Raw genomic sequence first — 144,179 nt, 5'->3', positions numbered from 1 at the left:
GAAGATTGTTGATCTTATTAAAGGTTTGTTCATTTGGTTGAATCTAATAGTTTTTTATCTTATTTTGGTTAAGCTTGGAGAGCTTGTGAAGACTTGAAATTCTTGGTTGTGAGGAGGTAGATTAGAGAAACTTCTCTTAATTGTAAAGGACTTATTCAAAACTAGTTACAAACCTGTTGATTCTTGCTAGTGGATAGAACATCAAAGTTTGAGGTAGTTACACCTTGTTGTAATTCAATATGCCGCCTTGAAGAATGAATCCTAGGAGGTTGGAGAATATTTTTGAGTAATTTAAGGATGATATGAGGAATGAGATCCTATATTTCTTGAATGGCTTGAGAAGGAATCCTGAAGCTAAAGAAGAATATGTTGAAGTTGTTGAAGATCTTGAAGTGCCTGGAGTAATGATCCCTGAAGAAGAAGATTGATTGTTGAAAGATATAACACAAGTTGGTAAGAGTCATAGGATGGAAGTTTCAAATTATTATGGTTCTTTAGATCCTAAGGAATTGATAGATTGGATTAATGAATTTGAGAATTACGTTGACCCTAAAATATTGTAGATCTATGGAGGGTTAGCTTAGCACAAACTAAGTTAATAGGTCATGTTGCCATGTGGTGGAAATAATTACAGAAGGATAGAGATGATAATGATGAACCTAAGATTAGTATATGGAAACCCATGGTTTCTAGATTGGAGGATAAATTCATCCCTAAAGACTATAAACTTGAATTTTTTAAGAAATTGCAAAAGTTGAAGTAGAAAGATATGTTTGTAAAGAATAATACTAAAGAATTTTACAAAATATAAATTAGATCGGGATATCATGAATCTTCTAAGGAAAAGGTTTCAAGGTATGTTAATGGTTTGAAATTCAATGTTCAAGATGAATTCAGTATGTTAAAACTTAGTTCAGTTGAAGATGTTTATCAGTATGCATTGAAGGATGAAGAAAAGTTGAGAAGAAAGAAAGGTAAACAAGTGACTACGATTGATAAGGGTAAGAAAGTTACTTCTAATAGGAATTTAATTTTTAGAGGTACTTGTTTTAAATTTGGTAAGATTAGACACTGAGCCTTTGAATATCCTAGTGAGAACATTGTCGACAAACACAGGAAGAACAAAAAGTAGTCTTATGTTGTTGATTTGGCTTCACCATAAGTTGGAGAATCTCTTTTGATGAGAATAATCATGTTGAATAAGCATGATGTGGAACCAGTGCAAAGAAGGAACTTATTCCAAGCTATCTATAAGTCCGGAGGTAAATATTCTGAATTTATTATGGATGGAGGTAGTACTAATAATCTTCTTTCTGAAGAGATGGTTAAGAAACTTGATTTGCAAAGATTGAGACATCCTACTCCTTATGCTATCAGTTAGTTTCAAGATGATCATTAGGTGCAGATTAGATAATAATGCTCAGTTAATTACAGTATTGGACCTTTTACGAATGAATTTGAATGTGATATAGTAGACATGAGTGCTTGTCATGTTTTACTCAGAAGACCTTGGCAATTTAATAGAGGAGCTATACATGATTGTAGATAAAATATTGTTATAGTTGAGAAGGATGGTATGAAATTTTTTTTTATTCCTTTAAAGGATGAGAAAGTTGTCAAAAAAAAGAACCTAAGTGTTTTCAAGACTTTCAATTTGAAGACATCAGAACCTGTGGATAAGGTTCCTAGACAATTTGACTTAAAGTTAACTACTAATCCTATGATTAAGAGAAAATGTAAAGGGGATAAATATTCTATTCATATGAAGGCATGTAATAGGTATGATTTATTTGATCCTATAGTTGCAACAGTTGTAGATCTCATATTTATGATGACATGGTTGGTTGTAAAAGTGAGTTGGGAAAGACTTCTATGATGATTGTTGAAGAGGATTTGTGGCTTAAGAATGAGCATGGGATTTATGTTATGAATTCTTTCAAATTATCATAAGTCCTTATGGAACATATTTTGTCACCTTGGATGTCTGATATAGGATCATCCTTGGGTTGTTGGTAATCTTGCATCACCCAAAAAGATATGTATTGTTTTATATTCTATAGTTACCTGTGTGAATGTTTGATTTGGTGAACTTTTGTTTATCTTTTTCAGATTCTAAGATATTAGCTTCATATTGTAAACATATCATGGATCATTATCATAAGTGCACAAAATTCAATGTTACAACTAGTGAAAGTTATGCTTCATCTTCTCGATGTTGATTTCCTATGTTGTTCTTCATATGATGCCTAGTATTTAATTCGAAAAGGTACTATATTTAAGATTCAACTTATGCATTCTTGGATCTAGATAGTTGGTTAATATGTGGACCTATACTAGAGACCATATAATGTTATCTCATGTACTATGATCTAGTTATTAATTATTTGAAGTGCATATATATTGTAATGCATGTTTCCTATAATAGGATAGAGTGAACTCAAAGCTGAAATGTGTGTAAAAATGGATATATATGTAGCATTCTTAAGTCTTTGTATCATCATCATCATCATCAAGGAGAAGCGATCAAGGAGATACTTGAAGGATGCTAGAGAGTAGTTAGTTTGGGTCTCTAACGTGGAATGTATTGGATGTAATCGGGAAGGCCTTATAGCCTGGCATGTCACTTATCATTTTTTATGCGAGTTGTCTTGTCAATCAATATTCAATGATTTATATGAATATCTCTTGTTAAATAAGTGTTTTATTTGAAATTGCATCTTGTTATATTCCATTGTGTTGTATTTTTGGGGGGTTTGGTCATCTCCTTTTGAAGTACACTTTCCTTGTGTTGCATCAATTAGACACCCTAGGTGAGTGGAAGATATTTCATAAGAGGAACTAATGAACATCTTACATGATTCAACACATAAATCCCATGCCCGTTGTAATTTGAACATCCTCTTTATCTGTAAATCTTATTCTTTGCAAATATGCTTTATTCTCTATCATATCCATCAACCTATTCTTATTTACACCATACTTCCCCAAATTATCAAATAATAAAGAGTTGTTGTTACCATATATCCTCTTTTTCTTATATGATTTACCTCTACTACAATTCCTCTACTACTAAAATTTACCTCTATGATTACTCAGCAAGCTCTTGTTCTCAATTCTAATCACAAGATCATTCTTTTCCATGTCAACCATTGGCTTATTATCCACCTTTTTCTTCTCCAAATAATAAGTCTTCAAATTGCTCAAATTTAGTGCAATCCTTCCCCCTTCCTCATTCAAGGGTACCAAAGTAAAAAAAAAATCCATTATTGTGACCAAGTTACTTCTGTAGTTGTGAATATATCCCCTGTCATATTTCCAAGGTCAATCGAGTAGAACATGATAAGCACTATTGGATACCACATCACACAATACCTCATTATTGTAAGGTCTGATGTTAAAACTCATCTAACATTATTGCCTTGCCTCCACCATATAATCATCCTAAAACCAACCTATCTCATAGGTACAAAGATGTTTAAGCCTCTTTAAGCCAGAATTCTATACCATCTCTTCTAATGCCAAATTATCAGTACTTCCACTATCCATAATAAATTTGCAATATCTACCACATGATTTTCATATAGTCCTAAATAAATTCATGTTTTGTATAGCTTCATCATCTTTCCTTCTCAACGTAGCTCTCCTAACCATAAGAAACTCTCTTATCTTAGGTATTTCTATACCTTCCTTAATTTCATCAGTAGTTTGTTCTTCAACATGTGCCACAAAATTTTGTTTACCCAATCTTTTGGAAAATCTACCAAAACATTGACAAATTATATATCATATGCCACCATATTTGAAATAAGTACCTGTAAATTCTCTAATCAAGTTCTTTATCAATATCACTTACTTATTTGTCATTTCCCCTAGGATTACCATGTTTTATCTTTATCTTATCTTCTACCCTCAATGCATATTGACAAGCATCCTCAATAGTACTAATCCTCAACATACTTTGGTCATGTTGAATATTAAATCTCAATCCATTAATATATAAACATATTTTCCCTAGACAACTTCATTGTCCAAATCTAATTGTCATCTTGTAGAACTCCTCAACATATTCCTTCACACTCAAGTCCTTATGCTTCAAGTACTATAACTTTTTGAACAATTATAATTCATAATCCTCATGTATGAATTTATTTTTGAGTTTAGAAACCATTGCCCTTCATCTAGTGATTATGATTGTCTTCTATTTCTTTTTGCAATTCTTTCCACCATAAGGTGGCATCACCCATCATTCTAGATTTTTCTAACCAAATCCACTGTGGATCTTTGATGTCCTCAAGATCAAAGTAATATTCCAGTTGGTCTATCGAATCTATCAAATCCTATGGATGTTAAGAACCAAAGAAATTATAAATATTCATCATATGATTCTTACCAATTTGTATCATAGCTCTTCACAATCTATACATTCTTCAGTAGGGATCTTAACATCTATGGTCTCAACATCTCTAACAACTTCCTCATATTCATCCTCAGTCTCAAGATTCCTTCATAATCTAATCAGAGCATTAAAAATCTTAGTGTGCATCTCATTCTTGAAATACTTCATAATTTGTTCTAATTGCCTAGGGTTTATTCTTATAGGAAACATCTTTTATAATCCTTCAGTGAAATTGCTTCATCTTTTTTGATCTAGCTACCATGTGTCAATCACCTCCCACTCAACGGTCTATTGAGCACACTTGTAATCTATCTCCAACTCAACAATGTATTTACCTCAAAATGCCTAAACAACTCAACTAGAACACCAACCATATGGGGATCCTTCTACAATCCTCTTGTGCAAGTCATCTATAATTATGATTTATATCCACACTCTCACCTTCACAACCAACACATTTAGGGCTTCACAAGCTCAGGAGCTCAAATCATCTAGCTAATGTGTGATCATCAAACTTTCTCACTTGATGCAATAATGGTAGGAGTTTCCCCAAAGGAGATGGTTCAAACAATGCATCAAGAGTCAACATGAAGAAATAACAATTTCAAATACAAGAAAAGATTTTTTTTTAAACATGCTACAAAAATCTTTGCATTATAAAAAAACCAAATATTTACATCAAATTAGCCCACGATATGTAGTTTACATTCAAGGCATGCATGTTTGATTACAAACAAAAAATTGCACTTCTAAGCTTATGTCCAAGACCTTACTTCATGTCATCCCAACATACTTCCCAAACTCTCTAGAGAGATCAATTACATGCCATATAAAGACTTCACGATACTTAGGTAGGCCAAGAATATATTACATTCTTCAAGAATAATGAAAATGCAATACAAATATAGAATAGGACCTAAATTATATTGATCTTATTGCTTACTCTATGAAATTTTTTGTGATCCAAGAACATCAAAATATGTGTCAATGTGTTTAACCAAAAAGAAAATAGCCTCATAAGACCATAAAACATGAATTAGTTGAGAAATTGTGAAGAACATTAATAGCTTGAGAAGAATCTAGGTTAAATTAAATATGATGCAACCAAATAAGGCATGATCCTAGACAAAAAAGGACCTTAATGTCCAAATTATAACCTTAAGATTACAATAGCCAAGGATCCAGATCAAAGGTTCTCCACCTAAAACATTGAAACTAGAAAAATGGGAATAGAACTAAAAGGATTTTTTTTGGGTGATATAATATGGGCAATGACCCAAGGATGCCCCTATATCATTCATTAATAAGTTTAATGGACTCTCTACTAGCATCATCTTCAAGCAATTTGACATTAAGAAAAAGTGAATCCTTCTTAGAATCTTCTCTAGCTATGCATGATTCAATGAATACATCTATAATAATTGGATGATAATTAGAGAGGGTTCAAATGCCACGTTACAAGAAGAAGTGAAAACCAGGGAAGAATTGTCCATTGCAATGGTATAAATGCAATGTAGTAAAGATGTCAAAGCAAGGGGAACGTCCTATGAGGGAAAGCTTCCACAAAATAGCTACTTGCTCAACTTAGTTGCAGAGCTAATTTAAGCACTCATTCCTCAACCACATTTCATTTTTTCCTTTGATAAGATAAGATAAGATAAATTTATTAATGTCCAACAGGAGACCAATGAGGGTCTAAGGGACAGGAAACAGTACAAAGGGAAAATGCCAGCAAGGGGGAGCACCAAATGGTGTCCACAAAAAGAGTGTGAAAGCAAAAAAAACAAGAGAACCAAGAAAAGGAAGAGCAATAGCTAAGAACTACTCATAGACAAGAAGTATTCTAGAATGGAAATGTGTGCATTAGAGAAATCAAGTGCTCTGGAAGGTCAGCTTTGAGGTTGACAGGGAGTAATAGTAGTAGATAGACGTTGTCAAGTGTAATCCCTATGGGGTCTCACAGATCTGGTGTGAATTGAGGTAGTGCAGAGAGGTCGCTTCAATCCTTAGGTAGGAACTATAGGACTCAAAAAGGAGGTGATGAGCTCCATAGGGGTCAATGTTAAGCAAAGCTGGAGTTTTATAGTGTGCTCACAAAGCCGCATGGTCTCCAGAAGGTAGAGTGCAAGACGATTCTGGTCAATATAATTGAAAAATGAGGGAAGAGACTGGCACTCTCTGAATAGAAAGTAGAATCGCCCCCAGATCTCATAGTAAATAGGACAACAAAAGATAAAGTGAGACTCAGCCTCAACCTCCCCAAGGTGACAAAACCAATAGATCCTGTCCTCCCTACCAATTTGGTGATCAGTCTGAATACGTAATCAGTGAGATCCCAAGGAGATGCGAAGAGCGTGAGTCCAATGATGAGTGAGGTACCAAGCGCATAAGATGATCCTATCTTGGATATCAAGGAAGTGCTTAGAATAGAAGACCATACACAGATGGAACCCACCTGGGATATTCCTCCAAGTCATGAGAATATACTATATGTAGATGTCAAGTCTAACATGCTTGTTCAACTCTTGTTGAGGTGGAAGAAGGTGGGTTGGAGCATCTAAAGAAAAATGAAAGGGGGGAAGATGATCCATACTAATACCAATCGATCCCAAGAGGGTAGAGACCTAGGTGTACTAGCAACAAGATCTGTCAATAGAGTCCAAACCTGCAACCTCCTTAGAGGAACAATAAGCCAAGTAGGAATATCTATGACGACCGTCGAGGGAATCAGTGAATCTTTGGAGCCAGTGAAGAAGCCAAACTAAATCAAAGATGGTCCCCAATCTGAAAGGGTGAGTAGTTTGGACCAGTGACATCTAATAATGTTCCAAAGGAAAAGAGTTTGGACTCTCTCAACAGAGGCCCAGTCAAACTCCAGGAGGGAGGAGCCCCAAATAGTAGAGCCATAGAGGAAAGTCGGCTTGACCAAGGAGTCAAGAAGGGAAATCTTAGTTGTGGTGCCCTGGAAGTGGTGTTGAAAGCATTATCGCTCAAGAATAGAAAAGGACCCGAGCTCGGGGCTACATGGCTAGTCTTAGGCTGAATCGGGGTCTAGAAAACTTAACCCCCAAGTAAGTATATGAAGATGCAATCTCAATCTCAGTACCCTGGAAGTAAAAATTAAGGTGGGATGTCTTCAAACAATTGAAGACCATGACCCGAGTCTTGCCCAAACTTACAACAAGCTCACATGAGTCACAGAAAGAGGCCAAGCCATCAAGGAGTCACTGAAGACCATCGAGAGAAGAATCTAGGAAAATCACATCATCAATGAATAGGAGAATAGAGATCAACACCTAATGTATGTAATAACCATCTTTAGGGAGCGAGCAATCATGGAGGAATGCCTCAAGCTTGTTGATGTAGATGCCAAAGAGAGTGGGGGACAGACGCAAGCCCTATTTCACCCCGATAGTGCTCTAAATAGGGTCAGAGAAGCCCTATGGAGTCTTGAATCTACCCACCATGCACTCGTATAACCTCATAATAGTTGTAAGGAGAATCTCTAAGATCCTGATGTGCCTAAGATGTTGAAAGAGAGCCACCCAAGGAACAAAGTCGAAGGCTTTGCAAAAGTCAACAAAATAGCAATAGACTTTTGGCGAGTGGTGGTGAGCCTCCTCAATGATGACCCATAAGGTCAAAATGTGATCAGTGGTCTAAAAATTTGTACAAAACCCAATCTGACCCCTAGCTCGACAATGTCATTGATCGATCTCTCCAAATAGGATATCATTTAGCATAGTTGGATAGAGATTGGTGAAGGTATGCCCAACCATGATGGTCATGTAGTTCCCAGGGTCAAAAGCTAGCCCAGAGTTACGGATCAGATAGATAAGATGTCATGACCAAGACTTGGGGAAACTGGTGCAAACCACTTGATTAAAGAGCACTGTAAGAAAGGGGCCCAGGACAGGGATACCCAACTTGAAGAATTCAGCTTGGAATCCTTCCTCATCCGGTGTTCTGCTACTGTTCATAACTCTAACTGCCTCACTGATGTGGGAGAAGGAGAAGAAATGACAATGAGTGGGAGGGAGGATTGGATGGAGAGATGTTGGCCAGAAATATCATGGAGGGTGGAGGTGTGGGAGGCAAGGGAGTGAAGGTCTAGAGTGGAGGGAGGGGGGGTGGCGAGGAAACATGGTGTGTCAAAAGATCTTTGGAGACTAGAAGAACATGGCACAAAGGGATCTACACTGCAATAAAATGAACTTTTTTTTTTTGTGGTGAAGCAAACGGCTGTAATTGAGCCTCAACTGAGAGGAAGAGGAGGGAAGAAGTGGGTGGAGCAGAGTGAAGCATGTAGTGAAAGGATTTGTTGTCCTCATCAAACCACTCATTCATGGGGCAAGATCTGGGAGTGGGGTGAGTGGTGAGCGAGGAGGTGCAATGGGGAATGGATACAAGGGCAGTATCCCACAAGGTGGATGCAAGTGAGTGAAACGTGGAGATGATGTCCTAAGAGTCAGAAAAGGGAGCCTAAGGGAGAAATCATCTGAGATGATGGATGAAGAGCTCTGCATCACTATTGTTAAAGTGGAAAGAAGTGTGAGCATGGCGGGGGGGAGAGGGGGAGGCCTCTAGAAGAGGGGGGGCAAGAAGAAGTGGAGGAGCAAGGGAGGGAAGGTGTTAGGGGTCCCCAAAGGTTGATACTAAGTAGGGAATGATCAAACAGAAGAAGGTGAGAGATAGTAAAGCAGAAAATGAGAGGGATGAAGGAGGCAGTAGAGAGAACATAGTCCACAATGCTAGCACCACCACCATGTGGCCAACAAGTGAAGAGCTTGGAGCCAGGAAAGTAAGAGAGCCCATTTAATATCACTAAGTCTGAGAACTCACAAAGCTATAGCAAATTACAACCATATCGAGTGAAGGGCCCCTAACAATCCTTGGAGAGCTGGTGCAAACCCACAGAACCTAGACCAGAGGCAGTCATACACATGGTATCAAAGCTACGATCATGGAGGGGAGGCTATAGGTCTGTAGTCTGTGCATTAAACTCTCCCAAAATGATGATGTCCCCCATGGCAAAGAATCTGGTAATGTGTTCAAGAAGGTCCTCATAGGGAGGCTATAGGTCTGTAGTCTGTGCATTAAACTCTCCCAAAATGATGATGTCCCCCATGGAAAAGAATCTGGTAATGTGTTCAAGAAGGTCCTCATAGGGGTCCCCAGCCTCAGTGTTGTGAACTGCAAAGTACAAAGATGCTGGTGGGAAGTAGCAAATAGCAATATAGGTATCTCTATAGAGCAAAGTCCCTCGATCAATGTGAATCCACATGAACCTGGCATAGTTGTCGAAGTCAACCAAATAAATAGTACTAAAAAGGTGGTCCCTAATAAGACAGGTGACCCCACCAGAACAACTAACTTCATCTCTAAAAGAAGAGAGCCATTGATAGCCAGTAATACTAGGAAGAGGATGCATGGGGCTCTCATTTGTCTCTGTAATAAAAAGGTCAACATAACCAATAGTGTCATTAAGTAAACCAAGCAAAGACCAAAGAATACCATTACCGTTCCAGTAGTTGAGGCACAAAGAGCCTGTGCTCAACTTCTGTTGAGCACGTCATTTGGCTTTAGAGGCCACCCTCGAAATCTAGCCTATAGGAAAGGTGTTACAGATTATGTAATGTCCTTTATCTGGACATTAGTTTATAAACCTAACTTTGCATATATTTTCTTCCCTTTTTCCGATATAGTCCTTTATCAAGTTTTTGTTCTCTCTATATATTCAATAGTACAAGTCATGTCTTTTCATAATATAAAAAATTATATTAATTATATAATTAAATTAACAATAATATATATTATATTAATATGTAGATTATATTATATAAGTTTAATTATACATTACATATATTATATCTATATAAATGATATTATCATACTTAATAGTGATATAAATATTATTTATTTTATTAATATAATACATTATAGTATTAAAATAGTTGATATATATATATATATATATATAGTTATTTATTATTTATATTTATTATCATATGTATTATGGGACTTATATAGAATAGTATATACATATTAATTATCTATAATTGATTATAATTATAATTATATTATTAATATTTATTATACTATTTATTAAGGTCTTGTTAAAATGGGGACATGACAAGTCTGTCCCTCTCAATTTTGCTTGTCCTCAAGCAATAAATATAACACTAAATCATCTATAGCTCAGACTCTTTTCTTCCCTGCATATGTATTAAACACTTTCAAAGTTTGCATATTAACCAATGAAAGAACATATGAATGAAGACACAAAGTAGACACATTAATGCATGAAGACACAATGCAAACACGAGGTAGACATGTGAATTCAGGAAGGCACAAAGAAGACACAAAGCAAACATATTAATTCATAAAGACACATGGTATAGATGTTAAAAAGTCATTAGAATCCTTCTTACAATTTGAAATAAGAAAAGGTAAGGAAATGTTTTACCACTTTGATTGTGAATGTCACGCTCCTTTCCCTTGTCTCGAAATCAAAAGTTCTTGAAGATGCATATTTTTAACAAATTTTCTATAGTTAGTAATATAATAGGGTGTATAGTTCCATAATGTATGGTAGATCTAATGCTGCTCAAGTTTGGACACGCTCAACTTGGGGCTCTCTTAGATTTTTATCTATATTTGGATTATCTTGCCCCAACGCGGCTGATTTACTCCTCCCCCTATGCACACTCCCTACCCAGTAGGAACATGTTTAATTTGTATGTGGATGGTAGATTTACTTCTTCTCGAGGTTGGACACGCTCAGCTTGGGACTTCCTTAGATCTATCCATATTAGGATTCTCTTGTCCCGACGCAGCCGATTTACTCCTCCCCTGTGCACACTCCCTATCCATTATGTAATAGGTTGCAAATGAATTTCTATCTAATTGACCAATAGTATCATCCTTAGATTTACAAAATAACTTTTAATGACGTTATACTAGTAGGGTTTGCTGACTGCATGAACTAGTGTTTTAGGTGATTATACAATCCAATATCTATTTTTTTTAATGTAAAATGAAGTATCAACACTTCTGATAGATATCCTCCTACTTTGTCTTTGTTGGTGGATGCTCGAAAGCTCCAAATTAATGTTGCTTCCCTGTACAACACTTGCCTAGTTCAATGATCAAGTGGATGCTGAATTGCTTTAGGCCCCGTTTGGTTGGGGAAGATGAATTTTTCTCATAACCAGGTTATCTGATAACCAGGTTTTCGAAAACCTGGTTATGTATTTTAGGAAGATAGTTGGACCGTTTGGTTGACACGGAAGATGAATTTTCAAATCCATATTTTGCGTTTGGTTGCCAATTTAGAAATTGGAATTGGAACAGAATATGACTAGGAATATCTTTTTGTTGTGTTTGGTTGTTCATTTTCTAATTGGAATTGGAATTTGATGTAAATTTTTTTAATCTTATTTAATTAGTGAAACACAAGGATTAGAATGAGTAAAGTATTAATATTTATGATTTAATTTATTTATAATTAGACTACATTATTATTATTTTTTATTCTTGAATATTCACAGTTTTATTTTGTTAGTCAATAATAAATAAAATGATTATTATTTTTTATTTTAATTCTATTTATTAGCAAAGAAAAGTAAAAAATAATCATACATGCAATCATTTGTACGAAGTTATTTTTTGTCCCATTGTTGGAAATTGTGATCATATATATTATATATTTTTGAAAAATTGTGTAAGACAAATTTATCGTCGAATTGAATTTATTGTCAAGTTCATCCGAACTTCATAATTGTCGAACTCGAATTGAAACTTGAACCTTGTGACTTAGCCGCTAAATATGTGTGTTTGTGTCCTCTCTCTATCCCTCCCTGTGTTTGTGTTCATCCACGTGATTTGGCAGAAGGATTGGACACAATAAATGTTGTTTATGCAGATGAATTATTGCCTACACTATATGAGAATTCTTGCATCTCTTAAGACTAGTTGCCGACACAGAGAGGGATTGTGAGGCGTGTTGTGGCTCTTGGTCGGTATCTTCAGAATCCATTGGCCATGGTTGCAACATTATATAGTCTTGGCAAAGAAATATTATCATTGAAGCTTCATTCACTGGAACATTTCCTTACTCCAGATGAAAAGTATGAAGTTGTTGAGCAGGTAATAGTTACAGCAACCAACTGTAGAGGCTATGAAGTGACTTGTCTTTATAAATGCTATTGGTTTTTTTAAGGGTTAGAGGGAATGGACAAGCAGCATCCGAAAACCATGTTATGGATCCATTGGATGATACTAGAATTCATCCAAAGTCATATGAATTTGCCAAGAAAATGGCTAAGGACATATATTGTGAAGAAGCTGGACATGATATAGATGATATGGATGAGGAAACACAAGAAATGGTTGTTGAGCATGTCAAAAAATATCCTGATCTATTAAATGCCCTTGATATTGATGAATATGCTAGAAGTGTGGAGCAATGGACATCCAATAAAAAGCAGGAAACTTTTGCTGACATAAAGAGTGAATTGTTACATGGATTTCAGGATTTGAGATCTCCATATAAAGAGCCATCCCAGGATGAGGAATTTTATCTGTTGACTGGAGAAAATGAAGAGACCCTGTTAATGGGAAAAATTGTCCCCGCAGAGTCCAAAATCATCGTATAATTTGTGATCTGGAATCAAGCTTGACATGAATAATATTGAAAGAGGAGCTTTCTGATGATCTAGATATAGATCCTTTAGAAAAAATTGCAGAAGGCAGCATCCTTACCTGTTGGGTGAAAACTATGACAAAAGTGAAGTACCTAGTTGAGTTAACTTGCAAAGAGAGTTCACTAAAGAATGATAACTATCAGGTTGAATAGGATAAGGATAAGGAGGTTAAGGATCCATATTTTGTGGAAGAGGATTCCATTTCACGAAGTGAACAAGAGAATGAAACCATTAAGTTCCTAACAGATAAAGAGCCAGGGGAGAGTATTATCCGTCCAAGCTTGAAAGGGCCTACTCACTTGATTCTAACACTAAACATTTTCAATGGAGTTTATGCACACAAGGATATTGTGGAGGGAGGAAAAGACCAAAAGGATTTTGCTAGCTATCTTCGACTTGGAAAATACTTTCAATTGGGGAGGAGACATTTGAAGATCTTGATGAGGTCATAGACAGATATATATTCAAGAGAGGATAAGATATTTCAGTATTTTGTTCTACTGTTTGGTGAGTCATAAAACACACATCAATAGACACCTTTCTACAGATGCAGGAACACACAAGCTCCTCTCTCTCTCTCTCTCTCTCTCTCTCTCTCTCTCTCTCCCTCTGTCCCTCCGTCCCCCCTTCTTATCCCGCACTCTCTGCCCCTCTATGTATCTCTCCCTTTTAATAAATTTATTAAGTTAGTTAATTATTCAACAAAATATGCAACTAAAATTTTACGTGAAATATTATAAAGGAAAAAATATACCATTTTACATTCACATACATTAAACATTTGATGATAACTTTAACAAGAAAAATGATGCTTTGTTAATAATTGCTCTTTAAAAATGTGGAATTTTGGCAACATAGATTTTACATGCAATTTTTAAAAAAAAGATCATGAAAATCATTAATCATATAAATCATATTTTAACATCATGAAATTCTAATAATGAATTTCACATAATTACTACAATATGAAAACTTGCTAACTTGATAGAACAATATCCATGATTTGATGGTGGTGTGAAAACACATCGTTAAACATGAAAACACTGAGAAATCCACGATGTATGCCTTTATGCCCCACATTCGACGACACACCGTTACATACGAAAACACTGAGAAATCCACGATGTATGCCCTTATGCCCCACATTCGATGGCAACCCTCTCATGCTGCTCAATCTTCCCATTACTGTTTGTATTGTTAGATGGTCAATCCTGCATATATGAACTAAACATGCTTGAAAAATTAAAACCTGATTTTTTTTTAATGGAATACACCAAGGAGTGGCATCAGAAATATTGATCGTTTACAAACACAGTAAACAATCATCAGATAGCTCATTTTTTATCAGCATGTGTGGTCTTGCAATATTAGCAAATCAAGAGCAATAAAAAAATACAAGAGAAAGACACTTTATCAATACCGTTGACAATCTTGTCAAGAAGCACGTACATAGGAAACCAAATTGTGGAAAAAAAAATAAGAAATTTAAAAAATATCCAAGCAAATTAGGAATATACATATAACATGGGACAGAATCATGACTGTACAATCATCTACCAAAAATCCTCAATACTTTTGATAATCTTGTCAACGAGAACATACATAGGAAATCAAATAGGGACAAAAAGACAAAAAAATAAAAACATATGCAAGAAAATTAGGACTATAGATATAACATAGGACAAAATCATGAACTATACAATCATCTAGCAAATCACATTTCTATATGCTTTCAAGTTCTACAATTGAGCATTCATCATTTGCCACTCCTTGTGTATTCCACGTATGTATGGTTCAAATATAACTCTAATTAACAATGCAATGAACAACTATACCAAACGTTTACGAGATCATAAACTACGTGTTGTGAGAGATCAATGCAATACCATTAAACAAAGCCAACTAACCCTCTGGAATTATTTCACATGCCAATCGTGTGAATGCCAATGAAATGAACAACTAAACTATGTACTGACCAATGCCAATCATGTCAATGAAATGAATGACTAAACTATGCATATATCAAGTATGTATACATACGTACATACATGTGTGAACATACATATGCACAGACATACATACATACGCACATGCATACATACATACGCACGTACATACATACATACGCACATACATACACACATACATACATACATGCTTAGCAAAATAGAAAAAATGTGCTCAGTAATGATTTCCAATATAGTGTTGTGACAGATCAATGCAATACCATTACACAAAGCCAATTAACCATCTGGAATGACTTCACATGCCAATTGTGCGAATGCCAATGAAATGAACAACTATCCTGCGTATTGACCAATGCCAATCATGTCAATTAAATGGATGACTAAACTATGCATAGATCAAGTTTTTATACATACGTACATACATGTGTGTACATACATATGCACATACATACGTACGTACGTACATACATGTGTGTACATACATATGCACATACATACATGCATACGTATATACATGTGTGTACATACATACATACGCATATACATACATACATTCTTAGCAAAATAGTAAAAATGTGCTCAGTAATGAGTTCCAGTATAGTGTTGTGAGAGATCAATGCAATGCATAGATCAAGTATGTATACATGCGTACATACATGTGTGTACATACATATGCACATAATACATACATACGTACGTACATACATACATGTGTGTACATACATACTGTTTGTTTCAAATCTGTTTAGCAAAATAGTCAATATGTGCTCACTAATGAATTCCATTATAGTGTTGTGACAAATCAATACCACTGAAATGGACAACTAAACTTTGTAACAGTTTCTTGCCAGTAATGAGTTCTAGTATAGTGATGTGAGAGATGAATGCAATACCATATAAATAGAGCCAATTCATAAGCTATGTATAGATCAATGGAAATCATGGCTTTTATCTAGACATAATCAATATGTGCTCAATATGTGCTCAATAATGAAATTTACAAGTATATCACTAGCTTTTATCTATACATAGCTGACCTATACATAGTTTATCATGGTTCTATTTCTATCTGCTATTTGCTTAGCATAGTCAATAGATGTGGTAACTATTTGTTTCAAATCTATTTAGCAAAATAGTCAATATGTGCTCACTAATAAATTCTAGTATGGTGCTATGAGAGATCAATACCAGTGAAATGAACAACTAAACTTTGTAACAGTGTCTGGTTGTTTGTGTCAAATCTGTTTAGCAAAATAGTCAATATGTACTCAATAATGAATTCCAGTATGTGCTCATGTGATTACTTGTATATATCATAATGCCAATCATAATAGAAAAACATGGCAATCATGCTTTTATCTATACATAGTTGACCTATACATAGTTTATCATGGTTCAAATTTGTTTAGCAAAACAGTCCAATATATGTTGTAACAGTTTGTTTAGAATCTATTTAACAAAATAGTAAATATATGCTCACTAATGACTTCCAGTATAGTGCTGTGAGAGATCAATGCAATACCATTAATCAAAGTGAATCATGCCAATGAAATGAACAACTAAACTATGGATATATCAAGTATGTATAGATCCATGTAAAATCATTCAACATACTTATGACATCATAAACTATGTACAGATCAATGCAATACCATTAAATGCAGCCAACTCATAAACTATGTATGGATACATGGAAGATCAATGGCAATCATGGCTTTTATCTATACATAGTTGACATATACATAGTTTATCATGGTTCAAATATGTTTAGCAAAACAGTCCAATACATGTTGTAACAGTTTGTTTAGAATCTATTTAACAAAATAGTAAATATATGCTCACTAATGACTCCCAGTATAGTATTGTGAGAGATCAATGCAATACCGTTAATCAAAGTGAATCATGCCAATGAAATGAACAACTAAACTATGGATATATCAAGTATGTATAGATCCATGCAAAATCACTCAACATACTTATGACGTCATAAACTATGTACAAATCAATGCAATACCATTAAACGCAATCAACTCATAAACTATGTATGGATACATGGAAGATCAATGACAATCATGGCTTTTATCTATACATAGTTGACATATACATAATTTATCATGGTTCAAATCTGTTTAGCAAAACAGTCCAATACATGTTGTAACAGTTTGTTTAGAATTTGTTTAACAAAATAGTAAATATATGCTCACTAATGAGTTCCAGTATAGTGTTGTGAGAGATCAATGCAATACCATTAATCAAAGTGAATCATGCCAATGAAATGAACAACTAAACTATGGATATATCAAGTATGTATAGATCCATGCAAAATCATTCAACATACTTATGACGTCATAAACTATGTACAAATCAATGCAATACCATTAAACGCAGCCAACACATAAACTATGTATAGATACATGGAAGATCAATGACAATCATGGCTTTTATCTATACATAATTTATCATGGTTCAAATCTGTTTAGCAAAACAGTCCAATACATGCTGTAACAATTTGTTTAGAATCTGTTTAACAAAATAGTAAATATATGCTCACTAATGACTTCCAGTATAGTGTTGTGAGAGATCACTAATTAAATATTCAAAATGTGCTCAATAATGAGTTCCAATATAGTGATGTGAGATTAATATAGTTTTAGTTTAGTGCTATTAGAGATTAATGCAAAACCATTGAATAGAGTAATCATGCAGCATAAGTCATTGCAATCCAATCAGTAGCTGAAATAGCTAAATGGTACCAAATGTCATTGCAATCCACTCCACTCTCTCCACCTCATCCATCATCAAGAACCCTTTGGCTCTTTCACGTTGAAGCACGAAGGTATCATGTGCTTTCACGAAAATTGCTCGACTCAGTTCAGGGACAGCTTTGAGAGCAGTATATGCAGCAGTCAAAATATTATCATCTTCAGATTTATCCACTTTTACAATCTGAGGCTTAATGAGGCCATCTTTCAGTTCCTTCATAGTTTCGCATATCACATCAAATGATGCAACCAAAGATGTCTTCTTCCTCTTTCCCCTCCTTGATGATGATGGTGGAGGAGTCCCTCTAGCACTTGCACTCGACTGATTGGAATGATATAACTCTTCATCAATATCTGGTTGGCTGTCAAGAGGTGTACCACAATTGGTATCATCCTCATCAAGCACATTAAATGCATCTTTCATAGGGTGCCCTTCTTCAGCATCAAGGGGTGTTGTAGATGCGAACCCTTCAGCAATGTCATTACCGATAATTACAGCCAACTCATTGAAATATTGGAAAGGTGACCTCTTATACATTTTTGCATTTTTGAATTCTCTCCTCTACATATAAGCATTAATAGATGGATTAGGTTGTAAGTTTTTCATTATTAAAATAAGAAGGGAAAATGTCTTCAATGAAAAGAGTACAAAGATCATCCTACCTTCAAAAGGTCATCCCACACTGAATCCTCAGAATCCACAGTTTGAGTTTCTTCATTCCAAGCTAACCCACTTGTATTTTTCAAGTCCTTCATTACTTTATATCCTACTTTCCATGTTTTTAGCTTATTCTTAAAATGATCTCGTGACAGATTCGAGTTCATCGTTGCATTGAATGTCCTCTCTATCGCAGTCCACGCCTCTTTTTTAAACCTACCTTCACCTTTCCGTCCGAGATGGACTTGTTCAAGGAGCAAGTCTAAAAACTTGCGTTCCATCGATTTTGTCCACATTTTCTTCTTTGAAGAAGAAGATTTGTTGCTCACAGCGAGGGATCCATCTATATCACTCAAAGTAATGGGAGAACACATCTGGTTCACATGATCAGATCCGTCCATGCTCATCATGAGCTCGATATATGCCATTGTGTACTCATTCCTGTATTTCATTTAAATTTGAAGTAGAAAATCTTTAACTATCAATTTGTAATACGTCATAATGGAACAAGGCTAACATATTGAATAGGTAAAAGTATTACGATTTAAAGTAATCATACGACTGAAATTGAAAGTTATTGCTCTTTAAATTTAAATGGAATGCAGCAAGCAGTAACATCAGAAAAATAGGATTTTCAACGAATTCGTTGTTCTCTTCTTACTAGTGGGCTTATGATCTTCATCATTTGGTACTCCTTGCTGTATTTCATTTAAAATTGAAGATGATAAACTTTAAATATCATTTTTTAATACATCCTAATGCAATGAGGCTAACATTTAATAAACTTGAAAGAATTTAACTGAAGATGATACACATTTTAAGCAATAATTGATGATAACACATCAACATCAAAAAAACTACCAGTAAGACAAAATGGTGATATCAATGGCAAGTAAATAGTCATGAGCCCCATTATGAAGCATGTTATTGTACTTTCTCAATACAAAGATGTATAATAATTGTGCTTTCTTGCATTTAAATCAATGTAATCTATATTTCAAGTTGTATTGTGTATTGCAGATGTGATCAACAATTTTTGTACATAATGTAGGTGTGAAATTGAAAGTTAATGTTCTTTTTATTTAATTAGAATGTAGCAAAGACTGATATCAGAATAACGAAATCACACACCATCATTGTATATGCATACATCAATTTAATCATATAAAGCACATTGCCTTCTAATAAATCATTTATTCTCGAGATCTATAATCTTCCCACATCCTATTTGCTATATCTTCTCGAAATCGGGCCCACTCATTTCTATCCTCCTGAGACAACCCATATGTCTCAAGCAGTGGCACCTCTATCCCATCACGATCATCTTCCTCTTCAATAGCTTCTTCCGATGGAAGGCCATCCTCTATCGTAATGAAATTATGAAGTATGCAACATGCTAAAACAATATAGGATTGTGTCATGATATCATAAGACGTTGCATGTCTTAAGATTGGAAAACGCTGCTTCAGAATACCAAATGTACATTCTACTGCATTTCTAAGAGAGGAGTGTCGATGGTTGAACAACTCATGTGCAGAGTTTATTGGGTTTTCTCTTGACCACTCTTTCAAGTGGTAGCGTGTACACCGATAAGGAGCGAGAAATCTAGGTGCATTTGGATATCCAGCATCCACGAGATAATATTTTCCTATATAAAGAAAGTATATTGTCAATACTTGAACCATTTAGCATAACCTTGAGTATATTAAAATGTGATTTGGCTTACCAAGGGGAACTACAAGTGGATCTGATCTGGATAGAGCTGAGGCTAGAACACGGCTATCTACAGCAGAGCCTTCCCAACCAGCAAGGCAATACTGAAACTTACAATCAAAGGAGCAAACACCCATAACATTTTGCGATAGGTTCCCTTTTCTATCACGATATTTACCCTGTATGTCGACATCAACTCGCACTGGAATATGGGTACCGTCGATGGCTCCAATGCAATCCTGTGGGATATGATACACTGATCAAATGTATGCTCAAGTAATAATAAGATAAGGACAACATTCTAGACAATAAACTTGTAATAATGTGTGATTTACCTTGAAGAATGGTTCAAAACGATCCTTCCCACTAATTTCAGGAGGAGTGCCTGGACTAGGTGGTATGAAGTAATCTCTGTGAAGGGCTAAGATAGCCATCAAAACCTTGTGGAAGTACCGACTGACTGTCTCTCCTGAGTGCCCAAAGTTATGGGCAATCTTGCGGTTCCTTAGATTGTGCCCAAGGGTGTGGAGGAACATCACTAGTTGTTCCTCTAACTTCAAGTGGATCGTATCTCTCAAGCTTCCTTTCAGCCTCAGAATACGAGCTAGAGAAAAGAAGGCTGCCCTACTCATTCGAATCTGATCATGACAATCCACCTCATTCGAATGAATAATGTCTCTACAAAAGGAATTTCCTTTTCTTATTCGTTTACCCATTTGACTACCTTCTCGGGCTACCAGTACTTTGGCTATGCCAACAAAAGCAAAAAGAATTGTGAGAATGCGGGTGTATGTGGTCTTCCTAACTATGCTTCCTTGGACCTCTATACTCTCCATAAGATCCATTAGTGACCTGAAAGGTGGACAATTTAAACACTATCAGTTATGAAATATCAACTATCACCTATTGAGATACAACATGATTATTTGCTAGCCTCATTGCATTAAGAAGTCAATTATTTATTCAAATACAGCAAGGAGTACCAACTACCGAGGATCATAAGCCCATAAAGAACAAATTACAATGTGTCATTATACTCCATGTAATCTATCTATACCAATGAAAGCATAATATTGATTCCATTTGTCTATATGTATACACACATGTATGTATATATGTATGTGCACACACATGTATGTATGCATGTATGTACGTACACACACACACACACACATGTATGTATGCATGTACGTACGTACACACACATGTATGTATGTGTGTATGTACATACACACACATGAATGTATGTATGTATGTATGCATGTATGTACATACACACACACATGTATGCATGCATGTATGTAGACACACACATGTATGTATGCATGCATGTACGTACACACACAAGTATGTATGTGTGTACGTACATACACACACATGTATGTATGCATGTACACACATGTATAAATGTACAGACACATGTATGTATGTACACATACACATGTACAAACTATAACTTGAATTTGGGCTTTTATGAATGTGTTTTAATAAATCGTCGGGTCCGCTAAAACTGAGGCTCGTCTTTTAGAAGATGAAAAGTAGCATAGTTGGCAATGGGAATAGAGTTTCTTTCTGCATTGATCTATACATAGTTTGAAATCATGGCTTTTATCTATACATAGTTTATGACCTCATAAGTATGTTGAATGATTTTGCATGGATCAATACATACTTGATATATCCATAGTTTAGTTGTTCATTTCATTGGCATGATTCACTTTGATTAATGGTATTGCATTGATCTCTCACATCACTATACTGGAACTCATTGGACTATTTTGCTAAATAGATTTGAACCATGATAAACTATGTATAGGTCAACTATGTATAGATAAAAGCATGATTGCCATGTTTTGCTATTATGATTGGCACTATAATATATACAGGTAATCACATGATCACATACTGGAATTCATTATTGAGCACATATTGAGCACATATTGATTATGTATAGATAAAAGCCATGATTTCCATTGATCTATACATAGTTGATCCATACATAGTTTATGATTTGGCTCTATTTAATGGTATTGAATTCATCTCTCACAGCAGTACACTAGAACTCATTACTGGCAAGAAACTGTTACAAAGTTTAGTTGTTCATTTCACTGGTATTGATCTCTCACAACACTATACTGAAAGTCATTAGTGAGCATATATTGACTATTTTGTCAAACAGATTCTAAACAAACTGTTACAACATATATTGGATTGTTTTGCTAAATAGATTTGAACCATGATAAACTACGTATAGGTCAACTATGTATAGATAAAAGCCATGATTGCCATGTTTTGCTTGATTGGCACTATGATATATACAGGTAATCACATGAGCACACACTGGAATTCATTATTAAGCACATATTGAGCACATATTGATTATGTATAGATAAAAGCCATGATTGACATTGATCTATACATAGTTGATTCATACATAGTTTATGACTTGACTCTATTTAATGGTATTGCATTCATCTCTCACAGTAGTATACTAGAACTCATTACTGGCAAGAAATAGTTAGAAAGTTTAGTTATTCATTTCACTGGTATTGATCTCTCACAGCACTATACTGGAATTTATTAGTGAGCACAAGTTTATGACTTGGCTCTATTTAATGGTATTTCATTCATCTCTCACAACAACATACTAGAACTAATTACTGGCAAGAAATTGTTACAAAGTTTGGTTGTTCATTTCACTAGTATTGATCTCTCACAGCACTATAGTGGAATTTATTAGTGAGCACATATTGACTATTTTGCTAAACAGATTTAAAACAAACAGCCAAAAACTGTTACAAAGTTTAATTTTTCATTTCACTGGTATTGATCTCTCACAGCACTATACTCGAATTTATTAGTGAGCACATATTGACTATTTTAAAAACAGATTTGAAACAAACAGTTACCACATATATTGACTATTTTAAAAACAGATTTGAAACAAACAGTTACGTTTGAATGAACCAAAAAAACTTAAAAAAATCTAGTATGCAAAGGTGGGTGTGAGAGGAGAACCGTTTACCGCCGCCGCTGTTCAAAGTGGAGAAGAGAAATCGCAGAAAATGCCACGGCCACAGGAAACCACGGCCACAGAAAACCCACAAACCAGAAACCCTCGCAAACCACGGCCACAGAAAACCCACAAGCCCAACAAACGCAGCAAACCAGAAACCCTCGCCTTCGCACAACAGAGTACGAAAACATTACAACCGTCGTCTTCCACAAAACCCAATTTGTTCTTCCAAAAACCTAAGGCGGATTCGACGGACCCAACGATTTATTCAAACGCATTCATAAAAACCCAAAACCTGATTTTCATTTCAACTTCCACCTATTTCTTGGAAGAAATTTCTTCCAATTTTTGAGCGAAATTGGTAGACGAAACCCGAAACTGGGTTATGCGTTTGATGAACCAAACGTCACCGTTTTCTTCCATAACCCGGTTTTGGCGCTGAAAACCCTATTCCGCGCCCGGTATTCCCGTAACCAAACGGGGCCTTAGTGATTTTAGCCGATTACTTCTTCCTCAATGCATTATATTTATAAATTTAGCCTCTTCACATATGCACTGATGGAAACTTTTCTGTATATGTATTTTGACTTCTATAGCGAGTTGATTGGATTGATATTTTAATGGTGGTTGGAATCAATTCTAATTGTGTATCTTATTCCTTCTCTCACGATATGTAGAGTATTCCTATTAGATTATTGTTGACTCTATCATGCTACATGCTCTGGAATTGGCAAGGTTTTATGCCTTCATTATTTTATGTGTTGTTGATGTTTAATTTCTAATTTCTGATATCAACCATTAGTACTAATTAAAACCATTGTGATCTTCAAGGAGATGTTATCACTAACTCTATTTGTCTAAAAATATATTTTATATCCATCCATTGCTCATCGCTTATTGTCTTTTTCTATATTTACTTAATCCTTCCTTTCATATATATTCTATAAGTTTTTAGTGAGTGAATGACTATCCTTGTAACTATGATTTTCCACCATGTTTGGATGTAATGCTTTTCTATTTGTTCAATCTTTAAATAAATGAATCACAGGTTTTTTGGTTGCTTGATAATTCTATAACTCTCTGCTGGTGAATTAATATTTTTCTATCGACTGAAGTTCACAGGATGACAAGATCATTCTCTGATACCACGGTAATGTCCTTTATCCGGACATTAGTTTATAAACCTAACTTTACATATATTTTCTTCCCTTTTTCCCAGATAGTCCTTTATCAAGTTTTTATTCTCTCTATATATTCAATAGTAAGAGTCATGTCTTTTCATAATATAAAAAATTATATTTATTATATAATTAAATTAACAATAATATAGATTATATCAATATATAGATTATATTATATAAGTTTAATTATACATTACATATATTATATCTATATTAATGATATTATCATTCTTAATAGTGATATAAATATTATTTATTTTATTAATTTAATACATTATAGTATTAAAATTATATATATATATATATATATATATATATATATATATATATATATATATATATATATATATATATATATATATATATATATATATATATATATATATATATATATATATATATATATATATATATATAGTTATTTATTATTTATATTTACTATCATATGTATTATGGGACTTATATAGAATAGTATATATTAATTATCTATAATTGATTATAGTTATAATTATATTAGTAATATTTATTAAGGTCTTGTTAAAATGAGGACATGACAGATTACTGCTTTAAGATTTTTGATGATTGTATATTTACCTTGCTCAACTGTCACTGAGCACATCATTTGGCCTTTAGAGGCCACCCTCAAAACCCAACCTGTAGGAAAGGTATTGCTTTAAGATTTATGATGACTACATCTTTACCCTCTTGTTGGACAGCCACAACGAGGGCACGAGCTTGCTTGAGTTTTGCCACCTGTGATCGAGTGAGGTCCTCATCTAGATAGATCTTAGGGGAAAGAGAGAATAACTTTCTCTTCGCCCTAAGAGCCCGCAACCTATCAGAGAGGGAGAGGAACCGGATGAAGAGAGTGTTATCTAGACCTAGCCAACACTTGTCAAGTGTGATGTTTGAAATGTCCAACTGATCCTTGAGGAAAGAGTATCTAGCAGTCGAGGGATCATCAATGGAGGAGAGACCATGGACCCGTAGGTTTAGTTCACGAGTCTGCCTAACCCGCTTATCCTCCATCTTCCCTTGTCCTAACTTCTCAATACTTGAAAGGGGTGCCTCAGCCACAGAGTTGCATAAAGAAGCCAAAGAATTCACCTTCAATTCAGTCTCTATTAATAGTGAAGAATGCCTATCCACAATCTTTGATTGTTTCTCTTTGATAGTGTCCAACTCCCTGAGCTGCATGGTAGCAGAGTCCAGATTACCCTTGAGGCCTGTAGTTTGAGCGACTAGAGATTGCATAGTATCACGTAAAGTGTGGTTTTCAAATTCCAACAAATCCAACCATTCGGCAAGTTTAATATAAAGTGATGTTGATTGAGCAACAACACTTTGCAGGACAGCATTAGCGGACTCCATTGTAGTCAAACGATCAGCAAGCTATTAGAGTGTAATTGGATCAGATATGGATGTCATGGCTCAGAAAGAAACGCCTACAAGAAGAAGATGCCCCTAGAAACCCACAGTATTACCATAGACCAGGCATTCTGTCAAACAGTTTACAGGCAGCTAACTGTTCCAAGAGTTTAGCATGTCATGTGTTGTGATTCCACAATAAATGTGTAGAATTCCACCAAACACCTCCAAAAATCTCCACACAACAGTCAAAATGGCAACAAGCAAAGAATCTGAGACTAGATGTGATGCATAATTTGTCAAACAGTTGGCAACCGAGAATCAATTTGAAGACGTTGGCAATTGACACCTAATCAGAAGTTGTTGGCGATTTTCCTATGGTAGACATGGAAGGAGTGGTGCGGAACAACGGCGGCGGCTCCCGAGTGGACACGACTAGGGAAAACGAAGCAGAGTAGGCCTCCCGAGCAGCACACAAGCGAGTGACTTGCAAGTGGCGAAAGCTTGCAGTGGCAACAGAGGGCAGTAGCTCACAGATGGATGGCTCGTGAGCGGCAGTAGAAGGCCGCAACGGCAGTAGAGGGTAGCAGCTCGGAGGCAGGCTCACAGGCTCACAGGTTTGCTCACAGTCTCATAGCATATTATTCGCCAAATTGATCTACTTTGCATGTCCTCAATTGAAACTTTCTCCCCTTCGCATATTCTAATGTGAGTGAAAATAACAAATCTAGTTCATGTGTACCCTTTGCGATTATTGCCACACAATTACTACTCATATGAAGAGTCACAACCTGTCACCATTATCACCCTTAGAAAGAAATACAACCCTTCATTGTATCTGTCCTTTGAGAATCCCAAGCCTTCATCATTACCACCTTTTGAAAGAGTTAAAACCTTTCAATTTAATGCCCTTTGAGAGAGTCGCAACCTTTCTAATTACTACCATTTAAAAGGGTCTTGACTCTTTATCATTGGTACTCTTTAAAAGAGTCACTTCCCTCATTTTTCTCATTCTTCTTCCATTAATCCTTCCTTGATTTCCATGATCCCTTCTTCCTTTCTTCCTCCATAACCCCTCCTTCCTCCTTATCCTCTTTCAAGTGATTGTCACTTCTCCTTTTTATATCTCGGAAAAGTCACAACTTTTCATTGTATGCCTTTTGACCAATCATTAAAGTTAACTAAATTTTATTTATCTTATATTTTTCAAAATATTATTTAATCCTATTTTAGAAATAGAAATTTTATGAATTTCATAACATGTTTGTTTTGATAAGCCCTTACTAACCAGAATCAAATGTGAAGGCTAGTGGAAAAGTTACCAATTTTCCAACTTCAAATTTGTGATTTTTGGTATACATTGACTGTCTTTACTAAGAATTTTTTGAATTCGGTCTCCTTATTTTTAGTCCCTTCCTATATATAGGAAAGGAACTAATACTTTCATTAAATCTTGCCTATTAATTTGTGCAAATCAAAAAGATATGTAATTCTAAAGTTTAGAGAGATTTTATTTTTAAATAATTATTTTTTCATTAATTTATATTTTTGGATTGGTTTGTATCAGTTTTCTCAAGGTTTAATTTTTTTTTTCAATTCAAAAAACTAACAAAGCTAGATTATTAAATTGCATTATTATTCTTGCTAGCCATTTCAAAGAGTTTTCGTTCACCTGTGCATGAAGGTGCAAGATTTTTTAAGCACTAACATTGTACAACACGTGGGATTTTTCGTTTTCATCCAGTCATTGTAAACCCGCATACAAGAGTTAACTTTTTAGCAACATTTAGCCATTGCAAAATTCCCAAGATTTTTACCCATTAAAATTTGAACATGTTATTATAGAAATTCAAATCATATTCTCCTGAATAGAAACATTAATCTAGTTTTTTGTTTTGTTGGAACTTTGTTTATTCGTGCATAAGTTTCACTATTCAATTTTATTTTAAAGTTACGTTTAAAAATCTCTCAATAAAAAATTGGATATTTGTTAAAGATTTTCAAAGGAAATTTGAAGTGTTAAAATTAATTTTAAAAAATAAATTGCAAAAAAATATTATATATTGAATTTTGTATTAATGTGGAATAGGCTTATTAGCAATAGCTCAATGCTCCTTTCAAAGAGGTTAACAATTCAAAATCTATGTTAGTTCAATTATTTAAAAATTATTTAGTTTTATTTTATTAGTACCTTTCTATATAAAAGGAACTAATGTTTTCACTGGCCATTGCCTATTAATTTGTGCAACCAAAAAATATATAAACTTCTAAAGTTTGACAAGCATTTATTTTTAAATTAGTGTATGGTCATTAATTCTTTTTTCAATCAATAATAAAATAATATGTAAATTGTTGTTTATGATCAACAATTAATACATTATAATCTTGATAATTCAAATTGTACTTAAAATTTACAAAAGACTCCATTTTTGGTCTTATTATATTGTTCTTGTAATCTTGTTTATTAATAAAATGTTGTTTAATAAATTGTTGTTAATTTCTTCTATTATGATGTTTATTTAATTTCTCGACAAAAATTTCACTTCCACAAACAAGAAATGATTCATCCTTAATTCAATTGAAAATAATGTATAACCACCTAGTTTAATTGTTATATGAAATTAAAACTAATTAAAGTGAAAGATAATTCATGATCATATCCAAACAAATCCTCATGGTGCTCAAATGTAATTATCATGTTTGACTTGTTCAATATCACTACAAAAGAATAATCTTTTTAAACCAATATTATTCAATTTCTTGGCAACGTTGTTGCAAATTAAAATGTTTAACACCTTGCAATATGCTTTGTGCAATGACAACTACCGTCTGCCTACCATACCTTCCAATCCTTGCACAAGGCAGGACAAGCTCTCCTAGAGCTCTTGTTTGTCTTGATCTAAAAACAGATGATCTATTTGTCGTCTATTTGAATTGATTATAGTTGAAAAAGTGTAATTCTACTATATGTTTAAACACATCAATAAGGCAGTAATTAATTCAGTTATATGCTTGTTTTCAGACACTAATTTCTAAAAATCTGTTTTAATTGTTCCAATCCAATTTTTTGCTGAGTTAATTCCAAATTTTTGCTGTCAACTTTTCAAAAAAGGGAAACAATATGGCCAGCCAAGTTATTGGCAGAGTAGAAGTTTTTCTACCATGCAATCGATTCATTTAATATTTTCAAACGGCCATATAAATCCATCACGATCACGATCGACTTGCAAGTATTTTTCACTAACCATCCATCATAGTTCTGGATACAATAGAAAACTAAACTTCAACAACTTTTGAAAAACCCAATGTAATGTATCTGTCCGTCCATCATTTGTTGAGATTTATTTAATCAGCGTCTTTCATAACAATGTTAAGGTTAGTGCTCTGATGATTTAAGGTTAGACTGTAGATAGGTGAACAAGAATTATTCTGTATTTAAACCAGTCCCAGACTTCAGTAAGGAATCCTTGTGTGCGCTTCTAAGGTCAGATCACCTTAATAAACTACTTTCAGCAAGCTTTTTCACTTCGAAAAGTTCACAAAATGATTGTGTCAAATTCAAGATGCTTGTGGGATGGGAACCGGCAATTCCCCCTTTCAGTTGAAAAAACAAAACCAAACAAGAAGCCCACAAGTTAATTTTTTTATTCTGTTAACAACTATTTGAAAACAATACTCGAAAACAGCAAAACATCAGAGGTGGAACATTTAATAGGACAATGCAATGAAAATAAAAGCATGGGGATAAAAGAACAAACAACCGTCTTAAAGGTTTAAGCCAAAGAAGATTAAGAAGGCACAATTTATAAAGGACTCATTGATATTAAATTTCTTGAAAGTCATAATCGTTTAACACAATGAAGGTCCTTTTCATCACGCCGGTGTCAAATAAATGACCATCGCCCACACAAAGGCATGCTCCGGAGAATGTCGCTTGACAAATAGGCACAGCTAAGAGAAGCGTCATAAGTGCATGCATAAGCATAATGATACAAATTATACAACAAGCTCATCTTCAAGATACGCATACTCAAATGTGAATTCTGTCTTTATCCTCTGACACCTGCAACGTAAAGAAAATACAAAGACTCAATTTGAGCTTTAGAAATCAGAATATTAAAAGCAGCTGCTTTCTTTTTTATCTCTGAAATTAATGTAAATTTTGATATAATAAAGGTGGTGTGCAGTCACAAATTTGTCAGTAAAACTAGTCACAACTTTGTCAGTAAAACTGCTATATTATATAAACTAACGAGTAATGTTGCAAATTTATAAGTAAAAATTGCTACATTATATAGACGAGTAATTTCGCATAAGTAGAACTGCTATACTATATAAACTAAACGGTAATGTCACATACGTAAAAACTGCTATATCATATAAACTAAAGAGTATAACTCTCTCTGTCTTGTATAGGCTAAAAGAATACCATGCAGATTTGGAACTTACAAACAAATAAAAAGAGTGGAACTCCACAATTTGTATGAAATCAAAAACACAGCACTTCGTACAAATCATTGGGAGGTGGCAAAGATATATCGCTGCATAAATATTAATATAATCGACACATGAAGATAATAAGGATACGCCATTGTATGAAGTTTGGTGGCTACTTGTAATGAAAACAAGACGTAAAGATATAACAACAACGTAGCAGTGCTATTTGCTAGACTCTGATAGTGGTTTACGGTGCTGATAAAAAATATGACATTGGTCCCATGTTTGAAGTTCAGAATGCCAACAACCTACTTATAAGCATTGATATCCACTGAAATGATGGAACTTAAACCGTGTTAATCATTGCGCTAAAATGATGTGTTCTGTTAGGGATTAAGTCCCTTGTTTTTTAGCCCACCAGTTCACAGCTCCGGCTCATAACTTTAAAAAGAAAATTAAAAACTTCTGCATACAATTCACTCTACACATACAAAGACAACAAAAAAACATAAAAAGGCAATTCCCGAGAGGCGGCATCATCATGGAACACTGATTTATATTATTTAAATAATAAGGGTGAAAGAAAATTATTTTCATTTCATTGATTTAGATGTTTTTGTTCATTCTAGCAAGAGAATGTTTCGTGCCAATCATTCATTGCTCATGAACTATGGGTCAATGGGTCAACGACTTCCACTCAATAACTATGCAGTTGAAACCTAATAAAACCATCGTGATTTAGCTGTTTGTTTTTTATTAGTTCTGACAATAGTTTGCACTTTCCCATCCAAGGGATTGTGGTGTAACAGAAATTGGAAGACACTAGTGCTAGTATTGTCCAAATTAAAAACATCCTGGGACTATAAGGTGGCCTTCTAACACCGGCAGATGTGACAAGATTGTGATGCAGTGAACATGGAGTCCATTCAAATATGATCTATGTTTATGAATCATAAGAATGAGCCATTTAAAAAGAAGTTTTCACCTTGCCGACGCGACGCCAAAGTTTTAAAAAAACTAAAATAAATACTTTACCCACTCGAATTTGAAAAAGAAAATGCATGTCTCTTATATTAAGCCACTTTCCCATGTCAGTTTGGCCAGTTCAAAACTTTCAAGGTATAATTGGAACTGATAAAGTAGACGCATCATTCTCTGATTAATGTTTATGAAGCAACTAAAGCACTGGTTCGGATGTGGGTTCAACATTCAGGTTTAAAATTCAATCAATTTTTTTGGGGGCTGGGTTCGGATTCATTTTGGGTTCATCTGCACTAGAATTGTTTATTTTATTTTATTTTTATATTTAAAATTATACTGCAGCAAATAAGTTCATACACCACTATATGAAGTGCAGGCGTGTTTTCGGGTTGGGTCAGTTGGATAATAAATCAGATTACATTTAAACCAAAAAAAATGCCTTTTCAAAACAATAAAAACATTAAAAAGTCAAAACATTTTTTGTTGCACGCTCAAATTCACTTCAAATTCCTCCTCAGTTCTTCTATCAACTACAAAATTTGCTCAACACTCGCTCAAATTTATCCAAAGTCCGAAAAAAGAAAATCTGCAGGGAATTCATCAGACAAATGACGAATTTGACAAGAGCCGGAACTGACTTTGAATTAGCTACAAATCGAATGTCGAATTTGCATGCTGAGGGGCAAATATGGTAACTTAGTGAAGCAACACAAACTCAGAGATGATAAATATAAGGGTATCTTAATGCAGATGCTACAAAGATAACATAGAAGCAAGATAAGACATTTTCAGCAAGATTCTTACTCGACCAACTAGCTTAGTACATATGGAATCACACCTAATGGTCTTTTTTCCAGTAAATAAAATCTTACAAAGAAGCTCACTGAATTTTTTGTTCATGGTAGCAGCAAGAACCTACATATTTATCCAAAATAATTCATTGAGAAATTACAACAAAGCACAAAACTTGAAAAATATCATACCAGCCATGTTGGTAGTCATCATGCAGTATGTTGAAATCGAAGTACACATATGTGCCCTGTTCATATTCATCTGTTGTGACTTTCGGTTCCTCATGTCTCTGGAACCATGTATTATATTTCCTATGGTACCTCCATGACTGTTTCTTCAATTCTCTTGCTGCTAAGTACTGCTGATACGTATTCTGTCATTTTTCAAGCCAGGATGTGTCTTTACTAGATAAATAATATTCAATATAAAGAGCTTGTGCTGATTTAGAAGCATTGAGTATTATTCTTATAGAATTGTACCCTACCTGCTGGTAGTAAAAAGCAAAAAAGAGCGTATCTGTGTCCAAGTGCTCCCAAAAGGCAGGATTTTCAAATATAGGCAATTGAACTTGAGGAAAGCTTGCAGGTGTTACAGCAGCCTGTCTCTGCACATTTCATAGATGATGAAACAACATAATTAAATAAAAGACCTAAAATATAAGCATGTCAACCTTCAATATCATGCATATGAATAATACGTTTAAGCTTCTTTTTTGACTGCAGAGGAAATCTTACGTACAGGTACATAACTCCTCAAGCGCTCTGAATCTTTGGATTGAGGAAGCTTGTGGTATGCTGCATCAAGCATCTGGAGATTGTAAATATGATCATGTGCTGCTCCAGAATTGCCAATTGAGCCAACCAAATTATCACCAATAGCACCAAGGTCGGAATTGCTTCTCCGTCCTATAACACCATGACCAGAAGAAGGCTGCACAGGCTGCACTGGAGTCAGATCTGCATCTCTTGAAAGTTGACTGAATTCTGCCAAAGAACCTGGCCCCGCAACCTGCATAAAACACTTGATTACTTTAAAAACACCTTTGAAACATATATTAAAACTAATAACACACACATTACTCTAAAACTTTGGAAGCATTATATCTTGTTATGATTTACTTTCCAATATTTTTACTCTCAACTCGGACAACAAACAGGAATTGTGTGCAAGGAGTTTATATGCCATTAAAATTTGGATGCCACTTGAAAACAGAACATAGATAAGTGGCAGAATTCACAAGAGTATGACATATATTAAAACTAATAACACACACATTACTCTAAAACTTTGGAAGCATTATATCTTGTTATGATTTACTTCCCAATATTTTTACTCTCAACTCGGACAACAAACAGGAATTGCGTGCAAGGAGTTTATATGCCATTAAAATTTGGATGCCACTTGAAAACAGAACATAGATAAGTGGCAGAATTCACAAGAGTATGACACAATATTAAGGTATATTTAAGTAGGCTGTAAATATTAGACAGCATATTTGTTGTGAAACAAACTATTTATGGTCATCTCAAACAGAACACTTGATTACTTTAAAAACACCTTTGAAACATATATTAAAACTAATAACACACACATTACTCTAAAATTTTGGAAGCATTATATCTTGTTATGATTTACTTTCCAATATTTTTACTCTCAACTCGGACAACAAACAGGAATTGTGTGCAAGGAGTTTATATGCCATTAAAATTTGGATGCCACTTGAAAACAGAACATAGATAAGTGGCAGAATTCACAAGAGTATGACACAATATTAAGGTATATTTAAGTAGGCTGTAAATATTAGACAGCATATTTGTTGTGAAACAAACTATTTATGGTCATCTCAAACAGAACACTTGATTACTTTAAAAACACCTTTGAAACGTATATTAAAACTAATAACACACACATTACTCTAAAACTTTGGAAGCATTATATCTTGTTATGATTTACTTTCCAATATTTTTACTCTCAACTCGGACAACAAACAGGAATTGTGTGCAAGGAGTTTATATGCCATTAAAATTTGGATGCCACTTGAAAACAGATCATAGATAAGTGGCAGAATTCACAAGAGTATGACACAATATTAAGGTATATTTAAGTAGGCTGTAAATATTAGACAGCATATTTGTTGTGAAACAAACTATTTATGGTCATCTCAAACAGAACACTTGATTACTTTAAAAACACCTTTGAAACATATATTAAAACTAATAACACACACATTACTCTAAAACTTTGGAAGCATTATATCTTGTTATGATTTACTTCCCAATATTTTTACTCTCAACTCGGACAACAAACAGGAATTGTGTGCAAGGAGTTTATATGCCATTAAAATTTGGATGCCACTTGAAAACAGAACATAGATAAGTGGCAGAATTCACAAGAGTATGACACAATATTAAGGTATATTTAAGTAGGCTGTAAATATTAGACAGCATATTTGTTGTGAAACAAACTATTTATGGTCATCTCAAAGATCAAAAGCATTTCTATGGTATGTAGCAGCATTGGGCTTAACTCTAGCTAATATATATGTTTTATAGCAAACTTCCTACCCGTGAATTATTTGTCACAAGAATACAGTAGTAAGACAAATCATAATGCTGACAGATCAATAAATATCTAGTGTAGCCATTGAAAAAACAGTGCAGGTGGCCTTACCAATGTTTCTCCTTTTTCTCGTAACTTTCAGTCTCTTGATTGCGTCCTCAAGCATTCTCTATCTAATAGAATCAGTTAAGCACACTGAGCTCAAGCAATAAGCATCTACCAGACTACTTCTATAGTCGCAACTTCAATGCAGATAGTGACTTACCTTAGTCATTTTGGGTCTCGAAAATATTCTTCAAAATTCAAGTTACTAGTTCCTGGAAGTATAAAATTCATATATACATGGTTGCTATCTTAAGAAGTTGTTCTTTCCCTCAAGCTTCTTCAACTTATCCTAAACCTCGATAATAGAGCTAGTGCTGCTTATATTGCAAGACTTTCATATATATCTCCAGACTATTGTAACATCTCTTCCTGCCCACTTGGCTAAATGTTGAGGCTTTGCCATCAAATCTTCTTCGTTCCAGATATGTTTTTCATTTTACATTTGTTTATTTCACAACTTTGTGGCCCTTTTTTTCTATTTTTCATTTGTTTTACAAGAAACCCAAAGAAAAAGATCTAATACTAGAGCAGCCATAGGGTCTTCAAATAATGTGGATGTAGCAGGAGCAGCAACCTCCAACCCATCTGAGTGCCCTTCCCAAGCCCTCAAAGAGTTTGCAAAAGACCCATTCAACTCCAAGAAACCTCTCCTTCAATTTGAAACAAGAGTAGACAGATAAGGGAAAAAACAGGGATAGTAGGGAATGGGAGTAGCAGTTGCGCCACAAATATTATCTTGGGAGCTATACTAGAATCTATTGTCATCTTTTGTGGATAGGTGGTAACGGGGTCAAAGGTTGCCAAAAAAATAACACAAGAATAAAAACTTAAGGCAACTAGATTGCATGTGGAGGGGGGGGCATTAAAAGGGACTTTGATACAGAACATGCAAGCAAGTATGCCTTTGACTCATCCTTCTCATAGGAAAGAAAGTAACACACCCACTCCCACTTCTAGTAAAGGAAAGGGAAAAAAGACTGATACAGAAACAAATGTTGTTGATTTGTTTAATTTGCAAGCACAGAGGTGGCTGAATCATCTATTGAAAATTTTCTTTTTGCTCATGCTATACCATTCCATATGTCACATTCCTCATATTTTAAACAAATGTGCAAAGATATCTATGTTGTTGGTCCCTCATTTGTACTACTTGGAGAAACAAAACTGTGCAACACCATTCTTGATGGCAAGTACTCAAAAGCATAGTTGAAAAACTCAGCAAAAGAAAACTCACCAAGCCCAAATAAAAATTCTGAAAGAATTAAACTCGGCTAGTTTTTTTTTAAAGAAAAGTTTTTAAAAAAATAATTAAAATATAATTTTAAAAATTCTGAAAAACTTGCTGAGTACTAGGCACAAAAAAGAACTCTCTGATTACTTGCCTCATATTTTAAACAAATGTGCAAAGATATCAATGTCAGAGTTAACGGAAACTCCTTTGTCCTTGGGCGCAAGTATACCCATATCCAATTTGGAAATGTATCTGAAACTGCCCGGATACACGTTGAATATTGTACCCATGTTTGCCTAAAAAAAGTTGATTTTGCAAGTGTGCCAAATACTATGTAATTTCATTTTTTTAGATGTGGCGTAAATCTTCCCAAATTTAATTTAAAGAACTTTATTAATACAATTGTTTTTAAAAATGGTATAAACAAAACCCACACCAAATGAGAAAGACAAATAAAATGTTTTTCTATTTTTTTGCATATTGTAAAGTGTTAAATTAAGTTATAAATATTTATGTAGCATTTATGTGTCAATATTGTTTTTGAAGTATCGAAAAAATTCTTTCATAACTTAGAAAATTGTGTTAAATATGTGTATGCGATATTTATTAATGTCGTATCCAGCCGTATCCATATTGGGGATCCTAAAAAAATGGTTGTATCTGTACCCAATACCTTATCTGTATTTCTATCCGTATCCATATCAATACAACTTTGATCAATGTTGTTCGTCGCTCACTTGTACCACTTGGAGAAACAAAACTGTACACCATTCTTGATGGCAAGTACTCAAAAGCATAGTTGGAAAACTTGGCAAAAGAAAAAACTCACCAAGCCCAAAAAAGAACTCGGAAGAAATTTGGGCTTTTTTTAAAAAAACTCAGCTAGTTCTTTCTAAAAATTATTTAAATGAAATTATTAAAAAATTATTTTTAAAAAAAAATCTGAAAAACTTGCTGATTACTCGGTGACTTCCTTTTTTCCAAGCTGCGAGTTTTCCAACTATGCTCAAAAGTGAGCATTATAATGGGGGATATGAGACAAACATGGTTGAGGGATGGATGCTCAATCATCATGGATAGGTGGACCAACATCAAACATCCACTCATCAATCTTATTGTCACTAGCACAATGGGCTCTTATTTTTCTTAAGATTGTTCAGGGAAAAGGAAGGATGCAACCTTCCGATTTTAGATTTTGCGAGATGCCATAGAAGAGGTTGGAAGTGGTCACTTATTCAGGCCGAGTGCATAACTTTATTGGATTGATGGTGGAGGGTGCTTATAAGCACATTTTTTGGACCCCATGTTATGTACATGCATTAAACAACACCTTGAAGGACATTGGGAAAATTGACTAGATAAATGCAATGGTGTCTGAGGCTAGAGATGGCAAATGCTTATTTACAGCCATCACACATCTCTTGCATTGTTCAGAAAAATTTCCTCAAGCCCGTGTAAACTAGATATGCTAGCTACTTTATCTTGTTGGAGAGGATGCTTGACATTCGAGAAAGCCTCCAATCAATGATGGTCAATGCAGAGTGGAGTAGATGGCATGAGTCCAACACACCAGAGGGAAGAAGTGTGAAGTAAAGAGTCCTTGATAATGACTGGTGGTCCACAATGAGGTAAGAAATTGTTGTTGATTTAATAAGATTATTTCTGATTTTGGCATTATATTGATTTTATTATTTAAAAATTAAGAATTTTAAACTTCAAGATGTTTCTGACTTGTAATTTATTTGCACTTGTAAATAATTTCCCCCCTTCATTGAGTCTGTTGTATGGGACATTAGATATGTTGACACTCTCCTAACCTTGGAGAGAGTTATGAGACCTTTTATAGCATGCTTGCGTGGATCAAGAGAACTATTCTTAGCAGGGACCCTACTTTGGCATTTGATGCGGAGTATCTTAGGCCCATTGCGACACGACAGTGTTACATTATGAAACCTCACTTCGCATAGCAGCCTATGCTCTCAATCAAATGTGATATGCACTAAGACCTAGAAGAGTGGCTCCATGAACCTAGAATGGTGTCCTTCTAAAATCATCTTTACAATGAAAATGTTCATCATCACAATCAGCTTGAAATCTTTTGGTTGACACATGTTTGTATGCAATGCCTAATGTGTTCTCCATGAAGCACCTTGGATAAAATGCAATTGTTAATCTTGAACTTACATTAACATGCATTGCATTTCCAAGCGTTGCACAAGTGCAACTACCAGTCGAATGATGGGATTGGTTCAAATACAAAATTTTAAACTTCAAATATTTGTCTGAAAAATTCAATCAAGAACCATTTATTACTAACAAATTTCCGAAGCATGTATGGGACTTATGTTACAGTTCTTTAGATAAACTAATTACCCCATTGAACTAACATTGTTTTTTCAAATCATTCTTCAACATCCTTGAGGCTGAAAAATAAAGGTGTTAAGAACAAGAAGATTTCCACAATCCATATGAAACTATCTACTTTATGTTTCTAGATTTGATTGTGTAACTGATTTTTGCATCATGTTTCGGATCACACTTACTGATCCATCATTAGGGTGAAAGAAAGAGAAAATCAGGAAAATGTAAGAGAACATCTAGGAAGCATGTATGGGTTTAGTCTTCTACTTCTCTTACATTCTCCTGACGTTCTCTTTCTTTCATCCTGTTGATGGATCACAGAGTGTGATCCAAAACATTGATGCAAAAAACAGAAACATGATTGAATCTAGAAGGATGAAAATAAATAAAGGTGTTGTTGACATGTCTGAAATGCCTTTTGCTTGCCTTCAGCTCCAATTAGTAGTAGAATTCATACAACTTTTGTTATGTAAGGCATATATCTCCAACACTTCCCAAACACGTGAAAACTAATTTCTTTTTGAGTATAAAAGATATCATATCATATAGGAATGTTTTGATTGGCTCACTTCACAGAGTTTGTTGTGCAAATCATTGCTGATTAATGTACCCCATCTAATGTGCTACTTATTCTCATTAATATTGCATGAAATGGTATACCATAGTTGGAATTCTCTTGCAGTTGGAATCCCAAAAATTCTATTCAATAGGGTGCTCATAACACCAACTTTTTCAACAAAATAACGCCTTTTAAGTGTCTTTGGCATTCATTTTACAAATGTTTGAGGATGTTGCAGCCAATGTTAATAACCTATCTGCATCATTTTCACAATATTCCTTGGCTGTTTCAATGTTATTTCTAATACTCATTGCAATCAAAGATCGCAAGCATGTCGTAGTGTATTGCGGCATTCTTTGTAACACTGCTTCATTTGATGAGTTCGGGGTTTTCCTTCATAATCTTGTTCACAAGTCATTAAGAATCAGACACCAAAGCAGTTCTACTCTCTCCAACATCCACTCCTGTGAAAGAATCATTCCTATCAGTATGACCTAGATTTGTGTCAAACTTATGAAAGAGCTCAGATGCAATTAGACAAAGGGATGTGACTCTGTCACGTCCTTAATATGAAATATCTATACGAGCATTAGAAAACCAACCTACTAATAAGACATCACAATATTCTACAAATATATCAAACCTAAGAAGTGAATAATGACTATGAACAAAGGTATTCTAAAGGAATGTGTAGTTGAATGATAGCATCAGAATATCTAAAGATCCTACAAGTCATACATGTTACCCTATGGTACTATGCCAAACATGGTATATGGCTCGATGAATAAAATATTCCACTGGTTATCAGCTGACTTAGACTCGCATACAATCTGTGAAAGTCGCAGTGGTGAACAACGGAAATAAGAAAGGACAAATGAAATTGGAGTATTCAATATCAATAGCTGCAAATGAAGAAAGAAAATGATATACAACCCCTAAGACATAAATAACATATATCGGATTACTATGCATCATTATAGTCTAAAGATGTGGTGAAAACCCATCATCGATGTCTAAGGAATACCAATTGTGAATATTTGCATCTACTGTATGATGTGGTGAATCATTAAGGGTGATTTGTTAAGATAGCTACAGATAGAAATATCAACATTTTGAATAGTACTCATCTTAGATTCCAAATACACGGAATTTTACACTACCAGTCATTGTGGGGTACAGAGCCATGAAGGTGGAAATCAATAAATGCATGTTAACCTCTTTTAAACAGCAGTGATGCACTTACATGAATTATCGATTATCATGAACAATACCCCACCAGATTTGGTAACTATCAACGTTATAGCATTTGATGAAGTCTGCAACTAAGATCAAATCTTAAAAATACAGATGAGACCTTCAGATTAATTAAAACCACTAAGCAATCACCAATTAACTGAATTGCCAGTTCGGATGCAGGTTCAACATTCGGGTTCGGAATTTGTTCAAGATTTTTTTGGGATGGGTTCGGGTTTGTTTTGGGTTTGTCCGTACAAGATTTTTTTATTTTTTTTTTAAATATATATGTAAAAATATGCTGCAACAAATAAGTTCATACACCACTATGCTAATATAAAGCAATTTAACACCACATATATTAACAATTTTGTTTGAATGTCATGACAAAATGTCAAAATATACCACCATATGAATGTTTCCGTTCAAAAACTTTAGAACAAAAATGTCAACATTACTAATCAGTAATCAGTAATCAGTCATCAACTCATGCGATCAAATATCAATGTATCATCAAAAATCATCAAATAATTCATCATCAATAGGCACTTGCTGATTAGAAGCACAATTAGTGCCACTAGCATCAGCAGTCCCAACCGTAGTCTTAGTCATAGCCTCAAGATCGGCTCCATCATCACTATGTATCTCAGGATCACCATCTTCAATCAAAAGTGCATCAAAGTGGACTTCCAACTCCACAGCCTCTGGTTTGACATCCCATTGTTTTGTCTCCCCATTTTTCTAGGTATTCTCTTTGTGAGTTGTGAGCCTCAAGTCTAAATGCACAAACATCAAGTTATCTTCTTTCTTGGAGTTTAGTCTTTTGTGTTTTATTGAGTGGATGGTGTATGTGCTGCAATTCCTCTCAGATGATGATGAACTAGCAACTTATCAAGATTTGCAAATTTACCAACAAGAAACTACGAATTAGAGTTTTGAATATTTACCAACAAGAAACTAAAAATTAGAATATTAAGATTAAAGAACTTACTTGAGATAAAATTTTGATGACAATGGGCTGCAAGTGTTGGTATCTTTGTCCATGGAAGTACCACCATTTATGAGCATGAGCGTTATTCTTGTCTTCAAGAGCATTGAGACCACAATCATTGGTGCTCATGAAACTCATAAATTCAAACCTCACTGCAAGTCATAGGTGCTTAGGAAAGAGTCTTTGAAGGGTTGCCTTGTACCCTTGAGCAGCTTCAAGATCTTTGTATGGGTCAACTCTAATGGTACTCCCCTTGAGAATTGATTGGTTATAGAACCTAGGGCTCAATGCGAAGGCAAGTAGATGCAAAAGGGTTGCCATTTTTTTCCATCTCTCTACCATGATTTCCTGAAGCTCCTTGAAGAACATTTCATCATGATCTTGCTCTTTCTCATTTATGATATTTCTAATGTCCTCAATCATGGAGTCAATGCCATCATATACCTCACCCATGCAAGGCCTATCCATCTTAGTGTATCGGATCATGCTCAACATAGGCTCGGTGATCTTCAAAAGGTACTCAACACAATCCCACCAAGATTCGTCTAGTATCAATACCCTTTTGGCAACTGGCTTGGCACTATTAAATTTCCTCCATACGCTCCAATTAACATTGGTTACCATTCTAGTCAATGCGTATTTAAGCTTGACAAGGCGTCTCAAAATAATAGTGTTGGAGGCAGAGCAGGTCTTAGCAACCTATTTTAAAATCAAAACAATAATAGATTAAAATTTTTAAAACATAGAAAGTTTATTTAAGTGACTAGATTTTTAAAACATGTTTAAATTTTAAATAATTCAACTTACCTTCAAGAGCTCCAATTTTGAGAATTGTTTGAATATGACTTGTGTCATATGGTGGTTTGTGACAAACATTTGGATCTCTTGTGCCTCTTCATACATTTTTTTTATCAACTCAACCAATAAGCCAACAGCCCAACAATTCTTCGCATTGTTGGTTATTACTTGAACAAGATTCAGAGGGCCAGCTTGCTCAATAGCTTAGATGAGAATGTTTGCAATGAAAGGACCATCCTTTACCTCTTCTTCACAATCCACAACTTTCAGAAACATTGCACCTCTTGTAGACACTATAATAACATTCGCCAAAGGATGGTTCCTTGCATCTTTCCATCCATCTAATACTATTGTCACACCTAGTTCGACCCATAAATCCTTGATGGGCAACATGGCATTCTCTATACAAGCCACCTCATCAACCAATAAAGTGGTGCATATCTTCTCATAACCAAGCCTCTTGAACCCATTTGGAGCCTCATTAACTGCCCTCACCATGTATTGCCAATATGGTGAGCAAACAACATTACATGATAATCCATTTGCATAGACACATTTGGCTATTGCTTGATCAGTAATGTCTCTAGCTTCATTTTGGAATGATGATTCCAAAGGTCCCACTACTCTCTTACTTGCAATATGTTGTTGAGAACAAGAGGTTCACTAGGAGTAGTAATTGAAGACATAGATGACATTTTTCCTTTCTTTAAAGGCCTGCCACTTTCTAACGAATGTGAAGAATTTTCCCTCCTAGCAGCTTCCTCCGCTTGCTTCTATTCTTGAATGTATTTGTTTACAATGTGATTTGGAAGGAAGGTTTTACGTAGCACTCCGTTTACTCTTGGCTTCCCAATTCAAAATTTGATGTCTTTTCGAGGAATAAAGCACAAAAGCTTTTTTACTCTAGTGTAAGAGCTACTAAAACCTCTTTGCAATGGCTACAAATCCACACGTAACCTCCTCCCCCTGGCATTGGTTGAATCATTTGCACATGTTTCCAAAGTGGGGAACATCTGTCAATTTGGAAGTGAGGGCTATTGGCAACGGAAGCACTTGCAGCCATCATAGAATCTACAAACAAACAAAACAAGTTACAACAATGAGAAGATAACGGCAAGCACTTCAAATAGATAACAATGAACACAAATCGTCTAAAGACTAATACAAACAACAATATTAGTCTAATACCTACTAATTACGACAAGCACTTCAAATAGTCTAATAGATAATAGGGAACACTAATTACCAAAGAATTAAATAATCATAATTATAATATTATGATTATTCAATTCTCTGCTAATTAGTGTTCACTATTATCATAAATTTGTAGGCCTACTGCTATACAGTATGAGTATATTGTAACATGATTATTATAAAATTTCAAAACAACTAAGAAATTAACAAAACATTAAAATATTAAATACCTAAAGTAGCATAGAGTTTGACTGTAGAGGTTCACAACTTAGTGAATGCAGACGGTGGTTCCAATGATTTGAAATATGCCTCTACGTAGGAAGTTTGCCAAACAACCTTGCCTCCACTAAAGAAAATAAAACACATCTAGATTCCAAACGATTAATACAAACTACCGCTGCCAAATATCCCAAACTACCGCTGCCAAAAATGATAAAATCCCAAATGCAGGTTGCAATATGCATTGATGACAGCGTTTTAAGTTTTAATATGCCAAAATGAGATTTTAGGTTTCAACATGCTCGTAAAACGCTTTCTCTAATTTGAAAAGTCAACAAGATGACATGGTTCCCGAATTCGCCCAAATTCATTTCACATTCCTCCCTAGCTCCGTTGACAGCAACCAAATTTGCTACAAATTCCTCAACCAAGGTCCGAAACAATGAATCCACAAGAAATTCCGATGGCAAAAAGCAAATTTGTAACGCCTTCAAACTAACTTCGAATCTAAATGAATCGAATGTTGAATTTCATGATTTCTGAGCGAATATGATAACATAGCTAATTAATAATATTGGTATAATAAACTATTTCTACAGGGATGCGATTTCTAGAAATGAGAAGATGTGACTTGACAAACAGACATCTGTTGAGAGGTCGAAATATAATTTTAAATCAAAACACTTCACCAGGGTATCAACGACACAAATAGGAAGAATATAAAAAGCAAAAATATAGTCTATAGATATTTTTGTATAAGGAATATTTGATACCAATATTAGGTCGAAAGTATTTCATTATGGAGACTCGAAACTATGAGTGAGTATATATGCATTAATATATTAATGATTTAATGTGAATTTTATAATTACCCTACTAAATAATGTCAAATATGTTGATACTATAATGACTTGATGAGGGAAGCATTTATATGACTATCCAAACATTCTAATTAATCATGATAAGAAAAGTGAAGTGGTTATTGCTGTCAGGTTTTCACACCATAGCCAAAAATTTTGGGGACCCGCTTTTTCAGGTAAGCCTTGGCAATTTTCGTGAGTGCTAGGAATTTTTCGATTGCCTTGGCAAAATTTGGATTGGTCCAAAGGTTTTTGAATTGACAATTTTTACACCTTGGACGCCTTCGCGGCGCTAAACTTGATTTTTTGGAACATGTAATTTTGTCATTAAGCCTAGCAGGTTTCATACAATAACATTTTTTTGGATGGTTATAATGATATCTGGTAGAATAAAATTGCAAATTTTGCACTAAGACAAATTTTTGAAAATTTGATATAATTTATAAGCTTGAACATTTTCAAAATGAATTTTAGATATAGTCGTTTTGGAAAATCTTGAATATTTTCAGTGAAAAAAAAATTTGTTGGTGAATTTGAATTTAGAGTTTGAATTTCGGTTGTCAGGAAAAAGATTTATTTTGTTAAAATAATTGAAATTGGATTCAATTGCAAAATCTCATTAATTCGGTTGAAATTTTGCCTAGAGGATTTTAGAAATGTTAAAGGAAATTGGTAATTTGGAATTGAAAATTGATTTTGGCTTGCTAGATTCAATTTTAATGATATTTTAATTGCCAAAATGTTGTTAAATAAAAAATTTGACATATCTTAAGCTCGCTTTATTTCTATTTTGCAATTGTGGATCAAACTGGCAATTAAATGGGCCGATTTCACTATGGGGCTTAATCATTTTCATGATTCATTAGAACTGGGCCATCTTTGGAGTTCTAACTTAAATTTTGTTTCCCTCCAAGTAAGTCAGCCCACTCTGGAGATCAACTGGAGGATATAAGAAGGGGCTTCCCCCATCTTATTTCCTCATTCATTCTTTCCTCCTCTTGCAAGATTGGGCGATTTTCTTCTGAAGGGGCGAATTTTTGCCCTAAGGCGATTTTTGGGATCTGATTTTCCATTTCTTAGCAGCAATTTCTTCCTTCAAGTTGGGCGATTTCTGCCCTAGGGCAATTTGGAGGGGCAAATCCGATTTTTTCAAGATTGAGCATTTTTGGGCTCTGAGATTTCCTTCTTTGGCAGCAAATTCTTCCTCTAGGTATGGAGATTTTGTTTGGGGTGGAGGGCAAGTAATTTTGTTTGGGATGGAGGCAAGGCGATTTAAAGTCTGATTTTTTGCATTTGTGGGCGAGTTTGGGAAGTCGAAATTCTAAAAGGGCAGAATTTTTGCAAGCAATTCATTTTGGAGAAGGATTAAAATTTCTGAAATCTGATCTGAATTTGAAGGGGCTCGATTATTGGTAAAAGGCAGATTTAAGGTAAGATTCTCATTCATTTATAGAGGTGAAGATTGGTTTTGAAGGCGGATTTTATTCCTTGTTCTTGCTAAGTTCATTTCCCTTATCTTCTTCTTGCACTTTTCATCCACCACTTCATCATTTCCATTGATAGGCTGAAGTTGGGAGATATAAGTGTAGATTTCATGATAGGACACTTGGAGAGGTAGAAATATGCTAGGTCGCCCTATGATTGAAGTTGGGAGATATAAGTGCAGTCTATCCTAAGGTAACAAAGAGGCATAAATAAGTGGTAGTCTCACTCTTAAAATTGAAGTTGGGAGATATAAGTGTAGATTTCATGATAGGACACTTGAAGAGGCAAAAATACGCTAGACCACCCTAGGATTGAAGTTGGGAGATATAAGTGTAGCTCATCCTAAGGTAACGAAGAGGCAGAAATAAGTGGTAGTCCCACCCCTAAGATTGAAGTTTGGAGATTGATAAGTGTAGAGATAGGATTTGGAAAGGAAGAAATAAGTTAGATTCCATCAATAGTAAGAAGTTTGGAGATTGATAAGTGCAGTCCATATCATTTAGAGCGAAGGGCAAAAATAAGTGCTTAGGATGGTAGATGGTGGTGCAAGCAAGAACCCAACGGGAACAAATGACAAAAAAGACGAGGAAGACATGATGCCTAAGACCACCTTCTTCTCGAAAGTGAGGCAAATGAGTGATACCAATATCGACACAGTGAACATGGTACAGTTGAAGGATAGATTGAAGGAAGGACAATACCCCATGGCAAAGAAGATCTACAAGAGCGGACTTGTACAGCGGCAGCTTTCCCTCCTACCTTGCCTTGTCTGAAACTGGTAATGGAGTGTGCATCCCAATTCTACCAAGTCCATCATTTTTTATGAAGGGAAGAGAGTGTTGGCTGACATCAACGAACAAGTGGTCGAAGAAGTATTCAATATTCCCCAGCATAAAGACATGACAATGGTAATGATGGATCAGGGGGCCAAGTTCTTTCAGGATAATCAAGAGGCCTACTTCATTTATCTAAAGCAGAATTGGTTACATGAAGGCAAGAAGGGAGTTACCAAGTCGTCAAAGCTCACTAAGTCAGATTTCAAATCGGCATATGGCGACCTTATTGTGCTTCTCAACCAGATCATGGGCGTGGCTCAAGGTATGCAATTCGAGAACTGGATGTACTATTTTATTGATGAAATTGAAAATGGAAAGAGAAAATTTGATTGGGCTAGAATTATAAGTGAAAATTTAGAGTTACAACTAAGGACAGTGCAAAACCAAATGCAATTCTACATGAGATCCTATCTTCTCTATCTGATTGTGAGACTATATAAAAATCTTAGACTTAAGACCTTAGGAGTGATTGGCAATGGGTTGAGGTAATGTTCGGTGCATGAGTGCTATCCATAGCTTCATTTACACAACATCAAAGATTATAAGATGTTTTATGATACCTTTGCCATGAGGACGGTAAGGATATTACAAGGGACACTTGCTAGGAGGCTCTCATTGGAAGCAGAAGCAAAAGTTAAGAAGTATGGGAGTTGGTCAATCCAATTTCCGCAATTCACATCCTATTAAAGTGGCAGGGAGTACAATTTGTCCCAAGAGACTTCCAAGGTACCCACCCGACAAGATAGTTTTGATGGAGTTGGCTAGGCAACTTGAGCATTATGACAAGATGATGAAACTTACAAGTGAGACAGGGATTACCTTCTAATTTGGAATAGGCAATGACACTTGCCCCAATCCTATCGACTTTGCAGCTACAGAGGAGTTAAGAGTGGTATCATCTAGGATGGTATAGTGAAAGACAAGGATTCTATCCAAATAGTCTTATCAAGGCATCTCACGAAAACACATTCAAAAATATTCCTCCTATAGAAGATTTTTGGGCCAATGCACAAGATGACTTTCATGTGAGAAAGCTAGCGTTCTCAAGATTTTCAGTGGGCATGATGAGGGCAATCAAATGGAGAGGCATGATATTCCCAATCAACTGGAAGATGATGAAAATGTACTAAGAGAAGATTATGATACAATAGCCTACAACAAAGAGTAGTTAAGAGCAAGAAGAGAAATTTGGAGGTTGAGAAAAGTAAAGAACATCAAGAGCCTCCAGCAAAGAGACAGAATGCAGGGCCATCAAGGGAGAGCATAATTGAGGCTAGGAGCCAAGAGGTTAATACAAGTGGACAAGGGGTTGCAGTAGAGGTAAGCTCTGATTCGGAATCAAGTGGTTATAGTGACAGTACTGAATACTCTCCTCTCTCGGAGAACCAACATGGGGATGATATGACAATCACTAATGAAGAAGAGGATAGGCCAATTGATGTTGAGGAAGTAAGCAAGGCACCTGAGGCCGTTGGTGATGCTTTGCTAGTTGAACTGAATCCAAATTTGGAGAGATGCACTGCATCGCTATGGTTAGGGCAAATGCTTATGAGGAGAGGTGGTGACTATCCGAACAGTTGAAGATATTCAAGGGTTAGTGGAAAAGGAAGATAGTGAGAAACAAAAACAAATTGCAAAAACGGTGGGAAAGGTAATCAGGAGCGATGATGAGGGTCACTGAAAGGTTCAAATTGCTATACCAAAGTTTAGCAAGGCAGTGGATGAGATTGTAGCCTAGGAGTATGAGATAGTAGAGCATAACTTGGGAAGAGTCATGGAGGACATGGAGTGTGAGGAGATCTAGGAAGGCATGGTTTCAATTAGAGAAAGGTTGAGGAAGGTAAATAAGAGGATAGTAAAGTTGGAGGCTGAAAATAAGTATTGGAGAGATTGCCAACCCATCCAATACTTGCATTAAGCAGCCCTTTCGCAAGACAGCAGAAGCAACATAGAAGAGATATCGGCTCAGTTGCACGAAATCAATGATTGGATTAGTGATATAATTCAAAATGGGCAAAATTTATTGCCTTCCTTTATCCCGATATTCAAGTCATTGGTGTCTATTAGAGACAAATTCAGAACATTTGAAAGGGAGTGGAAGGATTTCCTTCCAATCAAGGACTTAGCCATTCCCAAGCTACGAGAATTTTTTGGGCTACCAAAGAGGTATTTGGAAAGAACCAAGTTGGTGGATGAAGGAGGAACGAGTATGATGGAGTCTTGGTATGTTGCCTTGACCATCAGATTGAGGATACTTGAAGAGATGCAGAATGAGATTGCACAGCACAACCCAAGCGTTGACACTTCCATTTCAACCATACTGGGCGATGTTGAGGTTGCATTTGATTTTGAAAATATCAAAGAGGATAGCATCAATGAGACAGAGTTTGAATCGAGATTGGATGAGTTGGGGAAGGTTGCCATCAAGAGGAAGCATTTGGGCACCCTTGCCTCCCTCAGTGTCTTTATTGGATATGCGAAAGAATATGAGAAGGATCATAAGAAGACACCACAAGCAGCGAGCAACATGATGAATTCAGCTGAGCTCAAGATGAAGCACATGCCTTGCCCTCCCGTGAAGGAAATTAACAGGCTAGCCAAGTTCATTGCCTTGGCTAGGAAGATGAAAGAAAAGGGTAGAATTATATTAGAAGATCATTTGATGTAAGCCCAAGTGGCAAATTCTCCTTCTTGGGTAGGGTAGGTGTCTAATTCTGATTGGCTACCATTTTGGTGCCTTCTCATTGGTTGCCACTTTTCCTTTTTTTCATTGGCCCATTGATGAGGTGGCATCTTCTCATTGGCTGATGGGGTGGCAACCCTAATTAGGGTTTCTAGGATTCGATCTGGATCATTGATTTTGCCTCTTAATCTCTACTGTTGGTTGTAATTTTAGCCCCTATATAAGGCCATTTGCTCTCATTTGTAAATGGTTGAAGAAAATTGTTTCTTAAGATAATACCAAAATTGCTTCTCTTATCATTGGTGTGACTTGCATGGTGATTAGGGACACTTGGTGTTATTGCATGGTTTCTACTTCCAATAGTTAAAGTTAAATTCCATTGAAGTTGTTAAAGTAGATTTTATTTCAAGAAAGTTGTTAAGAGTGAGTAAGAATAGATGGATAGTTGTATGGTGATATTAGTGGATGTTTGATAGGGATCCATAAACTAGGCCACTAGCATCCTAACGACTTGTTAGAAAGCCTTGCGTGGTAATCTAGTATTTTTTCCCTTGAATCATTGCATCTATGGAGGTAGAGCCATTGGTAAGCTTTCATCAGATTTGATCCTCATCCATTTGCTAATCTTTCCATTCCTAGGAGGAGAAGTAAAGCAACAAGTAGTTTAGTAGTTGGAGTCCATTCAAGAAGAAAGTTAGAAAATTTGAGCATTGGTGGACATACCCTCCATCGTCATGCCATCAACATTATTTGGTGTTAGCATACATTGCAAAACTAGATTTCATCATCATCATAGCAATAGTTCAACATCCTTGAAGGAACAACGTAAGCCCGCCTACGTGATTAACCAGCAAATCACATTAATATAACTAAGTTGGTATCCACAGGTGTAAGGAACCTTGGAGTTTTTCTCATGTTCTTCATGAGTATTTACTTTTCAAGAAAGGGTTGAGTGCTTGGTATTCTATATCAGGTATTCAATTCCTATATGTTACGTAGTGGTACAAAACTAACATCAACAGTTATGATTGAAAAAATGGCAATGAAGCCACCTTCTAAGAACGTCACCTCATGGTTTTGACCAAGGAATCCCCATGAGGCCAATGGGGGGGGGGGGGGGGCAAAGTGGATTGCCTTTGGGCTAATGAAGGAAAAAAATGGAAAAGAAACCTCGCCTTCTTGCAATCAGAAGTGTCTTTGCAAATGAGGGAATTGGAAACAAATGAATTCAAACTTGCAAAGGTACTTGGTGTTATGGTAAATCGATATTGTAGTTGTATTAACAAAGGACATGAAAGCTCCTTATATAGATTTACAAAGACGAAGTTTCTAAAAGAAAAAATCATGAACTAAAAACAGAAATAGAATTTAGAAATTACTTAATAAACTAAAGACTAAGATGACCATTAAAGAAATATTATAATATTCAAATACCCTCCATTAATGGTCACTGTCTAGCAGTTGTCTTTTGATCACATATTCTTAAAAACATTTTGTTGTTGCTGAGACCCTCTCTAGATCTGCCAAAATTTGTCCCAAAAAAACAAACAAGGGTGCCTCGTTCTTCAAAATGCTCAGCAAAAAAAGACGAGAACCTACGATTGACTCTGCCACTAAAATGAGTTTGTCACCAGTTCTCCCTAAATCAGCAAAACATCTGACCAGAAATCATCACAAAACATCCAACCTAATGTTGGATAACAAGGTTGCTTGTTCCTGGAGACAAACAAAACATTGAGAACAATGAGCACGATTTTGACGAAAAATCAGCAAACCCTCCAAACTTTGCTAATGAGAACAATGCCCCGAAACAGATTGCAAAAATCTATGATTTTTTTTGGGGAGATAATTTGGAAAAACCAGATACAATTTTTTAGGTGAAATATCAATCAAAACCAAACAATAGAATTTGAAACAGGGATCAAACAAGGAAAAAGCTTTGTTTTCTAGGGAAAAAACAATAAAACCCAACAAATAATTTTTGAGGAAATAATTATAAACCCAACAGAGGAATCCCATGCAACTTTGCGAATTACAGAATTAGCAAATTTTTTAGGGAAAATAATTATGAAAACTTATTAGAAATGTTTGAAGGGAAAAAATATGAAAACCCATCAAAAAAAATTTAAGGGAAAAAAATTATGAAAACCCAATAAAGAAACCTTTAGATGGCAAAACAAAAGACTTTGCATGGTAAAACAATACATGCAAGTAACAAAATGCACATGGAAAAACCTACAACTCACATGCAAGTACATGCAACCTTCGAAAATCAGAGACTTTTGCCCAAACCAAGAAATTGGGCAATCAAAGCCCTCAACTAAGCTTGCAATTTCCAGCAAAAATCTTCTAAGACAAACCAGACTTTTATATACCTTTAGCGATTTTTATTTCAAAAAATTGAAAAGAAAAAAATGGAAAATTTTCCAGATTAGAAAAGGCTTGAATTTTTCTTTAAAAATTCCCCAAAATTTATGATTTCCCATCAACCTGCTCTAATACCATGTTATGAAAAATCGATGTCGATGTAGTTGTATTAACAAAGGAGATGAAAGCTCCTTGTATAGATTTACAAAGACGATGTTTCTGAAAGAAACAATCATATAAGAAGAAACAATCATAAACTAAAGGCAGAAATAGAAACTACTTAATAAACTAAAGACTACCTAAGATGACCATTAAAGAAACATTATAATATTCTAATACTTGGCAGCTTCAGCTTTTTGAAAACCCTCTTGTTAAACTCTTGGATTCAAAACAAGGATTTTTCATATTGAAGCAAAGTGGGTGTGAATTGTTAGGTCCACATAAGATTTTGGTAGAGGAAAATGCAAAATTGGGGTTCACAATGAAAAATAATGCTTATAGGGGTATAGATTGGTTAGCAAACCGTGTAATTAATGCAAAGATTTTTAGCCTACATTAGTGAAGAGGCAAGGTTTCAATGGAGTTTTGCAGAACCCTACAAATATGTATGAAAGTTTCAAAACCCTGGTATTTACTAAATTGTGATCTTTTGGGGTCCATGTGTAGTTGTGTGGCAACTACAGACATGCTTGGAAACTGTGCATTCCCCTTTCTTTAGATTTTGGCAGACTTTTAAATTGTACAGCTAGCAGTGTAGAAACAACATGACTACATGAAAAGTATGCAATTGTAAGGATTGTTAGGTCCTATGTAGTTTTGCAGCTGCAAAACGTCTATGGAAGCTTGCCATAATAGAATGAAGCAGGGTTTCAGAGATGCCATGTAATGTTTCACTACTACAAACTTTGTAATCGAAGTCCAGATTCCCACTTGATATCATTTTTACTCTGGAGTTTTGCAGAACCCTACAAATATGTATGAAAGTTTCAAAACCCTGGCATTTACTAAATTGTGATCTTTTGGGGTCCATGTGTAGTTGTGTGGCAACTACAGACATGCTTGGAAACTATGCATTCCCCTTTGTTAAGATTTTGGCAGACTTTTAAATTGTACAGCTAGCAGTGTAGAGACAACATGACTACATGAAAAGTATGCAATTGTAAGGATTGTTAGGTCCTATGTAGTTTTGCAGCTGCAAAACGTCTCTGCAAGCTTGCCATAATAGAACGAAGCAGGGTTTCAGAGATGCCATGTAATGTTTTCACTACTACAAACTTTGTAATCGAAGTCCAGATTCCCACTTGATATCATTTTTACTCTGTTATTTTGTCAATTCTTGAAAAAATTTGTACCTACGTTGCCAACAAAATTTTACAAGACCAGTGCAAAACTTGAGAGTCAGCTATAGGACTGGACAAACCTAACCTAAATAACTTGGGCAATAGGCTATTTTGTGAACACATGAAAGACATGGAATTTTTAATGGCAGTGTCACTGTTTCAGGAAAACAGAAGGTGAAGGAGAGGATATAAAAACCATGGCATTAAAGACGATATCAGTACATCTTGATGATGAAATCCCATATCAAGATATCAGTTTTCAAATACAAAAACAACTCTCCATGTTCAACAATTTATTAAGTTCCTTAAGGCTTAAACCATCATTCATCCAACAAAATTCATTACACCAATGGTATTCAATTTGAAATATTAAATATATCCCAAGACACTACGAACTTTTTAATCGATGGAATCTTTTATGTTTTGACGTTATTTTGCATTACACATCTGCAGTGTTCATTACTGCACTGAATAGGCGTAATAAAATACACATAATTTAGTATGATGTATTAGGAAAAGTAGCTGAAAACTGTGTTCAATGAACACAAAAGGAATGCACAATATTCACCAAGGTTGCATGGGTACGTGGGTACCGGAACGGGAACGGGTACGGGAGCGGGTACGGGTACACATATTTTTCAAAATAGGGGACGGGGGTACGTGTGTAAGCCTAATTTTTTCTATATAATTAATATTTTATAGAAAATATAAAAGTCAAAATATCTGTCATGAGTCATGACATTGAGCATTCAAAACAAGAAATTTGAAAATATAAGCCATAAGTCAAATATATATATATATGCTATTGCTGAATCTTTAAAGTATTTTTCATAATTGGGGACGGAGGTACTTGGGTATGTCAAACTTACTTAAAAATTACACTTTTATATTTATAAAAAATTCTGATTTTATGAGTCATGACAATGGTTTTTCAAAACAAAAACAGTGATAAAGTTTGCAAATGTAATGTACTGTTTTCAGTTTCATATGTTTGAAATAATAATACATGATAAATGCTTAGATGCATAACAAAGAAGGCAGACTTTAAACATGAACAAGAAGATCCTAAACCATATGACAATGACATATTGCAAATGATAAACTTTTAACTTGAACAGTGATAAAGTTTATTGTTAATGAGTATCAAAGTTTCAAACTGATTTGGTATTGAATTAAGTTTGCAAAATAAACAACAAGCTAATACAAAAACAAAAAACCAAAAAAAAAAAAATCAGAATCTTAATCAAGGTCCTTAGCTATGATGCTCTCCACCAAGTACCCGGTACGTGGGATACGTGTACCCGGTACTTGGGTACGTGGGTACGAGTACCAGGGGTGTGGGTACGAGTACCCATGCAACCTTGATATTCACAATACAAATGCAGGGTGAAAGGCGTAATAAAATATGCATAACATAGTATGATGTATTCAGAAAAGTAGCTGAAAACTGTGTTCAATGAACACAAAAGGATTGCACAATATTCACAATACAAATGCAGGGATTTCACCCCAAAATATCTACTGTAGGAATCTACAAGCGAGATCTATTCATGTAGGATAAGAAAGGATGTATGATAAGATTCAGGGTGAGCAAACAAAATAAATGGACAGTATTATCTTGCTTTCATTAGGGTATTAAATTGTCACAAAAGAGCATACAAGGGCTTGCTGCCAGAATTATTCATGTCCCCCTTCCTTGTCAACAAATTAAATAAAAACTATCAACTTCAAAACCACTTTGATATAAAACAAACAATCAAACCCCTGTTAGGGTATCTGATTGATACTATAAATTTAAAAGCATTGAACGTTAATATGTTCTTACAGGCACATCAAAAGTATAAGAATTCTTTAGGTCGTCTTCACTAGTAAAACTTCTCCCATATCCACCGGCATTGACTGTCGTTGCTTCATGTGAATCTTCAACTGATTTCTGCTGCAGCTGCTGCATAGGCTGAAGCTGTTGACCCTCCACCTTGATAGATGAAACGTCTATTTTGAAAAGCATTCAGAAAAGCTCAGAAACCAAAAGGAAAATGACAAGAGGAACAACACAAAGTTTCATGCTCTTTTCCCACTTATTCAAAAGGTAAAATAATTAACTACAAACAAGAAATGGGATGATTACCATTTTCTTTTGATGTTAAACTTGCTGTAAGAACTTGTGCAGCAGATGATTGCACCTGCTGCTGTTGAGATGCAGCATTTGCAGCTGAAATGGATTGTGACTGCAATCCAAGACCTAACCCCACTTGTTGTTGCTGAAGAGAAGGGCTTTGCGAATTTTGAAGTAAAGGCCCTTGCTGTTGATGTTGTTGCTGTAATAACTGCAGCTGTGCCTGCATATTCTGCCCAAAAATAAACACACCATTTCAGACAGTTTGAGAAGAAGGTAACAATACCTAACTATTTTCATAAGTTGGCCTTCAGTGAATGGACAATTTAATTTAAGCCAATCCAGCCTTGTATTAAAGACAGACTTTCTAATAAGTACAAAAACTTCGAATAGAACAAAAAGAGATGCCCACCAACTTATACAAATATAGATAACAGTCAATTGCATGTACCCTTGATGAAGGAAATAATCTGCATAAATCATCAAAAAGAGAACATGTAATCAAAGCTAATGCTATTTTTTGCAAAATCATATGGCATGGTAGACAACCCATAGTTTTGGACCAGATAAGCTGCTGTCTTCATCATTAATATTATTAAGTTTTGTATATTATAACCAGGTAACCTGGTGATGCATCGCCTGCATATATTGACTCCTTTCCTATTGGATATGTTTTGGGGATGCATAGGATATGTCCACCATAGCAAACTTCTGGCAGAAACAAGAAACATTTACAGAAAGGAATATTTGCAAGAGGATATAGGACAGAATGGGAGATTTACAGAAGGAAATGGCAGGGGAGGCTTAACCATTCCAAAGATTACAGGAACATGTCCAAGGAATCTGCATAAGTGAGAAAAGGTTATTAAAAAAAATGTGAAACAATAACTCTGGCTGAGAAAGTTACTAGGTGGTACATGGAGGTGGAGGCAATATATAAGGAAATGCCACTAAAACTATGCAGCCTTGTATGGCATTCCCTACACAAAACATAGACATTGAGAATCAAAGGGGAGAGGACTCTACCAAACATTCTTCCCACTTCAAACAAATGTTCAAAGATGCAATTGTTGTTGGTCCTTCATTTGCACCACAAAGAACATAACTACGGACCACCTGCCTTGATAGAGATATTCTATATTGGATGCAATGCCATAGGAAATGAGGCAAGCTTGGGTAAGGGATGTGTGAAAAGATATTAAACATCAGCCACTCATCAATATCATCTTCTACTGTACACTTCCCAACACCATGGATACTAGATATGCCAAATACTTCCTTTTGTAACAGAAGGTGCTTCAGGTAAAAGAGTCCGTAGAATTAATGATGGTAAATCCAAAGTCGGATTCATCAATATCATTTTCTATTGTACACTTCTCAAGCCCATGAATACTGGATATGCCAACTACTTCCTTTTGTTATAGAGAATGCTTGAGGTAAAGAAGTCTCTACAATTAATAATGGTAAAAATCTAATGTGAGTATGACCAAAGGCAAGCACAGCTGTATGAAAATTTATGAAACAAAAGATCCTTAATGATAATTTGTGATCCACAGAAGTAAGGAATTGTTTAGATCTATTATTAAGTTATGAAATGGTTAATTTATTAATGTTCATCATACATAAATCATTTTCCTTCTTTGTAAATTATTTTCCATCTTTGTAAAAGCATTCACTCATTCAAAATTTCAAATTTGTGACGTAATTCTCTTATTTCTTTTTTTAGATTTTCATTTTTCTAATAAATTTCCAAATGAAATGTGTTTACTCCATTTCTGTAATGCCCCCTTCTGGGAATGCCCTTGGTCTTGCCCACTTCCTTTATTTCTTTTTTGATATCTTAATTTTTCTAATTTGTTTGCAAATATGTTTGCACCTCTACTCAGCAATCATGGATGACGTAATTCTTTTATTTCTTTTTTGAGATTTTAATTTTTCTAATTTGTTTGCAATTATGTTTACTCCATTTCTGTAATGTCCCCTTCTGGGATTGCCCTTGATCTTGCCCACTATACTTGTAATGGGATAAGATTCTTGTAGCTGATATGTTTTCAGTCTGCTGTTGTAAATTAGACAGATCTGACCTAACACTACTTTCCTCTTGGATGCTGATTTCTGCTCTTTGGATGAGTGCATATGCTGAATGTAATGGTAACCCTATTCATAAACTGCTTCCAAATCGACATGCACAAGCAACTAACTCGCATGCAACTAAAATCTCTATCACTCACTAATAAACCCAACAGGCTGGCAGGATTTGTGGCTCTGATACCAGTCAAATATCCCCAATGGATATTGGCTTAGTTTTCACTCTACCATTCTCAGAATTGTGTCCAACAGATTGTCTCAAAGTGCTTCTTGAATGACTTCAGTTTGCAAAGATAATGTTCAGGTTTGAAGGCACCCTTGCTAAAGAGTAGTGAGAATTTATAATAGGAACTGATGAGCACGAATTTACTTTTAGACTCAAGATTCTTCAACTGAACTAATTCAGATAGAATAGATGCAATACATATGTCAGAATTGTGAGTTTTACTAGTTCTGACCTGCACATATATCCCATCAAAGACTTCCATGGAGAATGCACAGAAAATATTTCACGCCTACTTGGCCATAATCTGCTATGCAGACAGATCTATTCTAAAATGTGGAAAATCAGAACATTACTTCACATTACCCAAGATATCATTGAGGCCTTCTTGATTAGAGTCGGGAGTAGCAGCAGCTGAGCAGTAATCTCAGGTTTCATCTCACCAAGACCAGGGCAATGCTCTGATTTTCCACTTTACCGAGTGACTTCAATAATGGTGTAATAAATTAATTAAATTTATTTATTAAAATTGTCCAAATAAATTAAATATTAAAAAGATGACGTTATTTGAATTAATTTATATAAAGTGACTTCAATAAAATAGTAAATACATATTATAAAATGTCTTTTTATTAATAAAGCTCTCCAGCTTGTTTGAGAATCTATTTCAATGAAGAAAATTCTACAAGCTTCACCAAATTGTTATAAAAGGAGGGTTTTGCAATGCATTTGGACATGCTTATCGATTTTGGTTATGTTGAATATGTTTGATGCTTTGCATTAGTAAAATTTCTGGAGGCGAAAACCTCCAGGAGTTGACAGAAAAGCTGGACGGAAGCCTGGTTCTTTGAACAGGTGAATTCGCAATGGAGTCTACATCAGGACCAAATTTGAGAAGAGAGACAAATTTGCAAAGTATGGTGAGTTGACTGGTCAAGAACAGTGTTGGAGGCAGGGGCATTTCTGCACAGGAATTCGTGGAGATTGTGAAGGTTCTTCAAGTCCAACAAAAGAAATGTAATAGGTTGACTCAAAAGCGCTTGAATGACTTGGTTTATGTGAAGTACAACCTTCACTTGCACGAAAAGGTGGAAGGGGAAGCTTCATATGAAAAGCACTTGACTTGGATGACATTGATCCATATTCCACAGAATGGATTGCCCCTCCTGGTGGTGACGATGCAGATGCAGATGTGGCTGATCCTTTATTGACAAATGAGCAACTAGCTGAATTTGATAAAGAGGCAGATGACTGGGATGCAGATGTGGCAATACGTGAGGATGAACATGAGCTTGTTCATCCATCAGAGGGTTCTGTCAAACCTGAGGCACCTATTCAGGATGTTGCCACAGCAACTACTTCAACACCACCCACCTAACAGCAGTGATCATTTTTTAGCTTTACTCATAGACGCAATTTATGATTGATACTTTTAGTTTTCATTGATATTGAAACTTGAACTTAATATGTATTCATAAGTCGTAGTTTCATGAAGTTTGTCTTCTATATGTATTGAACTTATTTATATTCAGATGTTGTACTTGTTTTTTTGGTATATGATTCTATCACCATGTTAATCTACTAAGTTTTAGTTGCTATGAATTATTACTTAACTCAAAACTTTGATTAATATATGGTGAATATCTCAAATCATTATATGTTCTACAAATTTGGTGTGTACATATGCATTTTTAAGAATATTTTACGAGATTGTGTATTTTCAAATGTTCGATAAAAAGTACTGATTTATTGCTGAATTTTTCTCAAGTTTTTGGTCATTCCAAGATTTTCAAAAAAATTGGGCCAACCGAGATATTGCCGAAACCGTATTTTAAAATATGCCCATTTGGAGCCAGAATGTGGACCTAACCCTATCTTTCTGCTCATAATACATATGGAGCCACAAAGTGGAACTAACACCACCTTTTCGTTCATAATCCATTTTGAGCCATAAAGTGAGCATAATCCCCATCTTTCTACTCATAGGCCATTAAATGGCCTAGCCCCCCCTTTCTGCTACCATATGCTCATAAATGTACCATAAATTTTCTATTATATGCTTCAGCATGTGCTCAACATGTACCATAGATCTGCTTCAATATGTTTCAAAACAAAATTAAAGTGCTCTTCATATTTCTCTGCTCTAGGACTGTTCTAGATCTGCTCTAATATGCTTCAAAGGCCCTTTATGAAGTCCCTTTTTTATTTCCTCATTACCCTCTTTTACATGATTTTCTTATTATTGTAATGGCAACATGCAGAAAGGATACATGAACCTCAAGTTATGGCAGATGCAACAACTTCATTACTACAACTACAACAGTACCATGGCACGCTGTGGCACACGATGAAGGAAACTAGTTTAGAATTCTGCCTTCAATATCTTGATACCTTGAATTTCTCAAAATTTGCAAAAAGGGAGGCACTTTTTATGTTTCTAGCCACATGGAATCCTATGGTGACCACTGTTTCACCCCAATTTACACAAAATAATCACACCAGGTTGGATCTTTCAAAAATGTGGAAAGGAACTTATCAGATTTGGAGCTCTACTACCATGTAGGAGTTAATGAAACAACAGGAGCTAAGGATCATCTGCAAAAACATTCATCACACATTATTGGCTCTATAACAACCCTAGATTGATTGTACAAATAATGAATTGGGATACATTAAAATGAATGAATGGTTTGCTTTTATCTAAAGCAGAAGTTCTAAAAATAAAAAAGCTAGCTCATCTTAAAAATATTAAACTAGAGCTTTTATATGCAAAATAAAAGTTCATGGCATGTACGATGTGCAAGCTAGAGCTTACCCAAACTAGAATAACCCAAATTTAGGCTCACTAAGTGAACTTACACTAGAGCATGAATGTTAAAACATCTGCTTAATTATACATAATAATATGCATCAGAATATTCTCTAGCATGTGCATCATCAATTAAAGCAGCATATGCTAGTGTGCCTAATGCAAGTAATTTGCATGCTCTAACACCCAATTGCAATGGGATGTCTATTTACAATGCGTTGAAAATTTTAAGGGAAGAATTTTTTAAATAATTCATTAAAAAGCTTTGTGTATGCTCTACCCACACATAAGGTTTCCTAACTTACAACTCTTGTTTTAAGTTTGCATGCAACTTCTAAGATTACACGTAGGGTTTCCTAACTTACAACTCTTGTTTTAAGTTTGCATGCAACTTCCTAAGATTACTTTCATGATTATGTTTGTGTTTGAGCCATGTTTCTCTACCTCTAGTCTTCTGCATTGTGTGCCATTTTGGAGGGTCATGCTTGATTTCTCTCGAAATGATGGGTTTTTCCATACAGTTTCTATGTGTATTTGCTTGCATTGAGACACATTTTAACTTCCTTTCTATGTGAAGAAAATTGCAATTTTTTTTGATTGTATGACTAAATAATCAAAAAGGTTTTGTGTGATTATTTTCCTTGTGATTTTTAAGCTCTGATCATTTGTGACCTATAGTATTTTGTGTTCAAAGTTTTTGTTTTTCCTTACACGACCTATCGATTCTAAGTCTCTACACCTACGTTCAACACTTGTTCTAAACCTCACCATGGGTTTCTAGGTCTTTGTTCCTATGGCTAATATTTTTAACTAATTAGGTTTTTGCATAGGGAATTGTTCCAGCATACATTTCTCTCACAAAACTTGTCTACAACTAAGTTGCACGAATACTTCCCCCACTCCGCACCCAAGAAAGTTTGAACTGGTTCAAAGTTCGGGTCAGGTTCGAACTTGGTTCAACCAGGGTGTGTTTTTTGCACTACGGGTTCGATCAAGTTTGAATTGGGATTGAACATGGCGAACCAAATCCAAATTTTTGAGCCCAGTTCGAACCCGCAACAAACTGGACCCTACGGACGGCTAGAAAAGTGTTTTTTGGGCAAGATTTAATTGTTTTTTGGCATCCATAAAACCTAAAAGTTATTGTGAATTGCTTTTGTGGCCTCTCATTGTCATATTATGTTTCTAAATAGGTTATTTTGCCTTAAGGGAGAGTTTAAGTTTTTGAGCAAGCATCTGGTTGAGCAAGGAGGAGTTTGAAGATTAATTTGTTGGTGTTCTTCATGTGTTTTTGCATCACATTTGCAAGCTTGCAATGGCTGGAAAAGGTGAGATCTTATTCCATTTGCTATTGTTTTTGTTCTAGTTTTTTCATTTTTCCATTTCTCTTTCAATCATCACATGTTTTTTTCCATTTTTCCAAAATTTGACATTTTCTTGCATATAAATTATGAACATGTATCTAATTTTTTGTCATAGGGAAAGGAATGGCATCTACCTCTTCATCAATAGGCAATATCAAACAAAGAATGGAACTCAACACTGATTCTCCTCTATGGAAGTATGTAGACATTAAAAAACCCCTTCCAAGAGGTGGTGCATTTCGTTGGAGATGTTGGGGTTGTAGTGTAGAAAGAAATAGTTACTATTATCGTGTGGTAGGTCATTTATGTGGCTACACTGTAAGAGGAGTCAAGAAATGCCGCAGTAAAAAAGGTGCCCCTATACCAAATGAAACTGTGTTAAAATATATTGAAGAGCATGAGGCAATAGAAGAGAGAGAAGGATGCAGGGCAACAGAACTCAGTAGCAATAAAAGTAAAAGTAAAAGAGCAAAGGGAATACAACCCCCCCCCCCCCCCCCCCCCAAAAAAAAATGTTATAGTACAAGATCACCCCTTCTTTAGTACCGCAATGGACACTGAGACTGAATATGTCCCCCTTGTACACAAAAGAAAGGGGCCACTAGAAATTGTTTTTCAAAATAAGAGTCGGGAAATTGGTAACATTAAGGTGGGAAGATGCTTGTATGCAAATGAGTTGTCCTTTAATGTTGTCCGCTCTCCATTTTGGAATGACATGTTGAGGGGTGCCAATGAAGCTCCAAGAGGGTATTGTGGCCCCAGATATGAGAAAGTGTGCACAACCTTGTTGGATCAAGAGGTCCAACGTATTGAAGATCAACTAAAGCCCATAAGGGACTCATGGGTTGAGACAAGGGTGATAATTGTTTCAGATGGTTGGAAGGATTCCAGGAACCGTCCCTTGATCAATGTCCTTGCAGTGTCCCCTAAAGGGGCAATGTTTTTGAAAGCGATGGATTGTGAGGGCAAAGTAAAAGATGGGCCATTTATTGTTGATATCCTAATTGAGGCCATTGAACAAGTGGTGCAAAAAACGTTGTCCAAGTCATAACGGACAACCCAAAGAATTGTAGAGCAGTTGGTTTGTTGGTTGAATCACAATATCAACATATCTTTTCGACACCTTGTGCAGTCCATTCACTCAATCTTATGCTACAAAAGATTGGGAACCAAGCTGAGTGGATCAAAACAATGTATGAAGAGGTTGAGGACATCCAAATGTTTGCCACAAACCACCACATGACTCGATCTCTTTTCAGAAACCACTCAAAATTGGAGCTATTGAAGGTAAATGAACTTGAACTTAAGTTAGTAATTTAATTTTTAATATTTGACAATTTCTGATTTTTCATATTTTACTTGTGCAATGGGTATACTTTTCTAAAATATGTATCTAATAGTTGTTTTTTGCTCTAATTTATGTCACAGGTTCCTAAGACCCATTTTGCATCACATATAATCGTCTTAAGACGACTTGTGCAAGTGAAAGATGCACTTCAAGATATGGTAATCAGCCACAAATGGAGTGTATGGAAGCAAAAGAACATTGAAAGGGCAAACAGAATAAAGGATAGGCTATTGGCTAAGACATAGTGGGAACATGTAGAATATATCCTTAAGATCATCGAGCCCATTATGAGCATGCTTAGGTAACATGGATAGGCCTTGCCTTGGAGAGATCTGTGATGTCATAAACTCAATGCTTGAGAAGATCAAGCAAGTTATAAATGAGAAGGAGCAAGATCCACAAGACACCTTTTTCAAACAAGTGCAAAAAATTATTTTTGACAAATGGAACAAAATGACCACTCCGTTACATTTGCTTGCCTATGCCTTGACCCTCAAGTACTATAGCTCACAATCTTATAGTCTACCAAGAAGGTTGCCACCATATAGAGATACGGAAGTGTCTAACAAGTATCAGGCAGCATTTAGAAGAATATTTCCTGATCATGATATGAGAGATGTAATCATGGATGAGTTCATTGAGTTTGTCAATGCTAGAGGTCTAAGTAACGATGCTCTTCATCATCGGTTCAAAAGGATGCTCATGGTTGGTGTACCTCCATGGCCAAAAATTCCAAACATTGCAGCCCCTTGCAATCGAAGTTATATCACAAGTTTTATTTTTTTTAAATTAGCTCACTTCATCTTCAAAAGAATCATGACTAGAAAGTGATTTTAAATTTTTTATAAGATTGAATTATTATTTTTTTAATTGCTTACCCTATGTTGTCTTCATAGGTTGCTAGTTCTTCTACATCATAAGAAATTGGAGCACCTTATCTTTCATCCACTCGATAAAGCGCAATAGGTTGCAATAAAAAAAAGCAGAGAACCTAGTATTTGTGCATAACAACTTGCACCTTGTTTCACACAAGAGTCAAGAATAAAAGAAGGGCAGACAAAGAAGTGGGATGTAGGTGCAGAGATTGCGGACTTGGATGCTTCCACCGCTCAGCTTACAATTGATGATTTTGATAACTTTGATTCAATACCATTGTTGCTTCTGCTGCTGATCCCATTGGCCTTAGCACAAGTAATACCGGAGAAGAAGAAGATGAAGAAGAAGAAGATGGTGAATATGAAGAAGAACATGAAGATTGAAGAACTTAGAACTAAGAATATTAATAGATTTTCATTCCATTAGTTAAACAATGAACGTGAAACAATGATACTTGAACGTGATATTTTAAATGTTTTTAATCTTTGATGTTGAAGTTGATTGAACTATGTTACTATATGATGGTATGATCACTATGATTACAAGTTTAACTGTTTATGGTGTTTTAAAGTTTTTGTTGTTTAAATGTGTTTATGCTACTACGCTACATTCTAATTTTAACTCATGCTTCATAAAAATGTGTGTGTGTATAATTTTAATTTTTACATGTTTTTGTACTAATGAACCCAAACCCCTTTTCAAAGTTTTGACGAATTTGCGAACTGTTTCTCAAACTTCGAACTTGGAACCGAACCCAAACCAGCAACTTAGATCTACAATCTTTCTCAATTTAATGTGCCTGAGGTTTTATGCAATCAAAAATTTCAGCCTCTTTGGTTTATCTTGTTTTTTACGCCTTAAAAGGAATAAAAGATTGCTTCTCGGACCAACATATTGTTGGAAGGTGGTCACAAATTCAATAGGCATAACTACAACACCTAGAAGCCGCAGATGATGACGACTTTTTAATATTGCTACCTTGACAAAATTGTTCTTGGCAATTCTACTCTTACAAGTCCACATCAAGATAAATTGATGAAAGGAATCACGGAAATGTGATGCTACAGAAATATAGCTACGATAGCTACTGAAATATAGGATTATACTATGTGCTTTTCCAAAGAACTTGCTTTTCTTGATTATGATGTATGAGAAAATGTCCCTACAAGAATAGCTTACAAAAAGCAATGATATATGTGATCAGTTGGAGACAACTATCGGACAATGGAGGAACAAGACATAGTAGTAATAAGTCTGAAAAGTCTACCAAATTCTTATGAGCACTTTATTAAGACACTCAAGATTACTTCAACTAAAGTTGACTTGAAGTTTCTAGATCTTTGCACCAAACTTCTTTAGCAGGTTTAATGGAGGAAGTGGTTTAGTAGTGGCACTAGTTCGTCCTCCACAAAACAGGCCTTCACCACAAATTCTTTTGCCCAGGACAAAGGGAACAAACAGTTCTCGCAGTAGAAAGGCACACGTCAATCCCAGGACAGCTCAAGAATAACATTTAATGTAATTATTGCCACACGAATGGTCACATGAAGAAAGAGTGTTGGCACCATTCGTGAGGGTTTCAGCAAAAGCCAATAAAGTAAGGCACACCAAGGACACTAAGCAAGAGTTAACCTTATATGCCATTTTGGCCAATCGCCCTATAGATCACATCAAATTGTCTACATGGCACAACCACTCAAGTGCATCTCGACACTTTAGTCATCATCAAGATTGGTTTACCAACTACATTCCCTGATTTGGCCACTTTTGGAGAAGAGTTTATTATTGTCAGAAAGAGTACTGTGCAAATTCAATATAAAGGGAGGAATTTGATTTTTCTCAATGTATAATCTGCTATAGGCTAAGTCACAAGGTTCGGCGAATATCAAGCTTGATATTCGGATATTGCCGAATGTGAAACTTACCAAAAAAAATCGTTGAAATCCGCCGTTGATTCGGCTGCTACAAACGGACTTTCTAATGGAAGTCAAATGCATTTAGAAATTTCCGTTTGCAGAGTTTTGGCGTGCAAAAAAATCTATAAAATGCGGTTCAAACCCTCAAAGAAAACACCCTGCGAATAAATTATCCTGAACGGCGACACCCTTTCTCTGCCCTTCGTCGTGCGCAACGCGTTCTCTGGTATTTTTCGTGCTCTACAGTCATCAACGCCCGTGCCCTTTGCCTTCCTTGATAGTCTCTGAAGCTGAGCGATTTGTTTTTTCAGCAGTCGGCAACGCCTGTGCAGTGGTTCACTTTTTCCATTCGAATTATAGTTTAAATTTTTAATACTCGCATTTCATATTATATATTAAAGTTTACTCCAATTCATTTTGTAATAAGGCGATTCAATTTTTCTGTAATATGTAAAAACTTTACTATAGTTTGTATTCTCTATAATTTTAACTTTTCAATATGTATTAATTTTATATTTAGTTTCGTTTTTTGTTATATAGTTTTTAAATATAATTTGTATATAGTTTTTTAAATATAATTTGTATATAGTTTTTTACATGATATAATTTGTATAAAAAATTTATTTCAATTTATATAGTTTTTGTAATCAATTTAATTATGTAATTATTTTTTGTAATCTATTTTGTAATAGTTAATTAAATATTAGATTTATTTTTTAAAATTGATTTAAAATAGTGATATATTAATTTTTAATTAATATAGTTCGAAAACTTTTAAAATATTAGAGTCTATTAGATATATATTAATATGTTTACTTTATTTTGCTTTGTAAGTTTATAATTTTTATTATAATTTAATAAATAAATAGATATATTAGTTTATAATTTTTATTATAATTTGATAAATAAATAGATATATTATATTATGTTTAATAAATTATAAATTTATAGTTCAATTTTTAAATAATAGAATTATTCGTGTAAAAAGTTGACCTTTAACATGTTTAATTTTAAATTAACATTTTTAAATTATTTATTGAATTATTTTGTTTTAAAATTTGAAATAATAATATATTATTTTGTTTTTAATTCTACAGATTGTAATATGGCTCCCAACAAATCAACTTCGGAGGCGTGGAAACATGTGACTAAAAATGGTCCTAATAAAACTCAGTGTAACTTGTGTCCAAAAGTTATTACTGGAAGTTTAACAAGGGTCATGGATCACCTGCTTGGTATTACGGCAAGTAAAGGTGGAGGTGTTACTGCATGTCCAGGTGTGACCCAAGAGCTTAGAGCAATTTTAGAGAAAGAGCATTCATCTTCTATTGCTCAAAAGATGAAGAATGCACAAAAGAAACAAAGAATTGAAGACGTCTCTAGATTCACATCCACTATACGTTCATCTTCATGTCTACCTCAGGTTGTAAAGCCAACAAAAGAGAGCGGAACTCTGAATAGCTTTTGGAAACCATGTGAGAAACAAGTAGTTGATGATTTATTGGCTGATTTATTCTATACTAGTGCAATTCCATTCAATGTAGCTAGAAATCCACTTTATCGTCTTGTATTTCAAAAGGTTGGAGAGTTTGGCAAAGGGTATATACCTCCTTCTTCTGAGGCTTTGAGAACAACTCTCTTAGAGAGGTCAAAAGATAGAGTGACTGATAAATTAGCTGTGGTCAAAGCCTCTTGGAAGGTAACAGGGTGCACTATATTGAGTGATGGATGGTCAGATATCTGTCAAAGACCATTGATTAATGTTTTAGTGGCTTGTCCTGAAGGTGTTGTATTCTTAAAGGTTATTGACACTATGAATCATAAAAAAACTTCTGAATATATATTTCAAATATTAGAAGAAGCAATTCTTGAAGTAGGGGTTGCAAATGTGGTTCAAGTGGTTACTGATAGTGCAGCAAATTGTGTGGGAGCTGGCAAGCTGATTGTAGAGAAGTACCCAGAAATTTATTGGAGTCCATGTGCAGCTCATTGTTTGGATTTGTTGCTACATGATTTGGCAAAATTCCCTTGGATACATGAAGTAATTCATAGAGGAAGAGAAGTTGCAAATTTCATACGAAATCATCGTCTCACATTGAGCCTTTACAGGCAACATGCATCTAGAGAGGTTGTTGAGGCCTTGCGATACAAGATTTGCTTCATTTTATATCACTTTGAGAAGAGTGGTTGAAGAGAAAGCAGCTTTAAGATCTGTAATCTGTTCCAATGTGTGGGAAAATTCAACTCTGTCAAAAAGTGGTAAGGGGAAGATCATAGAGCAAATTGTTTTAAATAGTAACTTTTGGGAAAGTGGGGCAAAGGTTTTAAATATATGCGGTCCAATTGTCGACGTGCTCCGCATGGTTGATGGTAACAGTCCTTGCCTTGGAATGCTTTATGAAAACATGGATCGTTGCAAGGAAGCAATTCAGAGAGCACTAAATAATGTGGAAGCAGAGTACATAGAGATATGGGAGACTGTTGATTTAAGATGGAAAATGATGCACACTCCTTTACATGCAGCAGCTTGCTATTTGGAGCCTAAACTGTTTCACATTGATAGACAAGGTGATGCTGAAATTATGGCAGGGTTTTATGAAGCCATTAGTAGATTTGAACCAGATCCAACAATTGCATCTCTAATTAGAGAACAATGTTGGAAATACAAAAAAGCGGAAGGGCTGTTTGGAATAGGAGCAGCCAAATATGATATGACACGAGATGAGGTACCTGGTTATAGATGGTGGATGAGCTATGGGGCAGAAACTCCTGAACTTCAGCGATTTGCCATTCGAATTTTGAGTCAAGGAGCAAGTTCATCAGCTTGTGAGAGAAATTGGAGTTGCTTTGACCACATCCATTCCAAAAAGAGGAACAAGTTGTTGTCTGGAAAGTTGGGAGATCTTGTCTATGTTCGCAGCAATTTAAAATTGCTTATGAACAAATCAACAAATGAGTCATCTTCACAAGAACAGACTTTAGAAGACACAGCAGTACCAGATGCAGATGAGCCTGACTTTTTTGAGGAAGAATTGGGTAGTGATACTGATGATGATGCTACACCATCTAAGCCAAGTGCTCTTGATGACTTCGAGCTTTCTTGAAGCTATGAAGTCTTGACTTTTGATTGTACCTTCGCAACAAAATAATATCTTTGCTATTGTGATTTCACATGTTTCTTATGTTTTGTACTTAATAAATGTCTCATCAAGCTTATGAAGTTGTGAGATCTATTTAGCAATTTTTACTATTTTGATAATTGATAAGATATATTACATACATCTAGAAAATAATTAAAATTGTATAAGGCGAATTTAATTCGAATTTTTTCCCGAATTTTTACTCTTTCCCGAACTTCATTCGAATTTTATAGTTGCCGAACTCGAATTCGAATTCGAACCTTGTGACTTAGGCTATAGGTATGGAACTCCTATCTATCGGTCAAATGTTCCATGGAGTTTCCTGGCAGGGGGGTGGGGGGATGGATTTTGGAGACCAGCCGACCAAGGGCCTAAATTAGGGAATGACAAAGCGACAGTTGGGAGATGGCCCTGATATACAAATTCAAATGACTTGACAGCTGCGAGCCAAAATCTGAAATATAACATCTCTGCAACTGTCCAAAGAACAACAAACTGATTTTCTGAAGTTAAAGATTGCATTTAGTATGTAATGGCATCTGCCATATAGAAAGTGACAATCTATGGGCGACTTCAAAGCAACATAAAGTAATTCACCATGAAGACCAACAATGAGTCATATCAATTACTTTAATAGCATTATGGAAACATTTCACTTTCAACAACTCTCTTCATTAGCTAATCTAATCTAATCTCGTCTAGTAGATCTACAATCTAACTCCTCTAACTCTTTACAAATGAGAAGGTCTTGCCCTTGGCCTCAGCCATCCCAATCTCCATGGAACAATTTCAAGTAAAGACATGGTCTAAGACTGCAAATCATATTTCCTCTACTTATTTTAAGTTCTAAAATATGGTGTAGAGGGTGTAATTAAATGTTCATCTTTAATATCCATATTCTTTAATAACATGTCAATATCCATATTCATATTAACATTAGGTTCGACTTCATTTGAGCTACAATACATTAGATTCTCACTACCACTAGCCATGTTTGTCTCATGTGCACAAGTTTCCTCATCTATAGAGACTTGGGCAAGCTAGTGAGAGTTGCAATCAGCACACTCAGAAGCAACATTTCAATTACTTGTTACAACCTCAATGTATTAGGATTCTTCCGTGACAATAGATGAAGGTTGGAGTGTATATAGACCAAATCCTCTACTTCTTTTGCACCTAAACTATTTGCACTTGACAGAGTGGATGACCTGAGTTTGCATATAGCAGTTCAAATTTCATCATCTCAAAACAAAAGGTTAAAAAATATAAGTTGAGATGATATATAGCATACCATCAAATAAAAAATTAAAAGAATGAAAAAATATGTGCTTGCTTTGTAATGAAAAAATAAAAAAGAATTTTATAACAATTACTCTTTGATTTGTTGTTTCTCATGTCAAGATACTCATGTTCTTAAACATAAGCAATTATTAGCACATGTCGCATTCCTTTGCCATTTGTCCCTTTACAAACATTTATCTTGTTTATAAGAATGGTACATAAGTGAGCTTTCACTCGATAATATAAGTTTTTATACATTTTGTTGCAATGATTACACCAGTAAAGAAAACTCTCACAACCAGGCATTTGGTTAATAATTTAATTATAGTTGCATAATGCCAAAGTGGAGAAGCTAAATCATTTCTAAAAGGAATCTCTTCATTTTGGCTCTGGGCAACTAAACTAGAACTTCTAATTCCAGCCATGTTTTATGAATAATGAATGAAATGGAAAAGTAATTGAAACAATTTTTAGATGGTGGGGCCATATTTTGGATGCATACCTCCTAGATAGAGGATTTAATTGAAGATGGGAACCTCAAAAGAGAGTTACTAAATTTGACTCATAAAGGTTGGAAAAGAAGTACAGCTCCAATCCATGACAAGTGTTGCCTACTGATACTAGAATCATACCCAATCCTGTTTCGAAACCTCCAAATGCTAAATCCATTAACTTAGTCTTTCAGGCTTCCTACCCTCAATTATCTCCTCTCTGTAATAGTCCTTATCTCAATTGTAGCCTTTGCCATTTGTAGTATTTTCCCAATGAAATGTGAAATTTAAAACCTAATATCAACATATCACTCCTCTTAAGAGCAGTTTTTCTCATTTCTTTACTTGTCAAAATACTGTTTTTGTGTTTCTTTGCAATCCAGGAAATGCTTTCCTTTCTACTTCTGTAGCTCAAACCAACAGTGAGGAAAATTCAATTGGTTGACTGACCAAAATGTCATCACACAAAATAATTGTAACAACACGGATTTATAACGCAAAGGATGTAAAGAATGGTCTACTAGAAAACACAATGAATGAATAATAATCAGATCAATGGTTTAACCAAGTCTAGTACACTAACACCAACTATATGATAACTATTGTATTTCTACCAATCTAACTCATCTTCACATTAGAATCTGCAAGATATTTCCCTAGGAAAAAGTATATACCTGCTGCAAAAGTGCAGATTGTTGCTGAGACGAAAATTGTTTCTGGTTGGCCACTGACAAATGAGATAACTGAGCTCCCAAGTGGCCTGGATTGTGTCCTTGCTGCTGAACCTGTTGAAGGCGCTGAAGATAATTCTCCCTTTGATCTGGAACAATTTCAGCCCTTCCACGAAACTGACCCTGAAAACATAAGAACCAATTCGTCAAACTCAAAAGTTATCTTGGCATCCACATATGACAAATAAAACCTGAATGCTTATAACAAAACAAAATCTATTATTTGCATTGCTATGTCAGACTCTGTGCAGTCTACATTCATAATCTTGTTGGATTTTAATTACCAGGTAAACCTTCACAAATGTTCTTAATGCGCCTATAAAATAAACAGCATATGTCAAAACAGTATAGCTATCCTGCAATTGAATTTATACTTTAACACTTTGACACTCAACAAACCATCAAAGGATTATATTTATGTAATGTTTAGTGAAATGGTTTGTCTGGTTTTCTAATCAGTTACTAATTCATCTGGAAAATTGATCACATCGGACTCTGTGAAACAGAATACATCATTAAGGAAAAAAAGAGAATCATTCCTCAAAGCTATATTAGCTTCAGCAGAAACAAGAAAAGACAGTCGACTCAGAAATGAAATGCAGATTAAACATTGGCAAGATGAACTGTACAGGACAAACAACAATATATTCTATGAAACACAAACCATTTATTCATTCATCAAAATGTGCATATTTGTCAATATGAAATTATTGTTCAATTGATCTCCTGGACTCCTAGTCAGCTTTTAGTGTCCTACAAAACCAAGGATTATGTACAACAGTGTTCCATCCCCCTTCAATTCAAAAGGATAGTGGTAAAACCGTTGTTTTTGCGCATTGAGTAAGGTGTTGATGGCCCCTCATTTGCTCCATACTGAGTTCTACTCTTCGCAAAAGGTTTTAGTAATGGCTTGGTCATTTTTGCAGTTTCAGAATTTTTGTGAGCTAAGATATTAACTTCGTAAATATTTCAGTTTATTTTAACAAGTTTTGTCTACTGTCCATCATATAGCATTATATTTTGATACAATATCAAACCCTTTTGGTTCTGAGGACTTTTAACACTATTTTCTATGCTAATTGAAAGTTAGCAATAGTTATGAGTGATGAAATTGGTGAGTGCAACACAATCTTAATGCTAATATCAAACGCAGCATTATTTATGACTCGTCGGTTATCAAATTTGCTAAGGTTACTTTTGTCTCCATCATTTATATCTCCAGGCCAACTACACCATTTTTTGTGCTAATTGAAACACAACATTACTTGGGAGTAATTAAATTTGTGAGTTCACAACCATTGTTGTGCTAAATTGAATCACATCATTACTTATGAAACTTGCAGAAGAATATTGTTCAGCTTTGGTCTCTCTCACTTATGTCTCTAGCTCGACTGCAACCAGGTGAGCTGGATAATCCAAGCTACTTGCACTCATTAGTAATCTCAGAGTGTAATGTCCCCACACTCTCAGCTAAAATCTGTATTATGCCCATCTAGTTTGCAGGCCTTGAAAGGACATTAATTGCAGATCATAAAATACTGTAGATGGGCAATAGCAGATCCAAGCATAATATTAAAGACTAATTTTCATTTACCATTCATTTGTCCTATACCTGCAATTTCCCCAACTAAAAGATCAAATAATATTTTACATAGCCAAAAGCCATATGAAGGTTATGACTATTGAAGAGAAGCTGGTATATAAGAAGGGCAACCCAAGAAGAAGACGGCATCAACATGTGAGCATATTTTATATTCTTGTTTTCCCTTGTATATGAACCAAGTTTCTAACAGCTTAAAAATGAAACAACTTTAGGCCTGAAATTGAGGACAAAACCCCTGAATTCATATAACTGAGTTAGTGGACATTTTGTGGGCTCAATCACCTACAAAGGGGTGAAATTTAGGTTTAGTAAAAGAAAAAAAACTTGAATAGTAGGCCTCAGAAATCAAACAAGATTCAGAACAACGGACAAAATATTCAGAATTGTGAAATCTACACAATCACTTTTAGCTCCAAATGAAATCCTATGTGCAAAAACTCTCCACATAAGTTTAGATCCATGTTGGCAGAATTTTGTCCACATGCAGAGAAATCAACCCTGGGTGTTTGATAGAGATGTTTAGAATGTGTTTTCACATGAGAGGATTGGTTGACTAGTGGAACCGGAAGAATTAGAAGCAAATTAGGTTATTCATGAATTATACAACAAGAGCAGAGGGTAACAACCATGTCTTGTTCTATTCCTTATAAATTGAATTTCATGGTGTAGGGAGGCATTTGCCACTACAAAATGATGATTGTACCCACACAAGGTTTCCATAATTAATTCTTAGGGTTGTGCAAGTGTGTTAATACTCCTGTTTTCTGAGCTTTTTTACTTTCAATTTTACTCAATAATCATACATCTTTGATTACCTCGTTTGTTTTAATAAGTAAAGAGATAAAAACTAATTCGTAATTTTATCAAAAATGTAAACGAATCAAAGTTTATATACACAACAGGGGACCTATCTGCCTCTAGTTAAAAATCAAAAACCAAAAACCACTACTTTTAGAGAAGTGAGGCAAGAATGGCAAAGGCTATAGTCATGAATCTCTTCCTGGCTAGCAATGTCATCCCAAAATTGGCTCTATTCCTATTAGAGTCTGCATTCAGACGACATCTTTCTATTAGAATAATATTTTATTATTTATCTCATAATGGGCATTTAAGTCTATGAAGTTGTCTAGTCAGTTTAGTTAGCAACTTTAAATTATATGTGTCAGTTAGATCATTTAGTAAATTAGTATCTTTCTATTTCAACTCTCTGTTAGTTATTGTTTCTTTAAGAAACACAGTTTTGTATTTCCTTATTTAAGGAGCCTTTGTTTCCTTTGTAATTATTCATTCAATCAATTACTTATCATTTCATGGTATTAGAGCCCATAGGCTTCTTAGCAAATTTTATATTCTTAGTTATAATACCTGGAACAAATTTCCAGAAGTTTTTAAGTGATTGTATGACGTTTGTCACTACCGTGACTTAGTTATTTTCAACTTTGACTTGTAAATCATGCTTGAAGGCATATCTGCGTTGGGCAAGGGTACTGTCAATGCTGATTAGGCTGGCGAGGAGAGGAACCTAAACCCAAGAGATCTTAGCACCTGAACCCTTTTTTTGTAAAAATAGAGTACTTGCACATTTTGGCATTAATATGCTAGATGTTCTATGGTGAAATCTGATGAATGATCCTAAATCCAGAGTTATGTCAGTTACAGTGAAAGTGGAACACCAAGATATTTAGTTAAAGTGAGAAACTACTCGAGATTAAAATATAAAAGAGGTAAATACTGGAGCCATTTACAGAAAGATATGTAACAATTTACATGATCATAAATCAATAATTTACCACGAAAGTAGAACACTAAGTCATGCAATTTCACCATAGCAAGCAGCTAGCGAAGTCAAAATCTAACAAAGTAAGCATTTGAACCATTTACAAAAATATGTAACAAATAGTTATATCAGTATAACTATGTTAAATTAGATCCTTCAATATCATTCATAAAAAATCCACTATCAATTTTTATTTTCATCAGCACCATGATATAAAGATACTTAAATATAGATAGAAGCAAGAGAAACATTTTTGAGGGCATCAACCACCACTTGGTGAGCAGTAATCAACTTGCAATTTCAGCACTGAATATTGCATTCATGTATAAAATAAGACCATCTTCCCACATACATCCAATGCTGTCTTCATACAATCTGGTACCAAGATGCCCAATAACGACCATCGACTTTTATACATTACAATTTACCGATGATGTGTACATAAGATATAAGTGTTGACAACATAAAGCCTAAGTTACCATATTCGGTCACCTAGCACAAAAAACGCAAGTCGATTCGCTGCATATGCGTATTCGGTATGAAGTCGACCCAAATCGATATTTTACTGAGGAATTTGGTGTACATTCAGTCAAAGGGACCCTGGTCAAATTTGTCATCTTCTGCAGCGAATTTCGAATAGACGACACGCGCCCAAAACAAATTTCTATCAGTTTCGATGAATTAGAAATGCATGTCGGGAAAGATTTGTCATTTATAACTTCATGACTTTTATTTTAATATATTTAACCTGAAGTGGTATTTTCTTCTACTCCCACTGGCTTTTCTTCTACCCACGCGCATGCAACATTCTTCTACTCCCACCGGCTTTTCTTCTCCATCCAACTTCTACTCACAGGCACACAGCGTTTGTCTTCTAGTTACAGCCACGCAGCGTTTTTGTGCAAACAATTCAGAGTTTTTTCTCAATTCATAGCAGACAATTCTGTTCAGACGATTTTGATAGCACTAGCAGCCATCAACGTTTTTGGTAATGACCATTAGCGCTTTGCACAGGCAGTGTTTTTGGTAGCAGGCAGTGTTTTGGTAGCAGTTAACGTTTTGTCTATCCCTAGCAGGCAGTGTTTTTGGTACTCAAAAATAAAAGATGTACCCATTGTTTAGAAACTAGTATTACTGTATTTCATTGTTTCAATAAACTGATACTCCCGAAAAAAAATTGCCCTGTAAATATACAAATACAGTAAGACTTACTAAGTTACTGGTAATACTAATTAGTAAATTACTAATAAATTAATAATCTTTAAAATATTGGTGTCTTAATAATTATTTAATAAACTTAATGAAGGATGCCTTTGCTAACAAACAACTAATAAGATCTAAAATGTTCAAACAAATTGTAGCATTTTTTGTCTACCAACAAATAAGTATTCATCTGACAGGCATTTGTGCATTTCTGGGTAGTCTTGCAGCCACTATTTCTTCTAGCTACGCTGCTACAGGTAAGGCTATTTTAAGTTTTTTCAAGTGCCAATCATCATTGATCAAGTTATGAGATTACATATTTACAAACTTATCCTTAGTTTTTTTTTTTTTTTTTTTTTTTTTTTTTTAAATAATGAATCATTTTTGTTGCTTGCTTTGTTCTGTGTTCTTTGTAGATTTAAATTTTAAAGAATAGATGCAAGTGGTTCTGGCACTGGAAATTCCCACTTCAAAATTGACAGATGCTCCCCGTTATGGAAATACGTGGAAAAAGTTCGACCAATGCTGGGTGGAGGAGGTTGTGTATAGATTTGCAGCCATTGCAAAGAGGAATCAAGTAGTTCCTATAGTAGAGTGAAAGCACATTTGTGCTTTATTCCTTAGAAAGGCATTAAATATTGTACAAAGAAGCCGAGAGTAAACGGAGTGCTACCTAAAACCATTCTTCCAAACCACATTGTGAACAAATACATTCAAGAACAAAAGCAAGCATATGAAGTTGTTGGGAGGGTAGGCCTTCAAAGAAAAGGGAAAATGTCATCTATGTCTTCAACTTCCGTTACCAATGAACCACCAGTTGGAGGTTATCCATTCCTACATTCTCCTCAACAACAGATTGTAAGTAAGAAAAGAATGGGACCATTGGAAGCATCATTTCAAAATGAAGCTAGAGACATTGCCGACCAAGCCATAGCGAGATGTGTCTATGCAAATGGATTATCATTTAATATTGTTCGCTCACCATGTTGGCAATACATGATAAGAGCATTGAATGAGGCTCCAAAGGGGTTCAAGGGCCCTGGTTATGAGAAGATATGCACCACTTTACTGGATGTTGAGGTGGCTCATGCAAAGGCTGCCATGCTGCCCATCAAGAATTCATGGACCGAAACAAGTGTCACAATAGTATCGAATGGATGGAAAGATGCGAAGAACCCTCCTTCAATGAATGTTATTGCAGTGTCTACCAAAGGTGCAATGTTCTTGAGAACTGTGGATTGTGAAGGACACATAAAGGACGGTCCTTTCATTGCAAACATTCTCATCCAAGCCATTAAGCAAGTTGCCCCTTAGAATGTTGTTCAAGTAGTGACCAACAATGCCAAGAATCATAGGGCTGCTGGCTTATTGGTTGAGGAGCGATACGAACACATTTTTTGGACACCTTGTGCAGTGCACTCACTCAACCTAATGCTGCAAAAAATTGGCACCAAGGTTGAGTGGATAACAAAATTGTATGAAGAGGCACAAGATATCCAAATGTTTGTCAAAAACCATCATATGACGCAAGCCATCTTTAGACAAATCTCGAAATTGGAGCTCTTAAAGGTAAGTTCAATTGTCTAAAATTTGAACATGTTAGAAAACTAGTCACATTAGTGTAGTCAACTTTTTATGTTTTTAAATTTAAATAGATTACTTGATTTAAATTTTTAATCTACTATTGTTTTGATCTCAAAATAGGTTGTTGAGACCAGCTTTGCCTCCAACACTGTTGTTTTGCGACACCTTGTCAAAGTTAAAGAGGCATTTGATAAATTTTGATTAGATTTATAAATTTAATTCACTATAATATATATAATGTTTATAATCAGTGCACCCCCCTGAAATAACATTTAATGTAATATATGTGTTCCAAGAGGGTTCTAACTCTCATTTATATATTACAAACTTAAATGGGCTTGACTTTACAACTCTACCACTTCATAGCAAATCGTACACCCTTAACATGACTCATCAATTTGGCAGATAACAAGGTTTCTAAAACATGCTAATGTACCTGATTTATATATCACCTCCACATGACATGTTAGGAATCGGTAAAAGTTGATTTGATTTTATTGCTCAATATAATACATAAGCCTGAAACAAAGAAGAATAACCACTAAAATGCCCGAGAGTATACTTGCCACGAAGACATGATATCTGACACGATGATGACATACTCTTCACTTGGTCATATTGTGGGATAGCCCGCTAAAACAAAAGAGGAAGTTGACATGCCCAATCAGGCATATATGAGACAAAGAACTTGATATATATATATATATATATATATTGGGATTGCATATTAATATATCTACACGGTTGTGACATTTAGGTTAACACTAAGTTTTAAGGAGGATAAACATGATTCATATTACCTCAATGTAATATTGAAAAATAGATGTCAACTCATTTGGCATTTTAGATGTCAACTCATTTGACATTTTGGCTTCTTGAATGTCGACTCATTCAACATTTGAATTTCAACTCGTTTGAGATTTGAATGTCAACTCATTTGACATTCACTAGGTGCTCTTGAGTAATGGCCTCCCAAATGTCAAGTTACAAGAAGTTTGTTGTGAGGTTCTTACACCATCACACCAAAATTTTGGGGACCCCCATTTCTCAACCTCTGCCTTGACAATTTTCGCGTGATGTTGATTTTTTTTTTTGGTCGCCTTGACAATTTTAGCCTTGCCCGGATTCAGTAGAAGGGCAATTTGCCATTAGGCCCCTTAGGCATTTTCATTTTATTTTCACATAGTGGCATTTTAATTTCGATAGGCCAAACGAATTCCAAACGGCAAATTTTCTTTGATACTTTGGCAAGATGAAATTGTGAATTTTGGGACTTAACGGATTTTGGAAATTTGGTAAAAATTGAAAAACTTAAAACGTTTTCAAAATCAAATTTGGATATTACCGTTTTGAAAATCTTGAAAATTTTGGTGAGAGCGATTTTTTTTTTGATGAAGTGGATTTCGATTTTAATTTTTTAAATTGCTTAGATGAATTTTTTTTTTGCGAAATTTGGATTGAAATTGCAAGTAAAAATTGGATTTGATGGAAAAAATCATTTGGAATGATTTAAAATTGTCTAACATGACTGGCGAAATTTTTAGAGGGCAACTGAGTTGAAATTGAAATGTGGTTTTTGGCTTCTAAATTTTAATTGCAAACTTCATCAAGGGGAGAGTTTCAATTCTTAATGGCTAATTATTTCAATTTCGCTTTGCAATTTTACAATTTTAGGCAATTTAATTTCCATTTCTTTCAATAAGTTAATCCACTAATGGAACAATTAATTACAATTTTGGCTTAAATGGTCCATTTAATGAGTGTTTAACCCCCATTTAATGTCATGCAGGAGGTCAGATCTTTGGTGAGAGGCAAAAAAGTTCTTATAAAGGGGATCCCCCCCTTTCTCTCCTCTCATAATTGCACTCCAAAGTTGGCAAACTTCTCTAAGGCAGCACTTGCGATTTTTGGCAGCACTTCTACATTGGCAATTTTGCATGCAAACTAGGGTTTCAAGGCAACTTTCTTGGCATCCATTCTTGCAATTTTTTTCAGCCTTCCATGGTGGTGATTCTTCATGCAAATTAGGGTTTGTGGCAGCATTTGAAAAGGCATATCAGATCTGTTTATGGGCAGCGAGCTAGGGTTTTGAGGCATGTGTTAACATCCATTTTTGGCGATAGAGAGGACAGTTTTGGCACTTCTTCTTCAGCACTCCATTTTGGCGATTTTGGGCAAGCATCTAGGGTTTTGGCGCCTCCATTGTGGACTGTTCTGGGCAACATTTGATTCATTTCCAGATCTGATACTTTGGCGTCAATTCTAGTCTTCATAAGACAGAAAAATCCATCACATTTGAGCACCTTCATTTTGGGCAATTTGCATGTGCATGTTAGGGTTTTATTGGTGGCAACTTCTAGGGCATTTTGGACAGAATTTGGATAGTGTTGTGGAGGTCTGATTTCCCCCAAGGGTGCGATTTCTTCCTTTGAAGTTGGGCGATTTTATTTGTGAGGAAGTTATTTGGTCCAAGACCCAATTGGTGGCAAGTGCATGAGCAATCTCAAGGAGACAAATTTCTGATTTCTTGCTAAGACATCATTATTTGCAAGGACGCTTGATTTTTTAAGGTCTAATCCAAACTTCAAAGAGGACCCGGCTATTGGTAAAGGTAAATTCAATTCATTTTTTAGAGCTGAAAGGTGGTTCTTAAGCAGATTTTACTCCTTGTTCTTGCTTGGTTTTGTTTCCCTTATGTTCTTCTTGCATTCATCATCCGCCACTTCGTCATCCCATCTATAGGTTGAAGATTGGAGAGATAAGTGTAGAATCCATGATAGGATAGTTAGCGAGGCAAAAATAAGCTAGACCACCCTAGGAATGAAGTTGGGAGATATAAGTGTAGTCCATCCTGAGGTAACGAAGAGGCAGAAATAAGTGGTAGTCCCACCCCTAGGTTGCAGATTGGAGATTGATAAGTATAGTGATAGGAATTGGCGAGGCAGAAATAAGTTAAAATCCATCAATAGAAAGAAGGTTGGAGATCGATAAGGGCAGTCCATATCACTTAGAACGGAGGGGCAGAAATAAATGTTTAGGATGGTAGATGTTAGTGCAAGCAAAAACCCTAAGGGAACGAATACTAAGAAAGACAAAAAGGACATGATGCCCAAGACCACCTTCTTCTCAAAAGTGAGGCGAATAATCGATACCAATATCGGTACAGTAAACATGATGCAGCTAAAGGACAGACTAAAGGAAGGACAATCCCCCATGGTATAGAAGATTTACAAAAGTGGAATTGTACACACAGCGGCTTCCCCTCCTACCTTGCCTTGCCTGGAATTGGTCATGGAATGTGCATCCAGGTTTGATTTGGTCAATAAATCCATGATTTTTTATGAAGGGAAGAGAGTGTTAGCCAACATCGGCGGACAAGTGATCGAAGAAACATTTAACATCCCTCAGTACAAAGGTATGACAGTGGTAATGCTGGACCAGGCCGCTAAGTTATTCCAGGACAACTAGGAGTCTTATTCCATTCATCTAAAGCAGGATTGGCTACATGAAGGCAAGAAGGAAGTTACCAGATCATCAAGGCTAGCCGTAGATTTCAAATTAGAGTATGGCGACCTCATTGTGCTTCTCAGCCAGATCATGGGCCTAGCTCAAGGTATGCAATTTAAAAACTGAATGTACTTCTTTATTGATAAAATTGAAAAAGGGAAAAGAAGATTTGATTGGGCTAGGATCATAAGCGAGAATCTGGAATTGCAACTTAGGACCGTGCAAAATCAAAAACAATTCTACATGGGGTCCTATTTGTTCTATCTGAGTGCAAGATTGTATGAGAATCTTGGACTTAAGGCCTTAGGAGAGATTTGCAATGGGTCGGGGCAATATTTGGTGCATGAATGCTATCCACAACTTCATTTACACAACAACAAAGACTATAAAATGTTTTGTGACGCCTTTGCCATGAAGACAGTAAGGGTATTACAAGGGACACCTACTAAGAGGCTCTCATCGGAAGCAAAAGCAAAGATTAAGAAGTATGGGAGTCGATTCATCCAATTTCCAAAATTCACTTATATTAGAGTGGCAGGAAGCACAATTTGTCCCAAGAGACTTCCAAGGTACCCACCCGACAAGGTAGTTTTGATGGAGTTGGCTAGGCAACTTGAGCATTATGACAGAATAATGAAACTCAAGGGTGAGACAGGGATTAGCTTCTCATTTGGAATTGGCAATGATAGTTGTTTGAATCCTGTCGCCTTTGCAGCTACGAAGAAAGAATTAGAATGGTATCATCTAGGATGGTATAGAGCAAGGTAAAGATTTGATCCTAATGACCTTATCAAGGCATCTCACGGAAATACATTCAAACATGTTCCTACTATAGAAGATTTATGGGCCAATGCACGGATGACTTTCATGTGAGGAAGCTAGCTTTCTCACGATTGTCAATGAACATGATGAGGTCAATCAGATGAAGCCTTGATATTCCTGATCAACTAGAAGATGATGAAAATGTACTGAGAGAAGATTATAATACAATGGAGCAAACAGAGTTGAATCCAGTGGATTGGAATGATCACCAGGATACTTCCTTGGAAGCCGTTACAAGTGCAATTGATTTGCAATTGCAAAGTCAAAAGGTACACCTTACTTATGAGAAGATGAAGCCAAAGGATGGTCCAGCAGAATCAATCGGACAAAAAGGTGAAGGATGTAGCCAGCAGCAAGCAATGGTTAGAGGCAAGAAGAGAGCTTTGGAGGTTGAGAAAAGTAAAGAACATCCGGAACCTCTAGCAAAGAGACAGAATGCAGCACCGTCAAGGGAAAGCATAATTGAGTCTAGAGGCCACAAAGATAACACAAGTGAACAAAGGGCCGCAGTAGAGGTGAGCTCCGATTCAAAATCAAGTGGTTACAGTGATAGCACCGAGTACTCTCCTCTATCAAAGAATCAGCATGGAGATGATATGGCAGCTACTAGTGGAGAAGAAGATGGGCCAATTGATATTGAGGAAGTAAGCCAGTCGCCCGAGGCAGTTGGTGATGATCGGCTAAATGAACCAAATCAAGAGTTGGGGAGATGCACCACACCACTATGATTAAGGCAAATGCTTATGCCAAGAGGCGAGGTAGTAACTGCCCAAATAGTTGAAGACATCCAATGATTAATGGAAAAGGGTGATAGCGAGAACCAGAAGCAAATAGCAAAAAAAATGGCAAAGGTGATTAGGAGCGACAATGATCGTCACTGAAAGGTTCAGATTGCTATACCAACAGTTAACAATGCATTGGGTGAGATTGCAGCTTAGGAATATGAAATAGTAGAGCATGACTTGGGAAGAAATACAGATGACATGGAATGTGAGGAGATCCAAGAGGGTATAGTTTCAATCAGAGAAAGGTTGAGGAAGGCAAATGAAAAGATCATGAAGTTGGAGGCCGAGAACAAATATTGGAGAGATTGCCAGCCTATCCAATAGTTGCACCAGGCAGCCCTTCCTCAAGACAGTAGGAGCAACATAGAAGAGATATCGGCTCAGCTGCGTGAAGTCAAGGATTGGATCCAAGATACAATCCAAGACAAGCAAAATTTCTTGCCTTCTTTTATCTTGACATTCCAGTCATTAGTGACTGTTAGAGACAAATTCAGAATATTTGAAGGTGAGTAGAAGGATTTCCTTCCAGTCAAGGACTTAGCCATTCCCAAGCTACAGACATTCATTGGGCTATCAGAAAAATATTTGGAAAAGAATATGAGAAGGACAATGAGAAGACACTACAAGCAACAAGCAACATGATGGATTCAACTGAGCTCAAGATGAAGCATACACCTTGCCCTCCCATGGAGGAAGTCAACGAAAGGTTAGCTAAGTTCATTGCCTTGGCTAAAAGGATGAAAGAAAAAGGGAGATTTATATTAGATCATTTGATGTAAGCCCAAGAGGCAAATTCTCCTTCTTCTTGGGTAGGATAGGTGTCTGATTCTGATCGGCTACCATTTTGGTGCCTTCTCATTGGTTGCCACCTTTCCTTTTTTTCATTGGTCCATTGATGAGGTGGTGTCTTCTCATTGGCCAATGGGGTGGCAACCCTAATTAGGGTTTCTAGGATCCAATCTGGATCGTTGATTTTGCCTCTTTATCTCTACTGTCGGTTGTAAATTCTAGCCTCTATATAAGGCCATTTACTCTCATTTGTAAAGGGTTGGAGAAAATTGTTGCTAAGATAATGCCAAAATCGCTTTTCTTTCTCATTGTTGTGACTTGCATGGTGATTAAGAACTTTTGGTATTGTTGCATGGTTTCCACTTCCACTAGTTAAAATAAGGTTATCATTTTGAAGTTGTTAAAATAGATTTAATTTCAAGTTGTAAGTAGAGAGAAAAGTAGATGGATAGTTGTATGGTAGTATTAGTAGATGTTTGATAGGGATCTATAACTAGGCCACTAGCATCCTAGCAGCTTGTTGGGAAGCCTTGTGTAGTAAACTAGTTCCTTTTCCTTTGAATCATTGCATCTATGGAGGTAGAGCCATTGGTAAACTTTCATCAGATTCTATCCCTGTCCATTTGCTAATCTTTCCATTCATAGGAGTAGGAGTAGAATAGCAAGTAGTTTAGGAGTTGGAGTTTTGAAGAGGAAAGTTAGAAAGGCATAAGTCACAAGAACATTCACCCTCCATCTCCATCAACGTCCTCCGGCATCCACACCAAATCACCATCATCATCATTCCACCAAAAGTCAAAGTTTCCTCAAACAAATAGTGTAAGGCCGCCTACGTGATTACCAGCGAATCACATAGATATACTGAGTTAGTATCCATAGGTGCAAGGAACATTGGAGTTTTGCTTATGACTTCATAAGTATTAACTTTTCGGGAGAGGAATTGAGGAGTTGATATTCTATATCAGGTGTTCAATTGCTATATGTTATGTAGTGGTACAAAACCGACAATCAACAAAGTTCACCAAATACTAAGAGTAATGATCTCCTGAATGTCAACTCATTTGACAATCATAAGGTACTCTTTGTAATGGTCTCATGAACTTCAATTTGTGTAACATTCACAATGTACTCGAAATATTCATAAGGTATGTGCATACACATTCTCATAATGCTTACCATACGAATATTCACTATGCAAAGTATAATCTATCATGCTCTACATAGACATGCTACAGTATCCACCATAATAGATAACAATTAAATTATTGTAAGATTGTCATCTTTCAATAACTTCTACAAATGCAAGTGATAATCATTTAGAAGTCGCCTCTTCCTCATGATGTACACAGGGCCCATATAAAATAACTTTTATTAATGAGTAATTCATTTGTACAATAAATATCCTGAGACTCTTCTCAGTAATTACAACATACTAAGTTCACTTTGAAAAAGATCCACTTTTATTTTTGCTAGAGGCTTTTGATGCAGATGATAAGAGATTTGAAGTTCTTTAGAATAGATCTTTCTTTGAATCCAAATTTGAATTAATAACTTCAGTGAAGGAAGCTTGATGTTTGAGTCTATCAAGACATCTTGTTGCAGTGTGACCGTATTTATCGCATCTAAAACATTGTACATAAGAAAGATCTTTTTGTTTCTTGAACAGTTGTTTATCATTCTTGCCCTTTTTCCTTTTTAGGTTTGAACTGAGAGCTTGAATGTCTTCATTTGTGGACTCCATGTCCATTCCTCTAGTTTTCCGATTACACTCTTCTTGAATGCAGTCAGCTTTTGGTCGATCAAATTTTGGGGGTTCAGGACGAGCAACATTCCTTTTCTAAAGTTTTCCCATGAACCAGGTAATCCATTTAATGATACCATAATTAACTCTTTGCTATCATAGTCGTGACCAACTGTTAATAGTTGGTTTCTCAACTCTGGTATCCTCATAAAGTATGAGGTGATGGTCTCTCCTTTCTTCATCTTTATATTATTGAGTTATTTTTTTTAAGTGAGAATCATGCTAGTGTTGTTGATCTCAAACATGTCTTCTAGAGCTTTGATCATATCATACACGGAGTCTAATTTTGTGATAATAGGTAGTAGGTGATCTTTTACTCCATCTACTAATAATTCCATTGCTCTAGTGTTGTCAGTATCCCATTCCTCAGCCTTATTATTTTTAGGAGGATTTTCCACAATTGTTGTTACCTTCTATTTTCTTAGTATCATCATTACACAATGTAACCTGGAGACTCGCACCCCCCCCCCCCAACCTTTGAAGTACCCGTCCCCGAGACATCCCCACACTGGGTACTTGAGTACCCAAGCACCCCCACCTCCGCCATTCCACAACCATGCCACCACTGGGATGTGTACTTGAATTTCTATTTAAATTTTGATTTTTGATGTTACTATTGGGTATGTAATACATTACCATGTTGAATGTCAATGGTTCTAATTCATGTTGCAATTTTGCTATGTTCAAGTATTTTAATTTGGTATGTTCCGATGAACCACTGAAACATCATTTCATAATTACCATTTCAAGTTCTATATGTATACTATACAACACCCTCTCTGGCCTGTCCTCCCCTTGCCGCTATCCCCTGGCCATCCCCAGCCGTCCCGAAAATGAGGCCCATTTTCCCCACATCCCGAAAACTCACCCTCGCGTCCCGCTGTCCCGAAGTACCCCCATACTAGTGTAACACTGTCATTATACGCAATTTCCAAGCTTCAAAATTTGAAGCACCTTCAAGTCTATCTTCAATCCTCATTCCACTTATCATTTTGATAAATAGGTTTTAAGAATGTTGGAGTGCACTTGAATAAATAAATCTAATCTGAATCGTCTCTTAAACTACGCTCTAATACTATGCTAAATCTTGATTAGATTTATAAATTTAATTCACTATAATATATATAGTGCTTATAATTAGTGCCCCCACTTGTAATAACATTTAATGAAATATATGTGTTCCAAGAGGGTTCTAACTCTCATTTATATCTTACAAAATTAAATGGGCCTGACTTTACAACTTTACCACTTCACAACAAATCGTACACCCCTTGACATGACTCATCAATTTGGCAAATAACAAGGTTTGTAAAACATGCTAATGTACCCAATTTATATATCACCTCCACGTGACATGTAGGGATCGGTAAAAGTTGATTTGATTTGATCGCTCAATATAATACATAAGCCTAAAACAAAGAAGAATAACCACTGAAATGCCCAAGAGTATACTTGCCACGGAGACGCATGATATCTGGCACGATGATGATATGCTCTTCACTTGGTCATATCGTGGGATGCTCCGCTAAAATAAAGGAGGAAGTTGAAATACCCAATCAAGCTTATATGAGACAAAGAACTTGATTTATTATTATAATTATATATATATACAAGGATTGAATATTATTATAACTACACAGTTATGACATTTAGGTTGACACTAAGTTTTATCTAACCGATGCTATACAACATTAACGTCATTGTCTAGAATGGTAACCAGTGCTAATTGGAGCGTATGGAGAAAGTCTAATAGTGAAAGGGCAATTGTCATTAACACAAGGATACTACAAGACTCTTGGTGGGATCATGTTGAGTAGCTTCTAAAGTTCACTGAGCCTATATTGAGCATGATTCGATACATTGACATGGATAGGCCTTGCTTGGGTGAGGTATATGATGGCATTGACTCCATGATTGAGGATATTAGAGCCATCATAAATGAGAAAGAGCAAAATCCTGATGAAAAGTTCTTCAAGGAGCTAAAGTAATCATGGTAGAGAGATGCAACAAAATGACTACCCCTTTGCATCTACTTGCCTTTGCATTGAGCCCTAGGTTCTATAGCTAAGCAGTCCTCAAGGAGAGTACCACTAGAGTTGCCCCATACACAAATCCTGACATTGCTCAAGGGTACAAGGCAGCACTCCAAAGACTCTTTCCCAAGCACCTACGACCTGTAGTGAGATCTGAATTTATGAGTTTTGCGAGCACTGTGTGGTCTTCATGCTCTCGAAGACAAGAAAAATGTCGATGCTCATAAATGGTGGTACTTCCATGGACAAAGGTATCTTCACTCTATAATTTCAAATTGGTAATCTTGATAGGTTGCTAGTGCATCATCATCTAAGAGGAATTGGAGCACATACTCCTTCATCCACTCAATAAAACACAACCAACTAAACTCCAAGAAGGCAGATAACTTGGTCTTTGTGCATTCAAACTTGAGGCTCACAACTCATAAAGAGAATACCCACAACAAAGGGGAGACAAAACAATGGGAAGTTGAACCAGAGTCTACAAAGTTGGAAGCCCACTTTGATGCACTTGCAATTGATGATGGTGAACATGATGATGAGATACATAGTGATGTTGAAGTTGATCTTGAGGCTACAGCTGAGAATACTGATGCTAGTGGCACTAATTGTGCTTCTAATCAGCAAATTCCTAATGATGATGATTTTTATCACATGAGTGCCAGCAATTACTGATTAGTAATGTTGACATTACTGTTTTTGAACAAAAACGTTGATATAGTGGTGTATTTTGACATTTGTCCTGCTATTCGAACTAAATCATGCATATATATGGTGGTGTATGTTGCTGAATTGCTTAATATTAGCAGTGGTGTATAAACTTATTTGTTGCAGCATACGTCTACATGTATATAATTTTTTATTTTTTTAAACATTGTATGAACAAACCTGAACCCAGCCCAAAAAAACCGAGCAAATGTCGAACCTGAATGTTGAACCCACATGTGAACCAGAATCCAAACTGGCAACTTACCATAAAACAGATAAGATAATCTCCAAGTAAACCAAAACCAGTGTAGTTGTTTTCGATAGCTTCAGTCGGATAAACCTAGTCTAAACTATTGAAGATATATATTTCATGTGAGATATAATATATATATATATAGAGAGAGAGAGAGAGAGAGATTAATATGATAATGATTCATGGAAATTAGCTATTTAAATATATATATATATAACTATTAAATTATAATTGTCATTATGTTGATTAGCATTACATAATAATGAATAGACATGTCTTCTTGGATCATTCTCAACATAAATACAAGAGATTGCTGCCTTTGGAAAACACATCCTTTAAACAGGCAGTGCTAATACATTCGCAGCAATCCCAAAATTAACATGGTATCAGAACCAGGCTGCAACCGTAAGAGAATAAGACTCAACGATAGGAGATATGACATTTTTGGCCCAAGAAGACTTTAATGTTATTGGCATCGAATCTTAAGTTTGGTCAGCGAATATAACAAAATAATCAGTGAATGGTGAGAGAGAGAGACCATCTACATAAGAAATCAAAGATAATTCCAGAACAAATTTAATCGCTTGCAGCAATCAAAGGACAAAATAGAGTTGTCCAATTGGGAATTAAAGATAGCAACCCACTCAGCATATGAGGAAGAATTTATTGAACAGAAGACCAGAACAAGAACAAATGGCTAATGTGGGTTAGTTGCAGCGATGGATGATATTCAGTGGAGACCAGCGAAAGAAGGAATACGTAATGGAAGCAAAGCCATTGATAAAATATATAGTCGATACTCTTTATTAAGTATACCTTGATAAGCATATTACAGTCAGCGAGGAAGCATAGCAGGAAAACGGCAAACACATCAAAGCAACCTATGTAGGAAGACTGTACAAAAGCAATCAAGGAAGTAAATGATGCGTGATCCGAGTATCCACGTCAAAACATGATAAATGTGTGTCCAGCAGCATGTGCTACCTGACAGTACTGAGGATAAGAGGGAAGAAAGTCTAGTGAGCATGACAACTCATCATCCACATCGATAACTCAAAGTAGCCACCGAATACGATTGAATTGATGGAAGAGACAGTTCAAAAGAGCGACAGTTAGTAAGGAAATAAAGGAGAACAATATCATTCCCATGTTAATCGCATGCTACTAACAACGAGGAAAGATAAATAACCAAAGGAATACGTAGACAATAATTTGAGTATGAAATAAAAGCAAGGCAACACCAAAATAAGTCCCAGTAAAAGTGTTTAAATGGATTTAACAAACATCAACTAAAGTGTGAGTGTAAAGAGCAATAAGGAGAGAATAATAACAATAGAAGGCGATGCATATATATTTATATGTAATTGCAAATGTAGGGATTGTCCTAGAGCTTATTGAAGAATACTAAGGAGATAGGAAATGTGTAAGTTCCTCAATATAATATATTACGAAAAATTGAGTAAAGAATTCAGAGCAACTTATATGTAGGATGATGATGTACAGATAAGAATTTATTATCCTTAAGTATTTCATTTATCTACTCAATGTAGTCTCTATCTTATTTGTATTTTTATACGTACTATAGGAGCCATTTGCCTTGATCTTTTCCTTTTTATTTCAAGGATGTTCTTGCAAGGCAAGGAAGATTGATATTAGATTCAGAGGGAGTCTAACACTTCATCCCATGCAATATTGGATAAGGAGCTCAAAAGATTGATATTCAGAGGGAGTCTGAAAATCCATGTGTGGTTGCATGATTTTAATGTGTCTGTCCCCTCTGTACATCATGAGGGGGTGACAACTTGCAAATGATTATCACTTGTATCTGTAGAAGTTATTGAAAGGTGACGATCTTACAATAAATACGTACTATAGGAGCTATTTTCCTTGATCTTTTTCCTTTTTTTCAGGAATGTTCTTGCAAGAAAAGGAAGATTGATATCAGATTCAGAGCGACTCTGACACTTCATCAGAGGCAATATTGGATTAGGAGCTCAAAAGATAGATATTCAAAGGGAGTCTGAACACCCATATGTGTGGCTACATGATTTTAATGTCTTTGTGTACATTGTGAGGGGTGACAACTTCCAAATGATTATCACTTGTATCTGTAGAAGTTATTGAAAGGTGACGATCTTAATTTTCTATTATGATGGATATCTTATGATGTCTAAGTAGATCATGATAGACTATTTCTTGCATGGTAGATTAGGTTCCCTAAACAGACCATGAATGTTCCTATGGTAAGCATCATTGAGGATACGTGCAAATACCTTATTAACATTTTTTGAATACTTGGCAAATGTCATGCGGCTTGATGTTCAAGAGGCCATTATCTAAGGTTCTTGGTGAATATCTTGCAACTTGACTTTCAAGAGGCCATTGCTTGGAGTACTTGGTGATTATCATGCGACTTGATATTCTGAGGCCGCTACTCCTAATATCATGAGATGATATCTTATCGTATCTTTTGATCAAAGATATTCTTAAACATGTCATCCTTCATATTACCCTGAGGTAATATCAAATTTGTGTGTTTATCCTCCCAAGCTGAGAGGGAGTGTTATTGTTTTTGGTAGCTTCAATCAAATAATCCTGCAAGTCTAAACTATTGAAGATATTAATTATTAATATATATATAAATATATACATAATTAATATCATGTGAGATATAACAAATATATATATATATATATATATATATAGAGAGAGAGAGAGAGAGATTAATATAATAATGATTCATGGAAATTAATTTTATATAAATATATATATATATATATATATATATAACTATTAAATTATAATTGTCTATTAATTAGATAATCAATTCATAGACATGTTCCATAGAAGGACATGTCTCTTCTTGGCTCTTTCACAACATAAATACAAGAGATCGCTGCCTTAGCAAAACACATACTTTTAACAGGCAGTGCTAATACATTTGCAGCGATCCCAAAGTTAACAACAAATGTACCAGTGGAAAAGGTTGGTTGTATAGCTTGAATACAATATATGGCCCAATAATGACCATTGACTTCAATAGATTACTGACAATATGTACATAAGGTAAGATAAGTTTATTAATGTCCAACAAGAGGCCACAATGGCCTAAGATATATGAGTTGATAAGTTAAAACAGTTAAGATTATCTCGGAGTAAACCAATTACAATTGTCACAATAGAAAAATGTTGGCTGTTACAACTTACATGCAATATCTGTTCATGTTTAAAAAAGTGAAAGCCCATTGTTATATGGCATATTATAATTGTGATTACATGCAGTATTTTAACTTTATGCCTAAAACCAACAGGCATAAGACTATCACCAGTAAATTAATAGCAACAGAATCAATCAACATAACTAATTTTCATATAACCTAACTTCTTCATTATTGAAATAAGTCACGCAGACAAAAAAGTAGCTAAATACTGACAACTATAATGTTGTGTGCACTGTACACAACAAAGCTTCTTTATAAGAAATTTTGAGCTATAGCATATGAACCTCAATATAATATGTCAAAAGATCTAAAGGATCCAATTTAAACCCTAAGATTAGATAGTTGAGCACAATTGTATGCAAATAAACCATGAGATTAGATAGTTTAGCACAATTATATTGCAAATAATATTTGCAATAAACATAAAATCTTACCATTTCTGTCTGACTTTGAAACGAGCTTGCACTAGGGGGCCTCCACTGGCCACCAGTTGAAGTACTAAACATTCTTGTACCTATCAGGCCACCCTCTGATACACTGTTTGAGTCGTTTGACATTGTGCCATCAGGAATCTTGGCAACTTGTTGCAGATATACTCTACTTTGTCCTGTCAAGGGGGATACAAGCTGTTGTGCAAGGCCACTGCTTCCAACCCTGTCATCTCCTGCAAGACCTGTTCTCTTTGCCACATCAGGAGCAATTACACTTCCTGAATGAGGAGTCCCACTTAAACTGAGTGGCACTAAAGTTGTAGTTGTAGTTCCAACTCCACTCACAACAGAACCCCGGCCTCCCCCCCTTGTTAATCCTACCTCTGATGTTATTCTACGGCTAGAGAAGGTACCACTATCATCTTCTTTTGCTGAAGAAACTAGACCAATAGGTGATGATGGAATAACAGTGGTTGTTTCTGCAACACTTCTATTTGACCCTGTTCCTGTAAGCAATGCAGAAGCACTTGCAGTACCCAAACCACGAGGGAGTGTACTGGTTCCTACAGTCAACACTGGATTCAATCCAACATTTTGCCCTGATGCAATTCCAGAAGAAGCTGCTGATGAAACTGATCCTCCTGCATTAGCAACTGTTGGGGGTGGTGGGGTTCGAGGCCTTACATCAGAAACACTTTCTTGGGAAGTTGTGTCGTCCGCTTGTTCTTGAGTAGTATTTCCCTGCTGAGAAACGGGACTGGGCAAACTCTGCAACAGGATGATTATCATTTAGCCATCAATTCAAAAACAAATCCCTACTGATAATATAATAAATGATAAAAATTACTGAACAATAACCTTTCAAAAGCTTCTGTTCTCTGTGTCTATATTTCATCACAAACTTCTTTTTTTTGTAAAGTTTTTGGGGGCTTAGTCTAAATTAGAATGCCAAGCTTCACAACTAACAGACAGAAAAAACAAGCTGAATCATGTATGTGCTTTGATCAAATCAATAATGAAACACAGAGCTACCCAAAACAAAACGTAAATACATACGAGCATTGTCATGTATATCTGACAACTATTACACATGCCTAGAGAGTTATTTAATTACGCATACGAGCACATGTCTACTATTTACAGACATTAAAAAAATGCTTTAAAACAAGAAAATAATAAAAATGGTGTATAGAAATCATGATGAAAAGCATCACATTTTGGCAAGCATAGAGCATTTATTATTATCAGATAAATGATTGTATGTAAAATTTATTGGGTTGTTTTAATGAAAACTAGAGCAGGTGGGCAATTGGATTAATACTCCAATATGATACCCAACATATATTACAAGCATTTAAGTAGATACTTTCAATAAAATGCCATTCCTTAGAGGGAAACATTAAAACTCTTTCAAAATTCAAAGGGAAAAAGGGCAACTAAGAAGGCATTTTCCAAGTGCCCAATGCACACAAGCTATTCAGTTGCACAAAGCAAGATTCCCCTAACAGAAGGAAAAGTTAATAGCGTTTTTGCAATAGAAGAAAACAAAACTTCCCCTACCACATTTGTATTTAATTTTCCATTATTAAAGAAAAGATTTCATGCTAAATCCACACAGAGGTAAAGGTAGAAAAGTTGTGGACATAAAATCATAGGCAGTTACTATGTGCTCTGATAACATCTTAATGTGCCTAAATTTGTGGTTTTGTGCACTACATATATATCGACACCTGGGACATAACAGCTATAACTTACAGTTCCTTGAGATGCAGAGCTGGTTAGAGAAACCTTCAAAGATGTACCATTCACCGTTGGAACAATTGTAGAAGCAGTAATCACAGCCTGCCAAAAAATTAGAAGAAAACCTCTCATCAACAAGGATATTGTAACCAAAACCATAAATTATGTTTTCAGTAACCTAATGTAGGAAGAAATATATAGATCCTTATATGCACAGTGAAAGGTCTGTGAAACAAATACCAATGACATTATTTACAAGAAACATATAAATTCAAGAGTGTGGCCTCTGAGTCAAAAATTCAATTAATGTCGCAAATTTCCATTATAATTAGAACCCCAAACCAACAACTTAAGGACACATGACCATTGTGGATTCATTGCAAAACTTAACTAGTGGAAAGGAAAACACCACAATCTTTTAATGTGTATAAAAGTACAAAATTATAGTCAGGAACAAAATATTTATTTTAAATGCGGACATATAACACATTATGAAAGCTCCAAAGTAAGGAAAAGCAGGACAAATTTTCAGCCGAAACACTTGTGTCAATGAGTCAAAAAAACAAGTACAACATGAACATGCCTGGACTGGAACCATGAGTACACAATGAAGGCAATTTTACATATGCCACCAATTTCAAGCAATCACAAGCAGCCCTTACTAAAACATCAATATTAAATGCCTTGCAGAACAGAAATCATAGAATGACAAAGCTATGGTAAAAATGAAATTCAAATTTCTATTCTAAAAATAGAAGCAATGCCCCATATAGAAAGTGAAAGCACAAATGGTGCAAAGCATTATAGAAAATAGAGGTTACATGGAGAGCAATGAAACATAAATTTAATGTAAATGTCACTACTTTCAACTTTCTGTAAGAACTGCTATGATATTCAAATATTACTACCTGCTACTTGATTAGGGAAAAATTACAAATGTAGACTAACATTGGTGTTCTATTAAAATTAGATAGTCGAAAAGACATTTCAATGTATTCAATATATATAATATTCAAAAAAACATTAACACTGACGTACATGTTTACATATGTTTCACAAAAATAAAATATTAGCATTCCATTATTTGATATTCATGTACCTGCGAACTTCACAGGCATCCCTTCACAGCAACCGGGATGTGACAGGGTGCGACCATCTGGCAGGTTATAAAAAATAAGCAAGATATATGTTCTTTTTACATTGTTGTTTTCTTTTAATTGGTTCCTAGGGAACCCTAAAAGGATGTGGGTCCCATATAGGTCCCTCTAAGCCTTCATAAGACCAATATACTTCATTTGGCATTCCCATTTGGCATTCATTTTTTTGCAATAGCTGAGAGCAAAGTGAGAAGAAGAGTTTGAAAGAGCTTTGAGAATGATTTTGCAAGAGATTGCAAGATTAAGAACAGCAAGAGAAGAAAAAAGATTCTATTTTGCAAGTGATTCATCAAGCACAAGGTAGGATTTTAACTATTTTCTTTGTTTTATTTTCAGATTTTCATTTTTGTAAAAAGCAAATCTAAACCTAAATGTTAAAATTTGAATGCATTGTTTGAGTTAAGATTGTTGTTGATAGTTTTTCGTAGTCTTGTTGTTGAAATTTGGAATGCATTATGTTAAATTTTTTGTTATTAAATTAGGCTGAAACTTGTTTCAATTTCTAAACTTGGCTGAAACACGTTAAAATTTATTTTTATTATTTTAAGGCACTAATTAGGCTGAAATCTATCATTTTGTGACATGTAGTGTTTAAATGGCCTCTAGTCAAAGTGGCGAAGACATGGAATTGCATGAGGAAGTCAAAGTAGAATTTTATCTGAGCATGAAAGTCAGGGAAGTGAGCATGAGAGTCAAGATAGTGAGCATGAAGCTGATCCAGAAGCCTAATCTGAACCTCCTTATGTTGCACCAGGAGCACCTTCTATTGATTACCCCTTTGAGATGTTGGCACAGTTTGTTAGGGGTCTTTATGATCCAAATTCCCCTCTAGTACAATTTGCAATCAGGGTTTCACTCTCTACAACTACAAATGGTGGCATAAAGAAATGGAAATGTAATTTTTGTGGAGTATAATGGTATGGCAGAATTACTACAGTTAATTCACACCTTCTCTTTTGGACTGGATATGGTATGAGTTCATGCAAATTCCTTGCAAATGCTGAAAATATGAAATATAGAATTGAAACAAACAAACTGTGGCGTATTCTCCATAATAGTGTGGTTCCAGTGCCTAAATCTTTGGCTAGTAAGCAACAGGTTCATGCTATTCAGTAGTTACATGGGCAGTGCGATACTTCTATGCAGATCTTGCATCAGAAGAGTAGGGACTTCATCAGATTCAGCTTCCATTTAGAGTTCAGAAGATAACAAGAAGGGGTAAAGGAAGGCAAGAAGTTCTACTGACACCACTGCTGATGTATTTAAAAAGCACGCAAAGGATTTATTAGATGATGCCACAAGTGAATTCTTCTTTGCCAATGGCATCACCTTTTAATGTAGCTCGATTTTCTTACTATAGGAACATGATGTCCATGGCGGTGAAGGATGGAGGGCCATCATTTGTGCCACCAGGTGAGCACAAATTGAGGACCACAATCTTGGAGCACAAATTGAGGACCACAATCTTGGATAGGCAGTATAACAAGGTCGGAGTTTTTATGGAGCAAATGAAGGCATGTCAGATAGAGTCAAGTTGCAGCATAATTATGGATGGTTGGACAAAGATTAGACAATGCCCACACATAAACATCATGGTCACATGGATTGAGGGCCAAATTGTCTAGGAGCAATAGATTGTTTAGGGCACCATAAAGATGTTGATTTTCAATTTCACATCCTTAGAGAGGCCATTGAAGAAGTTGGGCCACAAAATGGAGTCCAAGTAGTGACATATGCAACACGTGCACAAACGTTGTAGGGAAGCTTGTTGAGGCAGCCTATAGACATATTTGATGGACTCTATGTTGTGTGTGTGTCATGCACAATGCACTCAAGGACATGGGGAAAATTGACTAGATTAAACTAGTGGCTAATGATGCAAGAGAGGTATGGATGTTTATCTGCAATCACCACACTTCACATGCACTCTTTAGGGGATTCACGAAGGAGTTCCTGAAACTAGTTGAGACTAGATCTGCATCATATTACAAGTTGCAACAGCCACTACAACTCATGGATATGACACATGACTGGAATCAGTGGGCTGAGTCCAAAACAGAGCAGTGGAAGAGAATGAATGAGAACTGGAGAGAGATTAGGTTTAGATTGATACAATATACATACTCTTCATCATTTCTACAGTTTTGAGGTCATCAGAGATGGTGATGGGGATGCACCCACTTGTGGAGAGGTTTATAAGTGCATTGATTCCATGCTTGGCTAGATGCAAGTTGTGTGTGAGAGAGAACCCTCTCTAGCATTCTATATTAAGCACATTTGGCCTATCATTCACTACAAGTGGGAGGAGCTAAACACTCCTTTCCACATGGCTGCCTATGCTTTGAATCCTAAGTTGTACATTCCTAGGCCTGGTAGAGTTACACCACTTCCAAATGATAAGGTGAAGGTCGGGTTCTTGCAGTGCATTTGGGTAAGATGTTTGATGTTGAGAATGTTAATAAGATTTGCTCTAAGTTGATAGAATTTGCTACTCTTGCAGGTAATTGTTAGTTTAGTATTTGTTATTAAATTATTAATATTTACTATCTAGAGATTAGTAACTTTAGTTTTACTATTGGGTATGTTTATCAAACATGACATTATGGTACAACTTATTATCTTCCAAGATACTCAAATTTGGCAAAGATGGATATTAGAACTATAGAACAAAAGATCCCATATTGTAGTGGAAATGTCAGGAGTGCAAAGGTTACCACACTAACCACTAGATTCCTTTCTCAAGTTTGTAGTTTCTCATATTTAGAACCAATTGAAGCTTTTTAATTTTAATATTTATTATTTATTATTTTAGAAATTTAGAGTTTTAGCTTTTTTATTTTCTCACAAAAGCTTCATCCACTTTGTTAAGAGGAACAAACTTACCTCTAAGAGAGTGGAGAAGCTAGTTGTTGTACACGGTGTCTTGTTTATCAAAGTTCACAAGACACAAAGGTGCAAAGAAAGCTCAGCAACACGATGGGATGTAGAGCCAAAGGATCCATCTCAGATCAATGAGGACAAGGGTGCAGCAAAAGTTGATGTAGGGCTAGTTGGTATTCCTTTTGCAAACCTCAACCATGAGGCGTTTGCATCCAATAGTTCTAGTGATGAGAACTTCGGATTGGGGGATGATTAGAGACCTCTCATTCTTATATTACAATAATAGATAAGTCATTTATTATTAGTTAATGGTTATCTATTGTAAATATCTAATAAGCTTTAGTTTCCTTTTGTTTTTTGCTTTCTCTAGAATAGAATGTTTCTATTCTTTACAATCATTTCCTAACCAAACATCGCCTCTTTCTTTTGTATAAATTGACCTTTCGGTCACTGTTAATATCAAGCAAGTATTTTACCAATTACTTCTATAATATGGTATTAGAGCAAATACTTCAAATTTTTTCGAAAAATTTATAATTTCTATTGAAATTATTTGTTAAGATTTTTCAAAATTATTTCTGATCTTTCATAAAAAACCCGGCTAGGGTTTTTGTTTGGACAACAAATCATCAAGCTGAAAATCGCGAGCTAGGAAAGCCACAGGAAAAGAATTTCGTCCGCAACCTGTTTTCTCCACTCACGTTTTTTTTAACCTTGGCTCGTCTACAAATCGTGGTCTTTTTTTTACAAATCGTGGTCGATTTGTCTACACATCACGATTCCAAAGGGTCGTTTTCTTACTACAAATCACAGGCGAGTTGAAAAAGACCAGAGTCGCAGCATGATTTGTATTCAAGACACCCATGTGATTTTACAAAAAAACGACTCACAGCTCTGCGTTTTACAAGAAAACAACTGCTCCTGCCACATCTACCATTATTTGGAGGGAACCTACTGTTTTCAAGCATCATCTCAGTCTGTAATCATGCTCTGGAAAGCAGATCAGCAATTTTTTTCCAACAAACCACCATTCTTCTGCAAATCCAACCTTCTAAGCCGTCGGCTAGGGTTTTGCACGAAACCCTATATTTTGAGCTTGGAAATTATTTTTGCTTGCAAATTCTTGGTGGGTTTTTCGAGAGCTCAACTGAGTTGTCCTTTTTTTTGGGTGCCTCATTTTTCGTGCTTCAATTTTTTAGCCAATGGATCCAAAAAACGACAACATATTCCTTTTGGATTTTTCAAGCTCTCTTTTGGGTCACTCTCCGATTCTTCTTTGTCTTTCGTATTTTTGCCTCAAAGAACGTGCCTTCATAGATTTTCACAATTTTTCATTGAAAAACGTGCCATGGCATCTCTGACAAATTTTTTGCTCGAGCATAACTCCAAATTCAATGGTCAAAATTATGGCACCTGGAAGCAGCGGATCATCGCAATTTTTGAATATCAGAACACCGATCAACTTGTTGTGGGTGTTACTAAGCATCTGACTTCTCCGAGTCCTGATCAAGATACATGGGATCTGAATAATCGAGACACAGTGATGCTTCTCAAATTATCCGTGGCTAATGATCAGCTTTCTCAAATTCCATCTGATAAAACAACTGCCAAGATCTAGACACATCTCAAAGGTCTTCATGAGACTTCTAAGAAAAGCAGAGCATTCTTTCTAAAAAACACTTTATTTTCTATTGTCATCGATGAGCACACCTCGCTCCAGGCACACCTAAATCAAATTCAGGAAATCCGTGATCAGTTACTTGCCATCGGTCGCAAGATGGAGGAAGAGGATATTGTGGTTATCACTCTTCGAAGTTTACCGAAACCCTATAAGCATTTTATCGAGACTTTCAACACCACATCTACTGGTGTTGATTTAAAGTTCACTGATCTTTGCACACTGCTGCTTCAGCAAGATCAATAGAAAAATAGTTCGATAGCAACTCCACCTCCACCTCCACCGAGCAAGCCTTTGCTGCGAAATCCTTTCAGAAGGATAAAGGCAAGTTTCAACAACCATCTCAGTTGAAGTCTTTTGCTCCAGCATCAGATGGTTCTAGAAAGAAGAACATTCAATGCAACTACTGCCACAAGTTTGGACACACGAAGGTTGAATGTTGGAAACGCTTAGCTGCACAGTCCAAGCAATCAGGTTTGTAGCCCAAAGCAAACAGTGTTGAGCACACTGAGCAGGCAGAATCTGCCTTTTACGCCTTCATGGCTAAAAGACCTGCAGATCATGTGAAGTCATCTGCCTGGTACATTGATTCAAGTGTCTCTCGTCATTTCACTCGCAACAAAGACTTGTTTACTCACTACAAGCCTTATTCAAACTCTGTTATTTTTGGTGGTGGAGAAGAGTACATGGTTGTCGGTAAAGGCAGCATTCAGATTCAGTTTGTTGGAAGGAATCTCATATTCCTTGATGTGTACTACATTCCAGGGATGGAACTAAATTTACTCTCAATCAGTCAATTGCTATGACATTCTCCACACTTAGCAGTCACCTTCAGTTCACATCAGTGCACCATCACTAATTGAGCGACTAACTCTACTGCTGCAGTGGGTCTCGAGGATCATGGTTTTTTCAGACTTACTAATTCTGGTGATTCTCAAGACTTAGCTATGGTTGCTCGGCGATCTTCTGTCAGCACACTTTGGCATCAACGATATAGGCACTTAAATGTGCATTATCTCTCACAGCTTGCTCGGAATGAGCTTGTTCTTGGATTGCCAGAGATTCAGACTCAACACCTTGGAGTTTGTGACACATGCCAGGCTGGGAAGCAACATCGCACCCCTTTCACTAGTGGCGATTCTTGGCGAGCTTCTCAGGTACTTCAGCTTGTTCGTGCCAATATCTGTGGCCTTATGGCCACTCCTATTCTTGGGTATGGCCACTCCTTTTGTTCTTGGGTCCAAGTATTTCCTATTGTTTGTTGATGATTTCAGTAAAAAAATGTGGGTGCATTTCCTTAAAAAGAAATTAGATGCATTTCCTGTATTTCAGAAGTTCAAACCCTTAGTTGAAAAAGAGTTTGAGAAATCTATTATTACTCTTAGATCAGATAATGGGGGGAATTTTGTTCTAATGCTTTCTCCAGCTTCTTGGATACACATGGCATCAAATGCTAGTTAACCACACCTCACACGCCACAACAGAACAGTGTAGTTGAATGTTAGAACAAGACAATCACCAAGATGGCTCGTTCCATGCTCGAACACAGACATGTTCCGAAGCAATTTTGGGCAGACGCAGTCAACACTGTAGTTTATCTGTTGAACTGGTCACCCACAGTGGCAGTCAAAGGTAAAACTCTGAAAGAGGCCTGGTCAAGTCGCAAGCCCAGAATCAATCACCTGAAGGTTTTTGGCTCCCTTTCTTTTGTTTGGATTCCTGATGCGTCACGCACCAAGTTGGATGCCAAGAGTCAGAATCTCATGCTTGCTAGATATAGTAGTCTTCATAACACCTACTGCATGATCAATGTTGAGACATCTCGTCTCATCTACAATCATGATGTAGTCTTTGATGAGCAACGAGGATCTTTCATCCCTGTTTCTCCTATTCCTGATCCAACAAACCAGCCTATGATGGCTCATGATTTAGGAGTTCAGCTTCCATTAAGTCCACCTGATGAAAGGGCTCCAGTAGCTCCTGCAGTTCCAGTTATTTCAGTGATGCCTGTACAGACACCTCCGGCTTCTCCTATAGGATCAACTTGCTTTGTAGATGCTTTACCTAAGTTTGATCCAGATTCTTCTGATGAGGATCTTGCTGATCAAGCATCTCCTAGTACTAATGTTGATCATTCTCCTATCTGACCTAAGTGGTGGGCTAAGACACTTGCTGATCTTCGTGATGATGAGCTCATTGATGGGAGAACTGCTCAAAAAAATAGCAGAACTATAGATTCTGTTAACTTTGCTCTCATGGCCAACATTCACAGTGTTTGAACCTCAAACATATTCCGAGGCTAAAGGAATTCTAGAGTGGGAACAGGCCATGACATCTGAACACCAGAGCTTGCAGAAGAACAACACCTAAGTCCTTTTTGATCTTCCACCAAGGAAGATACCCATTGGCTGCAAATGGGTCTACAAAATCAAATACAAGTCGGATGGTACTTTGGATAAGTACAAAGCTCATTTAATGGCAAAGGGCTTTTCTCAACGTCAGGGCATTGATTATGAGGAGACCTTTGCTCCTACTGCAAAGATGAGCACCATCAGATTAGTCCTAGCCATAGCAACACAATTTGGCTGAAAGGTCCATCAGATGGACGTCAAGAGTGCTTTCTTGAATGGTATCTCGAATAAGAGGTCTACATGATGCAACCTCTTGGTTTCAAGATTGCTGGTAAAGACCATCAGGTTCTCACAATGGTAAATGCTCTCTATGGCTTGAAGCAAGCCCCTCGGGCAGGGTACATCAAGATTGATAAGTACCTCAGTGATCAAGGCTTCAAGAGGAGTTCTTCAGACTCAAATCTGAACATCAAGAGTACTGACAATGACATCATCCTTTTGGTTATTTATGTGGGTGATCTGATCATCACTGGCAGTTCAGCATCTTTGATTCAAGGAATCAAACAAAATTTATGCCAGTCTTTTGATATGACTGACCTTGGGCTTATGCATTATTGCCTAGTTGTTGAACTTTGGCAACAGTCTTCTGGTATATTCATCTCTCAGTCCAAATATGCCAAGGCCCTGTTAGACAAATTTCAAATGCAGGATTGCAAACCTGCAACTACACCTATGGAGAAAGGTCTCAAGTTATTAGCAAGGTCTAACTCTCCTTCCGTTGATGATACTACATACAGGCAACTAGTAGGCAACCTCATCTACCTCTCTGCTACTAGTCCTGATATTAGCTTCGCAGTCAGCTATATTTCACACTTTATGATAGCTCCTAAGGCTGATCATGGGATGGCAGCAAAGCGTGTGCTTCATTATGTGAAGGGCACTTCAGATTATGGACTTCTGTACTCTCAAAGTTCTAATCCTAAACTCAGTGGGTTCACAGAGTTAGATTGGGCAGGCTCTGTTGATGATAAAAAGTCAACACCTGGATATGTGTTCAGTTTGGCATCCAGTGTAATCACATGGACCAGTAAGAGGCAGCAAGCAGTTTCTCTCTCTTCTACAGAGGCCGAATACAGAGGGATTGTTAAGGCAGGATGTGAAGCTGTTTGGCTTTGTCGGATGCTTGGGGATATGCAGATTGCACTAGCAGAACCGACTACTCTATTTGTTAATAACGAAGGCATTATCAAGTTAGCGCGAAATCTAGTCTTCCATGAACGAACCAAACATGTGGATGTTCACTGTCATTACATACAACAGCTAGTTGAAGATGGGACTATAGATTTGCAATATGTTCCTACCACAAGTCAGACTGCAAACATTTTCAACAAGCCTCTTGGTCCTGATAAGTTTGTCAAATTCAATGGACAGCTTGGTGTGTTAGATAGATTAACCATTAAGGGAGGGTATTGCAATAATAGATAAGTCATCTATTATTAGTTAATGGTTATCTATTGTAAATATTTAATAAGCTTTAGTTTGCTTAAGTTTTTTGCTTTCTCTAGAATAGAATGTTTCTATTCTTTACAATGTTTCCGCTTTCTTTCTTTTGTATAAATTGACCTTTCGGTCTCTGTTAATATCAAGCAAGTATTTTACCAATTACATTCGTAACATCTTACACTTTGACATAATTTTAGGTTTTGACATTTTGTACTCATTGTGATATTGACCATGATTCAATATATATTGCTACTCTACTCATTGTAATCATGATCATCTTTATGATATATCATATTTCATATTTGAACAATGAATTTTGAAACTTTGATAGAAATTTCATATATGTATGTTTATGTTAGTAACTTAGCATGTTTAAAAAATTAAATATTACACTATGGAATGTTCAACAGTTCTTCGTGTTGCAATTTTGCTATGTTCAAGTATACTATATTTGGTGTGTTATAATGAAACATCTTTTCACAATTAGCATTTTAAGTTATATATGCATAGTTAAAGTTAAAGTCGATATATGCAGTCAAAGCTAATGACATATACATATGTGATAAGGGATGGGCCTCGGTGGGTACCATAAGGCATGGAAAGAGATGGATCTCTTCCCAAGTATTATAAGAATGGTTATACCAAGTAAAGGATATTCATAAGGCCTCAGGAGGAGAAAATCATAATGAGATGGTGACATAGCTTGAGGGGATAAGGCAACTAGTGCCCCAAGACATCCTCCCCAAAGAGCTTAGAGCCCAATTACAAGCTCTTCCTAAGGATTAGGCTCATCATAGAACAAGGCAAACTCAATACTGGAGAAAGGGAGTTGCTGCAGTAAATCAAGATGCGTTCTATCTTTTGAATAGTTCTTAGGATTTTAAGTTGAATATTATAATTAAACATCTTTAAATTTGATTAATTTATATATTGCAGTTCTCATCTCAAGTTGGAAATACTATTTCAGGACTAAATGAAGGCAAATCCCAAGTGGGTATATTACAGATCTATTCTCTGCTCGCCACCAATCCACTAGATTTATCCAAGATAAAAGAACAGGTGACATGTTTGCATGCCATTACAGGAGGGACAAGCTTTAAGGCAGCTTCGACCATGCATGTAACAGATTACTTTTCTGGTGGCGAACATCTTGAGGCACGCAAAGAATTCAAATGACAGGTTTGCATGGCACCTTTCAGGCATTTGGAGGCTCACATCCTAGCTCTGTTTGTCAAAGTTGGAAAAATGCAGAGCCATATATTGAAAAATGTAGGTAATTAGTAACTGGACCTAGGCATTGAAAAGATGAAAGGCACAACTAAAAGCATCTCTGCATCAAGAGGGCCACAAAAGCAGAACAGGCCAACAAGTATTAAATACATTATCAGGATGGCAGCATTGATAAAAAATGAAGATGAAACAGGCAGTTCAAAAGCTGTCACAACTAAAGTAGTATAACTTTATGATAAGTTTTATAGCTTTGCTTTCTTTATACTTTGTTATATGTATGTTTTTATAATTTTTCCCAGTCCCTTAATTCACAAATTAAAACAAAAACTGTTATCAGTATATAAATTGTATACGCTATCAACCAACAGAGTCTCTGATACATGGCACAAAAGCATCAACTAATGATCTCCATCATACTAATCTGCAATCATGATATACACAATATCATAAAGACTTTTTACCTTCTCTTTGAGAACAACTGAAGGAGGCACATTTAAAACTAAATCTTCTAATCCATCAACATCCAATGGCAATGAGTTGTATAGCTCATCTACATCTGCAAAGTCTTCAAAGTCATCCTTCACATACAACAAAAGAAATGCAAATGTTACTACATAGTAGAAACAATAAAAAAATAATCACTTGTGAATTGGAAGAGGTATATAAATCACATGGCAATCGCCTCAGAAAATAAGCTGACAAATTTGAAATGATATATTAATAAAAATTGTGGCATATAACGATGGAAATACCTGATTCCGTTCCACATAATCTTCCACAAAATCTCTCACATCATTTACTTGTTCAGGGCTCAATTCATCATTATCCAAAAGTCTTAAAATAAGCTCTAGCTTCATAATATGAGCCTTATGCCGTGTAATAGACTCCTCTAAATGTGTCTGCAAAAACAAGTAACATAAGAAAGTGTCCACCACAAATTCTATATTATACAGATTACAACTTCAAAAATGCATTAGTATGTAGCCTTGAAAACAGAGAGCAGAAAAACATATGCTGACTTTAATTATGTAGGAAATTAAACAGGACATCGATCCAAGATTTTCCAATATTTGAACAGAATGTGACTGATTTTTTCAAGACTCAACCTGGAAGAACATTATTTTTTATTTTTTCCATCACAAGACGAAGATGCAAGTTGCAACGTGAAGATTTATCTGAAAACTAATGCATTATCTCATCCTCAAAAAGCTGTGTGAGCCCACTTTGAGAATAAAAATGAATAAACTGATGAAGTCACAAAAGCTTTTTAAACCTTCCAGCATCTATAATATACTGACAAATATACATTCCCCCAACTTAAGGAAGCTCCGAGTTATTAATCTTGCTTAATCTTAGAAAAATAGCACCATCCAATATATCATTGCAAAAATTGAAAATTACTGAGATAGACAGACCAAGAGATTAGTACCAATCTTGCAGGTCGAGCCTTTCCCTTTTTCACTGAGAGACCCTCAATGTCAGCTTCAAAAACATCAATTTGTGATTCTAACTCGCTAACCTGTTATGAACCAAAAACAAGATTAATTCGAAGCATTATGAACAATTAATGCAGCAAGTTAAATTATGAGATGAAACTGAAAACCAAAAGTTAATGATACCATAATCAACTAGTTAAAAAACTTGGGATATATTAGGTATCAATTTCAATTTGAGCCTATTATATATACCAGAGGATACTAAAACAGAATTCAACAATACCTACAAATTATTTCTCATATAGATTCTCTGTAGCTAGCAGAAAAATTATGATCTTCAAAAAAAAATACTGTTATTACATATATGTAATCTATTTTATGGAAACTGACTATTTATATTAGTATAAAAGCTAAAATCAGGAAACAATAATATTAATTTCAATATTCCCTCAAAAGCAGTGAGCTAAATCAAATTACATTCCACTGACCTCTTAATTAAAGAAAGTCCGGAACAAACATAAACGCAGGCACTCACCAAATTGCTTCTGACATAGTAGATCTTTGTTGATAGTCTAGCAGCAGCACTTGATTGTTTGCTATCAATGACAAAGGGGGCAACTGTAAAACATAGCTATAGTCATTGATGTCAAAGGTGTATTGATTTTGGTGACCCTGATGGTAGTAGGATCATCCAGAAGCTACAGTATTGTTTCAATATCTGAGGAAGATAAATATAAAATGTCTAGACTATCACTTGATTGTTTGCTATCAATGACAAAGGGAGCAACTGTAAAGCATAGATATAGTCATTGATGTCAAAGGTGTATTGATTTTGGTGACCCTGATGGTAGTAGGATCATCCGGAAGCTACAGTATTGTTTCAATATCTGAGGAAGATAAATATAAAATGTCAAGGATGACCTGCATTTTAAGTTGCATTCCCGTTGATTGATAGGATTGCAAAATCTGTTAAAATATGTCTGAAAGTGTCCAGAACATTCCAGGTGCCTACTCTGGAATGTTCATGTTGTTACCCGGACAGTGAGCTTTCTACGCCAACCCTGCCTTACTCTACTCTTCAATGTTCAGGGATGATATCTTGCTGCTTGAATAGAGAATATCCCTACAGAAGATCTATCAATGTTTCTGAAAGAAAGATGTGGCAGAATACTATGGATACTTTACCAATTTGGTGAAGACCCATATTTGGGTTCCAGTATAATGTCTTACTGCTTGAATAGAGAATATACCTACAGAAGATCTATCTATGTTTCTGGAAGAAAGATATGGCAGAACACTATGGATACTTTACCAATTTCATGACAAACTGTGTTTGGGTTCCAGTATGATGCAGCAGGTGTCCTGTGGTATTATTGTGCAAAATCAAGTGTGGAAGTTCTTTGGGATCACATTGATCTCCACTAAGAGCTTTGTACCATGGTAACTGTTGTTCTATAAGGATTGCTGCAAATGTAGTTGCATTGCCTTTTAGGTATATGTTTTTCAAATGTAGTGACCTCTTAAATTTATAAAAGAATCATTCAAAAATAGACATATCCCTTAATGGGACACGTCTATTCATTAGCATAATGAAAATAATTATAGTTATTATAATATCTCTAAATAATATATATATAATCAACAATCCCTTTTAGCTAGGGAGGATAAACATATGACCATATATTACCTCAATGTAATATACAGATATTGGGAGTAATGGCCTCTTGAATGTCGACTCATTTGACATTCACCACGTACTCTTTGAGCAATGGCCTCCTAAATGTTAAGTTGCAAGATATTTACCAAGTATTGTGAGTAATGATCTCCTAAATGTCAACTCATCTGATATTCACCAAGTACTCTGTGTAATGGCCTCCTGAACATCAATTTGCATAAAATTCATCTTGTACTCAAAAATGTTCTTAAGATAAGTGCACATGCACTCATAATGCTTACCATATGAACATCCACCATGCAAAGTAAGATCTATCATGATCTGTTTTAACCATCATAAGATGTCTATCATAATGGAAGGTTAAGCTATTGAAAGTTTGTCACCTTTCAATAACTTCTATGAGTGATAATCATTTGGAAGTCGTCACTTCCTCATGATGTACACTAGGGTTAGGCCCAAATAGTTATGAAATATATTCATGAATCAAAGTCCTCTTGACTACTACAATTTATTGATCACTAGAGAATCCATCTCAACATGGTTTACTCCCTCTGAATCAATACGACCGAGATCACCAAAAGGTTGACTGAACCATATCCTCTATCTGCTCCCTCTGAATCTCAATCTCCCTCTACCTACAATAAAATTCTCGAGGGAAAAGATCAAGGCAAATAACTTTTATAAAAACATTACCTTTAAATTTATTCTCAAAAATAATATTATTATATTTTAATCATAAGAACATTTAGAAATTTGATTCTATAATTAATTCATGCTGAATGAATTCCATTTCAATATCCAATGAAGTTATTAATATACTTATCATAATTATTTCCATAAACTTCATTATAATCCTTTTAAAGATCATATCATAAACATATCTAAATTCAATATTCTTATAAACATAACTATTCCTTACTAATAGATTTCTACTTGCATGTTATTCTTACTTACCTTGCTTGATGGTGATGCGGGCCTTGGTATTGATATTTGGTACACTTTATACAAGAATTTTAACTTATGCGGGAATGACCTCCTTTATTCCCCTTGTGTCTCGATTGGCACAAACTTTATATAGGGCATAGTTGAAAAATTTGGCAAAATATTACCAAATTCGCGAATTTTTGCAAGTTGCTAGCAAAAACGAAATAAACACTCAATAAATCGAGGCCAATATTTTATTAAAATCACAGAGGTTTCGCTAAGTTAATATTGCACATAAAACAAAAAACTCACCATTTAAATCGTTGACTAGGGCAACACGATTTTGTTTTAGGTTGAATGTTAAAAAAAATTATTACATCTACCGCATGGGAAAGACATAAGATGCCGCGCGAGAAAGACAAAAGCGAAAGAGAAGATATTTCCATGGTCGGAGAAGTTAGGAGTTACTGAGGAATACACGAAAGACTCTTTGAGCAGTCGGAAGTTGGAATAGCTAGGGTCCTAGACGCACCATTCGTCATTGTTTCTTGGACCATTGGACGCAGTGATCACATTCACCATTGTTTCCAAGCTTTCAAAATAGTGGGAAGTTTATTTGCCAGAGAGGTGACTGACGGCAGAGAGAAGTTGTTTTTAACTTTTGCAAGCTTGTGATTCCATTCTCTACAGAGTGAAGTTTTTTTGTCCAGGTCGGGATTCCATTTTTGTCTTGTTTTCTTGCTTATATATTTTATATATTTTGTTTTTCTGATTTCATATTATATTAATATATTTTATTATATTTAGTTAAATAAAAATTGTTTTAATTACATTTTAGTAGCATATAATAGTAAATTAGTAAGTCTGTAACTATTAAATTTTTGATAATCATTAACAGTCTACTAATAATCAGTAGCAGTCTTCCATTTTTACTATACCAAATTATTTATTTACTAAAATAATTTAATAAATATTAAAAAGATTAAAATAGTAATAACATGTATCAATAACTGTAAGTCTGTAACTCTTATAAACTTATACTAACTGCGATTAAATTTTAATTTATAATCATTGATTTCCATGTATCTGATAATTCTTTGTCTTTCAATTTGCAAACTGGCAGTGCCAGTTTGTAATTGTTCAAAATGGTTGGTGGCACAAGAAAGACCCTTTATGGATACATGGGATAACAAGGGCAAACAAAGGAGATATCTAATGTATCCATTGCCTTAAAGAGATGAGTTCAAGCATCAATCTATTGAAATATCATCTTGCCAAGATTTCATGCAATGATATTACACGGTGTGAGATGTGCCCAAAAGAAGCTACGAGAGAGGCTTTGAAAAGCTTTCAAAAATATGCACAAAGGCAAATAAAAAAAGGACATTCGAGGCCATGGCGACCCCAATGGGGACTTGGTTCTACAACATCACAAACAGGTGAAGAGGCTTCTTCTATTGGGCCTCGGATATGAGCATAAGGAAGTGTGGGTGGGTCTTTATCATACTTTTCGGTTCCATGTAACACTCCTGGTGCTCAACCTGGCTTGCTAGGCACTGCACAGAACAAGGAGATGCATGAGAAGAAAAAGGTGGCAATTACAATATTTTGGATCCGCAATGATATTCCCTTCAATTCTTTTTGTAGTCCATATTGGGATCAAGTGGTCGCTTCTATTTCTTTATCTAGTAAAGGGTTCAAGCCCCCAACTCGTTATGAGGTGAGTGGGTTGTTGTTAGACAGTGAAGTAAAAAACATTCAACTTGTGGAAAAGCAAAGAAAAGTTTGGGAACAGAAAGGTTGCACCATTATATCAGATGGGTGGACAGATGGCAAGAATAGGACGTTCATCAACTTTATAGTTGCTTCGGGGGGACAATTGGTATTTCTAAGATCAATTGATGCCTCTGATCAAGTAAAAAATGCAGAAAATTTGTGCAACATGTTGGATGAGGTGGTAATGGAAGTGGGAGTGGCTAACGTCATCCAAATTGTAACTGATAATGCAACAGCGTATGTGGCAGCTAGTAGAATTTTGATGGAGAGGCATCCCACATTATTTTGGAGCCCTTGTGTTGTCCATTGTCTTGACTTGCTCCTGGAGGACCTAGGGAAACTGAGTTGGGTGGAGCAGGTGGTTGAAGATTGAAGGAATATTGCGAAGTACATCTACAATCACACATTGATCTTGAGTCTTATGAGACAACACACTAGGGGTAAGGATCTTGTACGAACAGGGGTCACACACTTTGCTTCTAATTTTCTAAACTTGCAAAACATATATGAGACATTGTTAGACCTCAAACGCGTGTTTCTTGATAACAAATGGTTAAAGAGTCTTTAGGTCAGGAAGCCTGAAGCAGATAAGATTGTGAGGATTGTGTTTGATGCTAGCTTTGAAAAGCTAATGGAGGAGACCCTCAAAGTAACGTTTCAAGTCTTCATTGATGATTTAGTATTAAACTTTGAAATATTTTTATTGGCTAATTTTTGTATATTTTATTATGTCCAGGTGTTAGAACCATTGGTAAAGGTTCTACGAATTGTAGATGGGGATAAAAACCCCATGGGCAAAAAAGGCAAAAAAGGCCATTCAGCACTTGACTACAAATGAGACTAAATATAGACCCATATGGAACATCATTTATCGTAGGTGGAACCGACAACTCCACCAACACATTCATGCAGCTGCCTACTTCTTGAACCCCAAGTACTATTTCTCCAATACTTTTAAAGCAGATGCAAAAGTTCAAATTGGCTTGGACACATGTATTTGAAGATTGGTTGTTGATATGAACCTCCGAGACCTCATAGTTGATGAGTTACAAAGCTACACGAGTGAAAAGGGGCCATTGTTTTCGTCTCCTGATTGCAAACGTAGGAGATACACCTTGCAACCAAGTAAAAAAGAACATGTGTTTAGTTTTATCATACCATTTATTTTGCTCGTGAAATTTATTGGAAGTTTTACCACATCATAAATGATTTTTTTAAACCTTGCAGATCTGTGGTGGGAAGATTATGGTGCCACAACACCTAATCTTCAACAGTTTGCCATCCGAATTTTATCGCAGTCTTGTAGTGCTTCTGGTTGTGAGAGAAATTGAAGTATTTTCCAAAACATACACACAAAGAAATGTAATAGGTTGACTCAAAAGCACTTGAATGACTTGATTTATGTGAAGTACAACCTTATCTTGTAGGAAAAGAAGGTGAAAGGTCAAGCTTCATATGAAGCACTAGACTTGGATGATATTGATCCATATCCAACAAATTGGGTTGCTCCTCCTAATAGTGAGGATGCAAATGCGGATGTGGGTGAACCTTTATTGACAGATAAGCAGCTAGCTAAGTTTGAGAGAGAAGCAAATGACTGGGATGCAAATGTGGCAGCACGTGAGGAGGAACATGAGGTTGGTTATCCAACAGAGGCTTTTGTCGAGCGTGAGGCACCTATTAGGACAACTGTTGAGGATGTTGCCACAGCAACTACTTCAACACCACCCATCCAGCAGCAACGATCTCTTTTGTGTTTTACTCGTAGACGCAATTGATAATTACCACTTTTAGTTTTCATTGATACTGAAACTTGAACTTGATATGTATTCAGAAGTGGTAGTTTCATGGAGTTTGACTTCTATATGTATTGAACCTATGTAATGTCCCCTTTTTGTGACATTAGAAATATTAAAGAACGCGTCTCTATGAAATTAAAATTGACTATGAAAGCGTGGACTTTTATTATAAAAGGTCAATTTAATATTCAAAGTGGGCTAAAGAGGACAAGGAAAGATAAGACAAAAAGCCAGAGGGAAGTTGAAGTGTTACGAGGAATAAGATGAAAGCCAGAGGGGAATCAAAGAGTCTTAGTTTGTGGATTAAAAAGGGAAAGAGGCTCATTCCTATGCATGCTTGATTTTATTATTCAGATTTTAGTTCTCTCTTGTGAGAGTATTCGGAAAGCTTCAGCTTTCAGCCAGTGTGAGGATGTAGCCCCTAGTACCGACAAACAATAGACATAAACCCATTGTCCGTGTAGGCATCAATTCAGGTGTTTCTTATGTGCTTACAGGTACTTTTCTTAAGTTTTTCCAATCTAACTGTAAAGCTGTATTTAGGATTGGATTTTGGAAGCCGGTTATTGTATTGCTGTTATATAATACAATAACATTGTTTTAACGAGTTTTTAAGAGTGTTTTACTGGTTTTATACTGTGGTTGTAACGCATCTTTATATGCTTAAATCCTGAGGATTATTTTGAAAGATTGAGTTAATATCTATTGGTGTTTTCGACTGGCTTTTAATTGTGTCTGCATATGTTTAATTCTAAATACATTTTAAAAGGGGGAAACAAGTAAATATCCTGTTTGGGATACTTCAGTGGTATCATTGCTGGTTTTCCTGCCAGCTTGTGAAGTTTTATTCAGATACAGACGCAATTTTTTGCAGAAATTAAGGTATTAAGAGGTAACATCAGATATTTCATCACAAACATTTTTTGAGGAAGGTTATAAGACAGCGTAACCTACCAGCCTGGGTGTTTCGGTGAGTGACAGAAGTGTTGATCTATTGAGCAGGTTAGTATTTTGTAATGCTTCAAGATCGTTTCTAAATTAATAAAATGTCATTTGTCTGATGGTGAAAGAGGGATTCCAATTCTGAATATTATCTGGGTCTCAGTTTATCTGGCATTCACAGAAAGTTTTAGGATTACTGTCAGTATTCAACATCTAATTAATCCAGTATTCAATGGTGTTTTTATGAGAATATTGAGCCATAAGTTATCGAGTGTTTCATGTGTGTTTTAGTGATTATCAGACTGTTCAATGCTGTTCCTCAAAAATCTGCAGAGCAGCTCAGTGAATTTGACAGAGGCATAAAATTAATAATGGCTTAATTTCTTTGTTGGAAAGGCTTAAACCTACCGAAGTTTTGGCATCGCCATTGATAAAAATTTATGCTCATTCTTGAGGATCACTTTAGATCTCCATGGTAATAAATGATGGTATGAGTTTATTGGGGAGCCTCTGAGATTGATGGTCGACTAATGTTAGGCGCGAGCAATGAGGAGAGTTGCAATAATAATAATGTTTCTTTGGTACCATGTTGAATTCCTGCATTGAATGTAGAGGACAGACTTGTGATGTTTTATCTCAGTGTTTCAAGACCATAATATTGAGGAAAGTCAAAAGCATTAAGAGAAGTTTTTCCCGTAACGGTTGAGCAGTTACAGGTTGTTTGGGATCTCTGTCACCTGGTTTGTAAAGATTTGTCGTGTGGGACTGAGAGAGTTTAAGCAATTGGCATGTAGAATATATGCCACGATAGTGGAAAATGTTTGCCATGTAATGAAAAACCGAGAGGTTTAATGATTGAACATCAATTGGGGTGAAGAAGTAGAGGCGGTATTTGAAAAGCTTGTAGGAACAAAATAGTAATACTTCCGTGGGAACAAAGCAGTCTCGAGACTGAGACAAAAACATTTTGGCGAATTAATGCAAGGAAGGTTGCCAAGTCAGAAACTGTAAGCAGGTGGTCTTTGGCAAAGTATTAAACATTGAGTTGGAAATGATTGTTATTGTTTGCAAATGAAGGCAGTTCAGAACCAAACGGAAGAAACGGTGCAAGCGTCATAATACACATGCATTCTTGCATGTAATGCTCCTGTCAGAAGTTGATTTGTAGAGAAGTGTGGAGTCCTTTGGTAATGCTCCTGGCAAAGAGTAAGGGATGAGCGAATAATTACTATGAATATTATAAGACTCAACTATCATGCAGAAACAACATTCATTCCACACCTTAGATAACCCGATGCAACAAAGGAAGCATTCTCTGGAGTTGGACGTAACCCCAGCCTCTCATCAAAATATTTGTTCATCTTCAGAAGTGGAGTTGCAATATGAAACATCATAGCTATTTGAAATTAAAGGAGTAAGTGCATCAAAACAGGTATTTGGGGCATACATTGAAAGTTTATTTGCCCGAGTGTAATTTGCCCAAAGGGTTCTGGAAATCTGAACTCAGGGAGAAGTTTGGCTCAAAGATTGATGGAGAGCCTAGTAATGATGATGATAATGGACCATTGCTAATGGAAGTCCTGAAAACTTACTTGAATCGTGAGTACAGACATCTATCTACCAGAATATGACGGAGTAGAAACAATGCTAGAATTTGCTTGGGCTCAGAAGAGAATTTGTTGCTTGACCAGTCATTAAATTCGTTGCTGTTATAAATTTAATAGTCATCTCAACCTATTTCAGGATTAACATTTCTAAGCGAAGTCTTCAATCCATAAAAACTGTGGCACATAAGCCCTCCTTGTGGGGTATTATCGCATTCAACGTGAGCAATTATCTTGGCACAAAACTCCTGTAGGTTAAACACATGAGTTGGGTCAATCTATAGATGGTCATCCAAAGATAAATTGCACATTTGGGTGATTGAAGTGTTCAATATCCAAAAGGAAGTCATTGGTGGGCAGCATCCAGACCAAATTGGATATCGTCTAATATTGGAGTTTGATTTGAAGACTATCTCATTGAAGATTATGCCTATCTGGATGAAATATTAGCTGGGAGGACATTTTCAGTAATAATAGTTGTTTGAGTTGCATCTGGATTTCCTCAAACATGTTTAGGCAGCTGCCCAAATTTATTGTCAAGGACAAGGATCAAAACCTTGAAGAAAAGCTCTATAATATAAAAAGAGAGCTTGCATATTTGCCTCAGTCAAAACATGGGTTACTTCGCAAGTTGCAAGCAATAGAGAAATATATATCCACAATGGAACAACTAGATTCAAAGAATAATCATGTGAACATCCTACTTGCTGTGATTCCTTTGGCTAAGCCAGCATTGTTGAGACATCATGACAGGGAAGTAAGACTTGCAGCCGCACAATGTATTGTTCAGGTTATGAGGATAACTGCACCCTATGATCCATACAGCAGGGAAGTGATGAAAGAGCTATTCCAGTTGATTGTAGAAAGCTTTCAAAAATTGTGTAACATCCATAATCCATCCTTTGGTAAGGCAGTCAATATTTTAGAAATAGTAGCAAAACTTCGTGCTTGTGTGATTATGCTGGATCTCAGGTGGGAAGACCCAATTCATGATATGTTCCATCAATTCATGATTGCTATTAAAGGGGACCTCAAGGGAGATGTTTTATCCTTTATGCAGTCCATTATGTCCTTGATAATTGAAGAGAGTGATGATGATTCACAAAATTTCCTTCTACCATATTGGCTGAACTGAATCAAACACATGTCACTTCTTTTGATGCTTACAGGTTGGTTGGCAGTATCGTCAAACAATGTGAACAGAAATTGAAATCATTCTTAGCAAGGTACAAATTTGTAGAAGAAAGGGAAGAAAGTTTGTTTCAGCCTATAACGGGGGATGAAAAGAAAGACAAAACTAAGTCATATGGGCAGCTTAACGGGGCTGAAGATGCTGGTATTGTGCAGGACCATAAGGCTGAAAGAGACACAACCATGGAAAAGATACCTAGGAATTCAAAGGAGTCTCTATGCATTATGACATCATGTTCATTGGTTGATGACTATAAGATTGATGAATCATCTTTTGGATCAGCTAAATTTGTAGCAACACCTGAGGATAATTGTTCTTATGATGATAATACCTTCAACCAACATAATTTTGATTGGTTAGAACATAGTAACTCACTTTTTGAGATGGATGCTACTTGGATACTGGAGAATCCCTTATTTGAGTCTGAGGATGGAATAGCTTTTGATGTTGATCAACTGTCACCAATTGATACTGATTGCAACCAGGTGGTGACTGATTTACTACATTTGACGGAGGGACATGATGCTGATTTTGCTAACAGGGCCAAGAGGCATATAAGGAGAGAGGACACTGCTGATGGGTATTCATTGATTGACTATTCTAATCATTTATCTAGTGCCTATAGTTACTCTATTGTCACAAATGTCAAGCATAATGTGGGTACTTGGTTTGTTACACTTCCCGTCATGGAGGAAGCCATATCTAGCTCACTTCTTCAATACAGTTATAGATTCAGCATACCGGTTAGACGATTATTATGGTGGCAGTTTGATATTTTGGACATTCCACTATTTTTTGGTATGGAACGACAAGATATTCTAGGTAGTTGGGGAGGGGGATGTTTTTTTTGTTTCTGGGACCCAAGAGGATCGACCACATGGTCAGTATTGTTTCAAGGAGTTGGTTGGCGTGATGTTGAGTACCCATCCCTATTTGACTCTAGCAACGCTTGTGATCTCGGCTGGAGAAAGCCCTCTATTGGATTCAAAATTTTCTCACATACCTTAGCAGCACATGGCTGGTTGAGACGATAGATTATGCATATGTAATAATACAGGATCTTGGTATTAGCTTGATTGGTGCATCATGGGTTTGGGATCCAGGTGTTGGTCATATGTATATGTAGCTTGTTGAGGACTTTGTTGTAGTTCTACTCAGTTTGAGGCTGGATTCAGTGATGATCAAAGTTGTACAAGTTACAAGTGCCGCATCACTTCATAGATTTTTATGTGATCCAGGGATCCGGTTGATGGATGGATTGCACAGTTACACTTTGTTTCACAGTATGACAGATTTGTTTTCAAATTAGACTGCAGAGCTATCTGCAGATTCGTATGGGATCCTGGTACTGATTGCTTGCGGACAAGCAATTTCAAGGAGGGGAGATTTGTAATGTCCCCTTTTTGGGACATTAGAAATATTAAAGAACACATCTATATACATATCTTTACTACAATTTATCCAAATGAAGATACAAAACATCAACAGTAACTTGCGTGGAACCATGTGACAGCCTTCTAGGAAAGACCTATTTCACAGCTACTTGGTCGGCTTTAAGGTGAGTTGTAACATGCTTTCATCTTCTGAAGATTGCGCAACGATGACCGTGGAATCAGACAAAGCTACATTAGGTTGTGAATTGTGTGTAAGCTAATGGACTTGGCTTTCAACACATTTGATATTAGACCTATGTTGGACGCTGACTTGCAGATGCTGCAATTTATGCTTGGTTGACCTATACTAGTATATTTGTAGTTGTAGTTGTAATGTGTATGTAAGGAACTCCAAGATCTCTCTGGGAAAACTGTGTCAAATGTATAAGTAAGAATAGTTGATGCAAAGTACTTTAAAGGGTACATGCTTATAACCTATGGGCAAAAGAATTATGTTGTAGATGTGCCATAATCAGAATATCAATCGAGAAGTAAGCAATCAGATTCTGAATTGATCAACAAATCAGAAGGTCTATCATTCATTATTATTATTGAGATTTAAGTCCTTGTTACTAAGTTATTGTTTAGATACCAGACAGAAGAAATTTATGTAATCTGTGGGTTTGCCCTCACATATAAAATAGGAGATTGGTGTCTCCAGTAGGTTGGTGCCTATTTATTTTGAGTTCTTCATTATTTTGGTGCAGCTGGCATTGGACAGTATATCTAAGTAGCTGATTCTCACCGTGGTATTTCCCATCTTGGTTTTCCACATATGTAAGGAGTCGGTGTTATTATAGATGATTACTTATTGTGCGATACTTAGATTTCACAAATCGCTACATTAAAATTCTAAGGTGACACTCTGGAGAACATGTGTAAGTTGCATAAACTGATTCAACCCACATCAATAATGTCCCTTCTTAAGGACAATGAAATATAGCTATCAATTTACAATGTTGAAATGTTCTAATACAGCAGTTTACTTCTCTTATGGGAATTCTCAAGGTTTGTCGAAATCCTTAAGTTGTAAAAGATTTATGCTATCTAATCCTTTATTTGATACTAATTTATTTGAGATGATTTGCAAATGTGCATAGTATCACTTTCGTGATTGTATGGTTTAGAGAGTGGGTAGTTTGAATTAAGAAGATCTTTCATGCCTTGACAGTAGTTAAGACCAATAGCAAATATAGATATTGACTTGCAAATAGATGGATCCGATGAACTGCTGCAATATCTGATTTGACTTTGGTAGGGGATTTTCTTGACAAAACCAATGCAACCCAGGGATAAATCTGAATATGATAAGTGTTCCTGTTATATCTGTGGTTCTATATGCTTCAAATCTAAGTTACCAATTCGGGTGCGGATCCAGATGTGGATGCGAGAAGAGGGTACCCAGATGCACGAAATTTTTTTGGGGGGTGATGCGGATGCATGTGCATGTGTGTGTGTGTGTGTAAGCTTCAGGATGCCCGCTTCAGCTTATAAGCTTCAAATGTATTCAATATATGATCAACAAACCAGCAATCTGCAATGGATGCTATTACTGTCATTCCTAATTTTTATTAATCTTGGATAGATGTTGTTCACCTTCCTGATCTCAATGATTTCTTTATAATAGTTAATGCCCGGATATCTATGTATTCAATGCTGATCAAGTCCTTTGGTTACTGCTGGCAGACTTTATAATAGTTAATCCCCCAATATCTAAGTATTCAACGCTGATTAAGTCCTTTGGTTACTGCTGGCAGATCCTCTCAATGTATTCACACATTCCTTGGTTTGATACTCTGTAGTTGTTGAGTGAATTCAATCGTCCTTGGTTCTGATGATTTGAATCCATGACCTTACCCCATAGATAACAATAACATGGTCTTGTACTAAAAAAGATATTCTTCTACAGTTGCTCTCATCGTATTCAGAAAAAGGATACGTTGAAGGAAATGCAGACTCTTCTGGCTTCAATTTCTCACTGTCATTTTGAATGTTAAGTTTCCTCCTTCCAATAAGAAGGACCCATAGTAAAATCCCCATATTCTTCTCCTGACATCTTCCAGCAGCTGACTACCGTCACCTTAGTCTTTGTTCTAGTTGATTATGTTTAGGCTGCAATAATAGTCTTTGATTCATATGTAAGCGGACTGTACTCTCTGTTCCCTCCAGAATGATATGTCAAATCACATCTTATATGAAATGAAGACGCATGTGGTATAGAAGCATAACATCCCTTCAATATTTTAATCACACCTCTCCAGTTAATGACAATTCGCATAAAAACATGGTTCGGTATTATTTGATGGTACCTTTGTTAAAAAATGACTTGTATACCTTAGCTAATTGCTCAGTCATCAACTACCTTATTATTGTGTTATTATATATACTGATTTATTAAATATAATATATATTATACTCATTAAGATATAGAATTATATTATATCAATGAAAATGTAATATTCTGTGATTATTGAGATTAATTAATTATAAGTTATATTAATTATTATTCATTTACCATTTATCATTTATAATGTTTATTATATTTATGCATTTGATGATTTACTTTTTATTATCGATTTGTATTTGAGAAAAATGGGACATGATAGTCCAACCTTCCCAAATTTGATTGTCCACTAGTAATTTGGATCTTCAAAGTAGTGTAACTTTGATGTCCAATCTATGACACTGAAGTCGTAATTTCAAAACTAGTTTAGAACTTTGATTTATTTGCAAATCAACTTATCAAACTGAAGATCATAATATTCAAAATACCAGGAAAGTTTAAAAATAGAACTTATCTTGATTTATGATAGCACTTCTCTTGGATTAGATGATGAATGAACCATCACCTTAATTGCTTTCTGGGACTTTCAACATTCACTAGGAATGCCCTCTTAGTTTCAGCACTCACTAGAAATGCTCATGATCCAGTCTTGACTCTCACACAAAATGTCCTCAATCTCAACACTCATTAAGAATGTCCTTGATTCTCGACGCTCACTAAGAATGTCCTTGATTCTTGGCACTCGTTAAGAACACCCTGAAATCTCTGACATGCACAAAGAATGTCCTTGTCACTCATAAAGAACACCACTAATCTTGACACTCACTAAGAATGTCTTTGATTCTGAGTACTCAAATAAGAATGCAATAAATCTCTAACTCTCGCTGAGAATGCCCTTGGCACTCGCTAAGAATGTACTTGGGACTCACTACGAATGCTGCTGAGCTTGACATTCACTAAATGTCTTGATCTAGTTTGATACTCACTAAGAATGTCTTGGATCTTGGCACTCACTAAAAATGCCTTGATCCACATTTGATACTCACTGAAAATGTCCATGGGAATTACTTAGAATGCCCTTGATTCTTGATACTCGCAAAGAATGTCTTAACTCTTGCTAGGCATTTCTCCACTTCTGCTATTTTATGTACTTGTTCTTTTTCACATTGATGATTATGTCTCCATGGTTCTTTAAATTCAAAACATGAAGTCTTCTTCATTAATTCATCTCTTGCTTGACATTGATGTTCTATACTCCATTGTCCATTACATACATTAAAAAAAATCCGTATATTTTTCTTCTTTGAACCTTCATACTTGTGTTCTATATTGGATGGGAGATTCTTAGGTCTTTTCCTTGATGTATTAGACTCAACCTTTCTTACCTTTTTATGGCTTGCTCCAAGTTTTGGGGTTCAAACGGTTTTATAATGCTTTTGGTGGAATCTTTAAGTCCTTCTATAAACACATAGGTAAGCCTATATTGGGAAAGATCAGGGACTATAATGGATATCCCTTAGAATTGGCGGGCAAATTCCTCCATGTTTCCAATTTATTTCAAGTGGGTTAGCTCTTGGAAATACCAGTTGGGATCTCTTTCATCAAACCTACTAATAAGCCTTTGGGGGAATTCACTATAGATAGTGATTTTTCTATGGCCTAGAGTACTAAGACCATAGTGCCACCAATCGTGGACTGCCCCGGTTAAATGAAGTATGGAAAATTTGATGGCATCCCCTTCAATCATGGGGCTAATAGATAGGTATGTATCAAGTTTTAGAATCCATAAATGAGCAGTTTCCTTCCGTAACCCATCAAAGCATTGTAGTGATACTTTACTTATTTTCTTTTTAAGATCTTTGTCAACATCATTTTTCTTTCTATTTTTGTTTTATCGTTGTTTTGGTTCCATAATACTCTTTAACAGGAATAAGCTTTTGAATATCCGGATCCATCCTTGCATACATTTGGGCAAGTTCTTCCACACTATTTGTGTTGATTCCTCTTCTTCTATCACTCATTCTTCATTTGGAAGGAACAAAGGAAAGGTGTCCCAAGGATTTGAATTTTGGTTCGAGGGTTCATCTTCTAAATGATTAGAGTATCCCTCCCAAGATTTGGATTGGATCTTTCATTACGATTATTATTGTTCATATTTTGTATGGCTTTGAATATCATTTTGTTGATTTTTTCAAACTTTTCATTGGTCTCTTCCATGTACCTTCTTAACCCTTCTACTAGTTGTTTTGCCATGGCTCTCCTTCCTGTAATGCATTTGATAGGTTTGTATGAGCCAAAATTGACACGATGGTAAGATTATACTTTGTTACCACTCCAACATCCCTTCTTAATGACAATGAAAGATAGATATCAATTTACAATTTTCTAATATAACAGTTTACTTCCCTTGTGGGAATTCTCAAGGTTTATCAAAATTCTCACATTGTAAGAGATTTCTTCCCTCTCATTCTTTATTTGATACTAATTTATTTGACAGGATTTGCAAATGTGTATATTACCAACTTTCTTGAATTTATTTTCAATGTTCTAATATAACAGATTACTTCCCTTGTGGGAATTCTCAAGGTTTATCAGAATTCTCACATTATAAGAGATTTCTTCCCTCTCATTCTTTAGTTGATACTAATTTATTTGACGGGATTTGCAAATGTGTATATTATCAACTTTCTTGATTTTATGATTTAGAGAATGGATAGTTTGAGTTAAGAAAATCTATGATGCCTTGACAGTAGTGAAGACCAGTTTGCAACTATAGATGTTGACCTACAAATAGAGGGATCCAAAGAACTACTCCAATATCTGATTTGACTTTGGTAAGGGATTTTCTTGACAAAACCAATGCAACCCAAGGATAGATCTGAATGTGATAAGAGATCCTGTTATATCTGTGGTTCTATAAGCCTCAAAGGTATTTAATATGTGATCACCAATATAGTGATCTGCAATGGATGCTATTACTGTCATTCCTAATCTTTATTAACATTGCGTAGGTGCTGTTCACCTTCCTGATCTCAATTATTTCTTTATAATAGTTAATCCCCCAATCGGTATATTTCTCTCAATGCTGATTAAGTCTTTTTGTTACTGCTGACAGATCCTCTCAATGTATTCACACATTACTTGATTTGATACTCCTTTGTTGCTGAGTGGATTCAAATCTGTGATCTTAGCCTGTAGATAACAGTAACACGGTCTTGTACTATAAGACATTCTTATACAATTGTTATCATTGTATTCAGTAAAATGATACGTTAAAGGCAATGCAGACTCTTCTGTCTTCAATTTCTATTTATCAATTTAAGTGTTAATTCTCCTCCTTGGAATAAGAAACAACCATAGTAAAATCTCCCTTTTCTTCTCATGATATCTTCCAGCAGTTGACTTAGTCTCTGTTATCATTGACTATATTTAAACTGCACTGAATAGTCTTTCTTTCATATGTAAGCTGACTGTACTCTCTGTTCCCTTCAGAATAATAGGTCAAATCACGCCTTACATGAAACAAAGAAGCGTGTGGTATACATAGCATCCCTTCAATAGTATAATTGCACCACTCCAGTTAATGACGATTTATATAATAACTTGGTTTGGGATTATTTGATCATATCTTTGTTAAATATCAACTTCTATATCTTAGCTAATTATTTTGTCATCAACTCCATTATAATTGTGTTATTAGATACATAGATTTATTAAAATATAATTATTATATTATATTCATTAAGATATAAAATTATATTGTATCAATGAATAGGTAATATTCTGTGATTATTGTATTTATTTAATTATTATTCATTTATCATTTATAATGTTTATTATTTATTATATTTATTCGTTTAATTGATTCTTTTTATTATTGATCATTAATTTATATTTGAGAAAAATGGGACATGACACACTGTTAGTATAGTAATCAGCACAAATGAAATGATTTAAAATACAAAATCCTAGCCACTATTTATTTGACATGTGATCGTGTAATTAGGAGGACATGCTTGAGTACAGAAAAAAAGAATCAGATAGGAATTTTATGGTTTGATTCCATAATTGAACAATTTCACTTGGAAATAAGACTACAAAAAGAGATCTTCAAAAATCACAAGATAAAGCTTTTAAAACTCACAATTGTTAAAAAAATCCTCATATCAGCAGCTTAATTGAATAGAGTTTCTTTGTGAGTATGACTTTGGTGTTGACAAAGCATGAGATCTCAGTTTTGAATGTTGGAATAGATTTTTGGAGCGAATTCTTGAAGCATTTCTTAGGGATACTTGGTATCAAGAGCTGAGAGTGTTGATTGAACCCTGCAGAGCACTAAGGGCAAGTTTTTATGTTACTTTGAGACAGACCGACATTTGCAGCATCTTGTTCATATCTCTGTCCAATTTTTCCAATGACCTTTGTTCCTTGATTTTATCTGAGGCACATCCTGTTCCTTGTTCAGTACATACTAGCATCAAGAAGGTGCATGCCAACCTTAGACAATTGTATCAATGGGTAGGTATGAGGCATGATTTTGACTATTTCATGGCCAGATGCCTAGAGTGTCAATAGGCAAAAGTTGAATGTCATTCCCGGGTAGAAATGGTACACAATACCTCTTGAAATGGTACACAATACCTCTTGACTTTATTGTTGGGCTACCTACATCTTCGCACTGTCATGACACTACAATGGACAAGTTGTCAAAGGTTTATTTCTCCTCCATGAGCTCTTTTTAAATTGTTGCAACTACAGCATGTGTGTTTCTAGACAATGTTGTGCGCTTGCACAATCCACCTTGCAGATCAGGACATCATGTCCACATCCATATTATGGACCTCTTTGGAGCATGCTTTGTGTGCCCAGCTTAATTTCAGTTATGTATACCACCATGAGACAGACAGACAGACGGAGAGAGCTAATCAGGTGTTTGAGGATATACATCATATGCATGTCAGGATCAGCAGTGGAAATAGTAGGACTGTTTGTACCTGGTAGAGTTTTCCTATAGCAATGGAGGTCATAGTTCTCTTCACATTTCTCCTTATCAGGATTTGCATCGTTGACTACATCATACACCATTGAATTGAAATCATCTAGAGTATTGAGTTGTCTTGAGCCTTGAGATGCTTAGGACAAGAAGCAATAAGTAATTTGGATTACATCGCATTTGGCTATAACCCAAGATGGCACAAGAAGTTTGCCAGCTTTTAGGCTGGATCGACACTTCTTGGTCGGTGATCGTGTGTTTAGTGTTTGTCAATGGAAGAACCTCATTTGTTATGGGAAAGGCACAAAGCAGGTGCCACATTTCATTGGACCTTCTGAGTTCCTAGAGAGGATTAGTCATGTTGTCTAGCATTTTGCCATGCAACCTCGTGCATCCACAATGTGCTCCATGCAAGTTCTCAAGCAGTACACTACCAATTTGATCCATGTTTCTCACTGGGGTGCTTTGAAGGTCAACAAGTACAAGCAGCTTTCTTTGTGGGACAGCATTGGATGCTGACTCACAAGGGTCGAGATATGGAGATGACAAGAGATGGAGATATGTGATGCATTTGAGAGAGCTTTATTGCTCTCCTTTAACAAGCTTCCAAGAGTAAACATGCCTCTAGGGGAGAGGATGTAATGCATCACACATTAGCATTTTCATCACTATTTTGAACAATTATCTATACTATACATGATTATATTGGACTATGCATACCACCATTGTTTTGTATTGTTATCCATGTGGTTCCCCGCACGATATAGTTATAGCATTATGATTGTGTGTTTATTATGTTGTAACTATTTCAGTTAATTTTACTTGTATGATTATACAACTGATTATTCTTATGATGTTGGTCTCGGTCAACGAATTTGTATGTGCTTCAGCTAAGATATATATGCACAAACATCCTTGACATGTGTTGAGCGATACGAGTATCAAGTATTGACTTCACTTGGCTATGCGTGTCCATTACCAACTTACAAGAGATACCACAATGGCCAAATTATCTCTATACCTTACAAGCCGCACTTAATCAACTACAATTTCCCATGTGTTTACCAGTTTATAACCCAGCTACCATAGGTGGTAATATCCAAAAAACTCTAATATCCCCTTATAATCAACCAATAAAGAGTGTTTGTGTATTTGTGTCCAATTGCATAGTATCGTCAATTTTAATGTCAAAATGAGTTGTGATTTTATTTGGCAAATTTAAGATTTTAAGTTAAATGTGTCTTATATGTATTGTTTTTTATGTGCATTGAATAATAAGATCATATCGATGAAATGGGGGGATTGGAAATAGGATTTATTTTATTATTATTATTTCTCAAAAAGTAAATAGGCTAATAGATTTCTAAGCTTTTATTGAAAATTTATCATTTTCAACACTTAAATCCATATTTGGATGTAGAGTGCTTCAAAACCCTCTTATGATTGGGAAGGTAATTGTTGAACAAATTATGTTACTCATTTTCAACACTTAGTCTATATTTGGATGTAGGGTGCTTCAAAACCCTCCTATGATTGGGAAGGGAATTGTTGGACAAATTATGTTGGTATTATTGCACTGGAGAAAGATTACAAACAAAGATCATGTTGCTCCATGGATTTGAGGATTCGGGGTGAGTGTTTGAATAATTAAGGTGTTAACATCATTCTTTCTTTGTTTCTTCTTCCTTTAGGTATTTAAATGATTGCACAATGCAAATGGATTAGATCACAATGTGGTAAGCCTCTTAACCAAGTGATAACTATATTAAAATATATGTAAAACATGAAACAAGATAATTGGATTCCAATTGCATGCCCACACTACTGGGAAAGTTTATTTGCTGGAAAAGTGGAAATTGTTTGACATCAAATTCATGTAAATGGTGCTAAGATTGATGCATCATTTGATTCATGTTTTCCAGATTTGGTTGATAAAGCTGGCATTAAAACTTTTCAGCACCCTAGGCCTTATAGGCTCAGATGAGTAAAAGAAGGTGCAAATATACTAGCTAGCAGGTGATACAGAGCAGATTTTCAGCGGGACCTATATTCATGGATGAAATAGTGGTAGATGCTACAGTTTTAGATGTGTGTGGTGTTGTTCTTGGCAGACCATACAGGTATGATCAGAAGGCAGTGTTCCATGGGAAAGTAAATAAGATATATCTCATCAAAGGTGGGAAATCTTTTGTGTCGTATGCTTCCTATGTTAAGGACCAACCTGACATGGTCCTGAATCTTCACGGGAAGATGACTACCAGCACAAGATTTCTCCATTTGGTAAGAACCAATGTTGAATAAGTTTATCCATGTTCAGGCAATTAGAGACAGGGATGTACAAGGTTTGGCCTATGCTTGTATTGTGCTGCTAAGCAAGATGACATACATGTTGTCAATTGGGAGGTGTGATTCCTCTCTTCTACTTAGTCTCCAAACTTTAGGATACTGACAACTCCATATTGAGGATCTATGGTATAAAGGATGCAGTTTTTTGTCTTCCACAACATGTTTATAGAACAAAGGCACTCTCTTTAATGCTGGAAATATGTCAGATGGAATGGGACATCAAAATGTAGGTTTTGGCAGGAGGGGAGGACAGAGAGATCAAGACTTCATTTTTACTCACAATGGTGAAATAGCATAGTCACTGCAACAATTTTGAGGTTGCTGAAGTATTAACAAAATCACCAATCTGTGCAAAGTGGCAAATTCATTACATTCAAAATTGTTGTACAAAAAACATTCTTCCTGGCATGATTTGTCAGTCTCTTTGACTCCCACATCCAATGTTAATCTATTTACATAATATGAAATGGGTAAATCGTTCTCCATTGTCAATAAGCATTATAGACAACTGCAGTGTGAATATTACAATGTAATTAGTCTGGAATAAAAAAGCTGACGCATAGTAAGTGAACTGAGAGTGTTTGAGAGGTTGTTTGAGCTAGCTAAAGTAATGAGAAGCTCTGTATTGCAGGTCCGTGAATGGCCACCTCTTGTATTGCCATTTTCTAGATTACTTAAGCGAGCATTTCCTCTCCTTATGCTATTGATCTTCATTTTCATCGTTATTCCTTGTTTAAATACATCATCATTAATGTGTTTCTAATGTTCTCTACCAGCTAACATTTAAATCCATTATTGACAAACTACATTACCCGATTCCTCTGACAACCCCCGGACCCTGGTTCTGATACAATCAGGATCCGGATTCTGCCCAGATTTTGGCAAGGTTCTGCAATGGAATCCAGATTCCATAGCAGAACCCTGACGAAATCCAGGCAAAAACCGGAGGGATCTGCAGGAATCCAAGAGGCTGGGAGTCCAAAAATGGGCCCCACTTAACATTTTTTTTAAAAATGAAACTAAACCCTAATACAACCCTTCTTAACTCTAATTCGACCAATAAAAGTTGCCTAAAGTCATTTGATGGTCGAGTGTAATCGCTTGGGTGCCAAAACAGCAGAGATTTGGTCTTCATATACTGCAACCTCCACTTGTTGTCACATAAGAAAAAGGACTACAATGAGGGTGTGACAAAGAATTGGGATCTAATCCCTGAGTGTTCTGATTCAGAGGCCATGGTCACATGACATGGACATGGTGAGTGCCATAGTTGTTAGTTCAAATGAAGTTCAAGAGAAACCAAATGTTGACCTTCATTCCTATGAAGATGATGAAGAAGAATATGGATTTGGATATTAACTTTAAAAAATTATATATGGCTTGTGATTTAAATTTGAGCCTGTGACATTTTGAGACTTTTGCAAAGTATGAATATGATATAATAATATATGTTGACAAATATCAATTTATCATTTTATGATAATCACATTTCTTACTTCTAATTCTTATTACATGTTTGAACTTTGAAGTTTTCAGCCAATGATGAAAGGACATTGACATGTTCATGTTACATGTATGATTCTAAGAATACATACATACACACACACACACACACACACACACACATATACATACATATATTTCAAAAATGTCTATATATATATAACTATGGTGCTGGAATCCAGCTCAAAAACAAATTTGGCAAATCCCCGAATCGTTATCCGAATCCGAACCAGAATGAGGATCAGCTACTTAATCGAAAAACTATTAGTGGAACATCCAAATAAATTTACAGATCACATCAATAATGGGAAAAGCTGGATGTACTCAATACTCAAACATGAAATACAGACGGCAACCAGAAAATTGCCTAAGCCTGACTATCCTAAAGCACTGATGCATAACTTGACTAAAACTGAGAACAAACCAAACAAAAAACACAATAAAGAAGATTCCAAACTGCAAATTCTAAGTGCAGCTATTTATTATTTAACAAGCATCCTTGCCCAGGGAAAGTGCATATTTGCCCGTTAAATGATAACACCTAGAGGGAGGAATACGGTTAGGCATTACAAGTCGGCGTCTTTTGGCTTGCCCATTTTGGTCTCATTTCTTTAAATATTTCATACCTGTTTCACTTTTCTTATGTCTCTTTTTTTCACCCCTCACCCACACTATCAATTGAAAGAATAAAATCCAAGACCAAACATCTAAAAGCATTATTGCAGAAGAAATTTCCAATTAAAAGAACTCAAACCACAAAACTAAAAGGACATGTCTTCCTTCCTCAATCAACAAATGTACAACCTCTAAACAAAAGCAGAACTTCACACACTTCACATGTAAGATTAATTAAACTCTTCTCCAACTCCATCCAGTTTTTATGGTCCATTTCGAAATAGCTAGACTACTGATGAAGGATCAAATGTGTATGCAAAGATGATGCATCTAATGAAGCCTGTACAGCTAAAAATGATTTCTAGATAATCTAAAAAATATGCATTTGCCAGGCACAGCTTCAAGAAGAAGCTGACAATTCTCTAAAATTTTAAAGACCTGCAAACACATAAAATTTATACTAAACAACCACTACAGTTCTTTTGTTTGAATATTCTTTGGGAAAAAATGTGCTTTTAACAAACCAGAAACACATCAAAATCATATACAATGAATATAAATTAGTTGTCAAATACATATTCACAATATATTCATGGAAACAATGTTCTGAATCCAAGAGTTAATACCTTATCAGCTAGAGACAAAGGCAATATCATACTTGCAATCAACAATCAATTTGGAATCATAACAGTAACCACATTACACCACCTTTAAAGAAAGAAAATAATGCACAAAAATGGCATACCATGTTGTTCAGCCACTCTCTTGTCTCTGCCTTTGCTTTTTCTCTTGGGTCCTAATACATCCAGATAACAAAGTCAGGGCTCTACCAAATTTGCACATTGGACAAGCTCATTAAGATCAAAAATAAAAAAGTGGACAACTTTCGGAACACTCATTTACACCTTAATCTCATTTAACCCCTCATCATGGATACAGTTTAGCTTACCGAACAAATAGAATACACGGTAATATGATACTATGATTTAATTTTATTTGTGTCACAAAAACCAGTAGAACAATTTAAATTTTACTTTTAAAAAAAGAATCAATGAGGCTATAGTAAAATAATTAATAAAACGAAAACAAAACATGTTATTAAAATTACAAGATATTCTACATACAACTCTATTACTAAGAAAAATTTCATGCAGTACAGTATTAAAGCAAGCTACAAATTTAACAATAAAATAAGTGAGCTCGACTGACAAGAGTAGAGCTGAAATCCAAGAACTAATGAAAAACAATAAAATGGCACTTACAGTTTTCGGTTGTTGACCTAAGCCTTCTTTCGAGAATGCCTTTGTTTTTGTTTCTTTTTCACAAACTTTAAACCTCTCCATTTCACGCTCAATTTGTTTGCGTGCGTCTAGCAGAGCCTGCTCATAAGACGCACTAACCTATGTCAACATGTGTCACAAAATATCTTGTTAACTTTTGAACCTTGAACTCTATGCTGTTAAAGAATAAAGGTGTATTACATTTGAATAATGTGGAAGAAAATGAGATTATATGCCAGGATATAACGTGTCAAAAATATAACCGCTTCCTGCAAACCAAAGTTGCCAGGAACCAAAACATAAATGGTGTCTCACACCAGAAGCATGAAACAGTAGTCAGTATAATATATAATAAACTACATATATCAGGAAAAACACATATTTGGGCCTATCACTCTCTTCGAAGATATTGTGATTTTACAGTACTCCCAAGAACAAGAAAATAACATGTCAATATTCAAACCACAGTATAAAGCATCCACAGTTTTCTGGTTAAAGAAGAATTCCATCAGTGCCACCACTAAGAAAAAGAAACAGAGAATTCAATATGCAGATTCTAAATCTTAGATGAGTTAAAGGACTAGATAAGTTGATTAGGATCGCAAAGCTTGAATATCTACATTGAAAGTGAACTTTCCAGTTCTTACATTTACAAGACGCAAACATAAAGGATTGCAGGTTTTTGACAGTAATTATGCAAATCAATGTTTCATAACATGCCCACATTTCAGTGTCCTCTAAAAAAAGCAATTAAAAAGACATACCCATTCACGAAGTTCTTCAAATAATCACAAACTCCATCGTCTGCCACTAAGCATCCCCAAGACAATAGGGTTTTTCAAGCAAGCCTCTTTATGAATGCTCACTTCTTTATGTACTTTTTCAAACCCATGGAAGTACTTAAACACGGTTTAACTGCTGCAGAAATTATGGATAGGTTCAAATTGAAGTTGAATATCTGGATCGGCTTCCATCCACTTCATGGGCCACTGAACTACACCTTTTAGATATTGTCTTAATCCTTCATTACACAAAGACTGATATCATCTTACTTTGTTGTCAAATCTAAATATAAGGCCTACGTTACCTGGTTCCTGGCTCCTATCCCCTGGTACAGATCAGGTTCGAACAGAGTTGGGTCCACATCTGCTTTGCCCGAGGGTTCAAACAAGGTTCATTCCCACGGTGACCAGTTCACCCAGGCTGGACCAAGTTTGAACCTCACTCCAACCACAGTGAATTTGCCCAGCCAAAGAGCAAACCCGGGTGAAAAAGTGAGCCAATCTCATTTTTTGGCAAGTTTAATTTCTTTTTGAAGTTTCCAAACAATTTCTATGTTTTATCGTCAACCTTCATATAGTGCACAAATCATAGTTGAGTTTACTTGATAAATTTGTAATTCCTCCTCATGAGTGTTAACTTTAGAGTCTAGACAGATAATTCTTCACAACAATAAACTAATATCTTGCACATCATGGGAAATATCACGGAAGCACGAATTCACACAGCATACTGAAGCGGTGACGTCGTCGTAGTCGTCAGTGTGCAGATTAAAAAATGTTCTTGTCTCTGACCCGTGGGCTATTCATGAATTCTTTTAAAGGAAATTTTGTTCGGCTATGTACATTTGAGTGCTCCATCACCAGCACAAGTTGCTTTTCCATCTGATTTGCCTTCAATAAGATTTGTCAGCAATATCATAAACCATGTGTCCTATTTTGTCTTCATTCTCTCATCAACAAATTGATCGTTTTTCCTTCTATATCTACCTTCCTTATATAACATGTCCTGCTCAAGGAACACAGCCCTACATAGACCAGTTGACCATTCCTAACAGCTTATCTTTATTTAATTCCATTTTTGTGTAATATTAATCATTCTCCTTTGGATGCATCCTTAAACTTCTTCTAAACATCTCTAATGGTGGCAATTGACGCAAAGGCTTCAAAAGTCTTCAAAGAATGTGACTGATTTTCTCTTAACAGCTCACACCCTTCACAACCTTGCAATTTGCAATGAAGCATGGACAAAAATGATAAGTACTATAAGGGACCACCCAAGTATTCCTCAATGAAAAGTACAACTATCTAAACATAAGATATAAAAGACTTCATGAAAAGTGGTGATTGATAACAATCCATAAGATCACAAACAATAATAATAAAACTCAAATATTTAATCCAGTCCTCCAAAAACATGCCTAATATGAATATTTGAACCATAGTAATGAGAATCGCCATGAAATCACCTGAATAGCCGGTTTGGCAATTCGATTCATGGTTCTCAATTTTTTTTGAACCAGTGAACCAGATCAGCGATTTCATCACATGAATCGTGTGAATCGGCGATTCATGCAAAAAATTGCCAAAATCACCTTTGTGAATTGCGAAAAATAGAAAAAGTGAGAGGATGATGATGAGGCTTGAGCTAGAGCCTTGTTTTTTCATTTTGTTTACAGATATTGATAGACATACGTTTCATGGATCTTCATCTTGTAAGAATTTGCCTTAGGGCAAAGTCACCCAAGACCAAGAAGCTCAACAACTAGCACAAAATAGACCAATTGAGTATGATCAGAATAACAATATGAAATTCAATTGATGTATTAATTGATGTTCAAGTACACTAGGAGTGCCTATATATGAAGGCCTCTAGAATGCTTCTAGAATGTCTAGGAGTTAATATGATAAGCCTCACAACTAAGCACATTTCCACCGAGTGTGGATTATCCTCCATTGAGCACAGGAGTTAGTGCGATGATGAGAGGATAAGCCTACAAAAGTGTCACGTAAAATTATGTTGTAGACACCATGTGCTTAATTAAGAGTTCGAATAACTATGTTGTCAACATGACAACTCAGTTAATTATGCAAACTCCAGTGTTGTAGACACCATGTGCTAAATTAGAATTGCTTACTTCTGCATTGTCAATATGACAACTCATATGAGTACACAAACTCCTAGGTGTCTAACCTAATAAATAATAAAATAATGCATTTATCCTAAGTAAACTTAAGTAAAGTGTAAATAATTATTATTTACACTAACACCCCCCCTTAAGTGCAACTTAGGGGAATGCACTTAAGCTCACAAATGCTATGATGAAATGCATAATGGGTCTTCGCTACTAGGCCATGTCAGGTACCCAAGTACAAATGCAATGTTGTAATGCAATAATGAAATCTCTCTAAAAACGGAGAAAGACGGAAAACCTCATGGAAAAAATCCTCCCCCAAAAAGAGAGATAAGTACAAATAAAGAAGACGCATGTATGGATGGAGTAATCAAGCCCCCCCATTATGACATACATCATGCATATACAATAGAGAATCCCTCCATGAAATCCCCCCCTTAGTGAAGGATCGCCTGATGATGAGTGCTTGAAGACAAATGAGAATCCAATACCTACAAACAACATTTCTCCTTTTAGGAAGAAGATACACCAAGTATAGGTGCAAATATGCTTCCCACTGTGGATAGGAAGATGGAAGAGGGATCCAGATGCAATATGGTGTGGATGTGGCCTCTGAAGTTTGCTCATATGTCAACAAGTCCTTGATGAATGTAGATGCCACGAACCAATCAAGTGGATGCCCAAAAAAGGTGGCAAACAAGGTAACATGTCCATGTATGAAAGTGAATCAACCTCCAAAGAGAATGAAGCATCCTAATAGGAAGATATGGGAAGAGAAGCAATGTCGCCTCCCCTCAATAATGAATGCACACCCATGAAAGAAGCTCCTTGATGACTGAAGAAGTTGCACCATGAAAGCTGAATGATGTTCCTCCTTGTAGGAAGAAATGGTGTCATAGGTGTAGTAGAGAATGCTCCCCAGCTGGTAGGACGAATCCTCAGAAGATATGATATCTGAGGAAACTGGAATACAATTTCCAAATATTGATATGTCTCCTCTGAAGTGAAAGAGTTCTCCTCCAATTGTTGTAAAGAAATGTCCACAATCAAGTCAGTCTCGAAAGAAAGCTCAAGTGGTTGAGGGTCAGAGTGTGCCCTCGCAACAAGTGAAGAAGTCTCCTCAACAAAGAGAAGATTGATGTCATCAATGATGTCTCCGACATCTTCAATGTGAGATTCCACAAACAGCCTGCAATGTCTGGAAGGAAGTCATCCCATGAAGCTGAAGTAGGAAGACATGGTATATCCTGCTGCACTGAATCAGGAGCATCTATGGCTGAAACTAGATCAGTAGAAGCAACAGGAGCATTAGGATGTGTGATCTGATCTAGAGTTGATGGTACCAAAACTAGAGTGACTGGAGGTAGAATGTCCTCTAGAAATGGAGGAAGTGTTGGATCTCCATATGCTTTCCAAAGAGCCATCCAAATGTCATAAGGATCATTGAACTTGTCAATGATTTTAAAGCAGTCAACACTGAAAGTGAAACAAATGAGGTCCTTAATTATTTTGACAGGTATACGATCATTAAAGGGCAGTTGTTTTGAACATAGATAAGGAAATACTTCCTTATGCTCTCTTCTTAGATGATCAATTATCAAGGCACTCCATTTTTTATAGTTCCTCTTTGTCAACCTCGGTCTAACACCAAACTGACATGTGAAACAAAACTCCACGAGATCAATAAGTGTATGCACCCCCCAAAATGCAAAAATAAGCAATCCCCCTAATGTATGATTTGGCACTTTATACTTAGTGTGATTACAATAGCCACTTGCCAAAATGGACAAGAGTGGACTTCTGATTTTGCTGTTCAAATCCTCTTGTAGTTCAAATCTGGAACTTTACAATGTAGCTTAGAAATACAACAATTCTGAAGTTTAATCAAAGCATTACAATGCGAAAAAGGACGTATTTGTGAAAGTGGTATTTTTGTCCACACAAGCCTGTAATTTGATTGCAGATCTAGAAAGTAGATGAAAAATTATTCACTTTCAAAAAAAAGGAACCTGATTTGGAGTCTAGATGAGCCCGTACAGAGTGTTTGAAATTGCAAAATGCAGGATTGGACAGGTACAGTCACCAAAAACTACAATTTCTAACAAATTCATGCACCAAAACCAGAAAATAATAGCACCATGAAAAATTCAGGAAATTCTAGCCATAATCAATAAAATTGCACCTGATTTGGAGCTCGAATGACTGAGATATAACCTCCTAAAGTCGGACTATCAAATCAAAACTAAATCTAGAGAGGGGTTTGATCAACAAACTACGAGGTTAAATTTGACATAAAAACAGTTGTCGCGGCAATACAATCTAGCCTGCGGATGACGATCAAACGGCCATCAAATTTAATGTAGCGACTAGCTAACGTCAACAAAAAAGGCCCTCGAATGACGTAGCAGGTGAATCATTGATGACATCAGCTGTACAGACTATATGGATGGGGATGACGTATCGTTGACACATGTCCGTGTACGATGTGACTTGGAGAGTTACCAATGTGGATGCCAACTGAGTTGTCCTACTGTCACTTATGTGGCCGATCGCAAACGTGAAGGGTGACTTGGCCGCGAAGCCGTCAAGGAGTTACATGGCATCGGAAAAGCACAGACGACGACCAGAGTTTTGAACGAACCGGCAGGGGTCCCAGGGGTCCACGTGGCGTTGACAAACGACTACCAGTGCCGTGAGCAAAGATCCGAGGCCGACAGCAGTTTGAACTCATAAAACACCAGGTGCAATGTGGGGACTTTAGTCCCACATGCACCGAGTTTCGAATTTTGCAAGTGTATAAAACAAAGAGGCCTCAGGGAGTTAAACGGCTTGAAGCCACTGTGATACCCGTCGGGTGTGACGAATCCGCCGTGCGTTTGTGAATTCGCCAGTTTGTATGGTAATGTGCCCACTACGTGAGATGGATCCGCCGCAAATGTGAAATGTGCCCAGAAATAATGAGGAATATGTCGTGATGTATGAGGAATATTCCGATATGTGCAGAGAATATTTTGCGGCTGCGAGAGCCGAAATTTCACCACCCAGTTGCAAAAAAAAAATTCTCTACAGGCCTGATGGCCTAAAGATTTCTAAAAATACAAATCTGAAAAATACAATAATGCAAAGAAAATAAAATGACAGATCTAAAACAATAAAATCATAGATCTAATAGATCATACCAAATTTGCAAATCGAGCCTTCAGGTTTCGGTTTGCAAAAAAAAATTTGCCTCAATTTTGACCATTGCCCAACATAGGCAAATTTATAGTCAAAATTCACCGAATCAACGCTCCACACACAATGGTGAGGTCCACTTTGGCTCTAGACACTCCCAATAGTTGCGGATACTCCGGATTTGAATCGAGGTGTCCTCAGAGAGGTGAAGCAAAAATGGTCTCCAATGGCTATGAAATGACACTCCTATGGCTGTGATATATCATGCTAGTAACGTTGAACTTCCTAACCACTTTTATCTCAAAGTTTTACAAGTGTTGTGATATATCATATTGAGCTTGCTAAGTATACCCATATTAAACTAGACCAAGGGTTTTATCATCCATAATTTGAAGCTTCTTTTGCTTTCCTTTAAGAGATCAAAGACCACCTTAATTACAGTTTCCTCCCACCCCCACTCCAAACGCTAGGATGATTAATCAAAAGCAAATGAAAGACTGGCAACAAAAATACTATGATAATCCCCTGGGATAAATCTAAATGAAAACAACTGACAGAAATTATGATGCTTGTTTTCTGCATGACTTTCTAACCTTTGGAATCTTTGTCTTAAGATAAGATGATTTCAAAGGTTACTAGCATCCACACAAAATGATTTTAGCAAGAATCTAATTCCACTTCAATTATTGACTTGTCACTCAACTTAAATCCTTGCATTAGTCATAATTATATATGAATAAATCCCTTTGGTAAAACTAGAGTGCCAATATTCCCAAAATATTTGATATGAACGATGGGGATCAATGAGTTTCATACGACAAAACCAAGTTCCGTTCCTAGGGATTTTTAGGCAATTTGTAGGACCCCTGACAGTGCCTAGAGTTAGGAGTAGAACTTGCAAGATACAATAATGTGTCAACCTACACCCACTTCTATACATTACCCAAGGAGCACCTTCATGTAGGGGTTAAGTGTAACCACACTAGAAACCTTGTGCACACTAATGTAATTAATAAGTTGTAACCCAATGTCTACGACAATAATTGTTAAATAGATTAGACTCCCTTGGTTATTCAATGTGACTTTTATGGCAAACACCCATGCTCAAATCCCCTAGGGCATGCCACATTTTGAAATAAGGCAAAATATTAAATCCATCTCTTACGTATTGCATACCCAAAAAATGAGGTTGTGCAAGTCATGGTTGACCATGACAAAAAGAGACACGTTCATGATAGCATCTCACATCAATATATAGATGATTATGTAAGAAATATACAAGATCTACAAGATTAGCTTCACATCACCAAAGAATTCAGTTCCATCCCTATGGGCTTTTTGGCACTTTGTAGTAACCTTGGCAAAAACTAAATTTAGCTACAAAACCTATGGTAATACATAAAGTTATACTATTTGGGCAATACTATCAAACATTACTACTTATGCCTACTCCTAATCCATGCTTAATGAGCCTCTTTACAAAAACTAGAATGTTGACATTTCCTAAAGCATTTAGAAAATAAACTGGGACCAATTAGTTTTGCATCACAAGATTAAGTTCCATTTCCATGGGCACTTGGTACCTTTGAAATGTTCAAAGAGAAACTAAAATTAGAGGAAGTAATTATAGCAATGCAAGACACAAACCCACCTATATATGCTTCAATATAAACACCATACTCAAATCCCCAAGGACATGCCAGATGTTAAAATATGGCAAAAAATGGCATCCGATTGTAAGCCTGCAGATACCAACAAATGATGTTGGGTACAAAACATGGGCGCCTATGACAAAAGAGGACATTAGTTGCAGCAACGAACATCAATACACAAAAGTTGATGTAAGAAATGTATACTATGTGCCTCTCTAAAAGAACTTAAAAGTCAAATTTAACCAAACAAAATGGAATAGAAAAAATTAGTTTTACATCACTAGCCTAAGTTCCATTCCCATGGGCTCTTGGGAACTTTAAAGTAAACATGGCAAAAACTAAAGATAGCTACGTAGCTTATGACAATTTACATACCCAAGCCTACCTCTATATATTTCCAAAGAGTGGATTTGATAAAAGATATATCCTCTAATAATAGCATCTAACGTCATTATTTATGACTATCATTTACTATGTTGATGTAAGACATGTGACTCTTTAGAAAAATGCAAGCGCCTCCCTTGCCTGCAGATCATGGAAAAACATTGGGAACAATTATTTTCACGTCATAAGCTTGAGTTCCGTTTCCGTGCCCTATTTTCACATCATAAGCTTGAGTTCCATTTCCGCACCCTCTTGGAATCCTCATCCTATCCCCAAGAAAAAATAAAATAAGAGGTGGAACTTATGGCAATGCAAGACACGAACACAACTCATTGTATTTCCATAAGACGACTTACAAGAATGAGATATAATTTAGTACTAGCATCTATCATCAATACTTACACCTAGCCCTTAGACATGCTTATGTACGAGATGTGCTTCTTTGGATAAACTAGAAAGACAATCTTCGCCAAAGGATTTAATGTTAATTAAGAATTAATTTCACATCAAATGCTCAAGTTCCATTGCCATATGTTCTTGGGCATTTTGGAGTAGCCTTGGGCCAATTAAGTTTAGATGTAGAATTTATGACAATGCACAAACCTAGCCCAACCCTACATGTTTCTACAAGGCCAATTTGATGACAAAGAAACCATTTTCTCTTAGGATCTAATATCAAGTTATCAACACTTTTGCCTACCAATTATTCATGATTCTGTAAGAGATGTGCCTTCTTGGTCAAACTAGAGAGTCAATCCTCCCAAAAAGTTTGCCAAAATGGTTGGGAATAGTTAATTTGAAACTGGAAGCACAAGTTCCATTTGCATGGGACTCTTCAGCACTTTAAAGAATACCTAGGCAACTAAATTCAAGCATATAACTTATAGCAACACTTATTAGTAGGTCCAACCTTTTGTGTTTCCACATGTTCAACTAAAGATAGGGGTAGAGTGTAACAATACAACAAACCCAAGCTTATCCCCATGCCACTATATAGCTTCCATCTTCCTAGCCCTAACATTTGTTGGATGCAATGAGATTAATGGTACCGTTGGAGCTTTTATAACAAAACCGCAGGTTAAAATTCCTTGGGGGCTTATCATGTCTCGAAATGAAGCAAAAACTAAACACAAGATCATGGTTATTGCAATAGTGACTTAGTGCAATAACCACAAGTCAGCAAAAAAAAATTGAATAATTTGAGATACGAACTTTAATTTGTGGAGTTGCAAGCAAAGTAACCAAGATTGGACTGAACAGGAAGGTCCATGCTAAGCAGTCAGAGAACTAAGGCAAAAGGCCAGTAAAATTCATGGCTACTGCAAATAAGGCTTTTATTCCATTTGCATATAGAACTTATTCCTCAGTTATTTAGAGACATGCTGAGACTAGGAGAGACTCGCCCAAACTTGGAATATCTCGAGACTTGATACATTTTAAATAGTTCAAGTCTCTTTGAACCAAGGAATTTTATGACTACTCAAAGAGTTACAAAACAAAGTGGCTGCAAAGCTACACATTACGGTCCCCTTATTTGTGAGATCCAACCAAACAAAAAGGATAGAAAAAATAAAAGAAAGAGATAAGGTCCAGCAAACAGATAGATTTTACCATTATAGAGACGGGTCAATATTCCTATTATTTTTACTAAGAAATTTTTTTTGAGACCCACCTGGTTACCCTAAGCATGCCCCTTACAATCATGAGAAAACCCCTTAAGAACATGTTTCAAGCTCATCGAAGATTATTCATTGTTAGTAACTTCTCATGAAAGATGATTAGTTAAAAAATGATAAGGTACAAAATAGAAGAAAATGGGTGCTCTGGACTTTTGTTCATTAAATTGTTGCCTTAAAAAACATTAGAAATAAGACCATTCAAACTAATGATCGTAAAATATGACTTCAATACACAAATCAGATTACCATGTCAATAAGGATCTAACTGAAACTGACCATGAAAACCCAAAGCTACTAACCAAAATAAAACAATAAAAGAGGGAAAATCAACCATCCAGTGTCTACCCAGCATACTGGATGAACCTTCTACCAAAATAATTACTAATCAAAATTTCATAACATTGTGTATTGCATTTAAAAAATTAGAAAATTATTTTGGTAAGAACTCATCCAGAATGCACAGTAGACATTGACGGTCAAGCGCACTAAATCTCCGTTTACATGGAAGGTGTTGTTTGAGTTTTTAACATACCTTTTTGTCCTTAATTTCACTGGACTGTATCCATGTCTTAATCTGATCTCTATATCTTTGCAACTTCTTAATTTCCTTCTTCAGATCTGCCTCAAATTTCTCCTTCTGATTTGCATTTTCCGTATCATACACCTGCAAACCGCATTCAATGAGCGTACGAGCCTCAAAATAATCATTACAGCCACAAAGTGAGAAGAAACTGTGTGTCTGTGTGTGTGTGTGAGAGAGAGAGAGAGAGAGAGATTAACAAGAAGGGAAAACCAAAAAGCAACAGTGTAAAAATACATACCTTGTTCCAAATACTGTCAAAAACATCGACTCCTTCCTGCACTTTTTTCAATACTCTATCGATCTCGCCCTGGAGTTTTCGGCTGGCACCCATTTCGACTTACAGCGACTCCAGCAGTCCCTCAGGGTATCAAACATCAAAAAATTCTTAACAATCCTCGATAATTCAAAAAAAAGGATAAGGAAATATAATCCTTCCTCCTAGGGTTTTCAATCAGGGTTTTCAGCACTAACTTCCTCTAGGGTTTCCAATCTAACCATTCAAACACAAGAACAAGAATCATTCTTTTTCACTGCATCCTCAGACAATAGTAATAGCAACTGCTGCGGCTTATGAAAAAAGCTGTTGGAAAAGTTGAATTACTTAATGAGGTTTGGTGACTGGCTCTTCTTTCATTGTACGGTTTAATTTCTCGTGAGAAGGCATTTGCAGATGCTGCAACTGGAGCTTGCAAACGTTCTAAATGATTTTATGCTTTCAGTCGTTATGGATTAATTAGTGCTCAGTCACCCGTTAATGAAGAAATTTGAGATTTCCAGGAGAGATCCTATCGCTGCAATCAATTATATTTAGCGAAGCATAGCTTGTACGGCCCTTCATTTCTCAGCCTTCCTTTAGAAACACTTTAAATTTATATCTATATTTTTTCCGAAGTTTTATTAATAATAGTAATAATTATTATAATAATAATGATAATATACTTATTTGATTTTCTACTAATCATTATTTGTCCACTGATTTTAACATTAAATGTTTTTTTTTTCTTCTTAGGGCATGCTAAGGGGGATGTAAAGAGAAAACCTTCAAGTCACTATATATGTCTAGTATTTATAAGCGCATCAAATTATTAGCTTTAATCCCCATCATAATGGAAAGCTAGGCATATTGTGAGGTTGTTTGGTATGTCATCAATCTTTGTTCAAGTCAATATATTATTTCAAGAGTTATGATTAAGCTCAATAACCTTTATATAGGAAACTTCAATCATATATGTAGATGCTACTAAATCTTCAATAGTAGGTTTGCATGTCCAAAAACTAAACAAGCTCCTAGAGAGCAATAATATGTAGCTCATTTCCATAGAGATATCAGACCACAAATCTAGAATTGAACTCACGAGCATGGAAAATATCTTTGCAATGACAAACATTTATTATCACTTATGAAGTTATTAGTTCTTTCTTTCTTTTCATTTTAAAAAGTGTATTATAGTGTTGTCATTCTCTGTTAAAGTGAGAACGACATCTTGATTCTTAATGTCAAAATCACTTCATACAACATCGATGATAGTGGCCTTAGTCACTCCTCTGGGTCTCAATCTATTGTGTGCCAATAATGTCAAAATCGCTTCATGCAACATCAATGATAGTAGGGTTAACCACTTCTATGGGTCTCAATCTATTGTGTGCTAACTAGATATGTTGGACATGCCTTAGGAATCCCCTATACATACTTGAATTGTCTAGTCACCCAATCGTTGTAAAGGGGCTCGATGATATACTATAGGTGATCAACGAAGAGTCATTCCCACTACATTTGTGTTGTATGTTGAGCTTGGTCTAGCTAATGTATCATAATCCTATACAATTTCTACATAATCTCTTAATAGTGTAGTCTATCAAGTTAGATTGAACCATATAATAGATCCCCAAACTATTACAATATCATGATATTGCTATCAAGATTTAACTATGTGATTTTGAGTCATGTATCATAATCCTATACAATTTCTACATAATCTCTTAATAGTGTAGTCTATCAAGTTAGATTGAACCATATAATAGATCCCCAAACTATTACAATATCGTGATATTACTATCAAGATTTAACTATGTGATTTTGAGTCAAACTCATTGACCCATGTTTCATGAGTAGTAATTCAACATGAATACATCTCTCATGAGAATTAATGGAACACTTAGCACTCATTGGATCTAGGTGATGCTCACAAGGTTGAAGCACCGAGACTTCCCGAGAGGTCAACCATCCCAGTACTACTCCAGCCTGAGCGCACTTAACTATGGAGTTTCCTCCATGGTTAAACCCAAAGCTTGCAACCCCATTTGTAAAACCTTCACCAAGTGTTGTGCCTTATGAGCCATTCATTAGAAAGTTCCTTAAGCTCATCAATTGATAAGTAGGAGATAATTTCCATAGTAAGTCAAATTGTGATATTGCTATCAGGATTTAACTATGTGATTTTGAATCAAAATCATTGACCCATGTTTCATGAGTAGTGATTCAAAATGAATCCATCTCTCGTGAGATTTAATGGAACACTTAGCACTCATTGGATCTAGGTGATGCTCACAAGGGTGAAGCACCAAGACTTCTCTAGAGGTCACCCATCCTAGTACTACTCTAGCATAAGCGCGCTTAACTACGGAGTTTCCTCCATGGTTAAACCCAAAGCTTGCAACTCCATTTGCAAAGCCTTCACCAAGTGTTGTGCCTTATGAACCATTCATTAAAAAGCCCCTTAAGCTCATCAATTGATAAGTAGGAGATAATTTCCATAGCAAGTCAAATTTTGATATTGCTATTAGGATTTAACTACGTGATTTTGAGTCAAACTCATTGACCCATGTTTCATGAGTAGTAATTCAACACGAATCCATCTCTCATGAGAATTAATGGAACAATTAGCATTCATTGGATCTAGGTGATGCTCACAAAGGTGAAGCATCGGGACTTCTCGGGAGGTCACCCATCCCAGTACTACTCCAACATGAGTGCACTTAACTATGGTATGCATGTGTCCAAGGGTATGTTCATATAACTACTACTACAATATCATCATCGTGTATGCATGTGTCCAAGGGTATGTTCATATAACCTTTATGGAATATTCCATATGGAAAGATATGTGTCATGTATTGCACATAATATTAATATTGTGATATAGGTGTGCTACTATTATTCATCCCTGTGAGAAAAATCTTATAGTCCTTCATCTTGTTAGTGTTCTTGAATGATTGCTTGATTGTCTCTATAATATAGTTATCTATAATGATCAAGACTCTCAAAAGAATGGCAACAAATACGATATAATGGGTTGTTCTCCTCTTTGCTTTAATATCTATTAGGTTGATGTGGTAACCCTTACTTCAATATTTGGTAAATTTATTTCGATGCACTAAGATAAGCTAATTAGAGAATAGTGTTATCACTCTATTATTAAAGGTGTAAATGAATTATAAAGCTAACTATGTGTTTCCTTATTATCTTGTGTTTATTAGCACCTTGTGAACATGAAACAACTTAAACATATCAAAAAACATGTATGTGCTCTAACTTTAGGTTTTAAGAATATAGACTTTGAACCAAAATGTTATCATCATATTGGTGCCCATCTATGGCAACACAATCAAACTTTACATGCACATGCTTTCTTGATGAAAACAAAATTTCATAATTAGAATTGGATAAGAATTATATTATTTTTGTCTAGGGGGGGATGGAACCGATTAATTTGTTAATGCAAACTAGATGAGATTAGTTCATTAATTAAGCATCT

General features: G+C 35.7%; 1 protein-coding gene across 2 annotated transcripts; it reads right to left on the bottom strand.

The window, feature by feature from the left end:
* Positions 1 to 29,568: 29,568 nt before the first annotated feature.
* LOC149570445 (transcription regulator NOT2/NOT3/NOT5 family protein) lies at positions 29,569 to 141,267 on the bottom strand. 2 transcript variants are annotated; one of them, XM_089823093.1, is made up of 16 exons: positions 140,663 to 141,267; positions 140,374 to 140,505; positions 130,021 to 130,158; positions 129,504 to 129,554; positions 105,666 to 105,755; positions 104,989 to 105,135; positions 104,698 to 104,814; positions 93,453 to 93,539; positions 91,701 to 92,465; positions 71,124 to 71,303; positions 54,926 to 55,145; positions 54,623 to 54,789; positions 32,715 to 32,984; positions 32,461 to 32,580; positions 32,168 to 32,349; positions 29,569 to 29,829 (listed from the first exon to the last, which is right to left on the bottom strand). In XM_089823093.1, the coding sequence occupies exons 1-16, from the start codon at positions 140,753 to 140,755 to the stop codon at positions 29,763 to 29,765; spliced, it is 2,826 nt and encodes a 941-aa protein (XP_089679219.1). In that variant the 5' UTR covers positions 140,756 to 141,267; the 3' UTR covers positions 29,569 to 29,762. The 2 variants fall into 2 exon arrangements, with proteins under 2 accessions (XP_089679219.1, XP_089679220.1); XM_089823094.1 differs by having other exon boundaries at positions 130,021 to 130,137.
* Positions 141,268 to 144,179: the final 2,912 nt, after the last annotated feature.

This window comes from Cupressus sempervirens, chromosome 3 (assembly GCF_028749045.1).
Source record: "Cupressus sempervirens isolate cs-2001-9-10 chromosome 3, ASM2874904v1, whole genome shotgun sequence".
NCBI lineage: Eukaryota > Viridiplantae > Streptophyta > Pinopsida > Cupressales > Cupressaceae > Cupressus > Cupressus sempervirens.
The sequence above is the reverse complement of the archived record's forward strand: the minus strand, read 5'-3'. Positions and strand labels throughout refer to the sequence as shown.

Excerpts from the sequence above, each read along its gene's own strand:
- LOC149570445 (XM_089823093.1), bottom strand. The coding sequence starts at position 140,755 with ATGGGTGCCAGCCGAAAACTCCAGGGCGAGATCGATAGAGTATTGAAA. Across the intron at positions 92,466-93,452 it reads GCTCTGCATCTCAAGGAACT|AGTTTGCCCAGTCCCGTTTC; the intron begins GTAAGTTATAGC and ends ATCCTGTTGCAG. Across the intron at positions 54,790-54,925 it reads TTTAACATCAAAAGAAAATG|ACGTTTCATCTATCAAGGTG; the intron begins GTAATCATCCCA and ends TTTTCAAAATAG.